The sequence below is a fragment of the Triticum urartu genome, chromosome 5 (assembly GCF_003073215.2).
Source record: "Triticum urartu cultivar G1812 chromosome 5, Tu2.1, whole genome shotgun sequence".
NCBI classification, from domain to species: Eukaryota; Viridiplantae; Streptophyta; class Magnoliopsida; order Poales; family Poaceae; genus Triticum; species Triticum urartu.
In genome coordinates, this window is record NC_053026.1 from 255,893,711 (window position 1) to 256,037,889 (window position 144,179).

The window sequence follows — 144,179 nt, forward strand, 5'->3', positions numbered from 1 at the left end:
CATAAGTCGGTTGGGTGAGAAGGCTGTGCCGTTGTATCAAATGATGAAAAAGACGGATGACTTTGTCTGGAGTGACTCTGCCAACTCCGCCTTTGAAGATCTGAAAAGACAGCTTCCTGAGCCGCCGGTTCTTGCTGCCCCCGTTGAGAAGGAGCCGCTGTTGTTATATGTGGCTGCTAACTCACGGGTCGTTAGTGTGGCCATTGTTGTGGAGCACGAGGAGGCGGTCAAGGAACATATGGTTCAACGGCCGGTTTACTACGTCAGTGAGGTGCTCATTGAATCCAAGCAAAGATATCCACATTGGCAGAAGCTTGTTTATTGGGTGTTCATGGCAAGCCGGAAGCTTAAGCATTACTTCCAGGGTCATCCTATCACTATGGTTAGCTCTGCTCCTTTGGGAGATATTATTCAAAATAGAGAAGCCACAGGACGAGTCGCCAAGTGGGCCATTGAGCTTGGGTCTCATAATTTAAAGTATGTGCCACGTACGGCCATTAAGTATCAAGCACTGGTGGACTTCATTAACAATTGGATGGAGTTGCAGATACCTGAAAAGAATCCAGACAACACATATTGGACAATTCATTCCGCTGGTCCAGACAGTTGGAAGGCTCGAGGGCTGGAGTTGTTTTAACTTCTCCTCGAGGTGACAAGTTTTGTTATGTGTTGCGTTTGATGTTTCCTTGTACTAACAACGCAGCAGAGTATGAGACCTTACTCCATGGTCTTCGAATGGCTAAAGAGATGAGTTTAAGACGGGTACGGTGCCTTGGCAACTCATATTTGGTGGCTCAGCAGGTATCAAGCAAGTGGGACTCCAAGGACCCTCTCATGGCGTCTTATCGCCGTGAGGTTGATGTTGTTGCTGGACACTTCAAGGGTTAACAAGTGGAGCACATTGACCGCAGAAAAAATGAAGCGGCCGATGCTTTAAGCCAGTTGGGATCTCAACGTAAGCCGGTGCCACCTAACACTTTTCTAGATGTTCTACATAACCCTTCTGTCAAGTTGCCTACAGAGGAAGATTTGGCCGTTCTAGACCCGGAGGCACAGTTGTTGGCGGCTCTTCATGTCATTCCAGATTGGACAGTATCGTATTTGGCTTATATGACACGGGGTGAGTTGCCGGAGGATGAGACCTTGGCTCGACAGATAACCCATCGGTCTAAGTCAATGACAATTTCCAATGGTGAGTTGTATCATCACAGCGTCACTGGAGCATTTCAATGTTATGTCTCTCCTGAAGAAGGTCAAGAAATTCTTCGTGAGATCCATGAAGGGGATTGTGGCCATCATGCCGGTTCAAAGTCTCTTGTGGCCAAAGCTTTTCGTCACGGTTTTTACTGGCTAATGGCTCACGCTGATGCAGAGGATCTGGTCAGTAGGTGTGATGGGTGTCAAAAAATTTCACGACAAGCGCACATGCCGGCTCAAGAATTGCGGATGATTCCAATCACTTGGCCGTTTGCAGTCTGGGGCTTCACATGGTTGGACCTTTCAAAAGATCCAAGGATAAAAAGACACATCTTTTGGTGGCAGTTGACAAATTCACAAAATGGGTTGAGGCAGAGCCGGTTAGTAAGTGTGATGCAGCCACGGCGGTTCAGTTCATGAAAAAGGTGATCTTTTGTTTTGGCTTTCCACACAGCATTATAACTGGCAATGGTACTAATCTATCCAAAGGCGCTATGGAGGAGTTTTGTCAACGTGAGCATATCTGGCTTGATGTTTCGTCAGTAGCTCACCCCCAATCCAATGGTCAAGCTAAGAGAGCAAATCAGGAAATCTTAAAAGGTCTCAAGCCCCGGCTTATGGTTCCTTTACAACGGACGTCGGGTTGTTGGGTAGAGGATTTACCCTCAGTGCTATGGAGCATCAATACCACTCCTAACAGGTCTACAGTGCAGAAGCAGTCCTACCTAGTGATATTCGTCATGACTCGCCCCGCGTGCCGGCTTACGTTGAAGCTAATAATGAACAAGCCCGACAAGATGCACTTGACTTGTTAGATGAGGAGCGAGATTTGGCAGCAGCCTGATCAGCAATTTATCAATAGGACTTGCGCCGTTATCACAGCCGTCGGGTTAGGTCCAGAACCTTTCAAGAAGGTGACCTGGTGCTTCGGCTCATCCAGGATCAGTCTGATGCACACAAGCTATCCCCACCTTGGGAAGGACCCTTTGTTGTCAGTAAGAACTTGAACAATGGGTCACATTACGTTATCGACGTTCGAGAGCACAAAGACTCACGTAAGTCGGAGGAGGAGACCCGCCGGCCGTGGAATATTGCTCACCTTCGGTCGTACTATACTTGAGCCACCGGCTCTCATAATGTACATATTGTGATGTTGTATATATTATGATAAGTAATAAAGCAGGACCTCTGTCCTTTTCATTTTCAATGATCATATATCTTTATTGTTCTAATTATTCAAATGACCATTAGGGGGTTGATCGTATTCAAATATAGCTTAACCCTTTTGGTCCGGCTCATGATCGTATTCGAATCTAGCAGTTAAACCTCATGGTCACTAGGGGGCTTCCTGTTCAAAACTAGGTCGTATTCGAACCAAAGAGAACATAGCTGTCGTAACCCTCTTGATCGGCGCAAAGCCAAACTCACTAGGGGGCTTCTTGATCGTATCCGAATCATAGCTTAACCCCTTTTGGGTCTGACTTGGATCATATTCGAATCAGGGTCGTTAAAAACCTCTCAAGGTCATTTGGGGGCTTCCTGTTCAAACATAGGTCATATTCGAACCAAAGAGAACATAGATGTCGGTACCCTCTTGATCGGAACAACGCCAAAGCCACAGGGGGCTACATGATCGTATTCGAATCCTAGCTTAACCCCTTTGGTCCGGTTTACTGATCGTATTTGAATCGGAAGCCTCCAAATTACTCTTAATGCTTGATTTACATCGTTTGAAACATACTATTTTGCTTTACTGGTTTTTTGTTGTTTCAAATCTAACTGCACGTATGGTTTCAATTTAAACCGGCTCGATTATTTGACAATCAGTTGCCAAGGTATAACAATCATCAGGCATATTGAGGTATTGACTTCTACAAAGATTAGGGTCGTCAACCTTATTGTCCGGTTCATATAAGCCGGCAGTTCAGAATCAAAGAACATAGTTATGACATTGTCGTTCATAAACATACTTATCTGTGTCTTTTCGTTAATCAAAGGTTTTTTCAGCCTTGTTTATCTTACATCTGGTCCTGTTTTTTCCACTATGATGATTTCATAGTTATGTATCAGGTGTTTTGACCCGTCCAGCGGTAAACCGCCAGGACAGTTTTTTCATCTTTTGCATACAGGAACAGATTTAAACACTGTCGATGTGATCACGGATATAATGCATATATTGACATCACGGGTAAAAAATTCATATGCAACATCCTATGCATGACGGCATAGGCAAAACATGCAATTTTGAAACTAACCTATTACAAGGCATTGAGAGCCCAAAAGGTTAGACTGTTTTCTCTCTTAAGCAGATCTTAAGCTAAAGGCTAGATTATTCAGACAGTTATAACTCCTCCCTCGCCGGTTCACCCCCCTCCACTAGTTGGAAGCTGGGCTTGGACCAGTCAAAACCGTAATGAGTGGATTCTGAAGTCCAATGTACGTATCCTGCTTCCGCTTCAAATAAAATGATCATCACTGTATATATCGCGAGAGAAATATGAAACATGCGTGAATGTGCTAGGAGCTTACTTTTAGAGGACCTGGAGATAGTTTGTGTGCGTACGTGAAAGGGGCGTAGAGGTGGGGTATGCGATGGAGAGAGATGCTCTTCATTTCTCTTTATTATGACTAACTTTATATATAGTATAAAAATATACAAATTCACACTGCAGAATAAATATCATTGTGGGAACCATGCAATGCAACCGTTCATACTCCTCCATATAACTTTGTAATGTTGTATATATGTAGAAATTCTAAAACATTTTTTTGGCCACACTTTATTCAAAAGGAATGTTGTATGCGAAATAAACATGAAGAGATGGCTTTTTAGATCAATGGGGTACGTGATGTAGCATGTGTGAATGTGTAGTTGATGCTTATGGCAGGGCCTAGAGAGGTATGTGTGTGTATTACGTATTTGAGAGAGGCATGGATAGAGGGGCCGACAGGGCGGCGTGGGAGAGATAGAACGAGAAATGAGAGTGGTCTCGAGAGAGAGAGAGACGAATATGATGTCACGGCAAGAGATTCCCTTGAGTGTGTATATGCAAGGGGGGAGTGGATAGAGGCACCAGGAGAATATATTTTTTGTGTGTGGTGTCTGTGTTGGTATGTGTGGGTGTGAGAAGATAACGAGACGTGGGGGCAGAGGGTGTGTCACCGTGTGAGGTCCGATGGGTCGAGGTGAGGCCCTTTGTTTGGTTCCGTCCTGCACCACATTGGTCGGCCCGTGACGCATTTAGGGAGACCCATGGATGACTAGTCGTACAATACAAAGATAGCATAATTGTGAAGGACTCTATGTCCACTGACAAAGCCGGCTAGGATTTGTAACCCTAGGTTCTCGGACTAAGGTAACCCCTTTATCTCTGATATTACTATTCATCCAACCTAACTTTAAGGGGCATCCTATGGAATGCTCTGCTAGAATCATACTTGTCGATTAGGAAGAGAGGTGTGAGACAATGCGTGAGAGACAGGCCTAAAGATAATGTGCGTACAGGAGACACGTAGGCAGGTCTATGTATATAGAAAGGGTCGATGGGAATTGTGCGTGTGTATGCTTGCGAGAGGAAGAGTGCTTGTGATAAAGGTTAGTGAAAACAGTCATAAATGGTTATGAGAGGGAGGGAGGGTTATATCGAGAGCATGTGTGCGAGAAAGACACCTCAGGAGAGAGAGTGTGAGCATGTGTGATAGACCACCGATGGAGAGTGAAACTACACGTACAAGACTGCTATACACATTGATTAAAGATATAAATTGTATCCAAATATTAGGATGGATCATGATATTTGCAATTCACGTAAGGAACGGTCATTGATCCATTAGACATCTAGATTCTATCGAATTTGAGCATGTCTATGTTATTATTCGACACAATTGATCCACATAGTTAGTTTTTTGAACTCCAGACAATGCATCGCTTTACCAATCGAATATAAACGTGAGTATAGTTCATGTTGTGTGTGTAAAGCACATTATACATACGAAACTTACAGAATGAACATTGTACATAGCTACCTATGAACTAGCATACATTTGAATTCAACTTAAGGTGGTTTTAAAAAATCGAATTCAACATGAAGTCCATTCAATTATTTGAATTTGCATGGCATTTGTAAATCATACCTAAATTATTGGGGCACCAATATTTGCTCTGATTTTTTACATAATAGCATATGTAGTCTTGTAGAAAATAGATTCTAATTTAGCTCCACCATTCCAAAATAATTGTAGTTATAGGATTTTCAAGTGTCAAAATTTCAAAAAGAAGCGGATAATTTAATGAGGTTTTCAAACATACAAGGTCAAATTTAACATTGTCTATTTAGGTCAATCCTCAAAGTTCAAGAGTACTCTAAACATGAATGCTTGTGTTTCAAAATTTCGAACGAAGCACCAAAAGAGCCTCTACTCGCCCGAAACCACGTGAGACCAATTTTTGGTAGTACAAGGAAATTACTTTTCTAATAACTCCGACCCGTGAAACCTGCCGGCCCGACGTCCAAATGTCTAAACTGGGGTAGGTTTGTAGCTTCATCTAGACGCCATGCAACCGCCTCCGAAAAACATTCATACACAATGGCCGCCTAAGCACACGTGCGCGCGGCCAAAATCGTTTCCGCCCACTATTTGGGACACCTGGGATTACCATCCTACCCTCGACCCGCAGTAGGTCCAAAATTTAAGAGGGGGGCAAAGTTTGTACTTTCCCCCAAATTTCAAACAAGCGCGTCCCATCTTCTATTCAAAAAAGCCAAAAACAAGCGCGTCTCAGACCGAAACATGGTTCTCCCCCCTCCCCCCTGCCCACCCATCTGATTTCCCATTCATACTCCACGGGCGCAAAAAATACCTCTCCACCAGCCGCGAAACCCCGGCGTCCTCCGTCCGCCACCCCATTCCACCCATCAACCGCCGCCCTCCTCCATCACGCCGGAGCCGATACCTCGACGTTGTCGTCCACCGCAACCTCAACCGCAACGCCCTCCACGGGTAGTAGTTGAAGCCGAGGCCGAGCCGTCCGTACCCGAGCTAGTTCAACCACGCCGTCCTGCGCCTCACCGCTGCCACTTCAACTTCGCCACCCTCCACCGCACCGGAGCTGTTCCTGCTACGCTGTCCTTCGCCGCCTCGCATCTGCTTCCCCTCCACCGACATACGGCCATGGCAACACAGTCAACAATTTGGCCATAGGTTCGTCCAAGCCTGCACCCTCAGAACATCGGTTTCCCCGGCAAAAAGAAGAAGATCGGCGCGACATGTGGAGGCGACCACACCAGCAACCGAAAATGGTACTCCTCCTCCCTTATTCGTGCAAATCTTACGTGTCTGCTTGCACGGTATTCATCCCACAGAAGACACTAGTTGACCGCTTCTTCTTGATACTAGATGTTCCTAGTAACTCGCGAAGCACAAGGTTTCTCCTCATATACTATTTCACCTTAGCTAGAGGTCCTTCGCCCCCTTGAATTTCAATTCCTGGTCAGTTGATTCCCAATTAACGGAAGCATTCCCCGGCGTAACTGGCGCTAGTCTGCCTATTACACCGGGGAAGCAGTGCCTAAGTGTTTATATTAGGGGCGTGTGGGGCCTAGAGCTACTGGCGCCCAATCTGGAGGTTGGCCAGGATTAAAGGGATGGCCTAGGGGCACTGCCAAGCACGGCGGTGGTGTGAGGTCGAGGGGAGGGCGGGGCGGCGGAGGCAGGGGTCTGGGCCGGTGGTCGCTGGTCGAGAAAGATCGTCAACAGTGACTGGCGGGAGGTAGATGAAGGCCATCTGCCCATTCCTTATAGATCGGATGGTTCATTAGAAAAATTGACTGACCTATTTATTTTCAGTCGACTGTTATCTTGATATGACCACATGCGGTGCTGTGCTGGAGGAGTACCCCTGTGCTCATATATTACAAAATCATATGGAGTAGAATCTAATTTTGTTTGCCATGCAATGTTGCAGAGCTATCATATGTCTCCTGTCATTTATTTTTCCGCCACCTGGTATATTCTACTTTTACAGTGCACTAGTTCTGCACACACTTCACCCATACTCTCACTATTGTGTTTTTATGCAAGGGTATTTCAGAGTCTGCCTTGAGAGAAGCAGAAAAGAAAAGACAGAAGTTGCTCCAGCTTTCTATGCGGGTAAGCACGGCACGTTACAACGCTATAAAGGGTGCAGTGTCAGCATATGGAGACGGTAAACTTAGCTCTAGAGTTGATGACCTCGCTCGCAATGAACCACTGTCGTGGATATAGGAAACAGGTATCCTCATGGAGGTAGGCCGCGGCCCATCATGGGAGGTGGCCCAGCAGGCCGACTTAAACAGTTTGAATAAGACTTGGATTGCTATTCGTCTTGAAATAGAAAAGAGACTAGTCCTAATCCTACTAGGACTCTACATGTAAGCCAGCCCCTTAAACTTATATAAGGAGGGGCAAAGCTCCCCAAAGGGGAGAAGTTGAGATAGACAAATCAATAGCTTTCGAGATAGAGGTAGCGAAACCTCGCCCTTGTAACCGTGAGCATCATCACCATCATCAATATCAATGAAGCAGGATGTAGGCTTTTACCTCCACCTCGAGGGGCCAAACCTGGGTAAAACCTAATGTCTCTCGTCCCGCTCAACCCCTATCAAGCTACCACATAGATGCATTGGCCTCACGATTAAGTCCTGACACTAAGAACATCTGCCATGACAATTCCATGACAGTTGGCGCCCACCATGGGGCAAGCGCACGGTGGTGTTGAGTTCTTGGAGGGATCTCCTCTAGGGATTGAGAGGCTCGCAGCTTTCCGGATGAAGAAGAAACAGTTTGGAAGGATCTGCATCGGTTTTTGGAGTTCATCAGTCCAGATTGACAATTCATGAGGTTCAAAAGAAATTAGGGTTACAGTCACCGATGATCCGGGGATCCGTTGAATCCAAAGATATCAATATACGCTGACATGCAAGCCAAGACAAACATCTATTTTTAGCAAATCATCAATATCTGGTCGGATTCTTTTGCTAGATTGATCACTATTGCTGCTTTGATCACGGAAACACCAGAAGTGACAGGGGAATCAAACCAACTACGACCCGACCTCTAAATCGCCGCCAAGCGTGCCTCCACCGTTTGAACCGCCATGGCCAATTCCGAGCCACCATGGCTGATTCCCAGCCGCCCCGCCCTCAACGTACTGACCCGCCATTGAACCTCACCTCTGAGTGGTCTCCGTCTCGAAGTCACCGTGAGCCACGTCAAAACCGTCTCATCGGGGTGCCTCTGATCCATCTCTAAGTCGGCTTACAATGCCTCTGTTGCCCACGAGTGGCCGCCGGGTCTCCACAGGCTGCCTCTACCTCGCCACACCTCAAGCCGCCAGCTGAGCCGTGCCTCGCCACCAAGCTGTCGGCGAGGCCGCTGATCTGTTTCATTGCCTGCCATGAAGCTGCTTCTGAGCCGCCTTCTACGCGGCCTCGTTGAGTCGCCTCTGCAAGCCTCGAGCCGCCCTGCCCGCGCTCCGCTTCTGCGGTTATTGAGCCACCATAGCGGCCTCGCGCCTCCAAGCCACCCCCTCACAGCCGCTGGCCGCCTCACTACATCTCCACCAGGACCCGTCTCCACTTCGGCCTCCACAAGGAGTCACCGCCTGAGTTACCTCGCTCGAACTCCGCCTGCTTCATTTCGGCCAGAGTTTCAAGTCGCGGCGAGTCCAAGTCACCTCCGCCAGGGTTTCAAGTTGCGGGACTCCGTTGCCTCGAGTTGCCCGCCGTTGTGGCCTCGAGTCCTCTTCGCTCGCCTCGGCAATAAGCCGCCTTCGCCGCGGCTGTGCTCCGCCGGCGCGCCTTCTACCGTAGCTCGCCTGCACCGTCACCTCTGTCATGAGTCGCCATTCCATCTAGGCCACTGTGGCTTCGTCTCCACCGAGTCCTGCTGCCTCACGTCGGGCCTGCCTCCCTTGAGCCACCTGATTCCGCGGCTTTGACCTCAAGTCACCACAGAGGTCTAACCCATGTCTCTACGTAATCCACCGTGGTGGGTCACCCTCGTCTCTGCGTGAGCCACCGCGGCGGTTCAGCCTTCACGGTGCTTACCTCGCTAACATCCGCCATTCCCGGCGAAGTCACCTCCGCCGCGGCTGCTGTACTTTCCTGTTGTTGCAACAAAGTTTAGAGTCAGACAAAGAGGATTTTCACATCCTATCTCTGAAATTGAACTGGATGGATATTTCTAACATACATAATGGAGATACTTAGGGATTGACATTTGATGCCTTCTCATCATCGTGGTGCTGTTCCTCAAGGATGCAATCAAACATATTAAAGCAAGCAACAAAATCTGAAGGGGATAATAGTGAGGAACGTCTGCTCCATACATGGCTCCTGCATGTCCTATCCACTAGCGCTGGTTCATGGAAGATACAAAACCAGGGAGAAGGCTGCTCCTATGATGGACAAGTGCTTGGATTATCATCAACCAAGCTGACTTGCAATGTGCCATCTATTCTCCTGTTCGGCGGTTTTTTCGGCTACACGTCTTCAAAAATTCCAGCTTCCGCTGCCGGCTCGAACCGTCAGCTGGGCTACCAATTAGTGACTCCTACGCGAGATCGTCTATTGCCTCGCTGCGGTTGACCCCAACGGTCCGCTGGCTTATGCCACATCATAAAAACAAGCTAAGTCACTTTTATATTTAAACTTCATTTTTTCAGTCAATTGAATATATCCGGCACCTTTGAGTTAATCTCAGGGGCTATCGTTTCTTCTCATAAAGTTGAATCGTAAGGTTACCAAAGAGGACTATTTGCCACGATGCACAGTTCAAACATGGGTGCCCTACATATCAGCGAAATAATTTTATGTTCGTTCTTTACTAAGATGCAACTCGTAACCGACCAAGTAGTGGGTATGGTATTGTCAATCGACTCTGATGCCTATCGTGGACTTTGTCGACCCTGAACATATCATATTCCATGAAAAAAGTCAACGCAAAAGCCTACTTAGTCGAGTCGAACAATTAACAACTTGAACACAAGTTGACAAAGTCATCGAAATTATTATTTATTTTTATTTTATACATCACGAATGGTGTAATGCATTCATGTGTTTTATTTCAGGAACAAAGAGCTTGAAGACGACTCCTTGAGTTGCCTCGAGCCTTGGGGGCTAGCAAGACAAAATTTCTGAAAAAACAGACTTTATTCGTTACCAAAACACAAGTTCACAGACCCCCGGGTTGTTAAAGGCCTAAACAAACCCGACGCTCGGGGGCTACAGATGATATACATGCTATTGGGGTTGGAAAAATTCGAAAAGAACTAGCTTGGAGACATAATCCAGTCTGGGAGGAAAACCCAGCAACATCAACGTCGACGCTTCATGACCCGACAATCTCTTCATCCATATTTTGGCATCCATTAAGTCAATGACCCAGAAAAAAGCTCTGCGTTCAAGGAAGACAAAATCAAGACCTTCCGCCCAACTCTTCGAGTCACCCGAAAGCTCGGGGCTACTGTCGTGGATATAAGAAACGGGTATGCTCATGGAGGTAGGCCGCGGCCCATCATGGGAGGTGGCCCAGCAGGCCGACTTAAACAGTTTGAATAAGATTTGGATTGCTATCCGTATTGCAATAGAAAAGAGACTAGTCCTAATCCTACTAGGACTCTACATGTAAGCCAGCCCCTTCAACTTATACAAGGAGGGGCAAAGCTCCCCAAAGGGGAGAAGTTGAGACAGACAAATCAATAGCTTTCGAGATAGAGGTAGCGAAACCTCGCCCTTGTAACCGTGAGCATCAATATCAATGAAGCAGGATGTAGGCTTTTACCTCCACCGCGAGGGGCCGAACCTGGGTAAAACCTTGCGTCTCTCGTCCTGCTCAACCCCTCTCAAGCTACCACATAGATGCGTTGGCCTCGCGATTAAGTCTTGACACTAAGGACATCTGTCGTGACAATTCCATGACAACCACCATCCCAAGTGCTTGCTTTAACTTCACGGTGTCAGATGTGGTTGCATGTTCCATATGGTGTCTAGCTTGTATTCGAAAGGCCGAAGTCTGACAAGCCTAGCAAAGAGAGGCATCACCTGGAAGCCAACTAAAAAGCCACGATGGCAGTGAAGCAGCCCGCCTCCCACTAGGCTCTCAGGTCCTAGATGATCATGCTCACCACTCCAGCCGGATGTCTAGCTTTTATTGCTTCCAATTTGGTTAAATTGCATCTGCTTAGCTTACACATTATACCTTTGAATATGACATGCCTTTCTGTTTTTGGTACATACTAGTACATCTGTGTATTAACCATGTTCTGACATCAAACTAATGTTCTTGTGTATCCCTCATCAACCACTTATGATGAGCCAGTCAGGCAAGTGGATTACTCCTTATTTAAAGAATGAAGTGTCAGCCTCCAGACATGATTCTCAAGAAACAGCAAGGCTAGATGAAGATAGTGAATGTAGCTCTATAGTTCATTACCGCATTTCCCCTACACTAGCATCGCAGGTGCTTGCTCTAACTTGGCAGCATGATATGTGGTTGCATGTTGCATATGGTGTCTAGATTGCAATTCTTCCAATCCGGTTAAACTGCATGTGCTATTCTTCTTAGCTTATACATTATACCTGTTAATGTGACATGCCTTGCTGTATTTAGTACATAGTACATATGTCTATTAAGCATGTCCTCACATAAAACTATTATTTTTTGTATCCCGCATAAATCAATATGACGAGACACCTTCAGTATATGCAGTGTGATATTAGTTGCATCTTTGATATGATTTATAGCATGCGCTGCTTCTAATTTGTTGAAATGCCATTTATGATGGGACACTTTTAACTTGGCAAAGTCATATTGGTTGCATCTTTCACGTGGTGTCTAGCTTGCATTGCTTCTTATTTGGTGAAATGGTTTCTGCTTAGTTTACACAAACAGTTGTGAATATGCCATGCCATCTTGTTTTTCGTATTATTCCATCCTGGAATCATGTGTTTGCCTTACATCAAAGTAGTGATTGTCAGTATCATGCATGAATGAGTTCTGAAGAGTGAATTTTATTGCTTTTTCTTGTCAGTTTTACTTGACAATTCAAAATCTATAAAGCGGAAGGAAGTTAGCAAGGCGGCGGATGAAGGTGCTCCTTCCAAATGGAGGGCCTCTACAGATTCTACTCCTCCATCCCCCCAAGATGATTTCCAAGACAACACATGCATAGACACTCAACGTAGTTGTGCTGGTGATGAGCACGTCTCCCCTAGTGCACCATCACAGGTGTTCCCTCTAACTTGGCACTGTTATATGTGGTTGCATGTTATGTATGATGTCTAGCTTGTATTGCTTCTAATTTTGTAGAATTTCATCTGCTTACTTTACACATTATACTTGTGACTAAGACACGTGTTCCTGTTTCTAGAACATACAATATATGTCTATCACACCATGTTCTTACATCAAAGTACATTTGTTCTGAAGAACTAAACTGTTATTCGTTTTTCTTGTCGGCTTGACTTGACATGGCACAGAGAATGAGGAAGCAAGACAGAACGACAGGGAAAGGGAAGCGGAACAATCTTGCAGATTCTGCTGGTACTGATGGTGCAATAGAAGGTCAAAGTCCAGCGGAAAATTGTACCGACAGGGTATCCCATGCTACACAAGCTGCAGAACAAGCCAAGCAGAAACAAATAGCTGCTACCAAACAAGCAGAGACAACCCTAGTTGTTGCAACACCTTCCACAGTACCACCAGCTGCACGATTTACTCGTTCGTCAACTCAGCTAGCAGCACGTTCCCAAGCTCCCTTGCCACCTGACACTACTTCCGAAGCACTCTTGACACAAGATGAGTTGGCAAGATCATATGAACTTTGTGAGCTTCAACAGCAAGAAGGTAGTTGCTGGAGTCAAGTTACAGTTGCATGCTTCTTTATATGTAGTCCCACAGTTTGATGTACACTAACAATTCCTATGTTTGTTGTTGGACTAGCACCTAGGTGCAAGAGGAAACAAACATCAGGGATAATGCTCGATAGGTTAACTAAATCTAGAGGAGGAAGAATGGAGATCCATTTTTAGGCAGGTTTAAAAAGGCCACGTGATGCTACAGAGTCAGGCAAGTTAGTATCAGAGGCAGCAGTTGATGTTAGGTGTCATGTATGTATCCTCCCAACATGGATTCAGTACAGGAATAACAAAGACGAAACCCAGTTCAACACCTTCCTCGACCATTTATCTGTAAGTATGGTTATCTATGGAAACTAGTAATATCGTCTTGCTCTGTCCAATACTTTCTAGGTTGCTGATAATGAGACTCCCATAATTTTCAACAGATGAGGGTCAAGTTGGATAGCCAAGATGATGCAACCAGACAAGCTTGCACCCATGTTTTCAAGTATGCTCTGCGAAAGTATCGGTATAACTTGAGGAAAACTCACTTTGAAGGCAAGGCTAACAGTGAACTTGCCCCAACATCTCCAGTGGAAAATATATCTGATGAAGACTGGAGAGGCCTCGTTAAACACAGGTCCGATCCGAAGTATCAAGTACATTATATATATGTGATTAGATCACATGTTGAAGTCCTATTTATGCATGTGCCACACAAATCTATCTTCTTGTAGGTGAACTGTTTAAAGAACAAGGCCAGCCGTACGAATGTGAAATTCCAACAGACGACAGGATCTCGTAGCTATACTGTACACTACGAGGCTCTTGTAAGTAGCTGTTGTTTCACTCTTTTCATTGTACCATATTATCAGATATATATAGACTTGTTCCAAATGCAGAGGAAAGCCCGCAAGGACCAAAAAGTACCTGAACCAAATGTTGTCGAAATCTTCAAGGACTGTCACACCAGCAAGAAGAAGGGCATGACTACACCAGTCAAAGCCGCTGTTGTAAGTCCTCAATCCTCATGCCTTTTAACTACTACTTACTCTGACTTGTGCCTTTAACTACATGGTTTGCAGCCAATGTCTATTACTCTTTTCAATTTTATACACAATTGTCTTAGTGTATCATTGCACCTTACAAGGTTTAAAAGAGAGCAGTGATGTTCCTTTGATCTTGACCTGCAATCTAGTTCCATGCTGGACTTGCCCACACAACGTTACAATTGCCTATTTGTCTGTTCTCAGTTGTTTTGTGATATGAATGATGTCATACTATGCTTACCATATTATAAACTTCGTCTCTTTATCCTTAGCCCATAATACAATGTGAAGAAATAGACAATACATTAGCGATGGTACATGGTAATATGTTTGGAACCTAGTTTTATTATGTACTTTGCAATAAAATACAACTATTATTTTACATGGATTAACCAGAATAAATTCTATATATAGACCAAGGCTATTTTGTTTGGTTTTGCTGCCTCCTTAATATCTTCTGTTCTCGTACTACTAATGTAAAACCACAACTTTTCAGCGAGCTATGGAAAAAATGGTTGAACTGCCACCTTCTGAAGGTGGCGAGGAAACTATAACCGCAATGTCGGCTCTTGCTGCAGTGGGTCAGTACCTGTCCACTAACAGTGCCAAAAGCATGTTCCTGCGTAATACTGGCTTGGTTGTTAAGGCAATCTCGTCCAAACTGCCTCATGATCAAGATATGCAAGCTCAAAACATTGTTGAATCTACGCTCCAGACACAAGTCCATTCCCTAACAGAGACCCTTTTTGAAACAAGGAGAGACATTGTTCGATGTAGTTAGGATATGCATGGTTTTGAAACCAGACTATCAGACATTTGCTATGTTGTTGAGGAGCCTAGGAGAACTGAAGGCGAAGGTTATGGTGCTCCATCGTACAATACAGCATGAAAACGTAACAGTCAGGTCAAATGAACTGAGCTTCTGAACTTCTGGTGGTGCATTTATCTGCTAGACTATTAACTTTTATGCCAACCTTCCTTTTTTATAGTTGTAATTTGTTTTGCTGCGATACAAAATTTGTTCTTAACATGCAGCCACCGGCTGAAGAAAATAGCAAGCCATTTTTGTATAGTGTAGGGTGTTCCCTATATTTTCACTAGTGGCGAACTTTGATGCCCACTGGCTGTAGTTAACATGGGCCTCCTACGGGCCGTAGAAACAATGGGCCTTCTAAGGGCCGTAGAAACAATGGGCCTTCTACGTGGCGTAGAAACAATGGGACTTATACGGGCCATAGTCACAATGGGCCTTCTATGGGTCGTATCATCAATGGGCCTTCTACGGGCTTATGATCGGTTGGCCAAACATGGTCGTAAATGGGCTAGAGTTGAAATCGCCCGTTCATGGTCCGACCATAACGGGCCGTCGTTAATCGGTCGTATTTGATAACGCTATGAAAACGGCCGAACGTATTAACGGGCCACAAACAGGCCGACTGTAACCACGGGATGAATTTTGCCCACAAGCAGAAAATGACAGTAGCGGGCCGTAAGTTAACGAATGTGGAAATGAGCCCAAGAATAAATGGGCCCCGAGAAGTCCGAAAGATAACATGGACTAGAAACGGCCCAACGGAATAATGGGCCGTTAATGGGTATAAAGTGATACACTGTTCATTACGGGCCAGTTTTACCATGGGTCGTTAATGGGTCGAGAGTAATAAGGGCCTCATAAGGGCCGAAAGACGTCATGGGCCATACATGGGCCGGAAGTTAAAATGGGCTGGAATTATATTGGATGGCCCAGATGATGCTACTGGGCCTAATTCGGATAGGTCGTACACGGGCCCTGGGTTAGCGGGCTGTAAATGGGCTATATGCGAACAGGCCGTTAATAGGCTTGCCGTGGGCCGGCCCGCCACCTTTTGACCAAGTCAAATGGGCCGGCCTTTTCACAGGAATGGGCCTCTCACTACTAGGAAAAGGGCTATAGATAGGATTGATACTAATGGCGCACCAGGGAAGTAGTGCGCCACTACTATATACTAATGGCGCACCTGTTTGTGATGCGCCATTAGTGTGGAGGACACTAATGGCGCACCAGAAACAGGGTGCGCCACTAGTATTAATTTTTTTCCATTTTTCCATACATACTAATGGCGCATCAGGTCGACAATGCGTCATTACTAGTTCTAACTAGTAATGGCGTACCAGGCAGAGAGTGCGCCATCACTGTAATTGTTTTCTTATTCTTTTTTTTGCAAAACTACTAATGGCGCACCGTTTCACAGTGCGCCATTACTAGTTTAAACTAGTACTGGCGCACTATTACACGGTGCGCCATTAGTATATATATTTATATTTTTTACTTTTTTGCAAAACTTCTAATGGCGCACCACCTGTAGGTGCGCCATTAGTAACAAGGGTTACTAAAGGCGCATTTCCTTGTGGTGCGCCATTAGTAACCTGGGACCCCAGCAAGATATTTTGGACAGCCCCACACCTACCCACTCACTTTCCCCACTTCATTCCCTCCACCTCCTTCTCCAAGCTTTCGGCTGCCTCCTCCTCCTCACCTCATTTCCACCATAGATTCATCAAAATTAAGTGGTGAAATTACCTTTTTCTGATAGGTAAGTAAGGGGAAAGCTATCTTCATGATGTAGATCTACTTTTTTTCTCCCTAGCTCGCTCCAACAACATGCACATGCACTTTTTGTGGCCTAGCTAGATCTATGTATGTTTGTGGTGTTCCATGTGTTTGTGGTGTTGCATATATGTTTGTGTTTGAAGGTACCGGTATTTGAAATGCGATAGTTGCCAATATTTTTCCTGAATGTTTTGATTCATTTCCGTTTTGGCGAGAATTTTGGCACTATGCATTCTTTTTGGTCCTATTTTTAGGGAAGGTCATGCCAAATTTTTTCTTGGTTCTAAAATGTCGTTTTGCTCTACCCCGCAGGCGACCATGGTCCGCACGATGACTGAAGGCCGAGATGCTTCAAAAGAACGAGACAGAGATAAGATGTCCGTGTCGAAGATGCAAGCTGAAGAGCCTTATTGCGGACTCGGATTCCGGGCAGGTGTGGGACCACCTGCTCTTGCGTGGTTTCATGGATGGGTATCGGTGGCAAGGTGATGAAGATGACTATGAAGTCGTCCATGGCTGGGGCCGGGCAAGAAATGAGGAAGGGCAACAAGACAAGTACCACTGCGGCAAGGGCGGGCGAGAAGACGAAGAATCTCCAGGACATGATCACGACGGTGATGCTGTACACAGTCATCATGTAGAAGATGTCGTACATGATGATGAGGAAGATCAAGACGAAGGGCATGATCATGAAGATGAAGATGCCGGAGCAGACGACGATGGAGGCTGGTTGCAGGACCCTCATATTCAAGAGCTGCTTCTCAAGCAGACGGATAACACAAGAGCTACCGCCTGAGAGAAAGCCAAGCTGGATCAACTGGAGATAGACGCGGTTACTCCATTGTATGAAGGATGCAGGCCCGAGGATACCCACCTGAAAGTAACGCTCATGGCTCTGGAGATGAAGGTAAAACACAAAATGACCGACGCATGCTTCGACGAGAACATGTCATTCTGGCACGAACGTCTTCCCAAGGGGAACAAGTGCCCGACCAGTTTCGAGGAGGCGAAGAAAATCGTTTGTCCTCTGGATTTACCGCACGTGAAATACCATGTGTGCATGAACAATTGTATCATTTATCGGGACGAGCACGCGGAGTCTACCATATGTCCGGTGTGCGGCGTCACTCGATACAAGAAGAGGAAGAAAGCTCCTCGAAAATCGGTGTGGTACTTTCCGATCACTCCTCATCTGCAGCGGTATTTCGCGGACCCTAAGGTAGCAAAGCTCCTGCGTTGGCACGCGGATAGGGAGGAGAAGAAGCGGGAAGATGACGGAAATGATCCGGAGATAAATAAAAAAGACAAGATGCTGAGTCACCCTAAGGATGCGAGCCAGTGGCAAGCGTTGAACTTCGAATACCCAGAATTTGGGAAGGATCCAAGGAACATCGTGCTAGGCGCGAGCACCGATGGAGTCAATCCGTTTGGCAGCCAGAGAAGCACACATAGCACCTGGCCTGTGTTTGTGTGGATGTACAACCTTCCCCCCTGGTTGTGCACGAAGAGGAAGTACATTCACATGAGTATGCTAATTGAAGGGCCAAAACAACCAGGGAACGACATCAATCTATATCTGGGGCTGCTGAAGGAGGAGCTAGACACGCTGTGGAAAACGCCAGCAAATACGTGGGACGCCGCAGAGAAAGAATATTTCCCTATGAGAGCCGCACTGCTCACGACGGTGCACGACTATCTCGGTTACGGATATCCCGCGGGGCAGGTAGTCCACGGATTTTCTGGATGCGTAAGGTGCAGGGATGACACAACGTATCGCCAGCTAGATAGAGATCCCGGGTCTTCGAAAACCGTGTTCATGGGACATCGAAGCTGGCTTCGCAACGATGACCCATGGAGGAAACGCAAGGATCTATTCGATGGTGAAACCGAACCCCGAAAACGCCCGTGTACGAGGAGCAGCGAGGAAATAGACGAGCTGTTGAAAAATTGGAAAGACTGCCCACTGCCGGGAAAGAAGCAAAAGGCGCCAGAGCTGGGAAAGAAGCGAAAGGTGCCAGAGCCGCTGCTGAAGGTATGGAAAACGAGGTCTGTTTTCTGGGACTTGCTGTACTGGAAGATCCACCATGTGCCTCACAGCCTTGATGTCATGCATATCACGAAGAACTTGTGCAAGAGTCTTCTTGGTGCCCTACTCAACATGCCAGAGAGGACCAAAGATGGGCCGAAAGCAAGGGCAGACTTGAAATCAATGGGCATCAGGCAGGAGCTTCACGCTAATTATGATGATGATGATGAGGCGAAGCAGGACACAGAAAGTCGTCGCAAAGGCAAAAAGGCCAAGAAGACCGGAAATGACTACCCTCCCGCGTGCTTCACTCTAAGTCAGGAGGAGATCGAGCATTTTTTCACCTACCTCCTAGGAGTAAAACTTCCTTACGGTTACGCGGGGAAGATAAGCAGATACCTAGGCCCAGCGAAGCAGAAGTTCAGCGGGATGAAGTCTCACGACTGTCACGTGCTGATGACGCAGATACTTCCAGTTGCAATCCGTGGGATCATGGACGCGCACGTCCGTGAAACGCTATTTGGCCTATGCAACTTTTTTGACGTCATCTCTCGGAAGTCGATTGGCGTGAGGCAACTCAGAAGGCTACAGGAAGAGATCATGGTGATACTATGCGAGCTTGAGATGTACTTCCCGCCCGCATTCTTCGACGTTATGTGCATCTGCTGGTCCATATCATGGAGGATATCATCCAACTCGGGCCGACGTTCCTGCAAAGCAAGATGCCGTTCGAAAGGATGAATGGTGTCATCAAAGGATACGTTCGCAACATGTCACGTCCAGAGGGAAGTATAGCCAGGGCCTTTCTAACCGAAGAGTGCGTCTCCTACTGCACGAATTATCTAGGCATCGAGAACCCCGTTGGTCTGCCCGTCAACAGGCACCTCGGCAGGCTCGCTGGATGGGGTCACCGTGAGGGTCGCCGCGAAATGCATGTCGACTTCAAGGGTCGACTCGCCGACTTTGAAAGAGCAAACCTAGTCGCGCTACAACACATAGACGTGGTCGATCCTTGGGTGGTAGAGCACAAAACCTTTATTGAGAAGACGTACAATGACCGAGGCCAACAGAGGACGGACGGAGATATACTCAAAGAGCACAACTCATGTTTCACGCGTTGGTTCAAGCAGAAGCTTCTGTCGTACCCTTTACATGAGGATTCTTCCGGGGAAGAACAACTCATATTCGCCTTGTCACATGGCGCCGAGCACAACCTGATGACCTATGAGGCGTACGATATCAACGGCTACACATTCTACACCGAGGACAAGGACATGAAGAGCGATGGTTATCAGAACTCCGGGGTAACGATGGAATCCTACACCGGCAACGACAAGGACAGATACTACGGAAGGATCGAGGAGATCTGGGAGCTGAGCTACACTGGAAAGAAGGTCCTGATGTTCCGTGTCAGATGGGCCAAGAGCGTCCTAAAAGAAGACCGGTATTTCACCACCATGGTTATACCCGAAGCCAAATCCAAGACCGCGGGCGCAAACGTCACCGCGAAAAATGAGCCATGGGTACTGGCTTCCCAAGTGGACCAATGCTTCTTAATTACCGACCCGTCAAAGCCCAATCGTGTTGTCGTGAGGAGAGGCAAAAGGAAGATCATCGGAATGGATGGAGTAGCCAATGAGCAAGACTTCGACAAGTACGGCGACCCAAAGATCGAACGTGACGACGACAATGAAGTAGCAGCACACACCACAAGAAGAAGCAGGACCACCCTACCTAAAGGACGTCCGTTCCACAGAAGAACTCCATTTGCGAAAAAGAAGGGCAAGAAGATTGTGAACAGATAGCTAGCTAAGATCGATTGTATTTAAATCGTAGTCTTCATTTCTCGATTGTATTTCATGGGCACTTTTTGATATCATGAATATTTTTAAATTTCATGGGCACTTTTTGTATTCATGAGGACACTTGATCTCGATCCCCCTCCATCTCGATCTTGATTCCCCCTCCATCTCGATCTCGATCCCACCCGCACCCTCCCCCGCTAGCTAGCTCCACCGCCGCCGACGACCCACCGCAACCCTCCCCCGCTCCACCGCCGCCGATGAGCACCCGGCCCTGCGCACCCCTGGGGGGGTTATTACTGTTTTTATAAAAAAATATTACTGTTATGATTTAAACAAGTTTGAACATATTTAAACACAAATAAATATCAAACATGATTTAAAATGCATAAAAAAATATTGGGGAGCCTGGGAATCGAACCCAGGACCTACTGGTGTGTGTGCTCCATATTGACCAGTCGGGATAGTGGGCGGGGTCTGTTGTAGATAGGGTTAGGTTGTATATAACCTGACAAGTCGGGCTAGATTAAATTACTTATGGCGCACCCCTCGGTGGTGCGCCATTGCTATGGATGTACTTATGGCGCACCCTTGGGTGGTGCGCCATTGCTATGGATGTACTTATGGCGCACCCTTGGGTGGTGCGCCATTGCTAAGCCTCCCCCCACACTAAAATCCCCAATCTCCATTTCTCTCTAATCCCTCCCCTGCCTCGTCTCACCCGCGCCTGACCACCACCGCCCAGCACTTCCCCCGTGCTCTCCGTCCCCGGCCGTGCTCGCTTCCCCCGCCGCACCCGACCACCTCCCTCACCGTCCCCCCCCCCCCGCGCCCGCGCCCTTGCCGTCCCCCTCCCCCCGCGGCCCCGCCTGCGTCAACCTCCCTCCCGAGCGCGACAGCTAGGGTTCCTAGCCGCCGCCACCGCTGCCGGCCCGCCGCCGCGGCGCGCCCAGCCGGCCGAACCCTCCGCTGCCCCGCCTCTGGTACAGGACCCCAGCAGCGCCTCCCCCCATCAAGCAGCCGCTCCCACCAGCGGCGCCCCCTCCCTGGAGCAGGTGCTCCTGCCCAACAACGCTGCCGCCCGGAGCTACGCCGGCGACCAGTCCATAGGCAGGTAGCCACCACTCCTTCATCCTTCCTCCCTCTTCCCTCATCCCCCCTCCCTCCTTCCTCTTGCATCCTCTGTTCAATTTTTTGCTTGTTGCGTGATTTTTCCAAAGCATGCTCAAGTTTACATGTGAAACGATTGTGCTTGATAGGTGTTTGTGATAATGCCTCTAAGGGAGGGGGGCATCGCGTCATTAGTCTCTGTATCAGAGTCTTTTTTTCCTAGTCGTGTTGTCACCGAAAAATGCAATAAATTCTCATGGTTCGAAACCTTTGATACTTGGCTTCTCCAAATGAGAAATTTATGCATGTAATAATTGGTTTACCTTAGTTTGCAGAAATATGAAATTAAGCCTTACTTAGTAACAATGTTTCAAGAAGATCAATTTGGAAGCTCTGCTTCACAGGATGCCTTCAGACACTTGCACATATCTTTCTAACTCATGCATTATTTCATCTATTAGACACTTCAAAGTGATGGCTATTTCCTTTACCTTAGAGGAAAAACAAAATAATATCTTCTACTTTGCCTAGAGGAAATATAATTTCATGGACTACTTGTTATATCAAATTTTTAGCTAAGTTTTGTCTCCCTGCGAAAATTGGGCAAATTCCTTCTCAAAATCACATGTTTTAACTAGGAAGAACCAGAGACACTATGGCATCAACACTTGTAAGAAAAGAAATAGCAGGAGAATGAAGATTATATTAAAAAATGGTATTAGTAGTGGTAAACAAGCATATAATCCCTCCCAGGTAGTAACAATAACTTTATGCAGGAGAGTGAAAGAAGAAGCATAGGCGATCAGGTTCGATCACGGTTGGAGAAAAATTGAGGCGTTTGTTGGCTCCAAGACAGTGATACAGGTATATACATGTGCTCTGCTTACTTGATCATACAGAAGATTTTCATATAAGAGTTACGTTTCAAGTTGCTGAACCTTTTCATATAAGTTTGCTTCCAAGGAGTTTTTCTCTGTCTGGTCCAATTCTGAAGAAATAAAAAGTGAATAGTTTGTTTGTTCCCTGTGTGGTCACTGTATTTTTTGAGTACTGACATTAGTTATGTTTGTTAGCAGCAAGATATTTAAATGAAGCTTGTTCTTTTTCAACTGTTCAACTGATGCCATGAAACTGAATATAGTAGTTGAAAACCCTGTTTTTCTTCCTGGTCGTGAAAATTTGAAGTCCTGTTTGTGTTCTGGTTTTGTTGGTTGACAATTATGTTTAGTTTTTCATTTCATTGGTGCTGTAAAATGTGCAGGTGGTGAGTTGAGGCTCAGCATATAGCTTGTTTGGACTAACCAAGAGGACGAGGTATGTTGCTTGCCCAAGCTAAGTGACACGTATGCGCCAAGTTTTCTGTTATATAATTACCTGTTAGTGCTTAGTTAAACTGCATGATACGGCCATAGCAGATGGATGGTACTAGGTGTTGTTTTGCTTCTTGCCAATGTATTTAGAGAGCAGATGTGCCACTGCAGATTTCTTTTCTTGAAGGCAGCTCACATAAGTTGAGCTACAAGTGAACAACTTGCTGCTATTAGATCTGGAATGGAAGCTCACATAAGTTGAGCTGATTTTTGTCCATATGAAAGTAGAGGACCATATGGTCTGTGGCCTTTTCATCCATATGAAAGTAGAGGCACATTGTGGTGCTAGTTTGCTGGGTTTTGTCTCCGACCATCGTGTCGTGATGAATTTGCAGGTACCCCGAGAGGCCCTTGAGTTTGCCGGAATGTCGATTAACTTCCGTTCCGGCAAATTCGGGTACTCCATATGTCCTATTTTCAGCAAAGGTCATGCTGAAATTTTCCGTGAATTTTAGCATGACTTTGCTAAAAATAGGACATATGGGGTACTTGCGATAATGCATGGGCCGGGGTATCTTAGTACTTAATTAAGTAGGATCAACTGCCCCTTTATTCTTCCTGCATTAAACTATAGGTGGCAATAGAGCCAAGTGATTAGGCCCAACTTAGAATTCTCCTTAGCATCGATAAACCCTAGATGATAAACCCAACATAGGTGGCAATAGAGCCAAGTGATTAGTGCCTAGTGATTAGGCCCAACCTAGGGTGCCTCGGCATCGATAAACCCTAAATGATGAAAACTTAACTTGGCTGCCCCGGATGCCTCGGTGTCGATGAGAACCTAAATGATGTACGCTTAGGCTTTTAGGGTGCCTCGGCGTCGACAAACCCTAAATGATGAAAGCTTAGGCTTTTAGGGTGCCTCGGTGTCGACAAACCCTAAATGATGAGACCATGATCTTGTTCCTTGACAATAACCAACTTTTTGACCAAACTTTTTTCCTATTTAGAGTGAAACATGGCCCACAACGATGAGGCCGGTGGTTCGGGCGGCAAGCAATTCTGGGAGCTGTCCCAGGAGATGGAGGAACAACCTCACCGCTATGAGGACGCCGCGGAAGACACCGATCCTGATTACACAACCCCTAGTGGCGTCGGGGATGACACCACTGATGGTGCCGCCGAGGATGCTACCACTGATGATGGCGGCGCACACACAGATGGCAGCCAACCGAAGAAGCAAAGGAACGACCCGCGCCCGAATGCGCTCCGCACCCTCAAGGAGGAATTCACTCAAGTGGACTCCGACAGGAATCCAACGGAGCCCAAACATATAGTCAAGGGGTACTCGCTTCAGCTCGAGTGCATTCTCCGGAGCACCATCTCGATCAACACCAAGAACCTTAGGCATAAGGACCGAGCGAATTTGCGCAACCTCCTCTTCACGAAGCTGCATGAACGATACAAGTTCCCCGCCGAATTTGAAAACACATGCCTCTCAGGGAATAAAGTGAACAGTGCCGCCCTCACGAAGATGAGCACGACCCTGTCTACTTGGAAAAGCGCGGTGAAGAGAATGATTGATAAAGGTGATAGTTATGAGAAGATCAAGGCGAAATATCCTTTGATGAGCGAAGATGAGTACAAGGAGTTCAAGATCAAGTGCGAGAGCAGTGCAACCTCCGAATCAAGTCAGTGGGGGAAAGAAATGCGGGAGTTGAACTTAGGGGAACACAAACTCGGTCCCGGCGGTTACAGAGTGGCGGAGCCTATATGGGACATGGAGGACGCGGAGCGTGCCGAGCAAGGCCTACCGCCCCGCTTCGAGAAATACAGCGGTGACAAGCAGACCAGGAACTATGTCAGGGCCCGGTACAAGGAGGACCCGATAACAAAGGAGCTTACCACGGATCCGAAGACCAGGGCGCTTGAGCTTCTTCTGGTAAGGAATACACCCCCGCGTAATTAGCTCCATATGGTTGCACTCTAATTAATCCCCAATATTTCTAAATGGTTCACGTTCCTTTCGCAAGACACTGAAAGCAGTAGCGCGGGGTCATCTAAGAGCTCCCCTTTCGACACCCCTTTAAATAGGGCGTTGAACGTAATGAAAAACAAGGATAAGCTCACTAAGCCGACATCGGCTGGTCATGTGGCCGGCAAAGGCTTGTCCACAAAATGGGGGTCATACTATACCGCTGGTGTGCGGAAGGAGAAAAAGACCAGCTCGGAAAGACAAACGCGCGAGGTTGAAGAACTCAAGGCACAAGTGGCGCGGATTCCGGAGCTTGTCCAAGAGCAAGTGCAACAACAACTTGGAACGACGCTCAACGCCATGGTGCCTACGTTGATTCATGGGCTAAAGACGTGGATTGCGGGCGGCCAACAGGGGCCTCCCCCGGTTCCCAGCTTCACGGCCAGCAACTCGCACAGCGCGCAGGCAGCGCCATTGGTGTCTCCGGCGGCGGCGCCATTGGTGTCTCCGGCGGAGGCGGTATTCGTGTCTCCGGCGCCGGCACAGGCATTGGAGCTTAATGCACCCGGGTGTACGCCGGCCGGCACCTCGCCAGCAAGCACCCCCTCCGTCAGTTGCACGCCCGCCGTTGGCGGTGCCTCGACATTAGCCGAGCTCGACGGCATCACGGTAACCAAGCCTCTCGGCTGATGACTTCATCTCCTTGCCTTTGACTGGGCATCCCTGATGCCCTGTACATGTTTTCGCAGGGCACCGCCGACGTTCCTTGCACTCTTCTGCACTTCGTGGGCGCCGAGTTGGTCGATGTCGCCAAGGGCAGAATCATTCAACCGAGCAACCCCATGTTCCACGGTAATCCGATGCCACCCACAATGTATAGGGTTGAAGTGGTTCGGGTGCTGCCAGGTTGCGACGAGCTGTTACCTCCGATTTGACCCGCTGGGGCCGACGAAGAAGATGAGATGACCCTCAACACCTGCGTAAACTGGCCCCTGCTTTGGCCGAAGAGCCAGATTCGTTTGGGGGCGGGGGACACCACCCCACAGACAAGACCGCCAGTCGTGCCGGCGCCAAGCCATGGCAAGAATGCCGCAACGCTACCGGACCTGCCGGACATCCCTATGGCACAGGATCCGGACAGCCCTATGGCACAGGATCCGGACGGCGACGACAACGACGACGGTACATTTACCAAAGTTGATAAGTACTTTGCCGAACATGGGTACGCTGACGAGTTCTGTGGGCCTCTTTCTCAAGAACCCAACCAAGACGACCGTGATCTAGCTGGTACGGCGGAGAAATCCAATTGCAACAGGCGTCGTCTGGCGTTCAGTTCTCAGGACACGCCTCCAGCTCCCGCCTTCACCGAGCCTCAGATAGCTGAGGTGCGAAATATTATCAGCCCCAACACACTCAAGAAGGCGGTCTGTGAGCAGAACTTGGTCCCATTACAGGAGATCAAGAAGAAGGGACGGAAATGAAAGACTAACAAGGGCGCCGGTGCGAGCTAGCTGGCACCGAGTTTGATCCGTGCTCAGGACGGGCCACCTTCACCTAAGGATATCTCGAGGAGGGTGCATGTGGCGGGTAGGGCGATGCTACCACCAAATATGCTGAATGCTGCAACCGGTGCTATGCGGAGTCTGCACGACAGTGTTCTTTCTTTGGAGAAGCGGCGTCTCAGAGAGAAGGATGTGGCATACACGGTTTTCATGGCCAAGGTGCCAGAGGGCAAGGGCTTTGTGGATGGTGACATCGGGGGTACGATCGTCCTGCGGTTTGATGACATCTTTGCTATGTTTAACCTTCATCTGCTGCACTACACCTTCGTTCGGCTGTTTTCGCTGAGTATGGAGATGCGGATCATTAGAGACAAGACCCCGGACATCGTGATAGTCGACCCCTTCTACATGCGTGCCAAGCACTTGAGCAGCGCTGCGGACCGCCAAGTTGCGAGTTCACACCTCGAAGGCGTCATTCTGGCAAACCCAGATAAGGATAACTTCCTTGTGGCTTACTTTCCCGAGTAAGTCATCCCTTAACCGCCCCGTAACATATGATTTCTTAGATTTCGACCGTTCTTTTTTTTCTAACATTCCGTGTTCTGTGCAATGACACACATTGCACACTCATCCTCTTAAGCCCGAAATATTCCATGGCCACGTATTTAGACCCGAACCGTAACTCCAAGATAGACTACACAAATGTCAAGAAAGTTCTTGATGATGTTCTCCCTGCCTACGCCAAATCTGGAGGCACCTTCACCAGGGCAGTTCGTAAGTACGGCAAGCACATGTTCTCACACAATACGAAGTTCTGCTGCGTCAAGCAGCCGCCTAGTGGTCAGAAGGATGCCTACTACGCCCTCCATCAAATGTGGGCGATCGTAAGGGACCATCATCAACTTCTGCTACCAGATAATCTCAAAGATTGGGCCGCGAGCTTGTCGGCAGTCCAGGATGCGGACCTCAGACAAGAATTCTTTCGCATCCAGTCGGAGTTTGCGGACATCATCCATCAAGATGTCCTTCATACCTCGGGGCAGTTCTTCCTCAGATATCAACCGTCCAACAGTGAGATAGATGAAATCCTACAAATGCAGGGTGACAACGACCGTGATTTCATGACCATCACGACAGACGGCGGCTTCATCCACGTTCCTGTCTGATGAGTCGAGTCGAAAGTAGTGATGTGTAGTTCTGAAACATTGATTGGCTCATGTTGTAATTATACTTTAATGAATTTGTATGTCTCTTTGGTTTGGACAGTCGTTCAACTTAGATGTAATCGATGCTATTTATTAGTAGGACCATGAATCGTGCTATTAATGTCTTGCTTTTCTCTTCCGATCCTTTTGTTGCATACTTACATATTGCTTATGTATTGTCTGTTGTTTGGCTTGTGCATAGAGATGCCGTCGTATGTCGTGTACAAGGGTAAGGTTCCCGGAGTCTACGACGACTGGGAGGAGTGTCGGAGACAGGTTCACTGTTTCAGCGGTAATAGTAACAAAGGGTACACCACTAGGGCGGAGGCCGAATCTAGATACGCCCGCTATCTAGCGGGAGAGAGGAGGGAGCGTTTGAGGAACCGGATGAAGACCAGTTTGATCGCGATGATGCTCATCGTGATGACCACAGCACTCTTCTATGTGATGGTAGTTTAGATGATCGATATCGACTTGTAATGTGAAGACAAACTCGGTACTCGCGGTCTTGAGACTCGTAATGTTTTATCTTTGTTCGGTCTTTTGAATTCGGAGACTAATATGATGAATTGTATTTGGAGACTAATCTTCTATTGTATTCGATGAATCTGATGTTGCTGTGTGCTGCTGTCTATATTCTGTCTAATAATATATTTTATATTCTGTCTAATAATATATTTTGTAACCTGCGCAAAAATCAGAAAAGGTAAAAAACCAAATATTCATACTAATGGCGCATCACCACCAGGTGCGCCATTAGTATGCCAAAGGATACTAATGGCGCATCAACAGAGAATGCGCCATTAGTATGACAAAGCCATGCTTACGTATGGCCCCCCGGGAGGCACACTAATGGCGCATGCTGTTACATACTAATGGCGCACTAGTTGGTGCGCCATTAGTATACCAGATACTAATGGCGCACCTGTGGTGCGCCATTAGTAAGATATACTAGTGGCGTGCTACTAATGGCGCACTGGTAATGCGCCATTAGTAGGCAAAACCAGTGCGCCATTAGTAGGCCTTTTCCTAGTAGTGTCTGTTGGGCCGTGCCACGTGTCGACGTATCATAGGCGCTTTGGGTCCAATGAGTGGATGACATCTGTCCCAACGGTGAGCCGACACGTGTTTCCTCCAGCCAATGATGATTTTACACGTGGAAAATCCCCATTGGTCGGGGCTGTTAATGGGTTATTGGATCCAAAACCGGACCCGATAGCTTAACGGTGTTCAATTACGGTGGATGCCACGTGTCGGTCACCCTTGACGAAAGCACTTCTGTGACGCGCGATTTATCGTCATGGAAGTGGACACTTCCGTGATGATAATTTTGGTAATGTCATGGAACACTTCTATGAGAGCACAGGTATGACTATCTTGATTCTGTCATAAATTTGTCATGGATGTACATGCATGACAGAAAACGTGACCTACTGTGACAAACACGTATCATCACGGAAGTGTATTTTTTATAGTGGAGTGTCTTGTAGGACAACCATCGACTGCATGTGGCCAAAACATTTATGTATGAAAGGGTTGTGCAATGTTTTAAATAACGATTTCATGACTCTGATGTGGCACCAGCCTGCCTAACAAAACGGCCAACCCACACGGTGGCTCACAACTCGTGGTGTACTACGAGCCACCCGCCACCCCCAGACGCACACACCCACACACACACCGCGAATCCACCGCAACTACGATGCATGTTAAATTAATTATCTCGCGGTGAACATACATGTTACCAAAGGAGGGACGTTTTAATTTCAAAAAAATCACAGGGATCATTAAGACATTTTAGTACATTGATTGATTTATTTTCTATGGTATAATGTGCAAAAATCAAATTTGAGCTACATGCACACGTGACAGTGCACCTAAATGGATTGCAAAAACACATGTGTCTCGCTGGGTGCATGTTTACTCCATGTGCAACAAATTTCAAACATTGAGAATCTTGATTTTTAAATTCTAGTACATCCAAAACTTATTTGAAGTTCATGAAACTTATCGTGTTGTCATATGGACACCAATACAAAGTGGCATTGTACTTTTTTATTTTTGTCAAATTTGACACCAGTTTTGATGTAATCTTTATCTAATTACAGACGGGAGATTATTAATAATTGGGAACCAATATCCCAAACGGATTATTTATTCGAACCGTGAGCGTTAGACCAACAATGGATACTTTCCATGCAGTGGTTAAGCAATAAAGTGGCAGCATTAATCATCCAAATAGAAAAACAATACATGTGCTGCCGCGCGACCCGTGTGGCGTGCGAGCAGGCATGAGTTGATGGGACGCATGCAAGCAGTCCGTCGCGCAGGCAGACGGGGAGGCGTGCATGCAGGTGTCTGAATTGGCGGAGGCGTGCTCGCTGTGCAGTGTCATCAGGAGGCGTGTGAGTAGCTGTGTGAAACTTTGGTAGGCATGCCAGCAGTCCGGTGCGAAGGCTCACCGGGAGGCGAGCCATCGGTTTGACCGCCGCCCGCCTCTCTCCCACAACTCCCACTACTCCATATTAATGGTGCGCCCGAGCGGCCGCACCCCCCATCCTCGCTATGCACACACAATTCTCTCTCTTCGCTTGCATCCTTGATGCTGCTCTCAGTCCTCAAAGCCGTCGGTGTATGAGGATGTCGCCGAAGCGCCCCATCAGAGGGAGTGGCGACGTCGGGGCTGCTAAAGCACCGGAGCATGGCGTGGAGATGGAGACAGAGATTGCCGTCACCGCGAGCAAGTTATGGCTGCACCCTGACGTCGTCGACGGGGTCGAGCTTCCACAGCTGGAGGCGGCGTTCCACACCGACTCCGACGACCACTTCGGCGACGACTGCGACGACCACTCCGGCGAGGAGTCCCACAATGACGGACAGCTGGTTAGTCATCTATACCCATTCATGTGTCAAATAGATCATAGGATTTCTATGGTTACTCCTGCCTCCCCCTTTTTGGAATATAAATCTTGTGGTTATGTTCTCCCAATCCATGAAATCTGAGTAAGTTTCGTTAGATCCGTGTAGTGTATTGATTGTTTGAATGGTACAGGTGATAAGTGATTAGTAGTTTCATCTGTGAAAATGATTTCTGCTAGTAATCCAACTAGCGTTAGTGTTCGTGCTAATAATTCCTAGCCAGGACTTGACAATTGATTTTGAATGACCTACCTATGTTTGTGCCATTAATTTCTTCAAGATTGGTATGTACATAGACGACTGTGCTTAAAAATCGAACAATAATCTCTAGATATGTATAAATAAATAGCCATAAATTCCTAATCCTACCTCACGACATGTAATCAGTGATTTGATGCCAAATTTGTTTACTATTTGTATAGGTGTTGTCTGACGATGTGGACAGCCAGGATGAAGATGTCCAGAGGAGGTACAAGAGGCGAATCCTGAGGGAGCTTTATGCGGGAATGCATAACATGCATATTAGGACCTGGAACAACGGCTATGGATTCTCATTTTGCAACCACAAGATTCATGAAGCGTATCTAAGTGTTCTGACGCATGCAAGAGGATCGGCCATTGGCTCCTTCAAGCGAAAGTATTCTCGCAGGGTGGCGCACGGCGCGTACGCCGAGTACCTGGAGAAGCTTGAGGATCATGTCGGACGCATGTGAGATGAGATGTGGGATGGATCGAACTATGTACGCTTGAGTATGCTTTATCACGGTTGAACTATGTACTTATGGTTGAGCTATGCTTATGTACGTGTACGCTTGTTATCTATGTCTGAGTATGTTAAATATTTCGCTATATTTTGGTAAAAATTACAATGGGGGACCAATAAACCCGGACGGAGGTAGTACGTCAATCACGCACGGTTCCCAAAATTGGAACCGTGTGCAATGACTTTCATTTTGCCTGCTACGTCAAACACACATGGTTCACTCTAGCAAACCGTCGCAACCAAAATTATTTGTGGGACAGAAAACCCTCACCACCCAATTCAAAAAAGAAAAAAGAAAACCCTCACCATCCCCACGTCACAAAAACCCACACCCCGCCTGCCACCCCCTCGACCCCTCCGGTACATTCCCCATTCACACCTGCACAAGCTCCTCCATGTCTATGCCATGGCACCGCCAATCATGGCGATAAACACTTAGCGCACCGCCTGCCGCCGCCGCCAGGCTGCTGGCACCGCATTTCGCCACATCCGCTTTCCGCCGCCTATCACCATCGAATTTCTTGACGCTACTCATGGTCGACCCATCTCCGCTCAATTGGGGAATTTGCCGTACTGAGGGTTCTTTCTCATGGATGACAAGGTAACTAATTTAACAAGATATTATCTCATCTCTTATCCCAGTTCATCTTCCTCCTTTAATCACCCAGCGGAAATCGCCATGGATTCATTTTTATTCGAGCTGATTTGAGGGTTTTCTTTCATTCATATAATGTACAGTGTGCCGACACTTTAGGACTTGGCCACCGCCGCCAGAGATTCCATCTCATCGTACCAGATAACTTGAGGACGCGCGCGGTATGTTCAATCTCACCCTAAATTGGTTGGCATGGCCTACTTTCCTGAACATATTATAAATATTGCTACATTTGGATAAAAGGTGCCACATGCACCATATACATCAAAGGGGATTTTCCCCCCTCTTCTTTCTATATTAGGAAAATTAGTGATGTATTGTTCTTTCGATTACTCTCATATTTCCATGACATCATGTTTACCCTATCTGTTTAATTATAGACTTTTGTCCTTCGATTTTAACTGTTGTACAGTTCTTTCAATTTGAGCCCATAGTTGCATGTTACCATATTTTGTTTAACAATCCTACCATTTTCTGTAGGACATCCCTCGCTGTGCAACAGATTATGTAGTGCACAATTTTTCCCTTTACATACATCAAGGCTCCACGAATTTCATACTGCACACAAACCATGGATTTACAATCGTTGCTACTGTAAGACTTGATGAACGTGGTGACTCCTATTTTGGCACTGGCTTTTGGAATGAAATTGCAAAGTTTTATGTACTGAAAGCTGGCACTAAAATTGCACTACACATAGAAGGGCCTGGTCATGAGATATATGCTAACTTCCTCGATAAAATCATTCGTCCAGACTTTGTTCAAATTAAGTTTTCTTTTCAACTATCTACATATGTTGACTTACCAAACAATGTCAAATGAATTGTGTAGTATTTAAGCAACCAATTGTTATTCCCTTTTCTTACTATATCCCTACCTAATAACTTCTAGTTACCAATGCACTTTTCTATTGCCCTATTTTAAGTAAATATTCCCTGTACTCCCATTTCTATCAGAAAGATCCGCTGACAAGGCGACTCCGGAGGTGGAGAACGGGGCTACCAACAAGCGGAAGCGGGGCGAGCTAGAACCGCACGCGACTCCCCGATGATATGCCTAGACTTAATCAGCAGCCTCCCCAATGATATGCTAAGAGTCATCATCTCCCTCCTCCCAATCAAATATGGGGCGCGGGCAACACTCCTTTCCCGGTGGTGGTGCCCCCTATGGAACTCTAGCTCTCTCGACCTCATCAACACCCATGAGCTCTGCCATGGCTATCACAAAATCTTGGATGCATTCTCCAAGATCCTTGGTAGTCACCTTGGCCCAACCAAAGGCCTTAGAATGGGCAAGTTCCGTTCCAACGTCAAGGACCGAGCCAAGCTTGACAACTGGTTCCGATCCCCCGCCCTAGATCAGTTCGAGGAGCTCACTTTTGATGATGGGCATATGTGGTCGCTGCCAATGTCCGCACTCCGCCTGGCGCCCACGCTGCGCGTCACCAAGTTTAGGAACTGCCATTTCTTGCCCCTTAATGATGCGCCCGCTCTTATTCTACCACGATTGAAGCACCTCGAGCTCGTCGCCGTCTGCCTCTCAAAGGGTGACATGGAACACCTGCTCCGTGGCTGTACTACACTCGAGTACATTCGTGTTCAGGCAATCAATGGGTTGAGTACCTTTCACATCAACTCCATGACTCTCCGGACTATTTATGTGTGTTATTGGTGCTGCAGGAAGACATCACAAAAGGTGGACCATGGTATGGTCATCCAGAACACACCTGCACTTGAGAGATTACTTGTAGTTGATCAAGAAGGTCCAACAAGAATCAATGTCATTTCTGCGTCAAAATTGACAGTGGTGGGCTACTCGTCTGACAAATACTCCGAACTTGTTATTGGATCCACACCCGTTCAGGTACAACAGCCGCCTTCTACCTCTCCTTCTACAAATTAACATTGTTTCTAATTTTGAAGATGTTTGTTCGTTTGTCATTCAGAAAATGATTCCGATAAGCTTGACCCCCAAACTGCGCACAGTGAAGGTCTTGGCACTAGAATCTATCGGGCCCGACCTGGAGCAAGTTGTCAGTTTCCTGAGATGCTTTCCGTGCCTAGAGAACCTATATATCGAGGTGATGTTCCTTTCCTGTTAAATGTTAACCATAAGGGAGTTCAATTTGTGACACCTTTTTCCAAGTTTACAATGACAATGTACTATGATTTCTGAAGGTTCTTTTGGAGGATTTCAGTACATACATGCCCCCCCCATATTGGTTGCTTGATACATATGGTTACATTCAATAAGCATTTCTTCTTTGGATTCATCTGTACTAGTTTTCTTAGGGAACTTTTCATCCACTCCAACCTCTTGTGAAGAAGCCTACATTTTTCTAGAATGTAATCAAATGCCCATGTTAATCATGTCAGGTCGAAGATGGCATGTTAGTGCATTTTATAAATCCTGCAAACCAAATAACTAGGCCTGTAGTAATGTTCAAAACTGCATGTAGGCACTAACACGTATCTTCTTTTGCGGATAAGATTAGGCCCAGTGGTGGATAATGTGATACAATATAACAATCACGTCGAATGCCTAGATCTGCATCTCTTATAAAATACTTTGAACTCCTATCGAGGGACCTTACCGGAGATTATATTCGCTAGGTACTTTGTTCTCCGAGCAATGGTGCTGAAGGAAATGAGGTTTCCCCTACATTTATTTTAAAAAAATGAATGGTTCGTTGATCAGCGCCAGCGCCTGCGGCAGAATGGAGTAGGCTCCAAAAATGCTGAATTTCATTTTGGAACTTCAGATGACAGAGTAATCGGAAGTCATCGGATCAACCCCATACATGACTTCTCAGTGGCTGACCCCTTTGCAAAAATTCCGAGGTTTCGAAGCCAGACTTAGAAGTAGTGATATAGTTTGAACCTCTTTCATATCCATGTTCAGCGCATCAGCGCGAGCATTTGCAACTGATGAGCTGAATTTCATTTCTAATATCAGTTTGAACCTTGTAATCTTCGAATTTGAGCCATATAACTCTGGAATTTGAACCTTCTAACATTTCGAGCTTTTGTGGTACAATCATTGAAATGGCATCGTATGAGACATGTATATTGCTAGCACTATTTTCACCTTAAAATGCAATGGTCATAGATTTTATTAACCATTCTCGAATTAGTTTACCTTGTCGATCTGACAGCACACGATCTGTATAGCTGACTCGGCTGCAACCTTCGACAATATTGCACACAGTTGGTTTCTTCCACCGCGTGCACTGTAGAGCGCAGAATTAATTATCGCACTCGAGTGTCCATCATCACTCTTCTATGTAAGTTTGACCTCATCACCCAAGGGTAAACTTATGATCGAAGTCATTCCACACACTTCGTTTTTACAAAGATTTTTGCCAATAAACTCCCATGATTTGTCCCTCTTCTAGCCGACGCGTGGCCAAACTAGCCGGGCAGGAAGCTTGCGCGGTAAACAGCGCGGTAGCACGGGAACAGGCTCTTCGATCCCATGCCTGGGGTGCAGTGTTGTCAAGCGTGCACTGGATTCTGGACTCCTCCACTATGAACGTCGTGACAAGACGTGATGATTACAGGTCGGCCGGCCCCAATTTATTACAGCGGCCATTTAACCTACCCTTGTGTATCTTCAACCTTTCGATCGCGCCCCACCATTGCAAGAAGCACACCCACCACGAGAAATTCTTAGAGGGTATCCTGCATGGCTCCAATGGCGCTCCGAGCGGCTGCCGACGACGAGCAGCAGTTCACCATGCGTGCCGTAGTGGACACCCACAGAAGGTTCATGGACCTCTCGGTGGTGTACACCAATGACCTGGTCTAGGCGGAGCACTCCATCCACATAATGGAGTCGTTGCTTGCCGAGGAGAAGTACAAGGTGGTCGGGTTCGACCTTGAGTACACCCGCGCTCATGCCGGGTCTCGTCCCAAGGTTACCGTCGCCCAGATGTGCGTGCACCACCACGTCCTCGTCTACCACTACTGCCTGGCCACAAGGCCTTGCGAGAGTTTCGCCAGGTTTGTCAAGGTGGTCCTATGATTTGTACATCCACTGTCAATCACCCATTTTACTCCACCAGAGAAAGCAACCTACACACAATTATGACTTGGTTAGAGGCACCCATTTTGCAATGGGACCTCTCAAGTTAGTCACAAGGGTCTTAGGGACCCAAATAGCATAGAACCGGAATGCATTTCGAGGACCAACAAATTTTGCATAAACTTCTCCATCCTTAGTCTTACGAAGTACATAGGATGGAGGCATGAACTCTTTTGGTTTGTTGAGAGTGGGCATGCCCCTTGTGGCCTTCCCAATAACCTTACCTTTCTCCTTGTGCCTTTCTCATACAAATGTTTCTTTTAGAGGGGTGGTGCACTTTTGAGAAGACGTCTTCTTCTTGCTTGTGCTTGGGTCAAACCCGAGACTCTCTTTGGCAAACACTGAATTGTGTTGGCTCAATACCTCATTAAGGTTCTTTTATCCTTGAGCACATGTCATGAGACCTTTCTCGATTTGAGCCTTGAGAAAGCGATTCTCCTCAAGAATAGATGCTAGGTCACTACTAGAGTTAGTAGTACAAGCATCAACATTGATAATAGGAGAAGAGTAAGCCTTTGCTAGAGTTTCAAGATAAGTAAGCTTGAGCGTCTCAAAACTCTTTGTAAGAAGGGTGAGCTCTTCTTCCTTCGTCTTAAGAGACACGGATAGAAGCTCACAATCCTTAGAGAGATGCATGAGACTTCATGATGTCGCTTGAAGCTACGTCAGTATTTCCCCAAAGAGGAAGGGATGATGCAGCACAACGGCGGTAGGTATTTCCCTCATATACGAAACCAAGGTTATCGAACCAGTAGGAGAACCAAGCAACACAACGTAAACAGCCCCTGCACACAGATAACAAATCCTCGCAACCCGACGTGTTAAAAGGGGTTGCCAATCCCTTTTGGGTAACGGTGCCAGAAATTAGCAAACGGAAGTTAGAGAGTTGTAAATATTGATAGATCGAACGCCAAATAAAATAAATTGCAACAAGTTATTTTTGGATTTTTGGTTTAATAGATCTGAAATAAAAGGCAAATAAAATAGATCGTGAAGGCAAATAATATGAGAAAGAGACCCGGGGCCCGTAGGTTTCACTAGTGGCTTCTCTCGAGAAAAATAGCAAAGCGGTGGGTGAACAAATTACTATTGGGCAATTGATAGAACTTCAAATAATTATGACGACATCTAGGCAATGATCATTATATAGGCGTCACGTCCAAGATTAGTAAACCGACTCCTGCCTGCATCTACTAGCATTACTCCACACATCGACCGCTATCCAGCATGCATCTAGTGAATTAAGTTCATGGATAAATGGAGTAATGCAATAAGAAGGATGACATGATGTAGACAAGATCTATCTATGTAGAGATAGACCCCATCGTTTTATCCTTAGTAGCAACGATACATACGTGTCGGTTCCCCTTCTGTCACTGGGATCAAGCACCGTAAGATCGAACCCACTACAAAGCACCTCTTCCCATTGCAAGATAAATAGATCAAGTTGGCCAAACAAAACCCAAATATCAGAGAAGAAATACGAGGCTATAAGAAATCATGCATAAAAGAGATCAAAGAAACTCAAATACTTTCATGGATATGAAAATATAGATTTCATCATAAACTCAAAGTTCATCGGATCCCAACAAACACACTGCAAAGGAGTTACATCATATGGATCTCCAAGAGAACATTGTATTGAGAATCAAGAGAGAGAGATGAAGCCATCTAGCTACTAACTACGGACCCGAAGGTCTACAAAGAACTACTCACGCATCATTGGAGAGGCACCAATGGAGGTGGTGAACCCCATCCGAGATGGTGTCTAGATTGGATCTGGTGGTTCTGGACTCTGCGGCGGCTGGATGAATATTTCGTTGACTCCCCTAGGGTTTTGGAAATATTGGGGTATTTATAGAGCAAAGAGGTAGTCCGGGGGGCACCCGAGGTGGGCACAACCCACCAGGGCACGCCTGGGCCTCCTGGCACGCCCTGGTGGGTTGTCCCCTCCTCGGGACTCCCCCAGGTGCAACCAGGGCCCAACATGTTCCTTCTGGTCCATAAAAAATCTCCGTAAAGTTTTGTCGCATTTGGACTCTGTCTGATATTGATTTTCTGTGATGTAAAAAACACGGAAAAAACAGGAACTGGCACTTGGCACTATGTCAATAGGTTAGTATCAAAAATGATATAAAATGACTATAAAATGATTATAAAACATCCAAGATTGATAATATAACAGCATGGAACAACCAAAAATTATAGATATGTTGGAGACGTATCAGCATCCCCAAGCTTAACTCCTACTCGTCCTCGAGTAGGTAAGTGATAAAAACAGAATTTTTGATGTGGTATGCTGCCTATCATGTCATATCATATTTCTTTCTTTATAGCATGGACAATTGGACTTTTAGTTGTTCAAAGCAATAGTCTAGTTTTGACATGATAATTTAGATACTAAAGCATATCAACAAGCAACCATGTCTTTCAAAATATCGATGCTAAAATAAGCTATCCCTAGCCCATCATGCTCAAACATTGATCCATTCATGAAACACACTTGAATATTAGCTACACCCAATACTTAAGTATGATCATATTGCCTCCTAGTTGGTGCTTTTATAAGAGAAGATGGAGACTCAAATTCGAAAATAAAAATTGCATAAAGTAAAAGAAAGGCCCTTCGCGGAGGGAAGTAGGGATTTGTAGAGGTGCTAGAGCTCAAAGCGAAAAACTTAGAGATAAAAACATTTCGAGAGGTGTATTCATCCCACCAACGAAAACGACTTAGAGTTCCCAATACTTTCCATGCATAGATATATCATAGGCGGTTCCCAAACAGAAAATAAAGTTTATTCCTTTTTCCACCATAACTTTCACTTTCCATGGCTAGCCGTATCCACGGTTGCCCTCCATACCAACACTTTCCAAGAAATTTATTATTTGATAATATAAAGTAAATTCATTTTTTTGCATTTAGGGACTGGGTATCCCTAATACCTTTGCCTTACTCTCGTGCAATGACAAGTGAATAAACACTCATCTCGAGAGTAACACATCTAGCATGGAAAATATTAGCCACCCCTCACCGCTCTGCGAGTGAAACAAACACACAAAAGAGAAGTTTATTTTGAAAATTAGAGATGGCACATGCAAATTTTCTTAGAACGGCAAAAGAATACCGCATATAGGTAGATATAGTGGACTCATGTGGCAAAACTGGGATAAAGGTTTTTGGATGCACAAGTAGTGATCATACTTAGTGCAAAATGACGGCTAGCAAAAGATTGGGAAGCGACCAACAAAGAAACAAATAATCTCATAAGCAAGCGCTAAGCATAAATAACATCGAATAATGCACCACAAGTAGGATATAATTTCATTGCACGACTATACTTTCGTACTTGCATAGGGAATCACAAACCTTAACACCAATATTCTTACTAAAGCATAATTACTCATCAACATAACTCACATATCACATCATCATATCTAAAAACTATTACTAAGAATCAAGTTTATTTTTTCCAATAATCTTCATGAAATTTTTTGTTATATCCTTCTTGGATATCTATCACTTGGGACTAATTTTCATGTATTGCTTTTGACAAGCTCCAACAAATATAAGTGAAGATCATGAGCATAATATATTTTTTGTTTCTCTCAAATTAATTTAAGTTAAGCAAGAGAGAATTTCTTGAAAATTTTACTAACTCTCAAATAAATCTAAGTGAATCAAGAGAGCATTTCTTCAAAAATACTAAAGCACACTATGCTCAAAAAAATATAAGTGAAGCACTAGAGCAAGTCCATTGCTCAAAAAAATTAAGTGAAGCATAGAGAGCAATTCTAACAAGTCATGACATAATTTTGGATCTCTCAAATAGGTGTGTATAGCAACGATTGATGACTTAAAACATAAAATAAAACAAGCAAAGACTCATATCAAACAAGATGCTCCAAGCAAAAAACATATCATGTGACGAATAAAAATATAGTTTCAAGTAAAATACCAATGATCGTTGGAAGAAAGCGGGGATGCCACTCGGGGGCATCCCCAAGCTTAGTTGGTTGCTCATTTTTGGATAATAGCTTGGGATGCCGGGGCATCCCAAAGCTTAGGCTCTTCCATGCTTCCTTCATCCATCGTAAGATAACACAAAACTTGAAAATTTCAATCACACAAAACTCAACAAAACCTTCGTGAGATCCGTTAGTATAAGAATAATAAACCACTACTATAAGTGTTGTATCAAACCAACTCATATTTTGTTCTTGTATTATATCTACTGTATTCCAACTTTTCTATCGCAAAAACTCATCAAAGAAAACCATAGAGCCATCAAAATAAGCACACAACACAAAGAAAACAGAATCTGTCAAAACAGAATAGTCTGTAGCAATCTGACTATTTTGAATACTTCTGTAACTCCAAAAATTCTGAACAATTAGGAAGACCTTAGAAATTTGTATATTGATCTACTGCAAGTGGAATGGCTATTTTATTGCTCCCTGGTAAAAAACTAAAATTAATTTCTTGAGCATAAAAGTTTCTGTTTTTTTCAGCAAGATCAAACAACTATCACCCAAGAAGATCCTAAAGGCTTTACTTGGCACAAACACTAATTAATACATAAAAAAACACAATCATAACAGTAGAATAATTGTGTTAACACACAAAAACAGGAAGGAAAAAGCAAAAACAAAATTTATTCATTGGGTTGCCTCCCAACAAGCGCTATAGTTTTACGCCCTTAGCTAGGCATAAAACAAAGATCTAAGTTTTTTCATCTTTGGTTCGAGATCCATAAGATGCCCTCATGATTTATTCATAAGGTGGCTTAACTCTAGTGCTAGGAAAGTGTTCCATACCATTCCTCAAAGGAAATTGGAACTTAATGTTGCCTTGTTTCATATCAATCACGGCACCAATAGTGCGTAAAAACGGTCTACCAAGAATAATTGGACAAGACAGATTGCAATCAATATCAAGAACAATAAAATCTATGGGCACATAATTCCTATTTGCAAGAATAAGAACATCATTAATTTTTCCCATGGGATTTTTAATAGTAGAATCCGCCAATTGCAAATTCAAAGAACATTCTTCAAGATTAGTAAGACCAAGCACATCACATAAAGTTTTCGGAATAGTAGAAACACTAGCACCCAAGTCACACAAAGCAAAACACTCATAATTTTTAATATTGACTTTGATAGTAGGTTCCCGTTCATCATGCAATTTTCTAGGAATCAAAATTCTAATTCCAATTTTTCTTCAAAAGCTTTCATCAAAGCATCAACAATATGTTTAGTAAAAGCTTTATTTTGTTCATAAGCATGGGGTGAATTTATTATGGATGCAAAAAAGAAATACAATCAATCAAAGAGCAACTATCATAATTAAAGTCTTTGTAATCCAAAAGAGTGGGCACATCACTAGCTAAAGATTTGACCTCTCCAAACCCACTTTCATCAATTTTTTCAACAAGATTTTCACCCTCTGAAATATTGGGACGCCTTCTACCTAAAGTTGACTCTTCTCCAGTCCCTTTTTCATCAATCTTAACTTTACTAAACAACGAATCAATAGAAGAAACACCAATCATTTTAAGATCTTCATCACTTTTATCTTCTAACGAGATTGGTTTAGCAGCCATTAGATTTACTAAGGTAGCTTGTGCATCGGATACTTTCCCTCGCAAACTTTCAGCAAAAGCGTACTTAGATTGGAGATTGCAAACGTCTCTACTGATATCATCAAGTTGTTTTATAATAGCATCAAGCACAATGGAGTGCTCCTTAAGTTCTTCAGTGAAATACTTATTATGCTCAAATTGTGTAGTCATATATTCCTTAGTACTTTTCTCAATTTGAAGCAAAATATTTGGGTAAGGAACATCATAATATTTTCTTTGAGGCATCATGACTATGCAAACAAGAGTGCACACAAAAACAGATCCGGCAAGAGAACAATGAACGAAAAAGAGAGGCGAATAAAACGGCAAATTTTTGTGATGTGGGGGAGAGGAAAACGAGAGGCAAATGGAAAATAATGTAAATTGAGAGGAGATGATATTTGTGATTAGGAACCTAGTATATGTTGAAGATCCTCCCCGGCAATAGCGCAGGGAATTCCTTTTGATGTCGCTCGAAGCTACGTCGGTATTTCCCCAAAGAGGAAGGGATGATGCAGCACCGCGGCGGTAGGTATTTCCCTCATATATGGAACCAAGGTTATCGAACCAGTAGGCGAACCAAGCAATACAACGTAAACAGCCCCTGCACATAGATAACAAATCCTCACAACTCGACGTGTTAAAAGGGGTTGTCAATCCCTTTCGGGTAACGGTGCCAGAAATTGGCAAACGGGCGTGAGAGAGTTGTAAATATTGATAGATAGAACGCCAAATAACATAAGTTGCATAAATGTATTTTTGGATTTTTGGTTTAATAGATCTGAAAATAAATGGCAAATAAAATAGATCGCGAAGGCAAATAATATGAGAAAGAGACCCGAGAGCCGTAGGTTTCACTAGTGGATTATCTCTAGAAAAATAGCAAAGCGGTGGGTGAACAAATTACTGTCGGGCAATTGATAGAACTTCAAATAATTATGAAGATATCCAGGCAATGTTCATTATATAGGCATCACGTCCAAGATTAGTAGACTGACACCTGCCTGCATCTACTACTATTACTCCACACATCGACCGCTATCCAGCATGCATCTAGTGTATTAAGTTCATGGAGAAATGGAGTAATGCAATAAGAACGATGACATGATGTAGACAAGATATATCTATGTAGAGATAGACACCACCGTTTTATCCTTAGTAGCAACGATATATAAGTGTCGGTTCCCCTTCTGTCACTGGGATCAAGCACCGTAAGATCGAACCCACTACAAAGCACCTCTTCCCATTGCAAGATAAATAGATCAAGTTGGCCAAACAAAACCCAAATATCGGAGAAGAAATACGAGGCTATAAGCAATCATGCATATAAGATATCAAAGAATCTCAAATACTTTCATGGATATAAAAAGATATATCTGATCATAAACTCGAAGTTCATCGCATCCCAACAAACACACTGCAAAAGAGTTACATCATATGGATCTCCAAGAGACCATTGTATTGACAATAAAGAGAGAGATGAAGCCATCTAGCAACTAACTACAGACCCGAAGGTCTACAAAGAACTACTCATACATCATTGGAGAGGCACCAGTGGAGGTGGTGAACCCCATCCGAGATGGTGTCTACATTGGATCTGGTGGTTCTGGACTCTGTGGCGGCTGGATGAATATTTCGTCGACTCCCCTAGGGTTCCGGAAATACTGGGGTATTTATAGAGCACAGAGGCGGTCCGGGGGGGCACCCGAGGTGGGCACAACCCACCAGGGCGCATCTGGGCCTCCTGGCGCGCCCTGGTGGGTTGTCCCCTCCTCGGGACTCCCCCCCCAAGGTGCAACCAGGGCCCAACATGTTCCTTCTGGTCCATAAAAAATCTCCGTAAAGTTTTGTGGCATTTGGACTCCGTCTGATATTGATTTTCTATGATGTAAAAAACACGGAAAAAACAGGAACTGGCACTTGGCACTATGTCAATAGGTTAGTACCAAAAAATGATATAAAATGATTATAAAACATCCAAGATTGATAATATAACAGCATGGAATAATAAAAAATTATAGATACGTTGGAGACGTATCACTTCACAAGCTTACTTTTATCATTCATCGACTCTTCGCAAGAGTCCTTAGCCTTTTTCAAGGAGGCAAGCTCTTTAGCATGAACATCAATGATTGCACCAATTATCAAGAATAGTTCATCATTTCGTGCTTCCTCGTGTTGGACTTTCCACTCAAGGATTTCATATTTTTGCTTTTCCTCAGTTATGAGGGTTTCGAGTTCCTTAATGGTGATGGTGTGCTTACCCACCATCTCCATAAGCATACGAAACATAGTGAGCTTCTTTCCTTTGAGGGAGCACATGACCTTATTTAATTTAGCAAACATGGGGTCATCTATATCATTATCATCATAATTATCCTCCACATCAAGATACTCTTCAATAGGAGTAGAAGGAGTGAAAATAGGAGGGTTTGATCATGGGGTTACCTTGACCTTATCAGGAGAGTTTTGATCCTCTCCATCTTCTACCACAGCCTTTGCCATTAGGCACTTGTGAGTGTTGCCCTTGTAGTCTTTCATGTAGTTTTAGGTGACAACATCACCACTCTTGTTGACTAGCCTCAAAGTGTTTTGAGAATCTTGGGCTACTCCGGCAACACCACTAACATCATCCGGATCCGATTCTTCATGAGCAACCATTGCTTTCCCATCTCTCTTCTTGAGCTTGGAGTTCAAAGGATTTGGCAACTTCTTGGGAAAGGTCTTGGGAAACCTTGGTTTATCATCTCTCTTCTCATAAGGGCAATCATTGGAGAAGTGGTTGGTTTTTTCACAGTTGTAGCATTTTCTCACGTTCTTGTTCTGGAATATTCCCTTGAATTTTCCCGCGCTAAACTTCTTGACAAAGAGAGCAGTGTCTTCATGTGAGGGAACGGAATCAATCTCATCACCATCTTCATTCTAATCATCTTCCTCTTCTTCACTTTGCTCTTCTTCATATACATGCTTGGACATCAATGCAAGATTGATTTTTGATGTTGAGGTACCATGCATGGCAAGATGTTTTGTAGCATTTGCCACTGACTCTTCAAATAGTTGGAAGGTGGATATGATGTCATCCGGAGTCATTTCCTTGAATCCATGGTGTTGTCTTATGTCCCACACCATTTGATGATGATATGGAGCAAGAGCATTAAGCAACTTGTCCACGAGAAGTTGCTTAGTCAAGTTGAATCCATCTTGTGTCTTGTCACACTCACAAGACTCGATGTCAGCGATGAGAGTCATGAGATGCTCAAGGAGTTGCTTGGGAGATTCACCTTTCTCCATACAAAAGTTTTGCAATTGACCCTTGGCAATTTCATATTGTGCAAGCCGGAGAGTGGAGGAACCGGTCTTGGTCCTCACAATGCTATCCCATAATTCCTTGGCACTTGTGATATGTATGTATGGTCTCCTTTGCTTGTTAGTCATACCTCTCCTTATGCACATGGTTGCTGTGTTGTTGAGATTCTTGTCATATACCTCTCTTGGAGTAAGATTCTTCGAGTCAATAGCTTGGTAGCCATACTCCAAGATTTCCAACATCTCATCATTTCCATATCGAAAATGATCCTGCATAGCAACTCACCACAAAACAAAATCAGTAGTGTCATCAAGTAAAGGAGGTTTGCCTTGAGGGTTATACTTTGGTTTCTCTATTTGAGGTCTTGCATAAAGCCAAGGAACAGTGGGGTGTTCATTACTAGGAGGTTGTTGACCAAGTGACGGAGTAGGCACAACTAGCCTCGAGGCCACACCACCAGAAAGAGGTGCAAGCATCATGGTTAGTGTGGCTAGTCTCATTTGGACCAAGGCCTCAAGAGAAGAATCATGCTCCTCCTTTTGCTTAGCAAGCGCCGGTTCCAGATCCTCAAAAGTGAAGGACTTGACTTCCATGGAAGCCGCGCCCGTACTCTTTGGATCCGCAACAAGGGGAGTCCCATCGGGGTTCATCTCGCTCTGGGGTCGTTAAGCCACAAGAATAGAGCACAAGGCTCTGGTACCAATTGAAATGATCGAGATGGACCTAGAGGGGGTGAATAGGTACAATTACAGATTTTAATTATTACTTAGCAATTTTAGGCAATAATGTGGAATATGAAAGTGGGCCTAACAATTGCAAGTATGATGCTAAGAGCTAAGCAAGGTAAACAAGTAACACAACTATGTGAGTAAGAAAGCACAATATGATATAAGTAAGGACTAAGAGACAAGTAACCACAAGTAGAGAGTTAGGGTTAGGAATAATCGCAAATCCGAGAGACGAGGATGTATGCCGATGTTCACTTCCTTGGGGGAAAGCTACGTCACTGTTAGAGAGGTGGATGTTACCACGAAGGCACACCAATGCCACGAAGGCTCACCCTATTCTCCCTTTGAGACAACACCACAAATGTGTTTCTCAACCACTAGTGGTAGACCTTGGGGTGATCTCTAAACTCCCACAAACTTTCCAGGGGTAATCACAATGATCGATTCCTCTCCGAATGACTCCTACCGCCTAGGAGTCTACAACCTCCAAGAGTAACAAGAATGACGGGAAAAGCTCAAGAACTTGCTCAAATCATAAATTCCTTTGGTGAGAAGAAGGGGAAGGAGTGGATCTATCACTTGATTGGAGAACTTCTCTCAAATGTTCCCAAATCCCATGGGGATCTAGGATTTGGTGTAAGCGATAAAGAGAAAGAGATTGAAATGTGTTCTTAGAAAGCTCAAACTGAATGGTCAACCTTATCCCGTAGAGGGATAAGGCTATATATAGTAGTAGTGTAAAAACTGACTGTTGATCCACTTAACGTGCTGCAGTTGTCGGACGTCTGGATAATACCGGATGTCCGGTGGCACAGATTGGATCAAACGTCCGAACAGCCCGCCGGTCGTCCGCTCACTCGGAATCCACCAGGCCCCGAATCAGCATGAGACACACAGCCACCAGACGTCCAGAAAGTGTGGACGACCAGTGACCGGTCGTCTAGTGAGGAGAAGAAATCCGCTAAAAGTGTTCTGTTGAGGATGTACCTAATTTCCGGAGAAAGACAGACGTCCGGTGTCCGGTCGTACGAAGAGGACCAGATTTCCGCTATTTTCTTTCTGTGAAGATGCACTGAATATCCGAAGAGTGCGAGACGCCCGATAGGCTATAAGGGGTCGGACGTCCGTAGAATTCCGGACGTCCCGTGACAATCAAAGCACACTAGCTCAGGTTCACAACAAATTTTCTGCACGAAGTAGTGGAAGTACTAGAGATGAAATAGAGATGTTGTGAGAGGATACTTTGTGGGTTTTGAGCAAGTCTTGCACGAAATCCGACGATCCCCTCTTAATAGTGTGGGGTCCCTATACTCAAGATCAAACCGAAAAAGAGCCAAAGCTATTGTCTTGTATGTCCACTCTTGAGTGATATATATTGTCTGTAGTCATGATCCACACTCGGCCCTTGAGACTTAATCCTGAGATATACTTGATAAACATGATTAGTCCCCTATGTGCATGTTGTCATCAACATCAAAAAAAGATCAAGGGCATGATTGCACTTTCATAGATGCAACTAGCTCAAACTAGCCCTCATGTTTGGATATACTTTAGGGCTATTTGATCCTGAACTAGCTCAAACTAACTCTAACCCATGGATACAACAGCAGTTAATCAGTCGATAATTTGTAAGAATGCAATAAACTCCTTTCGGCCCATAATATAAGATATTAATTCATCTAATATGTGAGTATATTGGATGTTATAAGATACTATAAAAGAGTGGGGTACTACATCATTGTGCAATTGCTGTTTAGCTCTAATATTAACTTGGTGCTTTTAGGTACATATGTCATTGGTAAAGATCCATTCTTTGACCCTCTCTCCGTATGGGGAAATGAGATATCGATGAACCAACATCAAGTGAGTAAGCTGATAAAGATTGTTAGTAAAACGGGTCAAAAGATGGCAATTAAACTATTTGTTTACACTTTATCCAAGACAACAGTGAACTGTGGGACGGTAAGTAAGAACTCTGCAACCTTCTTTTTACTGCCCATAATGAGTTGTGTTAGATGACAATGTTTGAATCTTTTTCCTTTGTAGTGGTTCCCAAAGTAGTTTACTCAAGATTACCTCTCAAACTACATGATTGGTGGGCATGCAAAGGTTAAAGTATTCCTACCAGAGCACGATGATTATCTAGTTGTTTTCATGAAGACCATGAAGGATGGGCGGTTGGTCATCACAAGGGGTTGGACTAGAGTCGTGTGTGCCTTCTACATGGAGGAGGGCACAATATGGGCATTCCGCTTCACCTTGTTCAGCAACCAGAATGTATTTCGTCTCTTTCTTTACCGTCTTTAATAGTAAAAGTATACAATTGTGATTCATCATTCTTTATTTGGTTCTTATGTAATTCTTGAACATATGTACCTATGAATTGAATAATGCATTGGTTGTTTGAACCTGATGGATATGAATAAAGCTATATCATACATTCAAATTCAAATTCAAATCCGGTACAATTTGAAATACCCGCAATTAAAATATGGTGAAATTACGCTCTCTAGGTCATTACGGCAAACACAGTTGGTAAAACACAAATGTTTGCGATATACACCATAATCCGACACGGTTCACAAAGAGGAAACGTCTGCAACCATGCCCATAGCTTCCGTTTGGAAAGCATGTGCGATGTCCGAAAATATCACAAACGGTGCGAGCAAACTAAACAGTTGTGATAGTTGCCTTATCGTACATGATTCGCAACCATGAACTATTTCTGATGAAGTATGCATTGTAAACGTTGCCCCACAGAATAGCATGTGCGATAGTTGTCATGTACGACGATGTTACGATGGTCTGACGTTTCGTAATCCTATCTGGCACTCGTATGACGATTAGCTAATCTTCTTAATTTGTTATCGCATACGGTTTGGGAAAAGCAAATGTGTGTGATTGACTGCTTATCATACACGTTCTGTAATAGTGAACCGTTTGTGATGGGTCATGCATTGTAAAGGTAGCACCACAGTATACCGACTGCGATGGCAATGCGAACACAAACGAGTAGGAGTACTATATATGCATCTTGGCTCCCTATCCCCGACAGTTTCTGGGTCGTCTGGGAAGGACCCCCACTATCGCCCACACTCACTTGGCGATGGTTCCAAATGCCGTCGCGGAAAAGGGTTAAAAACCATTTGTATAGCACCTCGTTGTACTAGTGACCCATCTTAGAACCGTGTTGCAAACTCTTAGGAAAGAGCGCCTTTATGCTAATATGGACAAATGCCTATTTGGTGTGATAAGCTTGTTTTCTTGGGTTTTGTTGTGTCCTCTAAGGGTGTTCATGTGGATGAATCTAAGATCAATGCTATTAAAACATGGCCCCAACCAACAAATTTGCAACAAGTGCATAGTTTTCTTGGCTTAGCCAGATTATATCGTAGATTTATGAAGGATTTTAGCACCATTGCTTTAGCTTTGCATGCTTTGAGTAAGAAAAATGTGCAATTTGTTTGGGGACCATCTCAAGATACCGCATTCAATGAGCTTAAGAATTTTCTTACACATGCTCATTTGCTTGCTTTACCCAACTTTGATAAACCATTTGAGATACATTGCGATGCTAGCGGTTATGGCATAGGAGGTGTGTTAATGCAAGAGAAGCGCCCTGATACGTCTCCAATGTATCTATAATTTTTGATTGCTCCATGCTATATTATCTACTATTTTGGACTATATTGGGCTTTATTTTCCACTTTTATATTATTTTTGGGACTAACCTATTAACCGGAGGCCCAGCCCAGAATTGCTGTTTTTTGCCTATTTTAGTGTTTCGGAGAAACAAAATATCAAACGAAGTCCAAACGGAATAAAATCTTCGGGAACGTGATTTTCTCACCAAACGTGATCCAGGAGACTTGGACCCTGCTCCAAGGAACAAAAGAGGCGGTCACGAGGGTGGGGGTGCCCCCCAGGGCACGCCCCCCTGCCTCGTGGGCCCCTCATTGCTCCTCCGGCGTACTTCTTCCTCCTATATATACACACGTACCCCCAAACGATCAGAACAGGAGCCAAGAACCTAATTCCACCGCCGCAACTTTCTGTATCCATGAGATCCCATCTTGGGGCCTGTTCCGGAGCTCCGCCGGAAGAGGGCCGTCATCACGGAGGGCTTCTACATCATCATAGCCTCTCTGATGAAGTGTGAGTAGTTTACCTCAGACCTTCGGGTCCATAGTTAGTAGCTAGATGGCTTCTTCTCTCTCTTTGAATCTCAATACAAAGTTCCCCCCTCTCTTGTGGAGATCTATTCGATGTGATCTTCTTTTTGCGGTGTGTTTGTTGAGATCGATGAATTGTGGGTTTATGATCAAGTCTATCTATGAATAATATTTGAATCTTCTCTGAATTCTTTTATGTATGATTGGTTATATTTGCAAGTCTCTTCGAATTATCCGTTTGGTTTGGCCAACTAGATTGGTAGTTCTTGCCATGGGAGAAGTGCTTAGCTTTGGGTTCGATCTTGCGGTGTCCTTTCCCAGTGACAGAAGGGGCAGCAAGGCACATATTGCATCGTTGCCATCGAGGATAACAAGATGGGGTTTATTTCATATTGCATGAATTTATCTCTCTACATCATGTCATCTTGCTTAAGGCGTTACTCTGTTTTTAACTGAATACTCTAGATGCATGTTGGATAGCGGTCGATGAGTGGAGTAATAGTAGTAGGTGCAGAATCGTTTCGGTGTACTTGTCACAGACGTGATGCCTATATACATGATCATGCCTAGATATTCTCGTAATTATGCTCAATTCTGTCAATTGCTCAACAGTAATTTGTTCACCCACCTTAGAATACTTATGCTCTTGAGAGAAGCCACTAGTGAAACCTATGACCCCGGGTCTATTCTCATCATATCAATCTCCATCACTTTAATATTGTTTTGCTATTTACTTGGCCTTTACTTTTTACTTTGCATCTTTATACCAAAAATACCAAAAATATTCTATCTATCAGATCTCACTCTCGTAAGTGACCGTGAAGGGCTTGACAACCCCTAATCGCGTTGGTTGCGAGTAGCTATCATTTTATGCAGGCACGAGGGACTTGAGCGTGGCCTCCTACTGGATTGATACATTGGTTCTCAAAAACTGAGGGAAATACTTACGCTACTCTGCTGCATCATCCCTTCCTTTTCGGGGAAAACCAACGCAAGCTCAAGACGTGGCAAGAAGGATTTCTGGCGCCGTTGCCGGGGAGTCTGCGCAAAAGTCAATATACCAAGTACCTATCACAATCCCTATCTCTCGCATTACATTATTTGCCATTTGCCTCTCGTTTTCCTCTCCCCCCAATTCACCCTTGTCGTTTTATTCGCCTTCTCTCTCTCTATCCTCCCTCTCTGTTTGCCTCTTTGTTTGCTCGTGTGGTAGTTTGCTTGCTTATCGTTATGTCTGAAATTGGGGAAGTTATCGCCAATATGGGCGATAACAATATCATGGAAAATTTTGATGCTCCTACTAAAGAACCTACCATCTTTCATACCAAAAAAATCGTGTTGGTAGTGGTAATATTATTGGAAAAGGAGTTATTCAAGATTTCTTTACTTGTGCCGGTGCTTTACCTTCTATGGGTAGTTCTATCCTTCACAGGACTAGTAGTCTTGCGAATGCTATTGTCATGCTTGTAGTTGAACTTGAAAGACAATTCATGCACATGCATCCTTCCATACAAAGGATTTTTCTAGAATTTTCTAATATTGAGCATTCTTCTGTTAAGTGTGCCGCTACTATCTTTTTGTCTCATGAGTTTAGATTCATAATAAGAGAAGCCAAAGAAATCTTTGCGCATTATAGGGTGGACGCTTGCCGTCCTCCCATAGAGGCTATCCTCTTTGATCAAGAAGAAATAATGCGCTTTCAATCTCTAGATTATGTTCCTTTTAATGAAAATCTTAGAAGAAGGGTTCCCACCAATGTTTTAGTTGATAGAATTTCTGAACTTAATGATGATTTGGCTATTCGAAATAATGAACTAGGATATTCTCTTGAATATAGGATCACAAAGTTCTGTCAAAAGAATGCTTATAATGATGAATTGGTTGTGCATTATGAAGGACCAAAGGAGGAACCTATACCTCCCAAGGTTGATCTTGGGGACTTTTGTCCCGTTAAATTTAGTCCTTTTGATTACTTTTGCTTGCCTCAAAGAAAACTTGCTGCCGAACTTAGAGAATATGAATTGAGTTTCACCAATATATCTTATTACTATGGCAATTCCTAGATCTATCCTCGCTTGTTATGCCTAGCTAGGGGCGTTAAACGATAGCGCTTGTTGGGAGGCAACCCAATTTTATTTTTATTCCTTGCCTTTTTCTCCTGTTTAGTAATAAATAAATTATCTAGCCTCTGTTTTGTTTGTGTTTTTTGTGTTTAATTAGTGTTTGTGCCAAGTAGAACCGTTGGGAAGACTTGGGGAAAGTCTTGTTGAACTTGCTGTAAAAACAGAAACTTTAGCGTTCACGAGAACTGCTGCCATTTTTATTTGAAGAGTGATATTTAGTTAATTCTTTTTGAAGATGAGTAATAGATAAATTACTCACGTCCAGGAATTTATTTTAGAATTTTTGGGGTTCCAGATCTTGCCCTAGCTACAGATTACTACAGACTGTTCTGTTTTTGACAGATTCTGTTTTCCGTGTGTTGTTTGCTTATTTTGATGAATCTATGGCTAGTAAAGTAGTTTATAATCCATAGAGAAGTTGGAATACAGTAGGTTTAACACCAATATAAATAAATAATGAGTTCATTACAGTACCTTGAAGTGGTCTTTTATTTTCTTTCACTAACGGAGCTCACGAGTTTTCTATTTTGAGTTTTGTGTTGTGAAGTTTTCAAGTTTTGGGTAAGAATTTGATGGATTATGGAACAAGGAATGGCAAGAGCCTAAGATTGGGGATGCCCATGGCACCCCCAATATAATCCAAGGACACCAAAAAGTCAAATCTTGGGGATGCCCCGGAAGGCATCCCCTCTTTCGTCCACTTCCATCGGTAACTTTACTTGGAGCTATATTTTTATTCACCAACATGATATGTGTTTTGCTTGCAGCGTCTTTTATTATTTGTGTATTTGTTTTTTAGTATGCCACAATCATCCTTGCTGTACACACCTTTTGAGAGAGCCATAAATGAATTAAAATTTGATAGAATACTCTATGTCTTTCACTTATATCTTTTGAGCGTTATAATTTTGCTCTATATGCTTCACTTATATCTTTTGAGCTAAGTAATTTTGCTCTACATGCTTCACTTAGATCTTTTAGAGCACGGTGGTGGATTTGTTTTAAATAAACTATTGATCTCTCATGCTTCACTTAAATTATTTTGAGAGTCTCTTAATAGCATGGTAATTTGCTTAATAATAATATGCTTGGTTTTCAAGATTTGTGAAACTTTCTTTTGAGTGTGTTGAATACTAAGAAAACATTGAAGCATGATAATTGTTTTGAGATATGGAGGTGATAATATTAATGTCATGCTAGTGGAGTAGTTGTGAATTTAAAGAATACTTGTGTTGAAGTTTGTGATTCCCGTAGCATGCACGTATGGTGAACCGTTATGTGATGAAGTCGGAGCATGATTTATTTATTGATTGTCTTGCTTATGAGTGGCGGTCGGGGACGAGCGATGGTCTTTTCCTACCAATCTATCCCCCTAGGAGCATGCGCGTAGTACTTTTCTTTGATAACTTCTAGATTTTTGCAATAAGTATATGAGTTCTTTATGACTAATGTTGAGTCCATGGATCGTACGCACTCTCACCCTTCCACGCTTGCTAGCCTCTCTAATACCGCGCACCTTTCGCCGGTATCATACACCTACCGTATACCTTCCTCAAAAAAGCCACCATACCTACCTATTATGGCATTTCCATAGCCATTCCGAGATATATTGCCATGCAACTTTCCACCATCTAGTTCATCATGACACATCCATCATTGTCATATTGCTTAGCATGATCATGTAGTTGACATAGTATTTGTGGCAAAGCCACCTTTCATAATTTTCATACTTGTCACTCTTGATTCATTGCATATCCCGGTACACCGCCGGAGGCATTCATATAGAGTCATATTTTGTTCTAAGTATCGAGTTGTAATTGTTGAGTTGTAAGAAAAATAAAAGTGTGATGATCATCATTATTAGAGCATTGTCCCAGTGTGGAAAGAATGATGGAGACTATGATTCCCCCACAAGTCGATATGAGACTCCGGACGAAAAAAAGAGAGGCTAAAGAAGCCCAAATAAAAAAAGAGAAAGGCCATAAAAAAAGAGAAAAGGCCCAAATAAAAAAATGAGAGAAAAAGAGAGAAGGGACAATGTTACTATCCTTTTACCACACTTGTGCTTCAAAGTAGCACCATGATCTTCATAGTAGAGAGTCTCTCATGTTATCACTTTCATATACTAGTGGGAATTTTACATCATAGAACTTGGCTTGTATATTCCAATGATGGGCTTCCTCAAATTGCCCTAGGTCTTCATGAGCAAGCAAGTTGGATGCACACCCACTTAGTTTCTTTTTGAGCTTTCATATACTTATAGCTCTAGTGCATTCGTTGCATGGCAATCCCTACTCACTCACATTGATATCTATTGATGGGCATCTCCATATCCCGTTGATACGTTTAGTTGATGTGAGACTATCTTCTCCTTTTTGTCTTCTCCACAACCACCATTCTATTCCACCTATAGTGCTATGTCCATGGCTCACGCTCATGTATTGCGTGAAGATTGAAAACGTTTTGAAAAAAGTTAGAGTATGAAACAATTGCTTGGCTTGTCATCGGGGTTGTGCATGATTTAAATACTTTGTGTGGGGAAGATGGAGCATAGCCAGACTATATGATTTTGTAGGGATAACTTTTTTGGCCATGTTATTTTGAGAAGACATAATTGCTTTGTTAGTATGCTTGAAGTATTATTATTTTTTATGTCAATATAAACTTTTGTCTTGAATCTTTCTAATCTGAATATTCATACCACAATTAAGAAGATTCGCATTGAAATTATGCCAAGTAACACTCCGCATCAAAAATTCTCTCTTTATCATTTACCTACTCAAGGACGAGCAGGAATTAAGCTTGCGGATGCCTGATACGTCTCCAATGTATCTATATTTTTTGATTGCTCCATGCTATATTATCTACTGTTTCGGACTATATTGGGCTTTATTTTCCACATTTATATTATTTTGGGACTAACCTATTAACCGGAGGCCCAGCCCAGAATTGCTGTTTTTTGCCTATTTCAGTGTTTCGGAGAAACAGAATATCAAACGGAGTCCAAACGGAATAAAATCTTCGGGAACGTGATTTTCTCACCGAACGTGATCTAGGAGACTTGGACCCTGCTCCAAGGAACAAAAGAGGTGGTCACGACGGTGGGGGGCGCCCCCCCTAGGGCGTGCCCCCCTGCCTCGTGGGCCCCTCGTTGCTCCTCCGGCATACTTCTTCCTCCTATATATACCCACATACCCCCAAACGATCAGAACAGGAGCCAAAAACCTAATTCCACCGCCGCAACTTTCTGTATCCACGAGATCCCATCTTGGGGCCTGTTCCGGAGCTCCGCCGGAAGAGGGCCATCATCACGGAGGGCTTCTACATCATCATAGCCTCTCTGATGAAGTGTGAGTAGTTTACCTCAGACCTTCGGGTCCATAGTTAGTAGCTAGATGGCTTCTTCTCTCTCTTTGAATCTCAATACAAAGTTCTCCCCCTCTCTCGTGGAGATCTATTCGATGTAATCTTCTTTTTGGGTGTGTTTGTTGAGACCCATGAATTGTGGGTTTATGATCAAGTCTATCTATGAATAATATTTGAATCTTCTCTGAATTCTTTTATGTATGATTGGTTATCTTTGCATGTCTCTTCGAATTATCCGTTTGGTTTGGCCAACTAGATTGGTAGTTCTTGCCATGGGAGAAGTGCTTAGCTTTGGGTTCGATCTTGCGGTGTCCTTTCCCAGTGACAGAAGGGGCAGCAAGGCACGTATTGCATCGTTGCCATCGAGGATAACAAGATGGGGTTTATTTCATATTGCATGAATTTCTCTCTACATCATGTCATGTTGCTTAAGGTGTTACTCTGTTTTTAACTTAATACTCTAGATGCATGCTGGATAGCGGTCGATGAGTGGAGTAATAGTAGTAGATGCAGAATCTTTTCGGTCTACTTTTCACGGACGTGATGCCTATATACATGATCATGCCTAGATATTCTCATAATTATGCTCAATTCTGTCAATTGATCAACAGTAATTTGTTCACCCACCATAGAATACTTATGCTCTTGAGAGAAGCCACTAGTGAAACCTATGGCCCCCGGGTCTATTCTCATCATATCAATCTCCATCACTTTAATATTGTTTTGCTATTTACTTTGCCTTTACTTTTTACTTTGCATCTTTATACCAAAAATACCAAAAATATTCTATCTATCAGATCTCACTCTCGTAAGTGACAGTGAAGGGCTTGACAACCCCTAATCGCGTTGGTTGTGAGTAGCTATCGTTTTGTGCATGTACGAGGGACTTGAGCGTGGCCTCCTACTGGATTGATACCTTGGTTCTCAAAAAATGAGGGAAATACTTACGCTACTCTGCTGCATCATCCCTTCCTCTTCGGGGAAAACCAACGCAAGCTCAAGACGTAGCATGCCCCATAGCTGACTTTAGTCAAAAACTTTCCGGAGCACAACTTAACTAACCCATCTATGACAAAGAGCTATATGATTTAGTGAGAGTCTTGCATGTTTGGGAGCATTATCTCCGCCCTCATGAGTTCATTCTTCACACAGATCATCAAACACTTAAGTATCTTAAGGGTCAAACCAAGTTGAATAAGCGTCATGCTAAGTGGAGTGAATTCATTGAGTCATTTCCTTATGTCATCAAGTACATTAAGGGCAAAGAGAATGTTGTGGTGGATGCGCTTTCCTGTAGATGCATGCTTGTTACCCAACTTGAATTGAATGTCATTGGTTTCGAGCACATCAAAGACTTATATGCACATGATCCTACTTTTGGTATTCCTTATGCCAAATGTTTGACGCATACATCTTGGGAATGCTATTACATCAAAGATGATTATATTACGAGAGCTAACAAACTATGTATTCCCAAGTCTTCTCTTCATTTGTTACTTTTGCAAGAATCTCATGGAGGGGGACTAATGGGACATTTTGGATGCGACAAGACATTCGCTACACTCTCCAAGAACTTTTTTTGGCCCAAGATGCTCCGCGACGTCTCATGTTTCACCAACCGATGCTCTACGTGTTGCAAAGCTAAGTCTAAGGCTCAAGCCCATGGTCTCTATATGACACTTCCTATTCCATATCACCCATGGGAAGATATTAGTATGGACTTTGTACTTGGTTTACCTAGAACTAGGAATGGCAAAGATTTCGTGTTTGTTGTTGTGGACCGATTCTCTAAGATGGCACATTTCATACCATGCAACAAGATAGATGATGCTTCACATGTTGCGAATCTTTTTTGTAGGGAAATCTTGCGCCTACATGGAGTGCCAAAAATGATTGTCTCGGAGCGCGACGTCAAGTTCTTGAGCTACTTTTGGAAGACCTTATGCGCCAAGCTCGGAATCAAGCTCTTATTCTCTTCAGCATACCACCCACAAACCAACGGCCAAACGGAGGTCACGAACCGGACACTCTCCACTATACTATGCATGTTGATCAAGAAGAACATCAAGGAGTGGGAGAGTGCCTACCCATAGCCGAGTACGCCTACAACCGCGCAAGACACTCTACTACCGGCAAGTCGCCCTTTGAGGTCGTTTAAAGCTTCAACCAATTGTCCCCGTTGGACATTCTCCCTCTACCACTACAAGAGCGCATCAATATGGACACAAATGCACGAGTGAACTATCTCAAGAAGATGCATGAAGATATAAGGCACACCACCGAGCACCCAGTACAACGACTCGCGACCAAGCTCAACATCAACAAGAAACCCATGGTATTCAACATTGGAGATCTTGTATGGCTACACCTTCATAAGGAATGCTTCCCCAATAAACCCAAGTCAAAGCTACAAGCACGAACTGACAGACCTTTCAAGGTGCTCAAGCGCTACAACAACAATGCGTACAAGATCGACTTACCACGTGAAAAGTACTCCATGAGCGACATGTTCAATGTCAAAGATCTCTCTCCCTACCATGGTGATGAGGATTTCGATCCGAGGTTGGATATTCCCCAAGGAGGGGGAGATGATGCGGATCATCCCAAGATCATCCCCAAGGACCTACCTACGTCTCCCACGACACCACTTGGACCAATGACAAGAGCTCGAGCAAAGGCTATCGAAGATAAGGTGAACTCGCTCCTCTCCGAACTACCACTTCTTACATGTGAGACATGGATACTACCTCAAGCGAAAACCCTATGTGTGATCAGGTGCTTGGAGGAAGGCCCTGGATTAGCGACACCCAATGGAGGAGACGGCGAGGACACCAAGTACAAGGAACAAGAAGAAGAGCTGCCAGAAGTCTACAGCCACCGGACGACCGGTCTGGACCGGACGTCCGATGCTTCGAAGCGCTAGCCAGCCAGCCAAGTCCCAGCCTGCACATGCTACAGCGGCCAGACGACCGACACAGACCAGACGTCTGACACACCACAGCGACCGAATGAACAAGCCCCTCTAGACATCTGGTGTCACCCAACAGAAGGGAAATTATCGGAAGTCCGAAGCCTCCGGACGACCAACGACCGGACGATCGACCGTCTCTGGAAATCTGACGCCACCTAACCCGAGCCAAAATGTTGGACGTCCGACCGCTTTTCTGGACATCCGACCGCTTTTCCAGAAGTCTAGACCCTCGCGAGCCACCGGACGTCTGACATCGTCCGGACGACCGACGCCTGTCTGTGCACAGTGTGTTGGGCTGAGGCCCATGTAGCCCTTCGCCCCCTTAGACTATATATACTCCTCGTCCTACCTCTTTCTAGGGTTAGCAAAGGATTAGCTCATTTGAGAGATAGAGCTTTGCTCATCCACTTGGTTACTTCTCCATCGGAGTTCACGTCCTCTACAAAGAAGACCCCCCAAGAGGATTCAAGACCCCTAGTGGGAAGACCCTCAAGACCTCCGCATGAAGAAGAACTTGCTACTTGTATCGTCCCTTGTTGATCGTGGATCATGTATCTCTTTGTGTTTCGAGGATCTAGAACATATGTAATCATATCTTGTTGGTTTGAGTGAGTTCTCTCGTTTTCTCCTCGTGTTTCCCCTCATGTTCTTCATAGGATCCGCTCCAATCGTGAAAGATCGGCCCCTAGGGTTCCACCCTACATCACCCCTACGTGCCCTTCTTCTGCTGAAAGGACCGTGATGACGACTCCGATAGCGGCGGCGACAATGATGGTGACATTGCCGGCCAGGGAGGCCATGCGTGCAATGTCACCATCTAGTACCTCATGTAGTTTAGTTCACTTTTCTTTAAATTTAGTTTGAATTTGTCCAATTTCGTCTGATTTGCATGTAATATATCAAACTTCCTAAAATTTGTCTGTTTTCTTCAATTTACTTTTGAAATGTGGCAGCCCTTTGCTACATACGGATGGATGTCCTGCTTCCATACCCGGGTCTGCGGACATGTCCAGACACGTTCACGGATGTTAGTATGTATGATTTATGATATAGTGTTGAAGACGCCCTAAGAGTCAAGCTCTTTGTATATCCAATGCAGAAATCCTGCCTCCACAAATGGGGAGAGGACGCGGAGTCGTAACTCTACAGAGGCAAGCGAGACAGGTCATATTCTATGGGCAAGAGTACGTACAAACCACACGGAAGCAGCCATTTGGCTCTTGAGTGTATATGCACCTGATATGAACAAATAATTTAGTAATTGCAAAAAAGTCAAAGAATCTGAATTTATGTTGGAAAAAACTTGACCTTCCGATGTACCTCACGTAGTTTAGTTTATTTTTTTAACATGAACATTTCCATTTTCGTCCGGTTTGCATGTAATATATCAAACTTTTCTAAATTTTGTTTGTTTTGTTCAATTTTCTTTTGAAATATGGTTGATGTTTGCTACATATGATTGAATGACCGGTTTTTATCTCTGTCTCCTAAATGTTTAGTGTGTCTCGATTTGTGGTATAGCGTTGAGGATGACCTAAGTATCAAGCCCTTTGCACACCCAATCCAGGAATCATGCCTCCACAAATCGGGGTGACGACGTGGAGTAGTAATCTTAGAGAGGCAAACGAGATGTGTCATATCATGTGGGGGGTACTTAGAGCATCTACAGTCGGACTTGTCAAATCCGCCCCCCCCCTATACGTCCGCGGACATGGCCGGTTACGTTCGCGAGCGCATCTGGATGGGCCCTCATATTTTCCTTCCGGCATCTACATATCTTAAATTCAGACTCTTAAATCCATGCAAATACATGCACGTTGATCGTAAAAGACAACATCACATGTAAATAAACAAATATTGGTACGGATCATAGATAGTGTTTACATAAAATTTATTTGAAGTACACACAACTAAAGCATTACCTCCCTGGTTGCCATTGTGGGTCCACATGTGCTCCACAAGATTATTGAGTAGCTGCGTGTGCACCTGATGATCTCGAAGATTCTAATGCATCTACGGAAAGTTCATAAGCTGAGCCGCGTCTTGATCTTTTGAAATTTCAACTTGTTCTTTAGGAGCTTCAAATCATGGGTTTGGGCTACACCATCACCCTCATCCTCGACAATCATATTGTGCAGAATAACACAACATGTCATCAGCTACCCAAAGTTTCTGACTCCCACATCATTGCAGCACTCTGCACAATTCCCCAACGAGCTTGAAGCACACCAAATGCCCTCTCCAGCTCCTTCCTAGCTGCTTCCTGCAATGTTGCAAAGTGGCTCTATTTATTGTCATGCGGTTCTGATATGGTCTTCACGAACGTCGCCCACTGAGTATAGATACAATAGGCAAGATAGTATCCCATGTTGTACTCTCGGCCGTTAATGGTGTAGTTGCATGGCGGTGATTCCCCATTGCAAAGCCTCATGAACATCAAAGATCGTTGAAGCACGTTGATGTCGTTGTGAGAACCCGACATTACAAAGAAAGCATGTCAAATCCATAAGTCATGTAATTCCACCGCTTCTAGTATGATGGTGGTCTCTCTGGTGTGACCTTGATACATTCCCCGCAAACCTTTGGGACAGTTATTCCATTGCCAATGCATGCAATCAATTTATCCGAGCATTCTTGGAAACCCCCTTGCCTCTCCAATAGCCAAGATACTTAGGACCAAACACCTCCACCATGACATGGGCAAACTTGACAGTAGTCCTCCAGCACGTGCTCTCCCCCCACCCTCACCATCTCACCAATGGCATCTGCAGTAGTACCAAGTGCAAGAATCCTCAGCGCAGCCCTGCACTTCTGCTTGGAAGAGAAAGAGATTTGTCAGCAATCCATTGTGACCTTGAAGTAGCCATTGTGTGCCTCCATTCCCTCCACAATGCGCAAAAACAATGGTTTCTGCATGCGAAAACAACGGCGAAACCATGGATCATTCGGGAAATTAGGGTTGGGAGCAAAGTAGGCCCTGTGCAGTAGCTTTCCTTCGGACACCCTATCTCGGTTGATCACTCTTCTCGCATTTATTGAGCCCTTGAAGTTGAGAATGTGTCGAACACATCAAGCGCAAGGCGGAGCCAGAGAGTTGTCGGACGTACCGCGGTGGTGTCCGGGCTGGCAACGATGTCCCCCACGGCAAGGACGGGAGAGAGGACTGCTCTGCCGACTCAGAGGCTAGGAATGGTTGCGGAGCGCACGCGGCGGCGGAGCTGCGAGAGGAACGACACGGAGGAGGAAGAAGAGAGGAGATAGCAAATGGATCCGACGGGTCTTGGGGTCGATTTGGTGCAATTCGCGATGGGGTCGGGTTGTCGGGTCCGACATGGCGGGCGTGCCCGGGTGCGCCCGGCGCCCCCATATCCGCCCCATATTTGGGCTGGATATGAGGGGTGCCGGTCAGCCCGGGCGTTTGAGGCCCGTTTGAGGCGTCTGTCTAGGTCAAAATTTTACGACCAGGCAGTGATCGTGCGGTCCGCCCGGCATATGAGGCAGGTTGAGACGCCCGGCTGTAGATGCTCTTGCAAACCACACAAAAGCAGGCATTTGCCTCTTTGGTGTATACTAGGAAACATACCCGTGCATTGCTATGGGTCGATTTAATTTATTTATTTCAATCATGAAGAATTTAGTCAAAGTCCAATCTTCATTTTGGTTAAGTTAGCCCATTTAGAATTGTTGTTGTCCAAACAATGGGGCAAATATGTGAAGAACGATACTCATTTCCTGTAACGGAACCTGAAGGAAATATGCCCTAGAGGCAATAATAAAGTTGTTATTTTATATTTCCTTATTCATGATAAATTTTTATTATTCATGCTAGAATTGTATTGACTGGAAACCTTAATACATGTGTGAATACATAGACAAAACACTGAGTCCCTAGTGAACCTCTACTTAACTAGCTCGTTGATCAAAGATGGTTAAGGTTTCCTAACCATGGACATGAGTTGTCATTTGATAACGGGATCACATCATTAGGAGAATGATGTGATGGACAAGACCCATCCGTTAGCTTAGCATATTGATCGTTCAATTTATTGCTATTGCTTTCTTCATGTCATATACATATTCCTTTGACTATGAGATTATGCAACTCCCGGACATCGGAGGAATACTTTGTGTGCTATCAAATGTCACAACGTAACTGGGTGATTATAAAGATGCTCTACAGGTATCTCCGAAGGTGTTTGTTTGGTTGGCATAGATCGAGATTAGGATTTGTCACTCTGAGTATCGGAGAGGTATCTCTGGGCTCTCTCGGTAATGCACATCATAAGAAGCCTTGCAAGCAAAGTGACTAATGAGTTAGTTATAGGATGATGTATTACAGAACGAGTAAAGAGACTTGCCGGTAACGAGATTGAACTAGGTATGAAGATACCGACGATCGAATCTCGAGCAAGTAACATACCGATGGACAAAGGGAATAACGTATGTTGTCATAACAGTTCGACCGATAAATGTATTCATAGAATATGTAGGAGCCAATATGAGCATCCAGGTTCCGCTATTGGTTCTTGACCAGAGAGGTGTCTCAGTCATGTCTACATAGTTCTCGAACCTGTAGGGTCAGCACGCTTAACGTTCGATGGCGATTTTGTATTATATGAGTTATGTGATTTGGTGACCGAATGTTGTTCGAGTCTCGGATGAGATCATGGACATGACAAGGAGTCTCAAAATGGTCGAGAGGTAAAGATTGATATATAGGACGATAGTATTCGGACACCGGAAGTGTTCCGGAGGGTACCAGGTACATATCGGGTCACCGAAAGGGGTTCCAGGCATCCCTGGCAAAAGATATGGGCCTAATGGGCCAAGAGGGGAAACACAGCAGCCAACACGGGCTGCTGCGCCCCCCATATGGGCCGAACCAGAGGAGAAGGAAAGAGGGGAAGAGAGAAGGAATGGGAGGGATTCATCCTCCCCTTCCTTCCCTCCTCCCTCCTCCTTCCTTCCCCCTTCGGAACTTATGGAAGGGGGAGGCTGAATTGGGGAGGCGCCCAAGTAGGATTCCTCCTACTTGGGGTGCCCCCTTGCTGCTCCCCTCCCTCTCCCACCTATATATACATGGGGAGGGGGCGCCTAGAACACACAACAACATCTATTAGCCGTGTGCAGCGCCCCCCTCCACAGATTACACCCTCGGTCATATTCTCGTGGTGCTTAGGCAAAGCCCTGCGCAGATCACTTCACCATCACCCACCACGCCATCATGCTGACGGAACTCATCTACTTCCTCGACACTTTTCTGGATCAAGAATTCGAGGGACGTCATCAAGCTGAATGTGTGCGGAACTCGGAGGTGCCGTACGTTCGGTACTTGATCGGTCGGAACGAGAAGAAGTTCGACTACATCAACCACATTATCAAATGCTTCGGCTTTTGGTCTACGAGGGTACGTAGACACACTCTCCCCCTCTCATTGCTATGCATCACCTAGATAGATCTTGCGTGAGTGTAGGATTTTTTTTGAAATTGCATGCTACGTTCCCCAACAGTGGCATCTGAGCCAGGTCTATGCGTAGATGATATGCATGAGTAGAACACAAAGAGTTGTGGGCGGTGATTGTCATAGTGATTACCACCAATGTCTTATTTTGACTCGGCGGTATTGTTGGATGAAGCGGCCCGGACCAACCTTACATGACCACGTTCATGAGACCGGTTCCACCGACAGACATGCAACTAGTTCTGCATAAAGGTGGCTGGCGGGTGTCTATTTCTCCTACTTTAGTTGAATCAAATTTGATTGTGCTGGTCCTTGTTGAAGGTTAAAATAACAAAATTGATAAATCACCGTTGTGGTTTTGATACGTAGGTAAGAACCGTTCTTGCTAGAAGCCCGTAGCAGCCACGTAAAACTTGCAACAACAAAGTAGAGGACCTCTAACTTGTTTTTGCAGGGCATGTTGTGATGTGATATGGTCAAGACATGATGTGGTAAACGTTATTGTATGAGATGATTGTGTTTTGTAAGATATCTGACAACCGGCATGAGCCTTATGGTTGTCTCTTTATTGTATGAAATTCAAACACCATGTAATTGCTTTAATTTATCACTATGCTTTAGCGATAGTTGTAGAAGCAATAGTTGGCAAGACGACCACAACGCTACGATGGAGATCAAGGTGTGCAGCCGGTGACGATGGATATCATGATGATGCTTTGGAGATGGAGATCAAAAGCACAAGATGATGATGACCATATCATGTCACATATTTTGATTGCATGTGATATTTATCTTTTATGCATCTTATTTTGCTTAGTACGGCGCTAGCATTATAAGATGATCCCTCACAAAAATTTCAAGGTATAAGGGTTCTCCCTGAGTATGCACCGTTGCGAAAGGTCGTCGTGTTGAGACACCACATGATTATTGGGTGTGATAGACTCTACATTCACATACAATGGGTGCAAGACAGTTTTGCACATGCGGAATACTCGAGTTAAAGTTGACGAGCCTAGCATGTACAAATATGGCCTCGTAACACTGGAGACCAAAAGGTCGAACATGAATCATATAGTAGATATGATCAACATAGAGATGTTCACCATTGATGACTACTCCATCTCACGTGATGATCGGGCATGGACTAGTTGATTTGGATCACGTATCATTTAGATGACTTGAGGGATGTCTATCTAAGTGGGAGTTCTTAAGTTATTTGATTAATTGAACTTAATTTATCATCAACTTAGTCTTGATAGTTTTTGCATATCTATGTTGTAGATCAATAGCTCGTGAATTAGCTCCCTTATTATTTTGATATGTTCCTAGAGAAAACTAAGTTGACAGTTGATAGTAGCAATAAAGCGGACTAGGTTTGTGGTCTGAGGATTATCCTCATTGCTGCATAGAAGAATTATGTCCTTGATGCACCGCTAGGTGACAGACCTATTGCAGGAGCAGATACAGACATTATGAACGTTTGACAAGCTCAATATGATGACTACTTGATAGTTTAGTGTGCCATGCTTCACGGCTTATAATTGGGGCTTCAATGATGTTTTGAACGCCATGGAACATATGAGATGTTCCAAGAGCTAAAATTGGTATTTCAGACCCATGCCCGTGTCGAGAGGTATGAGACCTCTGACAAGTACTTTGCCTACAAGATGGAGGAGAATAGCTCAGGCAGTGAGCATGTGCTCAGAATGTCTGGGTACTACAATCGCTTAAATCAAGTGGGAATTAATCTTCCAAATAAGATAGTGATTGACAGAGTTCTCTAGTCACTATCACCAAGCTACTAGAACTTCGTGATGAACTAAAATATGCAAGGGGTGACGAAAATGATTCCCAAGCTCTTCGCGATGCTGAAATCAGCGAAGGTAGAAATCAAGAAAGAGCATCAAGTGTTGATGGTTAACAAGACCACTAGTTTCATTAAAAAGGGCGAGGGAAAGAAAGGGAACTTCAAGAAGAATGGCAAGCAAGCTGTCACTCCCATGAAGAACCTCAAAGTTGGACCCAAGCCTGAAACTGAGTGCTTCTACTGCAAAGGAAATGGTCACTAGAAGTGGAACTAGCCCAAAACTTGGCGGATAAGAAGGATGGCAAAGTGAACAAAGGTATATTTGATATACATGTTATTGATGTGTATTTTACTAGTGTTCGTAGTAACCCCTAGGTATTTGATATCAGTTCAGTTGCTAAGATTAGTAACTCAAAACAGGAGTTGCACAGACTAGTTAAAAACGAGGTGACGATGTGTGTTGGAAATGATTCCAAGGTTGATATGATCACCATCGCACACTCCCAGTGTAACGCCCCGAGACCGATGTGCCAGGTGTCCTCCAGTTATTCGCTGTTGTTGCCTTGCCATTGCTTGCGTGTCATGCATCTCATATCATGTCATCATGTGCATTTCTTTTGCATACATGTTCGTCTCATGCATCCGAGCATTTTCCCCGTTGTCCGTTTTGCAATCCAGCGCTCCTATGTCACCCGGTGCCCCTTTCTACCTCTTTTCGTGTGCGGTTGATAAATGTTTTCGGATTGGACCGAGACTTGTCATGCGGCCTTGGTTTACTACCGGTAGACCGCCTGTCAAGTTTCGTGCCATTTGGACTTCGTTTGATACTCCAACAGTTAACCAAGGAACCGAAAAGGCCTCGTGTGTGTTGCAGCCCAACACCCCTCCAAAGTGGGCCAAAACCCACCTAAGACCTCTCCATCATCTCGGTCGTTCGATCACGATCGCGTGGCCGAAAACTGCACCTCATTTGGACTCTCCTAGCTCCCTCTACCTATATATATGTGATCCCCTCCGAAATTCGCGCAGATGAAACCCTAAAAACTCCTCCACGCGCCGTCGGACACTCCTCCACGCGCTGGCCGGACATGTCCACCCCGCCGCCACATCACCCCGGCCAATCAGGGCCCGCCACATCATCCCTGCCACCTCTCCCCTCCAATCCCACCTCGCCACATGGCATGCGCGCGTCCAACCACCGCCACGGCCCGCACGAAGCCCGCGGGAGCCCGCGCCAACCGCCGCCGCCTGCGCGAGGCCCACGCCCGAGCGCCGCCGCCCTCTCCGCCGGAAACCTAGCGCTGCCGCCTGACGTTCTTGCCGCCGACCGCCGCCGTGCCTCGCGCCTCGTCGCCGGTGAGCTCTGAGTTGCGCCGCCGTCTCCTCTTTCTCCCCGCCTCGCCTTCCGCATCTCACCCGCCGCCTGGCCCTAGCTGCCCGCGCCCCGCCTCCAGCGCCGGGTGCCTCTCCTCCGCCTTGGACGTCGCCGCCGGGAAGCCTCGTACGCCGTCGCCGTCGAATCTCCACCGCAGGAGCCGCCCGACGCCACCGGATCCGCGGGTCTCCGGCGCACCACCTGCCTCTGCCGCCTTCCAGGTCCTCGCCCCGCCCAACTCGGCGCCCGATCCGGCTCCCGCCGCCCGCCGGAATCGCTGCTCGCCATCGCTGGCTTCGCACTGCCACCGCCGCCGCATCATCGCCGGCGTCGTCGACCTCTGCACCGTTCCGGTTCGCCTCCAACCTCACCGGACAGCAAGACCGGTGAACCGACCGGTTCACTTGCGAACCCGCCCGGTTCACTCGGCCCCGCAGACCTCCGCGGACCGCCCCGAACCGTCCGGTTCTCCACCAAGCCGGCCCATGGGCCCGAAGTGAGCACCCCCATACAATCCTCCGCCTGGGCGTGTTTTATCTGTCCATTGCCCGTGTGTTTTTTTCACTAAGTCCCGGATCCTGTTAATTATTTTGCTATCTTCATCATGTCATAACTCATCACCCGTTGCCCCAATTCGTGTGTGTAGCATATCAAAATGTTCGTCTCGACGGGTACATCATTTCATCTCATTGCATCATTTTCATTTGAGCTCATCTTGATGCCCAAAATGCTGTTGGAAGATGGCTATGTGATGAATTTGTCAGATCTGTTTCAGCAAATGGCATTTTTGTCATTTTTGCCATGATTAATGTGTGCATGCTATGATCCTGAGCTCTACATGTGTTTTGTTATATGCCATGACATCTTTACAGAGGTGCTTGCCATGTATTTTTGTGATATTTGTGGTGACTAGCACAAGCATGCGAAGTAGCGTAATCGGTAGTGCTGATTTCAGGGACTTGGAATTTCACTAAGTCCTTGTCCTGTTTTTGTCGTTATGCCATATGTTCATGTTGTTTCCTAGTGATCCGTGCCTCTTTTGAGGATGATCAGTAAGGATGTTTTGTTAAAATTGTGGTGCTCTATCCATCCATGTCTTTGTTTGCATTTATGGAGCACCTTAGCTTGAGTCAATCGAGCTCTACTTTTGCTATAAAGTGAATCCTGGCAGATCGTTGACATGTTTAGCGATTTTGCCGAGGATGTTGCTATTGATCCGTGCATGCTATGTTGTTGTTCTTGCCATGTCTAGCTTCTATTCCATGTCTTCTTGATGGGTGTATGCTTAGTTTTTCATGCCATGCTCTGTAGTGAGTGCATCGAGCTCGTAAACATGCCTACTCGTTAACTCCTTTGCATGCTCCAGTTTTTCACTAAGTCTGAATCTGTTTATGTTTTTGTCATGTTCACATGCTTGCAATTGTATTTTCTGATCCCTTTTGGCTCAAGGTCATTAAGGTACTTTTGTTAAGTGCTTTGAGTAGCTTCATTCCATGCCTTGCTTTGTCATGATAAGTTCCTGTAGCATATAGTTGTCATGCTCTAAAGTGTGCTTCCTGATGATAAATTCCAGACTTGTGTTAACTTCACTAAGACAGAAACCTGTTATCATTTGCACTTTTGTAATGCTTGTTTGAACCTGTTAATGGATGAATTAGCCGTAGCACAGTGTTCATCTTTTGTTAAGCATCTTGAGTGGATCCCTGCCATGTATTTTGTTGCCATGTTTGAGTGCTGTAGCATATTTATCTTGATGCATTTACTTGGTCACTTGCTGATTATCGCAGACCGGTGCCATATTTGTTTTGCTTCCCATTTCCAAACCGTGCATCCGATTCCAGTGATCTTTATATCGATTTCAACCGAAATCACCTCACCTTTCTAGTGGCACTCTTGGATTTCCAAGTTGAGGCCAGGTTCAATCATTCCTTGTCAAATCTTGCATATGCATCGCATACCGCATCCCACATATCATACCATGTTTGCATCATGCTGTTTGAGCATTGCACGTGGTTGATTGTGTTCCATTTTGCTTGTTGTTCTTTTTTGGGTAGAGCCTGGAGATGAGTTCGTGAATGAGGAGCCCGTTGAGTTTTCTTACGAGGATCAAGTCAACTCTGACAACTTTGCAGGCAAGATGACCATACCCTCGAAATCACTTCTATCTTTGCTTGCTAGATGCTCGCTCTTTTGCTATGCCTATGCTACGATACCTACCACTTGCTTACCATGCCTCCCAAATTGCCATGTCAAACCTCTAACCCACCATGTCCTAGCAAACCGTTGATTGGCTATGTTACCGCTTTGCTCAGCCCCTCTTATAGCATTGCTAGTTGCAGGTGAAGATTGGAGATCGTTCCTTGTTGGAACATTGTTTATTGTTGGGATATCACCATATTATCTTGTTTATCTTAATGCATCTATATACTTGGTAAAGGGTGGAAGGCTCGGCCTTATGCCTAGTGTTTTGTTCCACTCTTGCCGCCCTAGTTTCCGTCATATCGGTATTATGTTCCCGGATTTTGCGTTCCTTACGCGGTTGGGTTATAATGGGAACCCCTTAACAGTTCGCCTTGAATAAAACTCCTCCAGCAAGGCCTGACCTTGGTTTTTCCATTCGCCACCTAGCCTTTTTCCCTTGGGTTTCGTGGACTCAAGGGTCATCTTTATTTTAAACCCCCGGGCCAGTGCTTCTCTAAGTGTTGGTCCAACCCAGAGCACCGTGCGGGGCCGTCCCTTGGCAACTTGGGTTACGTTGGCTCCCGTACGCTTAGCTTATCCGGTGTGCCCTGAGAACGAGATATGTGCAGCTCCTATCGGGATTTGTCGGCACAGCGGGTGGTCTTGCTGGACTTGTTTTACCATTGTCGACGATGTCCCTTAACCGGGATGCCGAGTCTGATCGGAATGTCTCGGGAGAAGGAATATCCTTCGTTGACCGTGAGAGCTTGTGATGGGCTAACTTGGGACTCCCTTGCAGGGATTTGAACTTTCGAAAGCCGTGCCCGCGGTTATGGGCAGATGGGAATTTGTTAATGTCCGGTTGTAGATAACTTGAAACTTAACTTATTTAAAATGAATCAACCACGTGTGTAACTGTGATGGTCTCTTCTCAGCGGAGTCCGGGAAGTGAACACGGTGTTGGAGTAATGCTTGACGTAGGTTGTTCTAGGATCACTTCTTGATCATAGTTGTTCGACCGTGCTTTGGCCTTCTCTTCTCGCTCTCTTTTGCGAACAGGTTAGCCACCATATATGCTAGTCGCTTGCTGCAGCTCCACATATTACCTTGCCTTTACCTATAAGCTTAAATAGTCTTGATCGCGAGGGTGCGAGATTGCTGAGTCCCCATGACTCACAGATACTTCCAAAACCAGTTTGCAGGTGCCGATGATAACGTGCAGGTGACTCAACCAAGCTCAAGGAGGATCTCGATGAAGATCTTGTCCTTTGTGTTGTTTCGTTCTAGTTGATCAGTAGTGGAGCCCAGTTGGGGTCGATCGGGGACCTGTGTAGCTTTTGGGGTAGTCTTCTTTTATTTTGGTTCCGTAGTCGGACCTTGATTGTATCTGGTTGATGTAATGCTTTATTCATGTAATTGTGTGAAGTGGTGATTGTAAGCCAACTATGTATCTCTTTCCCTTTATGTATTACATGGGTTGTGTGAAGATTACCTCACTTGCGACATTGCTTTCAATGCGGTTATGCCTCTAAGTCGTGCTTCGACACGTGGGAGATATAGCCGCATCAAGGGTGTTACACCCTCTACCTTCGGGATTAGTGTTGAACCTAAATAAATGTTATTTGGTGTTTGTGTTGAGCATGAATATGATTAGATCATGTTCATTGCAATATGTTTATTCATTTAAGTCAGAGAATAATTGTTGTTCTGTTTATATGAATAAAACCTTCTATGGTCATACACCCAATTTGAATGGTTTATTGAATCTCGATCGTAGTGATACACATATTCAGAATATTGATGCCAAAAGATGCAAAGTTGATAATGATAGTGCAACATACCTGTGGCACTGCCGTTTAGGTTATATTGGTGTAAAGCACATGAAAAACTCCATGCCGATGGGCTTTTGGAATCACTTGATTATGAATCATTTGATACTTGCGAACCATGTCTCATGGGCAAGATGACTAAAACTCCATTCTCCGGAAAAATGGAGCGAGCTAATGACTTATTGGAAATAATACATATCGATGTATGCGGTCTGGTGAGTGTTGTGGCTCGCGGTGGGTATCTTTATTTTCTGACCTTCATAGATGATTTGAGCAGATATGGGTATATCTACTTAATGAAACAAAAGTCTGAAACATTTGAAAATTTCAAAGAATTTTAGAGTGAAGTGGAGAATCATCGTAACAAGAAAATAAAGTTTCTACGATGTGATCGCGGAGGCGAATATTTGAGTTACGAGTTTGGCCTTCATTTAAAACAATGTGGAATATTTTCACAACTCACGCCACCTAGAACACCACAACTAATGGTGTGTCCAAACATCATAACCGTACTTTATTAGATAATGGTGCAATCTATGATGCCTCTTACCGATTTACCACTATCGTTTTGGTGTTATGCATTAGAGACAGCAACATTCACGTTAAATAGGGCACCGTCTAAATCCGTTAAGACGACACTGTATGAACTATGGTTTTGTAAGAAACCTAAGTTGTCGTTTCTTAAAGTTTGGGGTTGCGACACTTATGTCAAAAGGCTTCAGCCTGATAAGCTCAAACCCAAATCGGAGAAGTGCGTCTTCATAGGATACCCTAAGGAAACCATTGGGTACACCTTCTACCACAGATCCAAAGGCAAGATCTTTGTTGCTAAGAATGGATGCTTTCTAGAGAAGGAGTTTCTCTCAAAATAAGTGAGTGGGAGGAAAGTATAACTTGATGAGGTAATTGTACCTTCTCTCGAATTGAAAAGTAGCTCATCACAGAAAACCGTTCCTGTGATGCCTACACCAACTAGAGAGGAAGCTAATGATAATAAACATGAAACTTCAGATCAAGTTACTACTAAACCTCGTAGGTTAACCAGAGCACGATCCGCACCAGAGTGGTACGGTAATCCTGTTCTGGAAGTCATGTTACTAGACCATGATGAACCTACAAACTATGAAGAAGCTATGATGTGCCCAGATTCCGATAAATGGCTTGAGGCCATGAAATCTGAGATAGGATCCATGTATGAGAACAAAGTATGAACTTTGGTGGACTTGCTCAATGATCGGCAAGCCATAGAGAATAAATGGATCTTCAAGAATAAGACTGACACTGGTGGTAATGTTATTGTCTACAAAGCTCAACTTATCGCAAAAGGTTTTCTACAAGTTAAAGGAGTTGACTATGATGACACTTTCTCACCCGTAGCGATGCTTAAGTCTGTCCGAATCATGTTACCAGTTGCCGCATTTTATGATTATGAAATCTGGCAAATGGACGTCAAAACTGTAAACCTTAATAGATTTCTTAAAGAATAGTTGAATATGATGCAACCAGAAGGTTTTGTCGATCCTAAAGGTGCTAACAAAGTATGCAAGCTCCAGCGATCCATCTATGGACTGGTGCAAGCATCTCGGAGTTGGAATATACGCTTTGATGAGGTGGTCAAAGCATATGTTTTTATACAGACTTACGGTGAAGCTTGTATTAATAAGAAAGTGAGTGGGAGATCTGTAGCATTTCTAATATTATATGTGGATGGCATATTGTTGATTGGAAATGATATAGAATTTCTGGATAGCATAAAAGGATAATTGAATAAAAGTTTTTCAATGGAAGACCTTGGTGAAGCTGCTTATATATTGAGCATCAAGATCTATAGGGATAGATCGAGACGCTTAATAGGAATTTCACAAATTATATACCTTGGAATTTTTTGAAGAAGTTAAAAATAGATCAGTCAAAGAAAGGGTTCTTATTTGTGTTGCAAGGTGTGAAGTTGAGTAAGACTCAAAACTAGACCACGGCAGAAGATAGAGAGAGAATGGAAGTCATTCCCTATGCCCCAGCCATAGGTTCTATAAAGTATGCCATGCCGTGTACCAGACCTATTGTATACCTTGCCGTGAGTTTGGCAAAGGGGGTACAATAGTGATCCACGAATAGATCACTGGACAGTGGTCAAAATTATCCTCGGAGGATTAAGGAAATATTTCTTCGTTATGGAGGTGACAAAGAGTTCGTCGTAAAGGGTTACATGGATGCAAGCTTTGACACTGATCCGGATAACTTTGAGTCTCAATCTGGATACATATTGAAAGTGGGAGCAAATAGCTAAAGTAGCTCCGTGCATTGCATTATAGACATAGAAATTTGCAAAATACATACGGATCTGAATGTGCCAGACATGTTGACTAAACCTCTCTCACAAGCAAAACATGATCGCACCTTAGTACTCTTTGGGTGTTAATCACATGGCAATATGAACTAGATTATTGACTCTAGTAAACCCTTTGGGTGTTGGTCACATGGCGATGTGAACTATGGGTATTAATCACATGGCGATGTGAACTAGATTATTGACTCTAGTGCAAGTGGGAGACTGAAGTAAATACGCCCTAGAGGCAATAATAAAGTTGTTATTTTATATTTCCTTATTCATGATAAATTTTTATTATTCATGCTAGACTTGTATTGACCGGAAACCTTAATACATGTGTGAATACATAGACAAAACACGGAGTCCCTAGTGAACCTCTACTTGACTAGCACATTGATCAAAGATGGTTAAGGTTTCCTAACCATGGGCATGAGTTGTCATTTTATAAAGGGATCACATCATTAGGAGAATGATGTGATGGACAAGACCCATCTATTAGCTTAGCATATTGATCGTTCAGTTTTATTGCTATTGCTTTCTTCATGTCATATACATATTCCTTTGACTATGAGATTATGCAACTCCTGGACATCAGAGGAATATTTTTTGTGCTATCAAACGTCACAACGTAACTGGGTGATTATAAAGATGCTCTACAGGTACACCGATAGAAGAAGACGAAAGAGGGGATGCCTTCCGGGGCATCCCCAAGCTTAGGCTTTTGGTTGTCCTTGAATTTTACCTTGGGTGCCTTGGGCATCCCCAAACTTAGGCTCTTGCCACTCCTTATTCCATAATCCATCAAATCTTTACCCAAAACATGAAAACTTCGCAACACAAAACATAAACAGAAATCTCATGAGCTCCGTTAGTATAAGAAAACAAACCACCACATAAGGTACTGTAATGAACTCATTCTTTATTGAACCTATTTTATTCCAACTTCTATATGGTTCATAACCTCCGATACTAGCCATAGATGCATCAAAATAAGCAAACAACACACGAAAAACAGAATCTGTCAAAAACAGAACAGTCTGTAGTAATCTGTAGGTTTCGAATACTTCTGTAACCCCAAAAATTCTAAAATAAATTTCTGGACGTCAGGAATTTATCTATTAATCATCTACAAAAATAATCAACCTAATCGCACTCTCCAGTAAAAAATGGCAGCAAATCTCGTGAGCGCTAAAGTTTCTATTTTTTACAGCAAGATCGCAAAGACTTTCCCCAAGTCTTCCCAAAGGTTATACTTGGCACAAACACTAATTAAAAGCATAAAACCACATCTAAACAGAATCTAGATGAATTATTTATTACTAAACAGAAACAAGAAACAAGAAACAAAAATAAAATTGGGTTGCCTCCCAACAAGCGCTATCGTTTAACGCCCCTAGCTAGGCATTGATAATTTCGATGATGCTCACATAAAAGACAAGAATTAAAGCACAAAGAGAGCATCATGAAACAAGTGAAAAACACATCTAAGTCTAACATACTTCCTATGCATAGGAATCGTATAGGCAAACAAATTATCATAGCAAGCAAAAACTAGCATATGCAAGGAAGCGGAAAGAAACAATAGCAATCTCAGCATAACGAGAGGTAATTTAGTAACATGAAAATTTATACAATCATATTTTCCTATCTCATAATAATTACATGTGGGATCATAAGCAAATTAAAAAAATAGCCATCACATAAAATATATTCAACACGATCCAAATGAATGCAAAGTTGACACTCTTCCAAAATAGTGGGATTAACATTAACTAAAGTCATGACCTCTCCAAACCCACTTTTATCGAAAATTGCATAAGATTGAACATTCTCCAAATACGTGGGATTTAATGTTGACACTCTTCCAAACCCACTTTCAATATTGCAAAAATTATTATCCATCTTATATTCATCATGGGGCTTAAATAAAATTTTAAGATCATAAGAAGAATCACCCCAATCATGATCATTGCAACAAGTAGTGGACATAGCAAAACTAGCATCCCCAAGCTTAGGGTTCTGCATATTATTAGCACAATTGACATTAATAGAATTTATAATAGCATCATTGCAATCATGCTTTTCATCGAAGGAACTATCAAGTATGGGTGCCATAGCAACGATCTCATGTTTAACATAAGGAACCATAGCAAATTCATTTTCATAAATATTGGCATCATAGCCACAAGAATAGAAAGCATCATGTTCAACAAGGGATATTTCAATCAAATCATAGAAATCATCATTATATATAGATTCATGCATGTCATTATTTTCTTCCAAAGCAACGGTCATTCTCTCAATAAATTATTTGACATAGACATTATGAGCATAGCTTTCATAGCAATGTTTAAGTATGTCAAAATTTTCAGATTCGTAGAGAGTAATATCATACTTTTCAATCAAAGAAGCAACTTCATAAGCACCCTTAAAAGCAACAAATTCTTCAATTTGTTCAATATCATAGTAACTATAAACGCCCTTTGCATAGGAAGATAAGATTTCATTTTCATTAAACTCACATAGGTAGGGAAGGTGTTTTTTAGGGTTCTTAGAGAAACAAGTAAAATCACAAATTTCACAAAGATTCCAAGCATAACACAACAATCTGTTTATTTGATCCCATAAGAGTTTCCCTTTTTCAGACAAACGGTGACGCATAAAATGAGCATGCTCATCTAAAGATTTCCCATCAACTAGGATAGTTGGGGTTTCAGCACGAGCGCATAAGGGCCGAAGATGATCCAAGTAGAACACTTTAAGTGGATCCATATCAATAGATTTTTAGCAAGCAAAGATGCAAGCGAATGGAAGGCACATGGAAACAAAAACAAAGGTACATACGGGAAGAAGGCAGAGAAAAGGCAAAGGTGAAGTGGGGGAGAGGAAAACGAGAGGCAAATGGCAAATAATGTAATGCGAAGGATAAGAGTTTGTGATGGGTACTTGGTGTGTCTTGACTTGGCGTAGATCTCCCCGGCAACGGCACCAGAAATCCTTCTTGCTACCTCTTGAGCATTGCATTGGTTTTCCCTTGAAGAGGAAAGGGTGATGCAGCAAAGTAGCATAAGTATTTCCCTCAGTTTTTGAGAACCAATCTCAATCTAGTAGGAGACTACACGCAAGTCCCTCGTACCTGCACAAACAAATAGGAACCTCGCAACCAACGTGATAAAGGGGTTGTCAATCCCTTCATGGTCACTTACGAGAGCGAGATCTGATAGAGATAATAATAATAAGATAAATATTTTTGGTATTTTTATGATATAGATTGAAATTAAAAGATTGCCAAATAAATGGCCGCTTGTTGACGGGAGATTAATATAATAGAGAATAGACCCGGGGGCCATAGGTTTCACTAGTGGATTCTCTCAAGATAGCATAAGTATTACAGTGGGTGAACGAATTACTGTCGAGCAATTGATAGAAAAGTGCATAATTATGAGAATATCTAGGCATGATCATGTATATAGGCATCACGTCCACGACAAGTAGACCGAAATGATTCTGCATCTACTACTATTACTCCACACATCAACCGCTATCCAGCATGCATCTAGAGTATTAAGTTCATAAGAACGGGTTAACCATTAGGCAAGATGACATGATGTAGAGGGATAAACTCAAGCAATGTGATATAAACCCCATCTTTTTATCCTCGATGGCAACAATACAATACGTGTCTTGCTGCCCTGCTGTCACTGGTAAAGGACACCGCAAGATTGAACCCAAAGCTAGCACTTCTCCCATTGCAATAAAGATCAATCTAGTAGGCCAAACCAAACTGATAATTCGAAGAGACTTGCAAAGATAACCAATCATACATAAAAGATTTCAGAGAAGAATCAAATATTGTTCATAGATAAACTTGATCATAAACCCACAATTCATCGGATCTCGACAAACACACCGCAAAAAGAGTTACATCAAATAGATCTCCAAGAAGATCGAGGAGAACATTGTATTGAGATCCAAAGAGGGAGAAGAAGCCATCTAGCTAATAACTATGGACCCGAAGGTCTGAGGTAAACTACTCACACTTCATCAGAGGGGCTATGGTGTTGATGTAGAAGCCCGTATATGGATATATATAGGAGGAAGAAGTAGGTCGGTGGAGCCATGAGGGGCCCACGAGGGTGGAGGGCGCACCCAGGGGGTAGGCATGCCCCCTGCCTCGTGGCCTCCTCGTTGATTTCTTGATGTCCACTCCAAGTCCTCTGGATCACGCTTTGTTCCAAAAATAACTCTCCCGAAAGGTTTCATTCCGTTGGATATTCCTTTTCTGCGAAACACTGAAATAGGCAAAAAAACAGCAATTTGCATTGGGCCTTAGGTTAGTAGGTTAGTCCCAAAAATAATATAGAAGTTTGTAAATAAGCCCATTAACATCCAAAACAGATAATATAATAGCATGGAACAATAAAAAATTATAGATACTTTGGAGATGTATCACAGTGTCAGAGCTCTAGAATAATGCTTGTAATTAGTGGCGTTGCATCCTTGCATCATGTCTAAATTCTGAAAGTTGAACTGAGGAAATTTGAAAGCCTCAAAAATTTAATTAAAAGAAGGGAAAATAACCCTGGAAAATGCATCCAATGTTTCCAAAATGTTCTTCAATGATGTTTGATAATTTTGGAAAGGGTTTTGATCCAAACCAAAAATATGGAATTATTTAGGAACATTTTTGAGGAACTATTTAGGACATTTAGATTTAACTCAATAAATATTTGAGTTGGATTTAATTTTTCTATCAAAAGAATTAAAAGTCCAATAATTCTGGAAACCTGTGAGTGGCTCTAAATATATCCTTATAGACCACATATGAATTTTCAGAAGTATATAAAATAGTTTGGTTTTGAAAACCAAATTAAAACAAACTGCAAAATTAGAAAACAGATATAAAAACTGAGAGTCTTACCTGGCGCTTACCTGTGCAGTTGGCCGGCCTGCTACTGTATGGCCCAGCCCACAGCGCAGTGCCAGTCACCCTCAACCTCCCGCCAGGAGAATGAGAGGCGCGTGGCCACCGCACGCAAGCACGCGCCCGGTCACCTCCTGCTTGCCGCCTTCCTCTTGACGTCCCTGGAGATGCCACGGACCCCTTGGACCTCTCTCACTCTCTCCCGTGCTCCTCCCCTCCTCTGCTCTCTCTCCCTCTCTGCCCGAGCGGAGCTCGTCGCCGCTGCTCGCCATAGACACAGCCACCACCTCCCCCTCGCCTCTCCGACGTGCCCACGAGCTTTGCCTCGACGAGCTCGCCCTCTCCACCATGTCACGCGCCCTCGGAACGCCTGACGCGATGACACCGTCTTCATTTTCATCGTCGGCCGCTGGAGATCCCCCTCGCTGCTCCGCTCGCTCCAGTGCCTCCCCGAGCTCGCGAACGGCTCCATTCGATGCACTGTGAGCTCCTTTGCTGATCCCCCCTCTCCCCTGGCTCGTTTTCTTCCTCTAACGCTGATACCGTCAGAGTTGAGAGCTCTTCACCGCCGGCCATGTCGCCACCGTGGCCACTGTTGCCTAGAGCTGCAACCGAGCACACAGCCGTGCTCAGTGCACCCCCAGGAGGCCGTAGCACCCCTCCTTGCCACCTGCCGAGCTCCCTAACGCCGAACCCGAGCTCACCCGACCTCCGGCCGCCGCCTTAGAGCTCGCCGCCATCAACTCCGGCCACCCCCGCACACACCGGTTGCTCCACTCGATGTGCAAGTTCACCAGCAGCACGTAGATGCCCTCCGCCGGCCATTTGGTCACCGGACGAGGAATCCCGACGCCCTCTGCCGTCCCTGGCGTCGCCGGCGATGAGCCGCGGGTCAACTCCGGCGAGTTGACCCCGTCTGACCAGGGTTTGACCACCCTGGGTCACTGACGCGTGGGGCCAGCCCTGCTAATTAACCTAGGTTAGTGTTAATTTATTTAGTTAGTTTAATTAACCACTGACATGCGGGACCCACTGGTCAGGTTTGACCTGGACCGCGCCGTTGACCACTGACGTCATAGTGACGCAATGCTGACGCAATAAAGTATTTTCTGGATTTATTTATATTCAGGAAATTCCAGAAAATGCTCTAAGCTTCTAAAAATCATAGAAATTAATCTTTAACTCCAAATGCAAAGTTTTTTATATGAAAATGATCAGAAAAATCCAACATTTCCATCTGTACTGGTTTCTTGCATGTTTAAGCAACTTAACCTTGTTGTTTAGTGCAAAACATGATAAGGCACTATTTAAATTCATAAGTTGAGTTTGGGATTGAACCTTTGATTCAAACTGACCCAAACCCATTTGGTTGTAGTTGCATTAGGCCAACACACTCATATTGCCATGTCATGATCATGCATCATATTGTGCATTGCATTGATTGTGTTCTTCCTTGTTTGCCAGTATTTGTCCCCTCTGAGTAGACGACGTTCCGACGATGAGTTCGATGACACCGATGAAGAGCTATATTATCTTCAGAAGTGCCAGGCAAACAAAAAACCCTTGTTCATTCTGATACAATTCCACTCTCTCACTCCTGCTCTCTTTTACTGCATTAGGACAACAATGATTCAACTGTTATATGATGCGGTAGTTGAACCCCTTTCCTCTGCATGACCTGTCATTGCCACAGTAACTAGATGAAACCCACTAACATGAGTAGGAGTTGTTTGAGCCCTGATGTGCCTACTCATTCATGCTTGTTTTTCATGCCTGCTACAGCTTAGAGTTGAGTCAGGTCTGATTCATCGGGGATGAATTGGAATGGTGATGAACATGTCCTACTGTGTGTGTGAGCAAAGTGTGTGAACATGATTTGGTAAAGGTAGCGGTGAGAGGCCATGTAGGAGTACATGGTGGGTTGTCTCATTGAAACCGTCCTCAGGAACTGAGTTCTGTGTTTGTGATCCATGAACAGCTACTACCACACATTGCGATCCTTAATTAACTCTCTTGACTTATTAATTGCCTTGATCTCTGTCCAGGAGTTGCAACTAGTTTCTAGTGTTTATAGGATATGTGTTGGAGGTTGTGCGTAGTGCTGACCCTAGGGGTGGGCTATGATGTGGTAGATACACCATGGCACGGTGTACCGGGCGCCCGTTTGGTGTCTCGGGGAATCCTGCACACATCGTTTGGGGCTGTGAGCAAAACCCCGGCCGGATCTCCTCACGGATGGAACCCAAATAGGCGATAAACCTGGACTAGAGACTTGTGTGGTTAGTCAGGCCGACTCTCTCGCCAGGCTTCCGCTTGAAGGTTGCTGAGATACACGACGTGTACAAGGTGGTAAGTGGTGAGAGCGTGTGTGAACAAGTACACCCCTGCAGGGTTATAAATGATCTATTCGAATAGCTGCGTCCGCGGTAAAGGACTTCTGGGTTGCATGTACAGTTCATAGACAAGTGAAGGTGGATACTCTAAAATGCGCAAGATAAGCGTGAGTGCTATGGATGGCGTTCTCGTAGGGAGACGGGAGCGAATCCATAGTGGTGTATTGATTTGGTGAATATTTGGACTTGTGTGCACCACCTCAAACAGTTACTTGCAGTAGTAGTTCAGGTTAGGCACTGAGTCAAAGCTGGCTTGCTGCAGTTAAACCCCACCATACCTTTGTTGAGAATGATGCATATGTAGTTAGTTCTGATAGAAGTCTTGCTGGGTACATTTGTACTCACGTTTGCTTAATTTATGTTTTGCAGAGAGACTTCAGTCTCGCTAGTAGTTCTGTGTGGTCTTAGACGTTTAGCTTGTTACCTCAGCTACGATCTTGTGCCCTCGGCAGGGTCTTGTAGACAGTCAGGCTTCTTAGCCTTTTTCTTTTGTAGTTGTCTGTACTTAGACAAGATAAGCTTCCGCATGTGCTTGTTGCTTGTATGCTCTATATGTGGGGTCATGAGACCCATGCTTGTAATACTTGGCTCCTCGGAGCCTAATGAATAAATACTTTGAGTTGTAGAGTTTTGTTGTGATGCCATGTTGTATTTGCACATATCGAGCATATTGTGTGTATGATTTGAAATGCTTGGTATGTGTGGGATCCGACGACCTAGTTGTCTATCCTTGGTAGCCTCTTGATACGTCTCCAACGTATCTATAATTTATGAAGTATTCATGCTATTATATTATCTGTTTCGGATGTTTATGGGCTTTACTAAACACTTTTATATTATTTTTGGGACTAACCTATTAACCCAGAGCCCAGTGCCAGTTTCTGTTTTTTCCCTTGCTTTAGTGTTTCGCAAAAAAGGAATATCAAACGGAGTCCAAACGGAATGAAACCTTCGGGAGAGTTATTTTTGGAACGGAAGCAATCTAGAAGACGTGGGGTGTAGGTAAGGGAAGCAACGAGGAAGGCACAAGGCAGGGGGCCGCGCCCACCCCCCTGGGCGCGCCCTCCACCCTCGTGGGCCCCTCATGGCTCCCCTGACATATTTCTTCCTCCTATATATACCAATATACCCTAAAACCATCGAGGAGCAGAATAGATCGGGAGTTCCGCCGCCAGAAGCCTCCGTAGCCACCGAAAACGAATCTAGACCCGTTCTGGCATCCTGCCGGAGGGGGGAATCCCTCACCGGTGGCCATCTTCACCATCCCGGCGCTCTCCATGACGAGGAGGGAGTAGTTCACCTTCGGGGATGAGGGTATGTACCAGTAGCTATGTGTTTGATCTCTCTCTCTCTCTCGTGTTCTTGAGGTGGCACGATCTTGATATATCGCGAGCTTTGCTATTATAGTTGGATCTTATGATGTTTCTCCCCCTCTACTCTCTTATAATGGATTGAGTTTTCCCTTTGAAGTTATCTTATTGGATTGAGACTTTAAGGATTTGAGAACACTTGATGTATGTCTTGCGTGGGATACCCGTGGTGACAATGGGGTATTCTATTGATCCACTTGATGTATGTTTTGGTGATCAACTTGCGGGTTCCGCCCATGAACCTATGCATAGGGGTTGGCACACGTTTTCGTCTTGACTCTCCGGTAGAAACTTTGGGGCACTCTTTGAAGTACTTTGTGTTGTTTGAATAGATGAATCTGAGATTGTGTGATGCATATCGTATAATCATACCCACGGATACTTGAGGTGACATTGGAGTATCTAGGTGACATTAGGGTTTTGGTTGATTTGTGTCTTAAGGTGTTATTCTAGTACGAACTCTATGATAGATTGAACGGAAAGAATAGCTTCATGTTATTTACTACAGACTCTTGAATAGATCGATCAGAAAGGATAACTTTTGAGGTGGTTTCGTACCCTACCATAATCTCTTCGTGTTCTCCGCTATTAGTGACTTTGGAGTGACTCTTTGTTGCATGTTGAGGGATAGTTATATGATCCAATTATGTTATTATTGTTGAGGGAACTTGCACTAGTGAAAGTATGAACCCTAGGCCTTGTTTCAACGCATTGCAATACCGTTTGTGCTCACTTTTATCATTAGTTACCTTGCTGTTTTTATATTTTCAGATTACAAAAACCATTATCTACTATCCATATTGCACTTGTATCACCATCTCTTCGCCGAACTAGTGCACCTATACAATTTACCATTATATTGGGTGTGTTGGGGACACAAGAGACTCTTTGTTATTTGGTTGCAGGGTTGCTTGAGAGAGACCATCTTCATCCTACGCCTCCTACGGATTGATAAAACCTTAGGTCATCCACTTGATGGAAATGTGCTATTGTCCTACAAACCTCTGCACTTGGAGGCCCAACAACGTCTACAAGAAGAAGGTTGTGTAGTAGACATCAAGCTCTTTTCTGGCGCCGTTGCCAGGGAGGTTAGCTTGAAGGTATATCTTTAGATCTTGCAATCGAATCTTTTTGTTTCTTGTTTTATCACTAGTTTAGTTTATAAAAGAAAACTACAAAAAAATGGAATTGAGTTTGCCTCATACGCTTCATCTTTTTAATATCTTTCATGAGTATGATGGAAAGGAAAATTGTGCCAAAGTTAGAAGAAGAATGCTTAAAATGTTTGGCACTAAATCTTTGAATGATGAGCATGATTGCAATGTTATTAGTATGAACTCTTTGAATATCCATAGTACTAATGATGATTGCACTAGTCATGATGAGAATGTCTCTTATAAGCATGTCGATTTTTGTGGAGTGCATAGAGTTGCAAGTACACACCAATTAGGGAAGATAGATTTTGCAAGAGGCATAAGTACTTAGAAACTAAATGGTTGCAAGAAAGGCTAGATGTTTGTGCTGAAAATTCAAATTTTCTTAGCCGTACTTATGAACTTTGCAATGAACGTGGTCATTTAACCATCCGATGCAAATTGTTTCATCATCTAATCGTTTTCGAATATTGTGATGACTTGATTTCCCTTGCACATCATAATGAACTTAGTTTGCTTATGGGTTATGAAGAAATGAAATGTATAACTAACTATCTTCCAGTATTTGCCCGTGATAAACTTCTTGATTTTGATCTAGAGGAAATTTATATGTATTGTGCGGTGAATTGTATTGAAAATCCTTATATTGCCAATTACATAAAGAAAAGAAAACAAATAGAAGATGAAGAGAATACTAATGAAAGGGAAGAGACTTCCCAAATCCTCCTATTATTTCTTATGATGAATCAGGTAACGAGGAGGAGCCTTCTATTCAACCAAACTCATTAATAAGGAGCTCCAAAACGAGGGTTGAACCCACACATGATGTGAAGAAGAAAAAGAAAAGACGGAGAAGCAAAGTTAGAAAGGTATCTCTCCCAAATAATGTTGCTCCTATTACTCATTTTGACGATGATAATTGCTATACTATTGGTGCTATTCATACTATAATGATGAGAGTGATTATGCTTATGATATGAAAAGGCCCAAGCTTGGGGATGCTATGTTTGATGAGAATGACATTTTTTAGAATATATTTGCTGCAATTAATGTTTGTCCCAAGCTTGGGGATGCTACATTTAATGAAGATGATATTTTTAGTCTCCTAAGTTTTGATATGCAAATTTATAATGATGATAGCATGCCTCCTACTTATGATGATTATATTGATGAAAGTGGGTTTGGAAGAGTGTCAACTTTAGGAACTAATGATCCCACTATTTTGGAAGATGTTGAATCTTATTATGATAATTATGAAAGTGGATTTGGAGAGGTCATGATTTATTTAGTGATGATTCCACTATCTTGGAAGAGGTTTCAATCGATTATGATTAGAACAAAGTTGCTACTTATGATAATTATTGTGATGATACATATGCTATAAAAAGTAGTGATGAATATATTTATAAAACTTGTCATGATTATGATTACCCTTTTTCTGAACATTACTCTTTTAATGTGGAAACAATTTATAGTATTCGAGTCTCTTATGATACTCCCACTATTCCGAATGAGAAGAATTTTGCTTATGTGGAGAGTTAGTAAAATTTCTATGCTTGTAGATCATGAAAAGAATGCTTTAGGTGCTGGTTATATTGTTGAATTCATTCATGATGCTACTGAAAATTATTATGAGGGAGGAATATATGCTTGTAGGAATTGCAATAATATCAAGTTTCCTCTTTATGTGCTTAAAGTTTTAAAGTTATGCTTGTTTTGCCTCCCTATGCTAGTTGATTGTTGCTCCCATAAATTGTTTTCTCACAAAATCCCTATGCACAGGAAGAGGGTTACACTTAAATGTGCTACTCATATTCTTCATGATGCTCTCTTTATGTTTCAATTCTTATCTTTTATGTGAGCATCGTTGAAATCATCATGCCTAGCTAGGGGCGTTAAACGTTAGCGCTTGTTGGGAGGCAACCCAATTTTATTTTTGTTATTTGATTTTTGTTCCTGTTTAGTAATAAATAAATTATCTAGCCTCTGTTATTATTGAGTTTTTATGTCTTAATTAGTGTTTGTGCCAAGTAGAACCGTTGGGAAGATTTGGGGAAAGTCTTGTTGATCTTCCTGTAAACAACAGAAACTTTAGCGCTCACGAGAATTTCTGCCATTTTTTATTGGAGAGTGATATTTAGTTAATTCTTTTTTAATATGATTAATAGATAAATTCCTCACGTCCAGCATTTATTCTAGAATTTTTGGGGTTCCATAAGTTTGCGTTAGTTACAGATTACTACAGACTGTTCTGTTTTTGACAGATTCTGTTTTTCGTGTGTTGTTTGCTTATTTTAATGAATCTAAGGCTAGTAAAAGAGTTTAAAAACCATAGAGAAGTTGGAATAAAGTAGGTTTAACACCAATATAAATAAATAATGAGTTCATTACAGTACCTTGAAGTGTTGTTTTCTTTTCTTTCGCTGACGGAGCTTACGAGTTTTCTGTTAAGTTATGTGTTGTGAAGTTTTCAAGTTTTGGGTGAAGATCCAATGGATTATGGAATAAGGAGTGGCAAGATCTTAAGCTTGGGTATGCCCAAGGCACCCCAAGGAAATATTCAAGGATAAAAAAGAGCCTAAGCTTGGGGATGCCCCGGAAGGCATCCCCTCTTTCGTCTTCGTTCATCGGTAAGTTTACTTGGAGCTATATTTTTATTCACCACATAATATTTGTTTTGCTAGGAGTGTCAATTTATTTTGTTAGGATTTGCTTTATGTTATTTAGAACAATGTTTTTTCATCTTTTATTTCAATAAAAGTGGTATTGATAGCCTTTACTATGCCTATTTTACAAGTCCACATGTTGCTGTTTGAAAACATAAAGTTTACCACTGTTGCAAAAATTCCCTAGAAAAGTCAGAATGTGATAAAATGTTAAAACCTTTTTCATAATAAGCTCTGGTAAATTTACTACAGTGGGAATTTTCTTTCATAATTTTTGGAGGTAGGGAAGTATGGATCTTGCTGCACTCTTTACAGGTTGTCCTGTTTAGGCAGATTGCTGTTATGTTTGCATATGTTTGCTTCTTTAATGATTCTATCTGAGGATAGGACTATTAAATATGCAGAGGCATTTAGTATGAAATGTTGAATAATAATTTTAATGATTTTCTACAGTAGAGTATGATAAGGTTTTTGCATTGGTTTATACTAACTTATCTCACGAGTCCTTGTTGAGTTTTGTGTGGATGAAACTTTTGAGATTTAGGGAGATCGTGATATGAGAGGAATTAAGGAGACACAAAAGCTCAAGCTTGGGAATTCCCAAGGCATCCCAAGATAATATTTCAAGAAGTCTCAAGAGTCTAATCTTGGGGATGCCCCGGTTGGCACCCCACCTTTCTTCTTCAACAACTATCGGTTAGTTTCGGTTGATCCTAAGTTTTTGCTTCCTCACATGATGTTTGCTATTCTTAGCATGTCAGTTTACTTTGTTTTGATTGCTGTTTGAATAAAATATCAAGATCTGAAATTCTTAAATGAGGGAGAGTCTTCACATAGCTACATAATTATTTAACTACTCATTGATCTTCACTTATATCTTTTTGGAGTAGTTTGTCATTTACTCGTGTGCCTCACTTGTATCCTATGAGTAAATGGTTGAATGATTTGAATGTCATAAATCTGAAATTATATTTGTTTCATATGCTTATCCCATGGGGAGTAATGACTTTACATATAAGAAGTAGAGGTGGTAAATTTATTGAAGGTTAGCAAACGTTGTATTGGTCACTTGAATAATTCATGAAAGAATATTAAAGAAAGAGAGATTCCACATATAAATATACTAGCTTGGACATCTTTTGTAATTGGGAGCACTCATTAAAATATGACATGCTAAAAGGTTGATGTTGGACAAGGAAGACAACGTAATGGGTTATGTTTTCTTATATTCGAAATAAAGTATATTGTCATGGATCGCCCAACACGTTGAGCTTGCCTTTCCCCCTCATGCTAGCCAAATTCTTTGCACCAAGTAGAAATACTACTTGTGCTTCCAAACATCCCTTAAACCAGTATTACCATGAGAGTCCACCATACCTACCTATGGATTGATTAAGATCCTTCAAGTAAGTTGTCATCGGTGCATGCAATAAAAATTGCTCTCTAAATATGTATGATCTTTTAGTGTGGAGAAAATAAGCTTTATACGATCTTGTCATATGGAAGAAATAAAAGCGACGGACTGCATAATAAAGGTCCCTATCACAAGTGGCAATATAAAGTGACGTTCCCTCACATTAAGATTTTGTGCATCCAACTATAAAAGCGCATGGAAACCTCTGCTTCCCTCTGCGAACGGCCTATCTTTTATTATTTTCTTTTACCTTATGCAAGAGTTATGGTGATCTTCACCTTTCCTTTTTTTCATTTTATCCTTTGGCAAGCACCTCGTGTTGGAAAGATTCTGATATATATATCCAATTGGATGTAAGCCATCATGAACTATTATTGTTGACATTACCCTTGAGGTAAAAGTTTGGGAGGCGAATCTATAAGCCCCTATCTTTCTTTGTGTCTGATTAAAACTTTGAACCCATAAATATCGTGTGAGTGTTAGCAATTGTGAAAGACTAAATGATAGTTGAGTATGTGGAGTTTGCTAAATCAAAGCTCTGACATGGACTCTTCCTGAAAATAAGATGAATTGTAATTGTTTGATGACTGATAACACGGTTTGTTAGTTTTCAAGAAAGTTTATGATCTATACTTTAACATGTGAATAGCTTGTTACTTGATCATGAGAAGCTTTATGAGATGAGCTACTGTTATGATATATAATAATGCTAGCAAAGGTGATTGAAATTATCATTGATCAAACTTGTGCACTTGCTAGCATTCACACTTCATAAATTATTTCTTTTATCATTTACCTACTCGAGGTCGAGCAGGAATTAAGCTTGGGGGTGCTGATACGTCTCCAACGTATCTATAATTTATGAAGTATTCATGCTATTATATTATCTATTTCGGATGTTTATGGGCTTTAATAAACACTTTTATATTATTTTTGGGACTAACCTATTAACCCAGAGCCTAGTGCCAGTTTCTGTTTTTTCCCTTGTTTCAGTGTTACGCAAAAAAGGAATATCAAACTGTCGTCAAATTGTCACGACAGATGTCCTAGTGTGAGGACTTAGTCGTGAGGCCAACGCATCTATGTGGTAGCTTGAGAGGGGTTGAGCGGGAAGAGAGACGCGATGTTTTACCCAGGTTCGGCCCCTCACGGTGGAGGTAAAAGCCTACATCCTGCTTCATTGATATTGATGATGATGATGCTCACGGTTACAAGGGCGAGGTTTCGCTACCTCTATCTCGAAAGCTATTGATTTGTCTGTCTAACCCTAACTTATCAAACTTGTGGAACTTGTCCCTCTTGGGGTGCCTTGCCCCTCCTTATATATGTTGAAGGGGCGACTTACATGACTAGTCCTATTAGGATTAGGATTACTCTATTACAAGTGGAGTCCTAGTCTTGCTTCCTTTATAAGAGAATATTCCTTATGCTTTCCTCTTAAGCCGGCCTTCCTTGAACCGCCTACTGGACCTCCGGGTCTTGTCGCTCCTCTAACCCACTGGTCCGGTCATCAATGAGACACCTGGCTCAGCTGGGTTATCAGTGAGTGGAGAGATCCAGGCGTGTCACTTAGTGACTCGCCAAGTCATGGTGGGTCACCTGTGAGTCGCCAAGTCCGGCCGAGTCATACATCCGGCCGGGTCATACCACGGGGTATATCCCCCAGATTAGCCCCCAGTTTAATTTGGATTTATCCATGTTAAACTGATCCTGCAAAATAAACACAAGAACAAATTTGGCAGGTTGTGCTCCGGGTTAGAAAATTCTTGTAAGCCGACACTTGATCATCATTAAGTCTTTGTCATTTCCTTGTTGATATCTACATGTCCATGATCTCATAGAAAATATTATTTACTAGATATGTTTCAACTTTGTCAATGCAAAAAATCCAGATACTTCTTTTGAAAAGTCCGGGTCAATAGGCCAGCTTCAGAGTCAATTTGATGGCATTGGTCTCTTGTAGAGAAATATTGTGAAGAATAATCCACTTGAGTCGGCTTCCAAAGCTCCGGCTTAAGAAATATTGGTCTTGAAATACTCATCTGATATGCAGTCGGTTTAAAGATGTAGAACTTGTCGGTTTAATATCACCAAAATTGCCGGTTTGTAAATCTTGATGGCACCGAGTCATAATTGTTGCTGACACTGGGTCATAATTATTGATAACGCCGGGCTATGATTGTTGCAGACACTGGGTCATAATGATTGGTGACATCAGGTCAATTCGATTTGCTCAAAACTGAGAATTCGAAACTATTTCTCCTTATATCCATGTTACCTGTAGCCCCCAAGTGACGGGTTGTCATGCTTGCATCAACCTGGGACTTGTAATTATCTTATGCTCACAAAAACTTCAACCGGTGTAGCCCCCAAGGGCCGGGTCATTATGCAATAATGAGCAGGGACTTTGTAAATGTAGATTTGAGCAGCAACATGTAGCCTCCAAGGGCCAGCCCAGTAAAATAATCTTGAGCTGGGACTTTATATATATTTCCTTGAAAATAATATCATATGCCGTAATCCCCTCCATGGGGCTTGAACCCACGTCCATAAGGTTAAGAGCTTTGTACTCTTCCAACTGAGTAGTGGACCTTTCAATATAATGGATTTAAGATTTGTGTACCTTAAATTGTTGATAGGAGCAATTGGTAGCCTCAAAGGGCCGGCTCATTACAATGTGATGAGTCGGGTCTTCAATAAGGCCAGTAAAAATGACTTTGCATTAGCCCCCAAGTGCCATGGTGCATGCTGGCAGTGACATGGGACTTGCATATTTGATGTAATCTCAACTTGAATAATGTAGCCCCCAAGTGTCGGGTCGTAAGCCTGCAGCGACTCGGGACTATTCCTTCCATTGTAGAATAAATTATATCCATTGATAAAATAATATCCATTGCACTGAAGAAACTTTGAAAACCTCAATCGTAATATTGGTTATTGATAACCATAATAAAAATCCAGCCATGTTGGCTATTTTAATAATATAACCCAGTTTGAAAAACCGGTTCCTGTGATATTGAATCGTACTACCGGTTTAGGATACCTGTGCAGTAAGGGTGATAACCCAATCTTTAGAAGCAAAAAACTTCCAAATGTTTATGATTGTCATATATGGCGACTTATCATCCAAAGTCAAGCCGGGTTAATCGAAACCACATATATGCCTCAGATATGAACAAAAAGTCTCAAGACAAACCCAAAAAGACTATTTTCAAAAAACTTAAGCAAAATAGAAAGAAGAATTTGAGGCTTCTGATTCAAATACGATCAGTAAACCAGACCAAAGGGGTTAAGCTAGGATTCGAATACGATCATGTAGCCCCCAGTGGCTTTGGCGTTGCGCCGATCAAGAGGGTACCGACAGCTATGTTCTCTTTGGTTCGAATACGACCTATGTTTGAACAGGAAGCCCCCAAATGACCTTGAGAGGTTCTTAACGACCCTGATTCGAATACGATCCAAGTCGGACCCAAAAGGGGTTAAGCTATGATTCGAATACGATCAAGAAGCCCCCTAGTGAGTTTGGCATTGCGCCGATCAAGAGGGTACCGACAGCTATGTTCTCTTTGGTTCGAATATGACCTATGTTTGAACAGGAAGCCCCCAAATGACCTGTAAATGTCGCTATGAGCCAGATCAAAGGGTAATCATAGCTTAGCTCAATAAGCTGGAAGCCCCCAAGTGATATATTTCTGAGCTGTGCTCGCCGGGTGCCTAAGTTTGAGTTTTGCTGTGCAACAAACTCTCTTTGGTCCCTGTAATTTTTCCTGAAAACTCAAACTTGCGAGAGATGAATTCTTTTTAAACCGGATATTTAGAGCTTCAAAGCTTTGTGGGAGATAGGTTTACCTTGAGCCGGATTGTAAACCGAAGCATCATTGTGAGCCAGAAATTTTCTGACGGCCTTTAAATTTTTACCAATATGGCGGTAGCCTCCGGAACCGGGTTATCTTCCCTCCAATGACCCGGAGTTCTTGAATTCACTGACACCAACCAATTTCGCTGAGTCATGTCATTGTAGCCCCCGAGTCTTAAGACGACTCGAGGAGTTGTCTTGAGATTCTCCATATTTGACCGTGATATAAACCGGTATGAGTCATTCAACATCTCAGTGATATAACTTGCCCTGCACTGGAGAACTTGCAAGCCATAGTAATTGCTCTTTTAAAGAAAGCAATAAAAAATATACTGGATGGATCTCACCTGACATATCATGGCAGAATTTATCCGCCGCAGAGTTGATGATTAGTTGACCACCACGATGAAGCGACACGGTGAACCGTGCGAACGGGCAAGTTAGCCGCATTATGTTGACATACACCAAACCACGGAGGCAGACAAAAAAAAACAACCGCAACATTAGAGGTAGTATGGACGCGGGTGAGTCATTACCGCTCTTGCAGTGACCAAATATCCTGATGTATTTATGATCCTCGGCGGTGTTCGTTAGTCAACCCGGCACGTTGAATAGGCCGGACCGCAGGGCATGCAGTAAAACGACCGCAGCATCAGAGGCGGCACGGACAAATGAATCGGCCGCGGTGTTGTAAGCCGGTGCGGATGGATGAGTTAATTGCGTTGTGTTGATGTAGCGGGAGCGGCGACTTGCGCATGTATCCCTCAAGCAGCACAACACCAACAAGTGCTAGCGCAAAAATAATGATGGCCCTCTTTGCAACACCTTTTGTAATGGTCCTGCGAAAGAATATCACAAACCAAGTAATTGTTCTTTGATAAAAACAATATGTGTTAAAAAAATAATCTTTAGATGAATATCACCTGATTTGTTCGGATGACGGATGATCCCTTCAATCACAACAATGGCAACTCAGGCAGACCAGCGATTCAATGCGGCAGAAGCGGCTCAACATGACCCCGACGGCTCTCCCCTTCCGAGTTAATAGCAATGCAAAACGTTGTGCTACTGACACCATAGCGCTAGGGGATGTTGGATGCAGCGATTCAGTGGCCTTTTGAATGGCCAAAATATGCTCTCTTGCTCGAAGACCTGTTCGTCGCAATCTCCATCACTGTTGACCTTTGACTTGGTCTTGGCGCTAGTGGCTCTCAAGATGAGGCGAGGGCACAAGGCCTATACCGACGAAGTCCACCGGGCGGCCGCAGCGGCTCGACAACAGTGGAGGTGGCGGGCCTCAGCGCCCGTGAGATGAAGCGGCTGCTCATAGCAGCGGCCTACGCTCGACGAAGATCCTCAACCAGTCAATCAAGTACAGTCCCTGCAGGCTTTGGCAACTTTTTCGCTTGATGTAGACGCACCCAGACGCGGCAAGTGCTGACAGTGACTCGGACGGGAGACGGGGCGCGGCGGCGACTCGGACGGGTGGCGGGGTCCAGACTCCAGACTAGCCACAGGTCGTGGCCAGTTTGGCTGCGGCGGGGTCTTCTCAGCAGAGGCAGAACGGGGCGTTTGGCAACTTAGAATCAGGGCCGGCTTGCGACAAGGCTGCGGCGGCTCAGGGCAGCGGTAGCAGGCGTTTGAAACAATTAAGCTTCGCGTCGCTGTAACTTTTTTTTCGCTGGTCCACTGAAGCTTGACTTGCATCATAAATTCCTTTTTGGTCTTGGTACGTTTGCGACTTCGAAACTTAGGTTTCATGGACGAAATCCTTTGCACTCCTCCGGCTAGGCTGAAGTAGATTTTGATGTTTGATAATAACTACATCGCCGGTTCGAGCTGCGATGATAATGAAACCTGACCGGACCTTGCGACTTACGGCACCGCTGTAGGTGCGAGCTCCATTGTTACGACCACCTTGACCATTTACTGACCCAAGTAGTAGTACATGCTATTCCAAGCTACCAAGAAGTACTACTAATCCCATCCAAGATGTGCGTACATGAACCACCCCTCTTTTTTTAATCGACGCTCCACGTAAGGTTATGACACCAAGTACCAGTATCCCTCTGTTGAATTGTTTATTAGTACTACTCGTAGTGGTACACTGCTCCCGAACTACAGCTCTTTCCTTTGCTCTCCACGAGGCGAGTCTAAAGCTGTTCTGAAAGAGGTCTCAGGAGGAGTCTTGACCGCAGGCACCAGGAGATTTTGGCAGATCGAGTCATCGTCGGCTTAGCCTGACTTGATGCGCTGTCCGAGGACGCGTGTGTAGATGTAGATTGGATCCGCTTCATGGTGGTGTGCGAGACACCGTCCACAAAAATTCTTCCAAGTTCGATCTTTAAGCAAGACCAACACTGATTTTGATAGAAAAAATAATTCCACCGACGACAGATAACAACTGGGTAGATTAGACCAGGAAGAACGCCCATGGCAGCGCCTGTAATCCCTTCAATTTTCCACCTGAGACAGGTATTAGATGATCTCGGAATTTGATTTCGACCAACAAACTCGGAGATGATGTAGATCTTTTCGAGCCAGTTTCTTTAATCCGGAAATTTGCGAACTTCTCGATCCCTGAAAGAGATCCCTCCAAGAACTCAACACCACGGTGGGCGCCAATTGTCGTGGAATTGTCACGGCAGATGTCCTAATGTGAGGACTTAGTCGTGAGGCCAACGCATCTATGTGGTATCTTGAGAGGGGTTGAGCGGGAAGAGAGACGCGATGTTTTACCCAGGTTCGGCCACTCACGGTGGAGGTAAAAGCCTACATCCTGCTTCATTAATATTGATGATGATGATGCTCACGGTTACAAGGGCGAGGTTTCGCTACCTCTATCTCGAAAGCTATTGATTTGTCTGTCTAACCCTAACTTATCAAACTTGTGGAACTTGCCCTCTTGGGGTGCCTTGCCCCTCCTATATATGTTGAAGGGGTGGCTTACATGACTAGTCCTATTAGGATTAGGATTACTCTATTACAAGTGGAGTCCTAGTCTTGCTTCCTTTATAAGAGAATATTCCTTATGCTTTCCTCTTAAGCCGGCCTTCCTTGAACCGCCTACTGGACCTCCGAGTCTTGTCGCTCCTCTAACCCACTGGCCGGGTCATCAATGAAACACCTGGCTCGGCCGGGTCATCAGTGAGTGGAGAGATCCGGGCGTGTCACTTAGTGAGTCGCCAAGTCATGGTGGGTCACCTGTGAATCGCCAAGTCCGGTCGGGTCATACATCCGGCCGGGTCATACCGCGTGGTATATCCCCGACACAAACAGAGACCAAACGAATGAAACCTTCAGGAGAGTTATTTTTGGGACGGAAGCAATCCAGAAGACTTGGGGTGTACGTAAGGGAAGCAACGAGGCAGGGGGCACGCCCACCCCCCCTGGGCGTGCCCTCCACCCTCATGGGCCCCTCGTGGCTCCCCTGGCGTATTACTTCCTCCTATATATACCAATATACCCTAAAACCATCGAGGAGCAGAATAGATCGGGAGTTCCGCCGCCAGAAGCCTCCGTAGCCACCGAAAACCAATCTAGACCCGTTCCAGCACCCTGCTGGAGGGGGGAATCCCTCACCGGTGGCCATCTTCATCATCACGGCGCTCTCCATGACGAGGAGGGGTAGTTCACCCTCAGGGCTGAGGGTATGTACCAGTAGCTATGTGTTTGATCTCTCTCTGTCATGTTCTTGAGGTGGTACGATCTTAATATATCGCAAGCTTTGCTATTATAATTGGATCTTATGATGTTTCACCCCCTCTACTCTCTTGTAATGGATTGAGTTTTCCCTTTGAAGTTATCTTATCGGATTGAGTCTTTAAGGATTTGAGAACACTTGATGTATGTCTTGTGTGGGATACCCGTGGTGACAATGGGGTATTCTATTGATCCACTTGATATATGTTTTGGTGATCAACTTGCGAGTTCCGCCCATGAATCTATGCATAGGGTTTGGCACAGGTTTTTGTCTTGACTCTCTGGTAGAAACTTTGGGGCACTCTTTGAAGTACATTGTGTTGGTTTGAATAGATGAATTTGAGATTGTGTGATGCATATCGTATAATCATACCCACGGATACTTGAGGTGACATTGGAGTATCTAGGTGACATTAAGGTTTTGGTTGATTTGTGTCTTAAGGTGTTATTCTAGTACGAACTCTATGATAGATTGAACGGAAAGAATAGCTTCATGTTATTTTACTACGGACTCTTGAATAGATCGATCAGAAAGGATAACTTTGAGGTGGTTTCGTACCCTACCATAATCTCTTCGTTTGTTCTCCGCTATTAGTGAATTTGGAGTGACTCTTTGTTGCATGTTGAGGGAAAGTTATATGATCCAATTATGTTATTATTGTTGAGAGAACTTGCACTAGTGAAAGTATGAACCCTAGGCCTTGTTTCAACGCATTGCAATACCATTTGTGCTCACTTTTATCATTAGTTACCTTGCTGTTTTTATATTTTCAGATTACAAAAACCTTTATATACTATCCATATTGCACTTGTATCACCATCTCTTCGCCGAACTAGTGCACCTATACAATTTACTATTGTATTGGGTGTGTTGGGGACACAAGTGACTCTTTGTTATTTGGTTGCAGGGTTGCTTGAGAGAGACCATCTTCATCCTACGCCTCCTACGGATTGATAAACCTTAGGTAATCCACTTGAGGGAAATTTACTACGGTCATACAAACCTCTGCACTTGGAGGCCCAACAATGTCTACAAGAAGAAGGTTGTGTAGTAGACATCACCTCTCTTATGGGGAAATGTAGTCTAGTGCTTCCACTGAGTCATGGTAGTCTGCTATAGCCCGGTTCACCGTAGTCCTGCTAGCCCAGTTACTACTGCTCCGGAACACTTAGACTGGCCGGCATGTGATCCACTTTGTTCATCTGTCTGTCCCTTCGGGGAAATGTCACGGGGTGACTTTCGGAGTCCTGCTAGCCTGCTACAGCCCGGGTTCCCGGAGTCCTGTTAGCCCAGTTGCTACAGCCCGGATTCACACGCTAATGACCGACACGTTCGATGATGGTTCATGTATGCCTGTCCCTGTAAGTTAGCGCCACTTTGGGTTCACGACTAGTCATGTTGGCCCGGGTTCTCTGTCATATGGATGCTAGCGACACTATCATATACGTGAGCCAAAAGGCGCAAACGGTCCCGGGCCAGGTAAGGTGGCACCCGCGGGAATACCGTGCGTGAGGCCGCAAAATGATATGATGTGTTACATGCTAGATCGGTGTGACTTAGGATCGAGGTCCTGATAGCTTTGGTATCTGAGCATGACTGCCTGTAGGATTACCAAGCCAAACTGGTCGAAGTCGAGTCTAGAAATGCTTTAGTTATATAAGGGAATTGATTGTGGAAGGGAACGTAAGGCTCTTTTTACTCCTTTACCTTATGCCTTCTGATCTGAGTCATCCTCTTATTTCCTACGTGGGTTAAGGACTAGGATCTCATATCTCTATCAGGTTCACGTGTCACTACTAGAAAAAGGGCTATAGATGGGATTGACACTAATGGCGCACCAGACAAGCGGTGCGCCATTAGTATATACTAATGGCGCACCACCTTCTGATACGCCATTAGAGTTGAAACTACTAATGGCGCACCTGGCCCCGGGTGCGCCATTAGTATCAAATTTTTTTTTAACTAGTGCGCCTGTCCAAACATACTAATGGCGCATCCGGACACAGTGCGCCATTACTAGTTGTAACTAGTAATGGCGCACCTGCCGGAAAGTGCGCCACTAATGTTTTTTTTTATTATATTTTTTATTCCCTTTTTTGCAAAACTACTAATGGCGCACTGTTCCACCGTGCGCCATTACTAGTTTAAACTAGTAATGGCGCACTGTGGGACAGTGCGCCATTAGTATTTTTTTTTTGCAAAACTACTAATGGCGCACCACCAGGAGGTGCGCCATTAGTAACCTGGATTACTAATGGCGCATTTAGAGTTGGTGCGCCATTAGTAAGTGGGCAGCAACAAGATATTTTGGACAGCCTCTCCTACCCACACTCACTTTCTCCCCACTTCATTCTCTCCACCTCCTCCTTGTCTCGGGTGCCTCCTCTTTTTCACCTCATTTCCACCATAGATTCATTCAATTTAAGTGGTTAAATTACCTTGTTTTGATAGGTAAGTAAGGGGGAAAGCTATATTTATGTTGTTCTCCCTACAACAATGTGCACATGCACTTTTTATGGCCTAGCTAGATCTATGTATGTTCGTGGTGTTGCATATGTTTGTGGTGTTGCATATGTGTTTGTGTTTGGAGGTGTACCGGTATTTAAAATACGATAGTTGCCAATATTTTGCCGGAATGTTGATTCATTTCCGTTTCGGCGAGAATTTTGGCATTAAGCATTCTTTTTGGTCCTATTTTTAGGGAAAGTCATGCCAAATTTTTTCTTGGTTCTAAAATATGGTTTTGCTCTACCCCGCAGGCGACCATGGTCCGCATGATGACCGAAGGCATCGTGAATAGGTTTTTGAGGTCTGCGAAGGCCGAGATGCTTCAAAAGAACGAGACGGAGATAAGATGTCCGTGTCGAAGATGCAAGCTGAAGAGCCTTATTGCGGACCCGGAATCCGGGCAGGTGCGGGACCACCTGCTCTTGCGTGGTTTCATGGATGGCTATCGGTGGCAAGGTGATGAAGATGACTACGAAGTCGTCCATGGGGGCCGGGCAAGAAATGAGGAAGGGCAGCAAGACAACCACTGCGGCTCGGGCGGGCGAGAAGACGAAGAATCCCCAGGAGATGATCACGACGGTGATGCTGTACACAGTCATCATGTAGAAGATGCAGGACATGATGATGAGGAAGATGCCGGAGCAGACGACGGGCATGATCATGAAGATGATGATGCCGGCGGAGCAGACGACGCTGGACCATCGATGGGCTGGGTGCAGGACCCTCATATTCAAGAGCTGCTTCTCAAGCAGACGGATAACGCAAGAGCTGCCGCCCGAGAGAAAGCCAAGATGGATCAACTTGAGTTAGACGCGGTTACTCCATTGTATGAAGGATGCAGGCCCGAGGATACCCGCCTGAAAGTAACGCTCATGGCTCTGGAGATGAAGGTAAAACACAAAATGACCGACGCATGCTTCGACGAGAACATGTCATTCTGACACGAACGTCTTCCCAAGGGGAACAAGTGCCCGACCAGTTTGGAGGAGGCGAAGAAAATCGTGTGTCCTCTAGATTTACCGCACGTGAAATACCATGTGTGCATGAACAATTGCATCATTTATCGGGACGAGCACGCGGAGTCTACCATATGTCCGGTGTGCGGCGTCACTCGATACAAGAAGAGGAAGAAAGCTCCTCGAAAAGTGGTGTGGTACTTTCCGATCACTCCTCGTCTGCAGTGGTATTTCGCAGACCCTAAGGTAGCAAAGCTCCTACGTTGGCACGCAGATAGGGAGGAGAAGAAGCGAGAAGATGACGCAAATGATCCGGAGATAGATAAAAAAGACAAGATGCTGAGTCACCCTAAGGATGCGAGCCAGTGGCAAGCGTTGAACTTCGGAGACCCAGAATTTGGGAACGATCCAAGGAACATCGTGCTGGGCGCGAGCACCGATGGAGTCAATCCGTTTGGCAGCCAGAGAAGCACACATAGCACCTGGCCTGTGTTTGTGTGGATGTACAACCTTCCCCCCTGGTTGTGCATGAAGAGGAAGTACATTCACATGAGTATGCTAATTGAAGGACCGAAACAACCAGGGAATGACATCAATCTGTATCTGGGGCTGCTGAAAGAGGAGCTTGACACGCTGTGGAAAACGCCAGCCAATACGTGGGACGCCGCAGAGAAAGAATATTTCCCTATGAGAGCCGCGCTGCTCACGACGGTGCACGACTATCTCTGTTACGGATATGTCGCGGGGCAGGTGGTCCACGGATTTTCTGGATGCCTCAGGTGCATGGATGACACAACGTATCGCCAGCTAGATAGAGATCCCGGGTCTTCGAAAACCATGTTCATGGGACATCGAAGATGGCTTCGCGTGGCTTCGCGACGATGACCCGTGGAGAAAACGCAAGGATCTGTTCGATGGTGAAACCGAACCCCGAGGACGCCCGCGTACGAGGAGCAGCGAGGAAATAGACGAGCTGTTGAAAAATTGGAAAGACTGCCCACTGCCGGGAAAGAAGCAAAAGGCGCCAGAGCCGGGAAAGAAGCGAAAGGCGCTAGAGCCGCTGCTGAAGGTATGGAAAACGAGGTCTGTTTTCTGGGACTTGCCGTACTGGAAGATCCACCGTGTGCCTCACAGCCTTGATGTCATGCATATCACGAAGAACGTGTGCGAGAGTCTGCTTGGTACCCTGCTCAACATGCCAGAGAGGACCAAAGATGGGCCGAAAGCAAGGGCAGACTTGAAATCAATGGGCATCAGGCAGGAGCTTCACACTATATATGATGATCATGATGATGATGAGGCGAAGCAGGACACGGAAAGTCGTCGCAAAGGCAAGAAGGCCAAGAAGACCGGAAATGACTACCCTCCCGCGTGCTTCACTCTAAGTCAGGAGGAGATCGAGCAGTTTTTCACCTGCCTCGTAGGAGTAAAACTTCCTTACGGTTACGCGGGGAAGATAAGCAGATACCTAGACCCAGCGAAGCAGAAGTTCAGCGGGATGAAGTATCACGACTGTCACGTGCTAATGACGCAGATACTTCCAGTTGCAATCCATGGGATCATGGACGTGCACGTCCGTGAAACCCTATTTGGCCTATGCAACTTTTTCGACGTCATCTCTCGGAAGTCTGTTGGCGTGAGGCAACTCAGAAGGCTACAGGAAGAGATCGTGGTGATACTATGCGAGCTTGAGATGTACTTCCCGCCCGCATTCTTCGACGTTATGGTGCATCTGCTGGTCCATATCGTGGACGATATCATCCAACTTGGGCCGACGTTCCTGCACAGCATGATGCCGTTCGAAAGGATGAATGGTGTCATCAAAGGATACGTTCGCAACATGTCACGTCCAGAGGGAAGCATAGCCAGGGGCTTTCTGACCGAAGAGTGCATCTCCTACTGCACGAATTATCTAGGCATCGAGAACCCCATTGGTCTGCCCGTCAACAGGCACCTCGGCAGGCTCGCTGGATGGGGTCACCGTGAGGGTCGTCGCGAAATGCATGTCGACTTCGAGGGTCGACTCGCCGACTTTGAAAGAGCAAACCTAGTCGCGCTACAACACATAGACGTGGTCGATCCTTGGGTGGTACAGCACAAAACCTTTATTAAGAAGACGTACAATGACCGAGGCCAACAGAGGACGGACAGAGATATACTCAAAGAGCACAACTCATGTTTCACGCGTTGGTTCAAGCAGAAGCTTCTGTCGTACCCTTTACATGAGGATTCTTCCGCGGAAGAACAACTCATATTCGCCTTGTCACAGGGCGCCGAGCACAACCTGATGACCTATGAGGCGTACGATATCAACGGCTACACATTCCACACCGAGGCCAAGGACATGAAGAGTGATGGTTATCAGAACTCCGGGGTAACGATGGAATCCTACACCGGTAATGACAAGGACAGATACTACGGAAGGATCGAGAAGATCTGGGAGCTGAGCTACGCTGGAGAGAAGGTCCCGATGTTCTGTGTCAGATGGGCCAAGAGCATCCTAAAAGAAGACCGGTATTTCACCACCATGGTTATACCCGAAGCCAAATCCAAGACCGCGGGCGCAAACGTCACCGCGAAAAATGAGCCATGGGTACTGGCTTCCCAAGTGGACCAATGCTTCTTCATTACCGACCTGTCAAAGCCCAATCATGTTGTCGTCAGGAGAGGCAAAAGGAAGATCATCGGAATGGATGGAGTAGCCAATGAGCAAGACTTCGACAAGTATGGTGACCCGAGGATCGAACATGACGATGATGATGAATTAGCAGCATACACCACAAGAAGAAGCAGGACCACCCTACCTAAAGGCGTCCGTTCCACAGAAGAACTCCATTTGCGAAAAAGAAGGGCAAAAAGATTGTGAACAGATAGCTGGCTATGATCGATTATATTTAAATCGTACCTTCATTTCTCGATTGTATTTCATGGGCACTTTTTGAACTATCATGAATATTTTTAAATTTCATGGACACTCGATCTCGATCCCCCTCATCTCGATCGTATCCCACCTCGCCAGCATTCCCCCTCCATCTCGATCTCGATCCCACCCGCACCCTCCCCCGCTAGCTAGCTCCACCGCCGCCGACGACCCACCGCAACCCTCCCCCGCTCCACCGCCGCCGATGAGCACCCGGCCCTGCGCACCCCTGGGGGGGTTATTACTGTTTTTATAAAAAAATATTACTGTTATGATTTAAACAAGTTTGAACATATTTAAACACAAATAAGTATCAAACAACATTTTAAATGCATAAAAAAATTTGTGGAGCCTGGGAATCAAACCCAGGACCTCCTGGTGTGAGAACTGGCTGCTGACCATTCGAGCTAGTAGAGGGGACTTGGTGTGGATCAGGTCAGGTGGAAGATAACCTGTTGGCTCGAGCAGAAATAAAAAAAACTACTAATGGCGCACCACGGTGAGGTGCGCCATTAGTATGGATGTACTTATGGCGCACCGAGGGGTGGTGCGCCATTAGTATTGTGCCCGATCCCCCCTTCCCTCTCCCCCTTCGCCCGATCCCCCCTTCCCTCTCCCCCTCGCCAGTTCCCTCTCCCTCCCTCCACCGCGCCACCGCCGCCGCTGCCCCGACCCACTGCGCCGCAGCCGCCCTCGCGCCCCCGCCGCCTCCCTCTCCCCTTCCTCCCCCTCGTCGCCGGCGGCCCGGACGCCGCCCCGTCCACACCGCCCCGTCCACCTCGTCGGGCTCCTCCTCCCGCTCCGCGTCCTCCTCTCGTCGCGCACCACCTCGTCGGGCTCCTCATCGCCGCTCCACCTCGTCGGGCTCCACCTCGTCGCGCTCGCGCTCCCTCTCCTCTCGTCGTCCTCCTCATCGCCGCTCCCCTCCCGCCGCCAAGCGCAGGTGAGCTCCCTCTTGTCAGTTTGCGGCTAATCACAGCCTCCCCTCCTGTGAGATAATCCCCTGATAATGTTCTATCTTCATCTTGGCCATTGCTTCCATTGCTTGCATCTGCACATACAATTCCTATATGTAGAACAGCTGTGATCTTCGAGAGATTTTGAGCATTGGTAAATACTGGCATTAATCTGAAAATGTACACTAGCTTGTTTACTGAAGAAAAGTTCGTTCGTTTTCCATAACCTGAATAGTGGTTACCACAATTTCAGAATTAAAACTAACTATGGTTGCCATCACTCAGCAATGATCTCGCTTGCATCATCTTCTACATATCTCTTGCTCGTTGGATACCAAGATGCACACAGAGAAAGCATGATTCTTGTGTCCTTTTTTATCACCAAATTCAAATTGAAAGATGATGTTAACATTTACATATTGGTTTAGAGTAACTCAGTATTTCTTGTTCTTGTTGTTAGTAAGTAGCAGTTGTTCTCTCTCTACCGCTCTAATGAGTAAACTATAGTAATTTCTCAGAGTAAATCAGTAGATATCATGTCTGATGCTGATTTCTCAAGCACCAGTGCGTATGTACTATCAACTGGGTGTTGTTTGCATATCTTCCTAGTAGAATTTAACTAGAGCTCGGTCCATACATGGTTATGTTGCATGAACTCCTAGTTTTCTTTTATCCATGAGTTCAGCCTGGACTATTATCTACTATTCTTGGTTTTGTAGCCTCCCTACTTTTGGTAAAAACGATTAGCTAGTTGCTCCTTTTATTAGCAAGCTCCAGTCTTAGATATGATTGTAAAACTTGATCATGATTATCTGTATAGTCCATGGTTTGTAGTATTACTTGGGATGTTCTAATCTATCTAGTCCAAGTGCTTTTGATGTGCTAATGTGAGTTATGCAACCAATTTTTTGTGATTTGTTTGGATAGGCATGTGTACATTTTCAGATTAATGCCAGTATTTGTTGTTATTACTACAGCACCATGTATTTTTCTGATGACGGCAGTTTGGTGCTTGTCTGTGGTCAATTAGGAGTAAAGGATCACAGCTTTTTCTGTTGTAGAGCAATTGCCTGTAAACTTTAACAGTTGCTAAAAATTGTAGTAACCTGGCCACATGACCCAGGGGAGCTCCTGTGGTGTGGTGCTAATGTGCAGTCTGTATTGTCTATGGTATTTTTTGCTCCTTGGATTGCTAATGTGCAGTCTGTAGACAAAATGATTTGATTTCCCCTTATATTTGCTAGTATCTAGTACTGTCTATGGTATTTTTTTCCTCTGTTCTGTATGTGGCAAAGTGATTAAATACATGCTCTATTTCTGACACCCTCTGCTGGCATAGAAGGTTGCTTGACAAAGCCCTTGATTGTTTCAGCTCAGTCTTGCCTGCAATGAACCAATTCTCCTTTTATCCATTTGATTGGCTCCTATTATAATTGCAGAGGATAAGAAGAACTTGCTATGTTCTTGATTGTACACCAATCTCTGCTTCAACTACTGCATTTACTTTCATGTAACAGTCTTGTACCCAATGCTTCAGTGGCAGTGCATCCTAAGCAATAGAGGCCTTTTCTCACATGCCAATGTATTTTCCATGTTGTGATGGAGGCCTTTTTTGCCTTGTCCACCCGAGAGGCCCTTGAGTTTGCTGGAATGTCGATTAACTTCCGTTCCGGCAAATTCGGGTACTCCATATGTCCTATTTTCAGCAAAGGTCATGCTGAAATTTTCCGTGAATTTTAGCATGACTTTGCTAAAAATAGGACATATGGGGTACTTGTGACTAATGCATGGGCCGGGGTATCTTAGTAGTTAATTAAGTAGGATCAAGTGCCCCGGCGTACTTGTGACTAATGCATGGCTTTTAGGGTGCCTCGGTGTCGATAAAAACCGAAATGATGAAAGCTTAGGCTTTTAGGGTGCCTCGGCGTCGAAAAACCCTCAATGATAAAAGCTTAGCTTTTAGGATGCCTCGGTGTCGACAAACCCTAAATGATGAGACCATGATCTTGTTCCTTGACAATAACCAACTTTTTGACCAAACTTTGTTCCTATTTATAGAGAAACATGGCCAACAATGATGAGGCCGGGGGTTCGGGCGGCAAGAAATTCTGGGAGCTGTCCCAGGAGATGGAGGAACAACCTCACTTGTATGAGGACGCCGCCTTCCCCACCGATCCTGAGACCACTGATGGTACTGCCGAGGATGACCCCACTGATGCCACCACTGATGGTGCCGCCGAGGATGCCACCACTGATGATGGCGGCGCACGCACAGATGGCAGCCAACCGAAGAGGCAACGGAAGGACCGGCGCCCGACCGTGCTCCGCACCCTCAAGGAGGAAGTTACTGAAGTGGACTCCGACGGGAATCCAACGGCGCCCGAACGAATAGTCAAGGGGTACTTGCTTTAGCTCGGGTGCATTCTACGGAGCACCGTCTCGATCAACACCGAGAACCTGAGGCATCCTGACCGAGGGAATTTGCGCAACCTCCTCTTCAGGAAGCTGCACGAACGATACAAGTTCCCCGCTGAATTTGAAAACACAAGCCTCAAAGGGAATAAAGTGAACAATGCTGCCCTCACGAAGATGAGCAAGGCCCTGTCTACTTGGAAAAGCAATGTGAAGAGAATGATCGAGAAAGGTGAGAGTTATGAGAAGATCAAGGAGAAAAATCCTTCGATCACCGAAGATGACTACAACGAATTCAAGATCAATTGCTCGAGCACCGCAAACTCCGAATCAAGTAAGTGGGGGAAAGAAATGCGGGAGCTGAACTTAGGGGAACACACACTCGGTCCCGGCGGTTACAGAGTGGCGGAGCCTATATGGGACAAGGAGGAGGCGGACCGTGCCGAGCAAGGCCTACCGCCCCTCTTCGATAAATACGGTGACAAGCAGACCAGGAACTTTGTCAGGGCCCGGTACAAGAAGGACCTGAAAACAAAGGAGCTTACCACGGATCCGAAGACCAGGGCGCTTGAGCTTGTTCTGGTAAGGAATACACCCCCGCGTAATTAGCTCCATATGGTTGCATTCTAATTAATGAAGCCAAATTTCTAAATGGTTCACATTCCTTCCACAGGCGACTGAAAGCATTAGCGCGGGGTCGACTAAGAGCAACCCTTGGGACACCACTCTAAATAGGGCATTGAATGTAATGAAGAACAAGGATAAGCTCAGTAAGCCGACGTCAGCTGGTCGTGTGGCCGGCAAAGGCTTGTCGACAAAATGGTCGTCATACTATAACACTGGTGGGCAAAAGGAGAAAAAGACCAGCTCGGAAAGCCAGGCGCACGAGGTTCAAGAACTCAGGGCACAGGTGGCGCGGATTCCGGAGATTGTCCAAGAGCAAGTGCAACAACAACTCGGAGCGACGATCACCGCCATTGTGCGTACCTTGATCCAGGGGATTAGTGCGTGGATTGCGGGCGACCAACAAGGGCCGCCCCCGATTCCTAGCTTCATGGCCAGCAACTCGCAGAATGTGATGGCGGGGCCATTGGTGTCTCCGGCAGAGGCGGCATTGGTGTCTCCGACGCCGGCACGGGAGCTTAATGCACCCGGGTGTACGTCGGTCGGCACCTCTGCAGCAAGCGGCCCCTCCGTCAACTGCACGCCCGCCGCTGGCGGTGCCTCGACATTAGCCGAGCTCGACGCCATCATCACGGTAACTAATTAAGCCTCTCTCGGCCGAGGACTTCATCTCCTTGCCTTTGACTGGGCATCCCTGACGCCCTACATGTTTTCGCAGGGCGCCGCCGACGTTCCGTGCACTCTCCTGCACTTCATGAACAACGAGTTGGTCGATGTCGCCAAGGGCAAAATCGTTCAACCGGGCAACCCCTTGTTCCACGGTACCCAGATGCCACCCAACTTGTTTAGGGTTCAACTGGTTCGGGTGCTGCCAGGCTGCGACGAGTTGTTACCTCCGATTTGACCCGTCGGGGCCGGCGATGATGACGTGATGACCCTCAGCGCCTGCCTGAGCTGGCCCCTGCTTTGGCCGAAGAGCCAGATTCGTTTGGGGGCAGGGGACACCACCCCAAAGACAACACCGCCAGTCGTGCCGGCGCCAAGTCGGCCCCATGGCAAGACCGCCGCAACGGTGCCGGACATCCCTATGCCACTGGATCCAAACATGCATATGGCACAGGATCAGAACGACGACGACGATACATTTGCCAACGTCGATCAGTACTTTGCCGATCATGGGTACGGTGGCGACTTCATGGGGCCTCCTTCTCAAGAACCCAACCCAACAAAAGACGTGCGCGATCTAGTTGGTACCGCGGAGAAGCCAAGTTGCAACAGGCGTCGTCTGCAGTTCAGCTCTCAGGAGACGCCTCCAGCTGCCGACTTCACCGAGCCTCGGATAGGCGAGGTGCGAAATATGATCAGCCCCAACACACTCAAGAAGGCGGTCTGTGAGCAGAACTCGGTCCCATTACAGGAGAAGAAGAAGGCACGCAAAAGAAAGACTAACAAGGGTGCGGGCCAGCCGGCACCGAGTACGATCCGTGCTCAGGACGGGCCACCTTCACCTGAGGATATCTCAAGGAGGGTGCATGTGGCGGGTAGGCCGATGCTACCGAGAAATATGCTCGATGCTGCAACCGGTGCTATGCGGAGTCTGCATGACAGTGTTCTTTCTTTGGAGAAGCGGCGTCTCCGAGAGAAGGATGTGGCATACCCGGTTTTCGCGGCCAAGGTGCCAGAGGGCAAGGGCTTTGTGGATAACTCCATCGGGGGTACGATCGTCCTGTGGTTTGATGACATCCACGCTATGTTGAACCTTCATCCGCTGCACTACACCTTCGTTCGGCTATTTTCGCTGAGTATGGAGATGCGGATCATTCGCGACAAGACCCCGGACATCGTGATAGTCGACCCCTTCTACATGCGTGCCAAGATCTTGGGCAGCGCTGGGGACCGGCAAGTCGCGAGTTCTTACCTCGAAGGCGTCATTCTGGCAAACCAAGATAAGGATAACTTCCTCGTGCCTTACTTTCACGAGTAAGTCCTCCCCTCAACCTCCCCGTAACATATGAATTCTTAGATTTCGATCGTTTTTCTTTTAACATTCCGTGTTTTCTGCAGTGACACACATTGCACGCTCATCCTCCTAAGCCCCAAATATTCCATGCCCACGTATTTCGACCCGGACCGTCAGTCGAACGTAGAGTACACAAATGTCAAGAAGGTTCTTGATGATGTTCTCCCCGGCTACGTCAAATCTGGAGGCACCTTCACCAGGCCTATTCGTAAGTACGGCAAGCACGTGTTCTCCCACAATACGACGTTCTGCTGCGTCAAGCAGCCACCTGGCGGTAAGAAGGGTGCCTACTACGCCATCCATCACATGCGGGCGATCGTACGGGACCATCATCAACTTCTGCTACCGAGTAGACTCAAAGATTGGGCCGCGAGCGTGTCGGCAATCCAGGACGCGGACATCAGACAAGAATTCTTTCGCATCCAGTCGGAGTTTGCGGAAATCATCCATCAAGATGTCCTTCGTACCGCGGGGCAGTTCTACCTCAGAAATCAACCATCCAACAGTGACATCGACACAATCCTACAAATGCAGGCCGACAACGCCCGTTCTTTCATGACTCCCACGCTAGACGGCGGCTTCATCCACGCTCCGGTCCCTTGAGTCAAGTCGAAAGCAGTGATGCTGTGTCTAGTTCTGAAACATCGATTGGCTCATGTTGTAATTAAACTTTAATGAACTTGTAGTATGTCTCTTTGGTTTCGAGAGTCGTTCAACTTAAGATGTAATCGATGCTATTAATGTCTTGCTTTTCTCTTCCGATCGTTCTGTTGCATACTTATATATTGCTTATGTATTGTCTGTGAATTGGTACTAACGTTTCGTTTGGCTACTGCATAGCGATGCCGTGGTATGTCGTGTACAAGGGTAAGGTTCCCGGAGTCTACGACGACTGGGAGGAGTGTCGGAGACAGGTTCACCGATTCAGCGGTAAGAGTTACAAAGGGTATGCCACTAGGGCCGAGGCCGAATCTAGATACGCCCGCTATCTAGCGGGAGAGGGGAGGGCGCGTTGGAGGAACCGGATGAAGACGAGTTTCATCGTGATGATGCTCATCGTGATGACCGCAACTCTCTTCTATGTGATGGTAGTTTAGATGATCGATATCGACTTGTAATGTGAAGACAAACTCGCGGTCTCGAGACTTGTAATATAATGTTCTATCTTTGTTCGGTCTTTTCAATTCGGAGACTAATATGATGACTTGTATTCGGAGACTAAAATGATGAATTGTATTCAAAGACTAATCTTCTATTGTATTCGATGAATCTGTTGTTGATGTGTGCTGTCTATATTTTGTCCAATTATACATTTTGTAACCTGTGCAAAAAAACAGAAAAAAAAATAAAAAAACCTAATATTCATACTAATGGCGCATCACATCATAGTGTGCCATTAGTATGCCAAAGGATACTAATGGCGCATCATTAAACAGTGCGCCATTAGTATGCCGAAGTTACTAATGGCGCATCTTGCTGTCGTGCGCCATTAGTATGCCAAAGCACCTGGGTATACATGGCCCCCTGGGAGGCATACTAATGGCCCACTGTTGTATATACTAATGGCGCATCTGTGGTGCGCCATTAGTATACCAGATACTAATGGCGCACCAGTGGTGCGTCATTAGTAAAATATACTAATGGCGTGCTACTAATGGCGCACCACTAATGCGCCATTAATGGCCAAATTAGGTGCGCCATTAGTAGGCCTTTTCCTAGTAGTGTGTTGCTAATCCGTAGAATCTTAGGATTGTTTGTTCCAGGCCTCAGTTCAGTTTCTACTACTTTTACTATGTTGTCAGTTGAACCAGATCCTTGATATGATGTTGTTAAGTGACTATGAAATCCTTGTAAATGTCTCAAATCTTTTTCTAAGCAATTACAGTTGTTATGCTGTCCGAGTCATCTCGGGTTTCTAAATAGTCTGATGCATTTGCAAATCCCTTCTTTTCATTGCCGATGTCTTTGGGCTAGATTAAGCACACTAAACGGCCTGTTGAGGTATGTTACTGCCTCGACATATAAGATGGAACTATTATTATGACCCTAGGTGTTTTAGGGAGTCACCTAGTAATCTAGCCATGTTTTGTGTTCCCAGTGTGATGATTCTAGCCGCCATTCTCGAAAGCATCTCGTGATGCCATTTAGTTAGTAGGTATTCTATTCCTGGGTTTTGAACCCAAGATTCACTCCACTCGCCTCCTATTAATAGTGTTTGCTAGTTCCTTTAGGATATTAGTAACCTTACTGATAGTCCTCGAGGTCTGTGGTATTTCCTTATTCCAAATACCATGAACCGCTTATGGAAGAAGTTCTTTGAACCAAAAGATCACAACCAGAGTGCTCTTAATGAGTTCTCCATTCTACATTGTGAATCTGCCAGTTCTACCGTTCTGCATGGGTTATCCAAAAGAAATGTTGAGCTTTGCTCGACATACTAATCTATGCATCCACAACTCAGAAAGATATATGTTCCTTGAGTTGTTACTCTTCACTTGTATTCCGACCATTGTCTATCAATCGATAGTCTAGAGTATGTGTGCGATCGTGTTCATCGATGCCTATTATTCTTGTGGTCCGTCAAGCCATTCTATTCCGAAATGACTAGGAGAAACAAACTCCAGCACCTCATCCATATCTAGGATTGGGTCAAAGTAGTTGTAATCTGCATATCAAAATGCTAAAACAGCTTTTGTTCTGTTCTACCTTGGAGTGTTACCCCCTTCCATATCAAGTATGTCATGGGAATTGCACAACCTCTTATGAACTCTTGATGCAGTGATACTTCTCGCCATCATTCTTCATTCCTCGGTCTCTGTGTTGTTGCAACCGAATACCAACAAGTGAATCGTGATGTATGAAATCAATACTCCTAGCAACTCCGTTGCTCGGTAGTTAATGGACAATACTTTCATTCTTAGCATGTTAGCTATTGAATCATCATTCTAAGATTGATCGTTCTATCTAGTCTGTTTTCCTTGTGCACTCTTCGATCAATGAGTCAGGATTGTGTCAATCCCTTGCTCATGTGATCATATCATCTTGCCCTGAAAAGCAAGATCATTCTCGAGCTTTGTAACATATCGGTGGTTCGTGATTTTCCGGATATCTTCCCGGAAGTATCCCCAGGTCGTCCCCTGACCGCTAGGTTGAGTTCGTGATCGTGTTGGTCTTCCTATGAACCATCCCTTCTCCACGAATCTGGGTTGGATACCCTAAACTGGTTGGTTAAGCTGAACAACAACTTGGAGAGTCAAAAGATGAAAGCTTGTCCGACTTAGTTCATCTCTAAGGGATATCCTTGTGTGTGTATTGAAGAAAGATGATATCTTCATTGATTGATCCTCGTGATCAGTTGTCGGTGCTATTATCTTATCCAACCTTTGATTTGATTGTGGGCTATCGTCAAATCAAATCAGAACCAACGATGTTCGTAATGTTTTCCTACTCGTGGTTCTTTCCTCGAGCATACACCATTATATCCTTTGGTCTGACCAATACTGTCGTCTTGTTCACATAATTGTGGGATTCCATCTTCATCGAAAATTGATGAATTGTTGTTGAGCCCATCAACAACATCCTTATCATCTCCATGATTTTGTTGAACATTAAGCTAGTGTTGGAAACTTTTAAAGGCATTTCTTCATGCTAGCTCATGAAGTATATGTTTGGGTGAATAAGTGACTTCTTATAATTCATGTGCATTTGATGCAAGTTGCCGCCGTGAATTCGAGAAAGTTAGTTTTGCTTCCTACGGAATCATCCCAAGTCAGTCATGCATATGTGCGAAGCATTCTGTGGTCTGGAGACTTGCAACCTTCATTCTATATGTATCCCTAGCACACCAAGCCACTGATTGATTTGTTCAAGGAGAAGAAGTTCCTTCTTAAGAGCATGCCTTATGCAAGGACTTCGATATCAATAATTATGATTCCAAACCAGAACTCTGTAGTGTTTTATTATAAGACTACTACATGGCCATGCTTGTCTGGGACAGTGTGTTCACATGTGTGTAGCAGAACCAGCTCATGTTTTGGAGCTTACTATCGTAGTTCGTTCCCCGAGAATCTTGCAACGTCATCTCGTCGGTTTGTGTTGCAAACCTTCTTTCTAGAAATGCTGTCTGAAATATCCTGTTACCAATCAGATCTGAATCTCGGGTAGATATGATGGTTGAAACTTCTTCCAAGAACTATGATATAGGTTCCGGTGAAGTGGACGCACCTTGATGGAAGCACTATTATTGTAGTATCCTGGTTAAGCCAATTTAGCCACCTCCCCTTGAGGATGTCATATGACTTATTCTAGAAGTTGTTCCTTATGGATCCTTTGTCTTCCTTAAATTCGACCTATACTTGATGGCCATGTTAATACTTTTAAGTATGATCGTGATATCTAGTACATCAAGGATAACATTAGAAGCGGAGTGCTAAATGTCTCTCGGTCGATCATCCAGATTTCATTCCCTTAGCCTCGCTAAGGTGAAATCTGAGAAAGTGTTGTCTTCCTTTGCATCTGCATTGTCCACCACTATTCATCATGGTAGTACGAGGTGTCACCAAAATCTCGGCTTAGATGTTGGTAAAACCTTGATGAGTATGGAAATGCTCAAGTTCTTGAGAGAACACTCAGTCACTAAGTTAGATCCTCAGTATCAATTGGGATATGCCTCCCGTTTGCCGAGTTGTTCTATAACCATAGTTTCCTTTCCGATCTGAGTATGCCATTCCTTCGAACTCCTTCAAAGGATCGTTTGTGATTTTCCTTGGGCTGGTTTAGAGAGATTCAATGATTTCTATATCAAAAGTAATTCTTTTTGCCACTCAAGGGAATATTTCTACGAGTCACCCCCCAAGGTATCCCATTATGTAATCATGGTAATTACTTCCTCGCTAATTTGAAACCTATGCACCGTCTTACTTAGGCATGGGATTCTTGCCTACCAAATTGAACCTTCTTCATCCATTTCTTTCCATCCAACTGATGTGTGTCTTGTCTCTCTGCTCAAGAGGCGTTCTTTCGTCTCACTCCATGAGTTGATCTTGAGTGCTCGAACTTCAAGGGGATCGATTCCTGTAGATTTTTCCTCCATCGTCACAGTTGGATTAAGATCTCGAAAGCAAGGATGTCAAGATCAATATGATGCAATCAATCAAAATATCCGAGAAGGGCAATCGGATCATGAAGATCGTGTTAGCTTTGTGTCCCCTCTGTCTTCTTACCTCACATCTTGAATCTCGGGACGACATTCTTGTTTAGTGGGGGTGAGTTGTCAGATCCCTAGAATAATGCTTGTAATTAGTGGCATTGCATCCTTGCATCATGTCTAAATTCTGAAAGTTTGAACTGAGGAAATTTGAAAGCCTCAAAAATTTAATTAAAAGAAGGGTAAATAACCCTGGAAAATGCATCCAATGTTTCCAAAATGTTCTTCAATGATGTTTGATAATTTTGGAAAGGGTTTTGAACCAAACCAAAAATATGGAACATTTTTGAGGAATTATTTTGGACATTTGGATTTAACTCAACAAATATTTGAGTTGGATTTAATTTTTCTATAAAAGAATTAAAAGTCCAATAATTCTGGAAACATGTGAGTGGCTCTAAATATATCCTAACAGGCCAATTATGAATTTCCAGAAGTATATAAAATAGTCTGGTTTTGAAAACCAAATTAAAACAAACTGCAAAATTGGAAAACAGATATAAAAACTGAGAGTCTTACCTGGTGCTAACATGTCCAGCTGGCCGGCCTGCTACTGTACGGCCCAGCCCACAGCGCAGTGCCAGTCACCCTCAACCTCCCGCCAGGAGGATGAGATGTGCGTGGCCACCGCACGCAAGCACGCGACCGGCCACCTCCTGCTTGCCGCCTCCCTCTGGACGTCCCTGGAGACGCCACGCACCCCCTGGACCTCTCTCACTCTCTCCCGTGCTCCTCCCCTCCTCTGCTTTCTCTCCCTCTCTGCCCGAGCGAAGCTCGTCGCCGCCGCTCGTCGTAGACACAGCCACCACCTCCCCCTCGCATCCCCGACGTGCCCACGAGCTTCGCCTCGATGCCCTCGCCCTCTCCACCAAGTCACGCGCCCGCGGAACGCCTGAAGCGATGCCACCGTCTTCGTTTTCATCGCCGGCCGCTGGAGATCCCCCTTGCTGCTCCGCTCGCTCCGGTACCTCCCCGAGCTCGCGAACGGCTCCATTCGACGCGCTGTGAGCTCCTATGTCGATCCCCCTCTCCCGTGGCTCATTTTCTTCCTCTAACGCTGATGCCGTCGGAGCCGAGAGCTCTTCACCGCCGACCATGTCGCCACCATGGCCACCGTTGCCTAGAGCTACAACCGAGCACACAACTGTGCTCAGTACACCCCCAGGAGGCCGTAGCAACCCTCCTTGCCACCTGCCGAGCTCCCTAACGCTGAACTCGAGCTCACGCGAACTTCGGCCGCCACCTTAGAGCTTCACCGTCGTCAACTCCGGCCACCCCCGCACACACCGGTTGCTCCACTCGATGCGCGAGTTCACCAGCAACATGTAGATGCCCTCCGCCGGCCATTTGGCCGCCGAACAAGGAATCCCGACACCCTCCGCCATCCCTGGCATCGCCGGCGACGAGCCGCGGGTCAACTCCGGCGAGTTGACCCTGTCTGACTAGGGTTTGACCACCCTGGGTCACTGACGCGTGGGGCCAGCCCTGCTAATTAACCTAGGTTAGTGTTAATTTATTTAGTTAGTTTAATTAACCACTGACACACAGGACCCACTGGTCAGGTTTGACCTAGACTACGCCGTTTACCACTGACGTCACAGTGAAGCAATGCTGATGCAATAAAGTATTTTCTGGATTTATTTATATTCAGGAAATTCCAGAAAATGCTCTAAACTTCTAAAATCATAGAAATTAATCTGTAGCTCCAAATGCAAAGTTTTTTATATGAAAAATGATCACAAAAATCCAACCTTTCCATCTGTACTGGTTTCTTGCATGTTTAAGCAACTTAACCTTGCTATTTAGTGCAAAACATGATAAGGCACTATTTAAATTCATAAGTTGAGTTTGAGATTGAACGTTTGGTTCAAACTGACCCAAAGCCATTTGGTTGTAGTTGCATTAGGCCAACACACTCATATTGCCATGTCATGATCATGCATCATATTGTGCATTGCATTGATTGTGTTCTTCCTTGTTTGCCGGTATTTGTCCCCTCTGACTAGACGACGTTCCGACGATGAGTTCGATGACACCGATGAAGAGCTATATTATCTTCAGAAGTGCCAGGCAAGCAAAACTCCCTTGTTCATTCTGATACAATCCCACTCTCTAGCTCCTGCTCTCTTTTACTGCATTAGGACAACAATGATTCAACTGTTATATGCTGCGGTAGTTGAACCCCTTTCCTATGCATGACCTGTCATTGCCACGGTAACTAGATGAAACCCACTAGCATGAGTACGAGTTGTTTGAGCCCTGATGTGCCTACTCATTCATGCTTGTTTGTCATGCCTGCTACTGCTTAGAGTTGAGTCAGGTCTAATTCATTGGGGATGAATTGGAATGGTGATGAACATGTCCTAATGTGTGTGAACACGATTTGGTAAAGGTAGCGGTGAGAGGCCATGTAGAAGTACATGGTGGGTTGTCTCATTGAAATCATCCTCAGGAACTGAGTTCTGTGTTTGTGATCCATGAACAACTACTACCACACATTGGGACACTTAATTAACTCTCTCGACTTACTAATCGCCTTGATCTCTGTCCAGGAGTTGCAACTAGTTTCTGGTGGTTGTAGGATATGTGTTGGAGGCTGTGCGTAGCACTGACCCTAGGGGTGGTCTATGATGCGGTAGATACACCGTGGCACGGTGTACCGGGCGCCCGTTTGGTGTCTCGGGAACCCTACACACATCGTTTGGGGATATGAGCGAAACCCCGACCGGATCTCCTCGCGGATGGAGCCCAAATAGGAGATAAACCTGGACTAGAGACTTGTGTGGTTAGTCAGGTCGTGGCCGACTCCCTCGCCAGGCTTCCGCTTGAAGGTTGCCGAGATACACGACGTGTACATGGTGGTAAGTGGCAAGAGCGTGTGTGAAGAAGTACACCCCTGCAGGGTTATAAATGATCTATTCGAATAGCTACGTCCGCGGTAAAGGACTTCTGGGTTGCCTGTATAGTCCATAGACAAGTGAAAGTGGATACTCTAAAATGCACAAGATAAGTGTGAGTGCTATGGATGGCGTTCTCGTAGGGAGACGGGAGTGACTCCATAGTGGTGTATCGATTTGGTGAATATGTGGACTCGTGTGCGCCACCTCAAAAGAGTTACTTGCAGTAGTAGTTCAGGTTAGCCACTGAGTCAAAGCTGGCTTGCTGCAGTTAAACCCCACCATCCCTTTGTTGAGAATGATGCATATGTAGTTAGTTCTGATTTAAGTCTTGCTGGGTAAATTTGTACTCATGTTTGCTTAATTTATGTTTTGCAGAGAGTCTTCAGTCTCGCTAGTAGTTCTGTGTGGACTTCGACGTTTAGCTTGTTACCTCAGCTACGATATTGTGCCCTCGACAGGGTCTTATAGACAGTCAGGCTTCTTGGCCTTTTTATTTTATAGTTGTCTGTACTCAGATAAGATAAGCTTCCACATGTGCTTGTTGCTTGTATGCTCTGTATGTGGGGTCATGAGACCCATGCTTGTAATACTTGGCTCCTCGGAGCCTAATGAATAAATACTTTGAGTTGTAGAGTTTTGTTGTGATGCCATGTTGTATTTGCACATATCGAGCATATTGTGTGTATGATTTGAAATGATTGTTATGTGTGGGATCCGACAACCTAGTTGTCTATCCTTGGTAGCCTCTCTTATGGGGAAATGTAGTCTAGTGCTTCCACTGAGCCATGGTAGTCTGCTATAGCCCGGTTCACCGGAGTCCTGCTAGCCCAGTTACTACTGCTCCGGAACACTTAGACTGGCCGGCATGTGATCCGCTTAGTTCCTGTGTCTGTCCCATCGTGGAAATTTCACGCGGTGACTTCTGGAGTCCTGCTAGCCTGCTACAGCCCGGGTTCCCGGAGTCCTGTTAGCCCAGTTGCTACAGCTTGGATTCACATGCTGATGACCGACACGTTTGATGCTGGTTCATGTATGCCTATCCCCGTAAGTTAGCGCCACTTTGGGTTCACGACTAGTCATGTCGGCCCAGGTTCTCTGTCATATGGATGCTAGCAACACTATCATATACGTGAGCCAAAAGGCACAAACGGTCCCGGGCCAGGTAAGGTGGCACCCGTGGGAATACCATGCGTGAGGCCGCAAAGTGATATGATGTGTTACATGCTAGATCGGTGTGACTTAGGATCGGGGTCCTGACACACATGTAGGTAAAAACTGACTTGATGAGAGTAAGTTTATCACCAGAGGAAAGCAAGGTGGAGCAACCTAGAAGCCTGTTTTCAATCCTCTTTAACATAGGTACAAAATCTTGAATTCTTGGTTTGGTAGTGCAGAGGGGGAGACCAAGGTAGTTGTGGGGAAGAGTACTAATCTGTAACACCCCGGATACAACTTTCCATATTTGTAACTCCGACTCTTGCCTTTTCTGGAGATGCGGTATGAGATTCCCTTCGTGGTTGGGTTTTGTCTTTGTTTTGGATTTTGTTCGTGTCATGCATTTCATATCATGTCATCATGTGTTTTGTCTTCGTTTTGCATTTTTCTCGTGTCATGCATTTCATATCATGTCATCATGTGCATTGCATTTGCATACGTGTTCGTCTCATGCATCCGAGCAATTTTCCCCATTGTCCGTTTTGCAATCCGACACTCCTACGCCCTCCGGCGCCCCCTTTTGTCTCTTTTCGTGTGCGGGTGTTAAACGTTCTCGGATAAGATTCACCAAGTGGCCTTGGTACACCACCGGTAGACCGCCTGTCAAATTTCGTTCCATTTGGAGTCCATTTGATGATCCAACGGTTAACTGGGTTACCGCGAAAGCCTCTTGTGTGTTGCAGCCCAACACCCCTCCAAAATGGCTCAATAACCCTTCCATAATCCTTCCATGTCCTCCATCGTCGGATCACGATTGCGTGGTCGAAAACTACACCTCATTTGGACACTCCTACCTCCTCCTAGGTATATACATGTGCACCCCTCCTCAAATTCGTGGACGAAACCCTAGCTCTCCCTCTCCCCGCGCCGCCGGACGTTTCTCCCCACCAGCCGGACGTGTCCGCCGCCCTCGCCACCGCCACGTGTCGCCTCCTGTTTCACCGAGCCGCCATGCCCACATCGCCGCGCCACCCGCGCGTCGGCCCGCCGGGGCCCAGGCGGCGCCCGCCCGGCCCGATCCGCCGCCTGCGGCTGCCCACACCCGTGTCGCGCTCGGCTCCGTCGCCCCCAGCGCGCTCCGCCGCTGCACCATCGCCGCCCAGCTCCTCCCGCCGGCGCCGGCTTCTGCCGCTCGTCATGTACCGCGTTGCCGCCTCCTCGCCACGGCGCAGCGCCGCCCTTGCCGCGCCGCCGCGCTGCGCCTCGGCCTCCACTACTCCGTTCGGCCGGATCCGCCATGGGGTGGATGAGATCCACCCGCACGACGAACCAAACGTCGCGCCCGTCCCCGGATCTCTTCGTCCCGGGACCTCCTCGTCCAGTTTTCGCGGGGTGAAAATCCACGTAAGTCCCAGATCTGTTATATTTTGGTGCCCCTTTAACATGCCATAACTCCTTGCATATAGCTCCGATTCATGCATATGATATATCAAAATGTTCATTTGGAGATGCTCTTCATTTCGTTCCATTGTGTCATGCTTGTTTGAGTCCATATTGATGCCCAAATCACTGATGCAAGAGTGCTATAAATTGTTAGTTGCTGTTACTTATCAGAGTATGAGGTTTTGTCATTTTTGTCACATTTGTTGTGTGCATCCTATGGGCATGAGCTCTACATGTGTTTTGATCTATGTCATGCCATATTTATAGGGGTGTTTGACATGTATTTTTGTGATCAATGTGGTGACAAGCACAAGTATGCAAAGTAGCCTTCGTGATATTGCTGATTTCAGGGACTTAGGTTTTTACAAAGTCTTTTTCCTGCTGTTATTTTTATGCCATGTAAACTAGATGCTACTGAGAGATCCTTGATTGTTTTGATCATCTTCAGTAAGGGTGGTTTGAACATGTGGTTATGCGCTATCTATGCATGGACCTGTTTGCAATTATGGAGTGCCCTAGCATGTCTTAATTTGCTCTACTTTTGCTATAAAATGTTCCTGGTAGATTGTTTACATGTTAATCAATTTTGCCATGGTTGTTGTAGTTGATCCATGCATGCTATGAACTTGATCTTGCCATGGTTAGCTTCATGAACATGTCTTATTGCTGATTCTATGCTTGTTTTGTCATGCAGTGTCTTGTGGTGAGTGAATCGAGCTCGCAAAGATGCCTTCATAACTCTGTTTATGCCATGCTCAGTTTTCTGCTAAGTCTGAATCTGTTAATTAAACTAGCTATGTTTACATGGGTGCCATCATATCTTCTGTGCCTTTTTGGCTCATGATCAGTAAGGGACTTTTGTTCTATGCATTTAGTAGATTCATCCCATGCCTTGTTTTTCTATGATATGTTCCTGTAGCATGTTGTTTGCTTGCTTATAACATTGCTTCCTGATGTTATTTTCTGGCATGTTAGTATGTTCACTAAGTCTGTGAAGCTGATATCTTTTGCACTTTTGCCATGCTTGTTTGAACCTGCTCTTGTGTGATTTAGCCGTAGCTCAGTGTTCATGTTTTGTCCAGCATCTTGAGTAGATCACAGCCATGTGCTTTGTTGCAATGTTGGAGTGCAGTAGCTTAGTTTCTTGTTGCATTCTAGATGGCATCGTGTTGTTAATCGCAGAATTGTGCCATTCTTTTTTTGCTTGCCATTCGCAAACCGTGCATCCGATTCTGGTGATCTTTATATCGATTTCAACCGAAATCATCTCATCTTTCCAGTGGCACACTTAGTTTGCCAAGTTGATGCCTTGTTCATCCTTTTTCCTTCCGGAGCATGCATATGCATTGGATTTCACATCCCACATGTCATGCCATGTTTTGCATCATGTTGCTTGTGCATTGCACCGTGGTTGATTGTTGTTCCTTTGCTTGTGTTCTTGCCTTGGGTAGAGCCGGGAGATGAGTACGTGATCGAGGAACCTGTTGAGTACGCTAACAAGGATCAAGTTTTCGTCAACTCTGAGAACTTTGCAGGCAAGATGACCATACCCTCGAAATCACTTCTATCTTTGCTTGCTAGTTGTTCGCTCTATTGCTATGCCGTGATACCTACCACTTGCTATATCATGCCTCCCATATTGCCATGTCAAGCCTCTAACCCACCTTTTCCTAGCAAACCGTTGTTTGGCTATGTTGTCGCTTTGCTCATCCCCTCTTATAGTGTTGTTAGTTGCAGGTGAAGATGAAGTTTGTTCCTTGTTGGAACATGGATATTGTTGGGATACCATTATTATCTCTTATTTACTTTAGTGCATCTATATACTTGGTAAAGGGTGGAAGGCTCGGCCTTATGACTGGTGTTTTCTTCCACTCTTGCCGCCCTAGTTTCTGTCATACCGGTGCTATGTTCCTTGATTTTGCGTTCCTTACACGGTTGGGTGTTATGGGAACCCCTTGACAGTTTGCTTTGAATAAAACTCCTCTAGCAAGGCCCAATCTTGGTTTTACCATTTGCCACCTAAGCCTTTTTCCCTTGGGTTCTGCAGACTCAAGGGTCATATTTATTTTAAACCCCCAGGCCAGTGCTCCTCTAAGTGTTGGTCCAACCTGTCAGCCGCCGGTGGCCACCAGGGGCAACTCTGGGTTGGCCTACCAGAATCTTGGACAATCCAATGTACCCTGAGAACGAGATATGTGCAGCTCCTATCGGGATTTGTCAGCACATTCGGGCGGCTTTGCTGGTCTTGTTTTACCATTGTCGAGGATCAAGTTTTTGTCAACTCTGAGAACTTTGCAGGCAAGATGGCCATACCCTCGAAATCACTTCTATCTTTGCTTGCTAGTTGTTCGCTCTATTGCTATGCCGCGATACCTACCACTTGCTATATCATGCCTCCCATATTGCCATGTCAAGCCTCTAACCCACCTTTTCCTAGCAAACCGTTGTTTGGCTAAGTTACCGCTTTGCTCAGCCCCTCTTATAGTGTTGTTAGTTGCAGGTGAAGATGAAGTTTGTTCCTTGTTGGAACATGGATATTGTTGGGATGTCATTATTATCTCTTATTTACTTTAATGCATCTATATACCTGGTAAAGGGTGGAATGATCGGCCTTATGCCTGGTGTTTTGTTCCATTCTTGCCACCCTAGTTTCCGTCATACCGGTGTTATGTTCCTTGATTTTGCGTTCCTTACACGGTTGGGTGTTATGGGAACCCCTTGACAGTTCTCTTTGAATAAAACTCCTCCAGCAAAGCCCAACCTTGGTTTTACCATTTGCCACCTAAGCTTTTTTCCCTTGGGTTCTGCAAACTCAAGGGTCATCTTTATATTAAACCCCCGGGCCAGTGCTCCTCTGAGTGTTGGTCCAACCTATCAGTCGCCGGTGGCCACCAGGGGCAACTCTGGCTTGGCCTACCAGAATCTTGGACAATCCAATGTGCCCTGAGAACGAGATATGTGCAGCTCCTATCGGGATTCGTCAGCACATTCGGGCGGCTTTGCTGGTCTTGTTTTACCATTGTCGAAATGTCTTGTAACCGGGATTCCGAGTCTGATCGGGTTTTCCTGGGAGTAGGAATATCCTTCGTTGACCATGAGAGCTTGTGATGGGCTAAGTTGGGACACCCCTGCAGGGTTTGAACTTTCGAAAGCTATGCCCGCGCTTATGGGCAGATGGGAATTTTTTAATTTCTGGTTGTAGAAAACTTGACACTTAACTTAATTAAAATGAATCAACCGCGTGTGTAGCCGTGATGGTCTCTTTTCGGTGGAGTCCGGGAAGAGAACGTGGTCTCGTGTTATGCTCGAACGTAAGTAGCTTCAGGATCACTTCTTGATCATTATTAGCTCCTCGACCATGCTTTGATTCTCTTCTCGCTCTCTTTTGGGTAAGTTAGCCACCATATATGCTAGTGCTTGCTGCAGCTCCACCTCACTACCCTTTCCTACCTTTAAGCTTAAATAGTTTTGATCGCGAGGGTGTGATATTGCTGAGTCCCCGTGACTCACAGATACTTCCAAACAGATGCAGGTGCTGATGATGCCAGTGCAGGGGACGCTACCGTACTCAAGTGGGAGTTCGACGAGGATTCGGGTCGTTACTTTGTTTCTTTTCCGGATGATCAGTAGTGGAACCCAGTTGGGGCGATCGGGGATCTAGCACTTGGGGTTGTCTTTCTTTATTTTGGTTCCCTAGTCGGACCTTGATTGTATTCTGGATGATGTGTGATATATTTATGTATTGTGTGAAGTGGCGATTGTAAGCCGACTCTTTATCCCTTTCTTATTCAGTACATGGGATGTGTAAAGATTACCCCTCTTGCGACATGCCTACCATGCGGTTATGCCTCTAAGTCGTGCCCCGACACGTGGGAGATATAGTCGCATCGTGGGTGTTACATAATCTTACAGCCCAGCAGATTTGATAACTCTTGCATCTTCTCCGGAGGAGTGTTGATAGATACCATAGTGGATTTAGAGTGTTGATCTTGAGCCCAGTGTATTCAGCATAGTAGTTAAGCAAATGTTTGATCTGTTGGGCATGCCTGATGTCTGCATGTGCCAGCATAATGGTACCATCTGCATACTGAATAATAGGATAATCTGGGCTTGAGGTGTGCCTCAAAGGGGTGCTGACAATAGAGTTATGCATTGCTTCATTAAGCATGGACTGAAGAATATCAGTAGCAATGACAAATATCAAAGGAGAGAGAGGATCTCCTTGCCTCACACCTTTCTTGTAGAGAAATTGTTTGCCAGGGATCCCATTAAGAAAAACATAGGAAAACCCAGAACCATAAATCATCTTAATCCACTGAATCCATTTGTCTCCAAAGCCTTCAGCCTGAAGGACTTGTATAATAGTATCATGACTGAGCATATCAAAAGCCTTCTCAAATTCCAACTTCAATAGAAAAAGTTCCTCTCTGCTGTGGAAACACTGATGAACATACTCATAAGCCCAAGCCAAGAAATCTTGAATGCATCTGTTGTTCAGAAAGCCATATTGATTCTTGTGCTGTAATTTGTTAACCAAGAGCTTAGTGATGATCTTAAGTGTACAATTCAGCAAAGAGATGGGCATGAAGTCTGAGGGACTAGTTGCATTGTCATTCTTGGGAATAAGAGTAATAAATGAGTAGTTGATACTTTGTAAATTTACTTTCCCAGCATGAAAGTCATTGATGAGATTGTAGAAATCCTGTGCAATAATATCCCAGCAGTGTTTGAGGAAAGCAGCATTAAAACCATCAGGTCCTGGAGATTTATCAGATGGCATATGTTTAATCACCTTGTCAATCTCCTCCTTAGTGAAAGGAACTTCCAGTTCTGCAGGGTTATCTAGGGGGTTCAGCAGTTGGTGAAGTAGCAGTGGGTTTTGTGTTTTTGCCTCTGTGCGCATCTTGTCTTTAAAAGCTCTGTAGAGAATAGCAGCCTTGGCCTGGTGATCATGATGTTCAAAACCTGTGTCATCCTTTAACATGGCAATGCAGTTGTTTCTAAACTTAATGGTGGCTTTTGCTTGGAAATATTTGGTGTTGGCCTCCCCCATCTTGATCTTTATAATAGTGGCTCTCTGTTTCCAATATTTTCTCTGATTTTCCAGTGTGTCTTGAGGATGTCTCTGCCATTTGCTTCTTCCTCAGAAAGTGCTCTAAATTCCTCAATATGGTCATAGCATAAGATCAGGAAGTTAGAGTTATCAATAATCTTTTTTAAGTCAGAAATCTCCCTTGACCAGTTCTTAAGTCCTTTCCTCAACCTCTTAAATTTAGTAGCAATGATCTTGGCACTGTCTTGTTCATTAAATGGCTGGGTCCAAATATTTTGAACAATATCTCTGAATTGGTGATGTTCAAGCCAGAAATTTTCAAATATGAAGATATTGGATTTAGGGATATGAGATCCAATGCAGATTTTGATAGGGATATGATCTAATGTGGTTTTATCAAGAGGGTAAGCAAAAGTGGCTGGGTATTTAAGGGTCCATGCTTCAGAAGTGAAACACCAATCCAACTTTTCAAGAAGTGGAGCATCCTGCATGTTACTCCAAGTGAAATTTCTGCCTTCGAGAGGGATTTCAATCAGTGCTTGTCTGCTTATGGCCTCATTAAAAGAAAGCATATAATTAATGTTCCCCCCATCTCTGTTCCTGTTATGTGGATATGTAATGTAGTTGAAATCTCCCAAAATAATCCACTCAGTATTGTCTGGAAATTGAAAGTTTTGAAACCATTCAAGGAAAACTGTTCTCTCATGTTGCTAGCAAGGTCCATAAACATTAGACAGGATCCAAGAATCTCCATTATGCTTGGAGGTGAATTGGGTGGAGATGGAGAAGTCATTGATGTGGAATAAATGCCTAGAGAAAACATGATCATTCCAAGCAACAAGTAGACCTCCAGAGGACCCTACAGAAGGAAGGAAATCAAACTTTGAAGAACTTCTAGGGCAGATATTCTTAAGGAAGGAGGGATCAATGAGCTCTTTCTTAGTCTCTTGCAGACAAAGGATGGAGCATTTGGACTCATCAATCTTGTTAGAAATGGCAGTCCATTTCTTAGGGTCATTAAGCCCTCTAATGTTCCAGTTTAGGATGGTCCAATCTCTAGTCGACTGAGGCATGATGAGTACCACTGAACTGAACTCTGACAACCATACCACAAACTAGACTTGCCAGGAGGTAACAAAGAAATTAATCCAAGCATGGGAACAAATGAAAGGTACTGAGCATACAAGAGGGGTTCAAAATATATCAAGTACATAGAGATCATAAAGATCAACTTACACATTTAAAATAGAAGTATTCTACTCCCCAAGCTGAGTTTGGTGTTCCAAGCTTCAGACCCACTTCTTCTTCTTGTCTTTGGCCTTCTTATCTCCCTCCAGAGATAAGCCATCAGTCTTTCCCTTCTTTGCTCTTGTTCAGTAGCTCTTCAGTGGTGTCCTTCTCAGATACCTTGCAAAAGGAGGTATTCAGACTCTTAATGATCTTAGCTGAAAGAACTGGTGGAGCAGCATGACATGCAAGACATTCTTTGTCTCTACTCACAGATTTTTGAAACCCTTAGAAAGTTTTTTCAATCTGCAACTCCCCCTTACCTATGTCTCCACCAGGGGAACATTGTCCTTTCTCTTCCTATTGTTGAGGAGTGTAGAGGTGGAGGAGGCTGAGATAGGTTTCGTGCTGCACTACTCAGCGGGAGTTGAATTTTCATCCGCTTGTGCATCCTGGGAAGGAGTGGATAGAATGTAAGCAAATGAGTTATCCATAGGGCATTGATCTGGGACTGCAAATGGCAGAGTAGTTGGGCATGTGGATGATTGCAGGATGATTTCCCACACATTGGAAGAAATAAATTTAGTTACCCATTCAAATTTATCAGGTGATAAAAGAATAACTGACAGGAAATTGATCCAATCTGTGGGTACCTGAATGACTTTAGTACTTTCTGGAGTGGGGGCAAAATGTTTCTTCGAGATAAGTGAGCCTTCTCGACCTAGCAAAATCTCTCCATTGTGAGGAAGATCGGAGTGGCTTGCACTGTCATCCTATCTCTGCTCCAGTTCTATGTTCTTAGATCCTAGGAAAATAGAGTGGTCCTGATTAGCATAAATGGGAACAGGAAAACCTGGAGGAGCAAACATGTCTGAGAGAGACATTTCACCTTTATCAGGTTGGTGTGCAACTGGCTCCTTGCCATAATTGTCTATCTGAACATTCAAATCCTGTTGGTGCAGAATTACTTTCTCAGGAGCTTCCCCATTTGCATCCTGAGGAATAGATTCAGATGGTAGGTTGTTGATCTTCCCATCCTGAGCAATGGATGCAACTTTGTGAATAGCAGAGAGGAATTCATTGAGCATAGGATCTTCCATAGCATCTCTGTGGTAATTGGCAGATTGAGGATGATAGGTCTCAAGTAGTGGATTAGGTGCCAGGTTCTGAAGGTGAACTGCTATCACAACCGGCACATGGGCCTCCAGGACAGGCATATGGGCTGCTTCTGGGACAAGTAATTGGGCTACTTCCTCTAAGAGAACATGCTAGGCCATAGGAGCTGGTTCTGGCCCATTAGATAGAGCATCCAAGTTTAAATCTAGGATGATGGGGTCGAATGGCGCCAAGGGGCCATTGGTAGAAGCACCTGTACTCATGATGTTATCAGTGGGAACCAAAGAAGCAGTGATGTTGCTGTGTGCCACCAGAGCCAAATTTTCTTCCTCCAAGGGTTCCATCAGATCATGCAGTTTCATAAACTCACCAGCATGAAGCTCAATGTCAAATTCTTGGGGCATAGCCCAATGACCCCAACCAGGCAAATCCTCCTGCTCATCATCTTCACCAATATGATTGTTCTCATCCTCTGGTTGGTCATCAGCCATTACAGCATCAGCAAGAATGTCACATCCCTAGCTTTACCTTGGCCTTGGACTAGCTTGGTTATTGCATCATGTTTATATTCAAATGAAATTTGAATTGAGGAATTTTCAAAGCCTTAGAATCCTTTTAAAAAATGATCAAGATAAAACTGCTTCAAATAAGTCCAAGAAAATGTTCCTGTTATCCTCTGGAAATATTGGCAAGAGGTAAAATCCAAACCAATATTTTTGGTGTCTCAGAAACATTTATTTTGAGCCTTTGAGTTAAATCAATAGCTATTTGAATGGGATTTATATCCACTATTAAATAAATATAGGTCCAATAATTCTGAAATATTTTGTGGAGCTTTGGTTTAATTCTTTTAGCTTCCAAAAATATTTTTAGAAGCAACAAAATTGAATTGGTTTCAAAACCAAACTCAAAACAAAGCTGCAAAATAGAAAACAGAACATAATTAGAAAAGAACAGGAAATGACAGAAACCTTACCTGTCCAGCCCAGTCGGCCCAGCACTATAGCTGGCCCAGCCCAACCGTCGCGCTGTCTTCAACCTCCTGCCAGTAGGCAGGAGGGCGTGTGTTTCGCGTGCACGCGCCCGCGTTGCGGCCACCTCCTCTCTCCCTGCCTGCATGGACCTCCCTCGCGTGGCCATGCACCTCCTTGGTCTCTCTCTCACCTTCTCCTGTGCTCATCCCCAACTCTGCCGCCCTCTCTCTCCCGTGACCGAACGCCACCATCTCCGCTGCTCGCCGTTGCTGCGGCCACAGCCACTGCCTCGCCTCCCCCAGCTGTCCACGAGCTCCTCTATGACGTCGTCGTCCTCTCCATAGATCCAAGTGCCGCCAGGAGCTCTGCTTCATCCCCAATGCCTCTGTCTTCCTCCTCGGTCGTCCGAGATCACCGGCAATGCTACGTCGCCGTCCGTGCCTCCCCGAGCCATCTGAGACTGCCTACGAGACCGCCGTGAGCTCTCCTACGTTTCCCCTCTCTCCCCGTGGTCTTTTACGTGATGTAGCCATGCTAGCCACCGTACTGAGTTCCATCGTCCTCCATGGATGCCGGGCATCATGCTGATGTGCCGTTGCACTCGGACCGATGAGCCTAGCGAGCTCCTAGCTGTCCCAGGAGTCCGCAGATCCCCTCCTCTGGCCTCGTCGTACCCCGGAGCCCTGCACCACTCGAAGTCGAGCTCCGGCCGCCGCCGTGAGCTCCGTTCCGGCGCCCCCGCGGCCACCCACCTGCTCCTCTAGATGCAGGAGAGCACGGGCTATGCCCCGGTGGTCTCCGCGCATCCATCTACTGCCTGTAGCTCAAGTCCGGCGAGCCTCCACCGTTGTTTTGGTCGCCGCCGGCTGAACTCTGGTGACACCGACGTGTCGCACTTACTTAGCCACTAATGACCCTGCTAATTACCCCCTGACTCACTTACATATGGGCCCCACACCCTTAATTAACCACAGTTTATTTCATGTTTAGCTCTAACTAATCACAATGGCCCCACGCGTCAGAGTTGACCCTGCTGACGTGGCCCTTGACCGAGCCCACCCGCAAGTGACCCAAACCAGCAGTGTGACACTGACCAGTGGGTCCCATTGGTTGGGTTTGACCCTGATCAGCGTTGTTGACTTGGTGACGCAGGAATGACGCAGTGCTGGCGCAATAAGTCATTTCTAGATTAAAAATAATTCAGGAAATTCCAGAAATTGTTTAAAACTTCTAAAAATCATAGAAAATAATCTATAGCTCAGAATGAAATAATTTATATATGAAAAATGATCAGAAAAATCCAATCTATCCATCTGTACCATTTTCATGCATGTTATAACAACTTATGACTATTGTTTAGGGCAAATCAAATAAATAGCATATGAACTTTATCATATGGAGTTTGAATTTGAACCTAGGGTTCAAACCAACTTCATTTAAATCATTCCTAGCTGCATTAGCTCAACTCACAGCATATTGACATGTTACATTCATGCATCATATTGTTGCATTGCATTGATTGTGTTCCCTCTTGTTTGCCGGTGGTTGTTCCACCTCGGTAGACGTATGTTCCGACGATGAGTTCGATGACACCGATGAAGAGCTATATCATCTTCAAAAGTGTCAGGCAAGCAAAAACCCCTTGTTCATTCTGATACAATCCCACTCTTTAGCTCCTGCTCTCTTTTACTGCATTAGGACAACAACAATTCAGCTGTTACATGATGCGGTAGTTGAAGCCCTTTCCTCTGCATGACCTTTCATTGCCATAGTAAATAGATGAAACCCACTAGCCTGAGTAGGAGTTGTTTGAGCCCTGATGTGCCTACTCATTCATGCTTGTTTGTCATGCCTGCTACTGCTTAGAGTTGAGTCAGGTCTGATTTATCGGGGATGACTTGGAACGGTGATGAACATGAACTACTGTGTGTGAGCTAAGTGTGTGAACACGATTTGGTAAAGGTAGCGGTGAGAGGCCATGTAGGAGTACATGGTGGGTTGTCTCTTTGAAGTTGTTCCCAGGAACTAAGTTATGTGTTTGTGAAAGTGCGTTATATCGACTAGAGGGGGGGTGAATAGGCGATTTTTATGAAAGTCTTCAAAACTTGGGAGTTATGAAGACAAACAGTGAAGATTATGCCTATTACTATGCAGCGGAAGTTAGATTACACTAGGCCAGCCATGGTCATGTATTCAATAGAGTGAAAGCACAGTGACAAACAGCTTCAGTGTAATAAGGATCAAGTAGGAAGAAGTTATGAAGCCAAACAGATCATGCATTCACGTTGTGAAGACAAATGATAAAGCAAGCACGCAATGACTTCACACTGAGTAACAGCAAGAGAAGGAAGTGAAGATGAAACCAGTGACTCGTTGAAGACAATGATATGTTGGACCAGTTCCAGTTGCTGTGACAACTGTACGTCTGGTTGGAGCGGCTAGGTATTTAAACCTTAGGACACACAGTCCCGGACACCCAGTCCTAACCACAAATTCCAGGACACCAAGTCCTCACCGTAATCTCCTTGAGCTAAGGTCACTTAGTCCTCGCCCAATCACTCTGGTAAGTCTTCAAGGTAGACTCCCAAACCTTCACAGACTTCGTTCACTGGCAATCCACAATGTCTCTTGGATGCTCTGAACGCGACGCCTAACCGTCTGGAGGATTCACAGTCCTCAAGTGTAATAAGTCTTCAGATCACACAGACAAGAAGACTCAAGTGATGCCCAATTTACTCTGGCTCTGGGTGGTTAGGGCTTTTCTCCTCACTAGGAATTTTCTCTCAAAGGCTTCGAGGTGGGTTGCTCTCAAACGACAAAAGCCGTGCACTGAAATCTGAGCAGCCAACCGTTTATGGTTGTGGGGGTGGGCTATTTATAGCCACTTGGCAACCCGACCTGATTTGTCCGAAATGACCCTGGGTCACTAAGGAACTGACACGTGTCTCAACGGTCAGATTTCGAACTCTCATGGCAACTTTACTTGGGCTACAAGCAAAGCTGACTTGTCCGGCTCTGGACAAGATTTGCTCTCATTGTCTTCACTCGAAGACATAGGTTTTTGATTTAGGCATCACTTAAGTCATTCTGACTTGTTCTCCTGGACCCCACTTAACAGTACGGTGGTTCCTATGACTCAACAAAAATAAAAAGAACTACGAAAGATCTAAGTCTTCGAGTTCCATAGGCTTCATAACGTGTCTTCTGTTGTCATAGTCTTCAATGTGAATATCTTCATATACCACCTTTGACTTCAATGTCTTCATTCATTTTTAGGGGTCATCTCTGGTAGTAAACCGAATCAATGAGGGACTTCTACCTGTGTTTTCCTGCAATTCTCACAAACACATTAGTCCCTCAACTAAGGTTTGTCGTCAATACTCCAAAACCAACTAGGGGTGGCACTAGATGCACTTACAATCTCCCCCTTTTTGGTGATTGATGACAAACTAGTTGAAGTTTTCAACGGGGAATATAAAGTGTGAAGTCTGTAAAGGAATTGTCATCATAAGTTGCAAGTGCTCCCCCTGAAGATGTGCATATAAGTTAATTTGCTTTTGGAATGCAAATGCACATGGCAGGTTGTACTTGTGGAGAGCTTCAGCTTATGATGACAATCTACTATGCATGTGAAAGTATATGAAGATAATAACATGCATAATGGAAAATGGACGTCTGCAGAATGAGATGAGTGCGGAATTTATCGTCGCAAAAGGAGTGGTAAAACAAGTAGCAGACGACCATCGAGTTTTAGTGTTTACAACTCAAAAGAACCAAATGAAGCAAAACAAGAGTTGCAAACACGAAGCAAGTATAACAAAACAAGGCACCCGCCCATATTGACCCGCTTGAAGACTATAAATATCATATGCTTCTCCCCCTTTTGTCAGGAATGACCAAAAAGGTTTGAAGACACAGAGTTTTCTATGCGTTCCCAGGCGCAGCAGGGTCGGTGGAGTTGTTTGGCGGTGCTGAGCTTTGAGGTGCTGAAGCGGGTGGTGGTGAAGTAGCATCATCATCGTCATCAATGATCCTCGCAGTGACGGTGGCAGCAGATGAGGAATACTCAGAGTCTTCAGGTGACGGTGTATTGCGCATCACAGCCCTCCTAGGAGGTGTGGTGTCAAATTTGAAGCGCTATGTGAAGCCATCCTCTTCAAGTTCAGCTTCAGTGCAGATCATTGAGAGCCCTTTCCACGTACGACGGCAAGTCTCATGTGTAACGAAGGCATTCTTGATGGCCAGGTTTCGAAGACAATTGACATCCACCAAGAGGCTCTTCATCTGACGTTTCAGCCAGTCGTGATGCCTATCTTGCTTTTGGTGAAGGGCCACAAGAAGCTCTCGGTCAGTGAGGACACGAGCATGCTTCTTGGGTCTTGGAGCATTTGTGCTATCTGTGGCTTCAGTTGATGCTGGTGCATGTGTAGTGCCAGCCATCGAATAGACCCTGGACATGGCTTCAACACCTTCAACATTCTGCGTGAAGCTTTGGTGTTCGGCATTCTGAAGACTTATTGGTTGCTTGGCAGGCTCAGGGTATATTGCTTCAGCAGAGGTGACCACATCTGGCAAGAAGATCCGATGGTTGCGGGCTGAGGGCTGATATGAAGTTGCAGAGTGAATCTTGATCAGCCTCATAACCCAAGGATCATAAAACTTCAAACCAAAGAGATCTGAGCCGGATGCTGCAAATTGGCGTATAAAAAGATCCTGTGCGTTGAAGCATTTGCCATGCAGAATACAGAAGATGAGAGTCTTCATTGCACCTTCAACCTTGGCATATGGAGAGTGCCCCTTAATGGGCCATAGAGTCCGCCTGACGATGTGATATATGGTTCTGGGCAGGTACTCTAAGTCTTCAACAAAGAACTCAGTTGGATAGGGTGCATCCTGAGGCAATGGCTTCATCATTGAGAGCATCTGACTCATATTTGGCTCAGGACGCTGAAATATGCTCTCAATTGCTTCAGCATGGGGTTGGCAGCCTTCTTCGAAGAATTCGCCAGGAGTGGGAAGGCCGGTAAGCTCAATGATATCGAAAGCATTGGCTTCATGATGGACATTGCCGGTCATCCACTCCAGGACCCAAGTCTTCGGATCTCTGTTGTAGCCTTTGATATGCAGGGTGGCATAGAACTAGAGCAGAAGCTCTTCATTCCAGTGCTCTTCATCGGTGATAAACGGCAGCAGACCCACTTGCTTGAAGCAATCCAGTGCGTCTTCCAGGCTAGGCAGGCCAGCAACAGCTTCAACCTCAAGGCGCTTGTGAGGAAAGATGCGGCCTTGGTTGTATAGGATGCATGAATAATAGTTGCGCTGTTGATAGCTCCAGAACCTATCTGATACAATCCGTTCCCTTGAATAAGGGTTCTTGGAGCTGTTGAAAAACGTGTTGTCTGCCCTGAAGCTGTTGATGTTGAAGGAGCCAGGAGCTGATGCAGGACCTGGGAACCTTGGCAGTCGTGGGATCGGCTTCTGAACCTGGGGCCTGTGCGCAACATGATAATTGAATTGGGGACCGGCAGCAGACTCAGGCACAGAAGATTCAGGAGCAGTAGCTTCAGTGTCTTCTGAAGCTATTGTTGGGGAGGGCTCCACATTTGCGTTGTTTGTGGCAGCCTCAACATTTGCAGCCTCCACACGTGTAGTGGGAGGGACGAACTCAGGCACGTTCTCTTGGAGAACCGCTTCTTGTTGGTGCGGGGAAGTTGGAGCTTGTGGTATTTCTGCATGCTCTTCGGCTGATGCAGCCGGAATTTCGTCAGCCTGAGCCCTTGGCCCTTTGCGAAGCCTACGGAATGTAGGCGACACCGGTGGAGTTGCAGTGGGCTGGGGCTCATTATCTTCCTCCTGTGGGCGATCTGCCCACGATGCATCTTGTGTGATTGGCGTCAATGGACGACCAATGCTGATCAGTTCGCTTGTCTCAAGCTGAGGAAGGGCTGCATCACCTTGGACATTGTCTTGGAGACCAATGTCTTCAGCAGCGTTGGGGTCGGCTGCTGGAATGTCTTCAGCGTGCGGAGCCTCTATGAAAGCAGGCTCATGCACTGTTAACTGACGATCTGCGTCAGGATAGCGGACGGAGAGGGTTTCAACTATCAAGGGCTCTGTGGAAGCAGCCCGAGATTTCTTGGTCTTGCGCTTTTTGATGGTGGGGTCAGAAGGAGAGGCTTCAGAGTGTTTCCTCTTCCTAGCTTCAGCCTCTGCAGTTCGTGTCTTCTTGAGCTCTGAGGCGGTTGATCGACTCTTTGGCTTCGAGCCAGTCGTTACAGTGGGGAAGACAATCGGAGCAGTTTCTGACCTTGGCGCCTCTGGTTCAGGCACAGCAGGCTTCTTTTTCTTCTTCGCGGCCACCCTGGGGTCAATGCCGGGACGCCCAAGTGCCTTGCGCTTCTTGGCCTCATTGTAGGCCTGCACGCAGCGATCAGCCAGAGTCTTCATGCGCTCTCGCGAGCCTTGAGCTTCGGCACGTGTCTTCAGAAAGTTCTCTTTCAGCTCGTGCATCATGATCTTGAAGTTTTTCACTTCTTGCACGCTGAGCTTGGCCACGTGCTTCTTGAACTGAGCCTTTTCAAAATCAATTTTCTCCTTCAGTTCAACAATGCGCTGGGCTATTGCAAGTTCTGAAGCAATTGCGCCTTGAAAGGCAACGCTGAGGCCTATGGGCAGCTGCAGATCATTGAAGCTGATGTCCGGTGAGGCAAACCATTCATCGATGAAGTTGTGGATGATGGCGACATCAAACAGAGGCAGATTGTTGAAGATTTCAGCCTCCTCCTTGCTCTTGATGAGCTGCTCAAGAGCGTCATCTCCAAGATCTTCATCGCTTGATAGATCAATGGTTTCGCAGCGCAGAATGGCAGCAGCTGTGAGCTCTTTGCCTGTGTGGCTGAGGCTTCTTGGCTTCTTGGGGCTTGGAGACTCGTGATAAGTCTTCAGACTGCACACTGGCTTCAGGAGGTGCAGTTGCCAATGGCTTCGCTCTTGAGATTTTGGGAGAAGCGGCTGGCTTTGAAGCTTTTGGCTTCTTCTGCTTTGGCTTCGGCGCAGCAGGAGCGTCATCAGACTCAGTATCTGCTGGAGGGTCATTCACGGCAGTCCCTTGAACTAGGATGCGGGTGATGAGGCCTGCAAGATTGGCATACGGCCCGATGATATTGGGATCGGCGTCGCGTGTGCCATCTGCCCTTGGTTCAGAGGGACCAGGGTTGAAGTCTAATCCCAGCTTCTTCTTGTTTTGCTTTGCAGAGTTCTGAGCAAATTGGAAGTTGCGCTTGAACAGATTGTCATCGCGACACCAGAGAAGTGATGACGGATGTGCTTCAGCTGGCTGTGGTCCTCTCACCATGCATGGATAGAAGCCTTGAGCGATGGCTTCGTCTCTGGACCTGGGTATGAGATTTTTGTATAATAAGTCTCCCCACGGTCTCTTGATGGCGCACTTTTCGGCATACTCCTGAGTGACGAAGCGGTATTGAAACCATTGCTCTACCCAATATCTTCGAATCCATTGGATTCGTGTCTTGCGCTGACCATAGCTTTCTTCAGGATCAGTTTTGTACATCTCTGCCAATTCATCAGGCAGATCTTTAGACGTCCCACCACGTCTCTGTCTGCCTCCCTTCCTTGCTGCTGTTTCTGAAGCCATGAATCTTAACTTGGAAGGCTTCAAGATGTTCAAAGTCTTCAAAGGCTTCCTTTTGCTTGACCAACAAGAACTGGCTTCAGGAGAGTTGATGTGATGCTGCAAGTACTCTGCAAATGAATGCAGACTATGAGAACCAAAGGATTCTCCCACGGACATGTACCTGTGACAGCATTAAGGTGCGAGGGAAGGGGAAGAGGTCATATGCATTCTCAGAAGATTTTGAAGATAAATTGGTTTAGAAGACATTGACCTCATTGTGCGAAGACATTCACTTATAGACAAGAAGTTGGTTCCAGATTTGTACGAACCCATAGATCAGTACAAGTGAGGAATCTAACTACTTTATGAAGCACAAGTGAATATACTAGGCATGTTATGAGATGCAGCGAGAGATCTAACTGGTGTGAAGAGAAACTTCTTATGGTTGAAAGAGACAGAACCAAGAGATCAAAAGAGGCTGTAAAAAGAAGTTTTATTTACCACACTTGGAACTGCTAGACGAAGTGGGAGTTGAGGCCGAGCAGTTCGATCCTCCATGCCCTAACTTGGCGACGGAAGACACCTACGGCGACGGAGGAGAGAGCGATGTCCGCTGTCGGCGTGAAAACGGCGTCGGAGAGGTTGCGGCAGTGAAGCGCTTCGTCGCCGGCGTCGTCGAGAGCTAGCGGTGGCGCTAGGGTTCGTGCGAGGGTGGAAGAAGAGATAATGACCGCAGTGAATCGTGTATTTATAGGGATAGAGGTGGCACTGCGCTATTACTCAGGTGCCCCTAGCGATTCGCATCTGAACAGCACGTGGCCATCATGTGGTATTTTGGGGGCAGTTCCACATCCCACGCACACCTTGATTGTCGGGTGTCGTTCCTACTTCTCCGGATTTCTTGTGGATGAATGAGCATTGAAAACGGTTTTAAAGTTTGTCTCTGTGTCTTCTGTTGACAAGGATGCAGAGAAGACATTCGACAGTTTCAATAGAATGCATACGACTTGGAGAGATAGAGTTTGAGGTAGAAAGCATGGAGAGGTTAGGGTCCGATCACATTCACTTAGTTCAAAAGATTCAAACAAGAAGACATAGCTATAAGTGAATGCTGTAGAGGACAGAACATCAGTACATATATATATATATATATAATCAATGCAGTGAAGATAATCATGAAGACATATTGAGATTGAAGCCAAACCAAATGTGAAGACATTGCGAGGTAACGCCATGAGTGAAACACTTCAAAATAGAACGTTTGGTGGTGGCGTTACCCACCGTATAGGAAGTATTAGACCCAGACACGGCGCACAATTATCGTGGCGCTCCGAAGTCAAATTCCACATTAATGTATTCACACTTAGAATGTATGTCTTCATTGATTGAAGATATACGTTACTTCGTGTGTTGCACATCTAAATCATCAATATGCATAAGTGTTAGGATGTGTGCCTGATCACAGGACATTTGAGGATTCCAAGATATTTAGCTCACACCGTAACTTGCAAAACCTCTTCTCATCCAAGGGCTTGGTGAAGATATCTGCCAATTTCTCTTCAGTGTTGACGTGTATGATATCAATGTCTTCCTTCACAACATGATCTTTGAGAAAGTGATGACGAATTTCAATGTGCTTTGTCTTCGAGTGCTGAACTGGGTTGTTGGCAATCTTGATGGCGCTTTCGTTGTCGCAGTAAAGTGGCACTTGCTTCAGATGAATGCCATAATCCTTGAGTGTTTGCTTCATCCACAAAAGCTGAGCGCAGCAAGATCCAGCAGCAATGTATTCAGATTCAGCAGTGGAGAGAGATACACAGTTCTGCTTCTTTGAAGACCAACATACAAGTGATCGTCCCAGAAAGTGACATGTGCCTGATGTAGACTTGCGATCAACTTTGTCACCAGCATAATCAGCATCCGAAAATCCAACCAAATCAAACTCTGAGCCCTTTGGATACCATAATCCTAGAGTTGGGTGTGAGCCAAATATCGAATAATTCGCTTCACAGCTAAGTGATGCGACTCCTTTGGTGCCGCTTGAAATCGAGCACACATGCAAACACTAAGCATGATATCTGGCCTAGATGCACATAAATAAAGCAAAGACCCAATCATGGAGCGGTATACCTTTTGATCGAACTCTTTACCATTGTCGTCAGGACCTAGATGATGTTTGGCCGGCATTGGTGTTGTGAAGCCTTTGCAGTCTTGCATACCGAACTTCTTCAGGCAATCTTTGAGATACTTCTCTTGAGATACGAAGATGCCATTGCGTTGTTGTCGGATTTGAAGACCAAGAAAGAACTTCAGCTCCCCCATCATGGAAATCTGATATTGCTCTTGCATCATATATCCAAACTCTTCACTATACTTCTGATTGGTGCAGCCGAAGATAATGTCATCCACATATATTTGGCACACAAACAGTTCACCATCGTATGTCTTCGTGAAAAGAGTGGGATCCAGGGAACCAGGTATGAAGCCTTTGCTCTTCAGAAAGTACTTGAGTGTATCATACCAGGCCCTAGGGTCTTGTTTGAGGCCATACAGTTCCTTGTTGAGCTTGTATACCATATCAGGATGTTTTGGATTTTCAAAGCCAGGTGGTTGTGCAACATACACTTCTTCTTCAATCTTGCCATTGAGAAAGGCACTTTTCACATCCATTTGATATAGAAGTATGTTATGATGATTTGCATAGGCCAGCAGTATGCGTATGGCTTCAAGCCTAGCCACAGGAGCAAATGTTTCATCGAAGTCAATGCCCTCCACTTGAGTATATCCTTGAGCAACGAGACGAGCTTTGTTTCTGACAACTTGACCATGCTCATCTTGCTTGTTGCGGTATATCCATTTGGTGCCTATTATGTTGTGGTTCCGTGGATCAGGACGCTTAACCAGTTCCCATACATTATTCAGCTCAAACTGTTGAAGCTCTTCTTGCATAGCTTGAATCCATTCAGGTTCCATGAAGGCTTCTTCAACTTTCTTGGGTTCTGATATTGAGACGAATGCGAAATGCCCACAGAAGTTTGCTAGCTGAGTTGCCCTTGAACGAGTGAGTGGACCAGGTGCATTGATGCTGTCAAGTATTCTGTCAATCTGTACTTCATTTGCAACACGAGGATGTATAGGGCGAAGACTTTGCTCTTGCTGATCTGCGTTGTTGTTTGGAGGAATGTCTTCATGCTGAGCATTGTCTTCATGTTGATCAAGTGCTGAGATGATAAGTTCTTCTTCAGGATGAGCTTCAGAAGGTACAATCTCTCCAGTTCCCATAAGCTTGATTGATTCACTAGCTGGAACTTCATCTAGCACATTTGGCAATTGCTCTCTTTGTGATCCATTGGTTTCATCGAACCGCACATCCACAGTTTCAACCACTTTGTAGTGGAAGAGATTGAAGACTCTGTAGAAGTGTGAATCCTTTCCATATCCAAGCATGAATCCCTCATGTGCTTTTGGTGCAAACTTTGAGGCGTGGTGTGGGTCCTTGATCCAGCATCTTGCACCAAATACTCTGAAGTAACTGACATTTGGCTTCTTGCCAGTTAGGAGTTCATAAGATGTCTTGTTCAGAAGCTTGTGAAGATAAACACGATTGATTTTATGGCATGCAGTATCAATGGCTTCAGTCCAGAATTTTCTTGGAGTCTTGTATTCATCTAGCATTGTTCTGGCCATCTCAATGAGTGTTCTGTTCTTGCGTTCGACGACGCCATTCTGCTGTGGCGTGTATGGAGCTGAGAATTCATGTGTGATGCCCAAGGTATCCAGATATGTATCAAGGCCAGTGTTCTTGAATTCAGTGCCATTGTCACTTCTAATGTGCTTTATCTTGGCGCCAAAATTGTTCATAGCTCGATTTGCGAAGCGTCTGAAGACATCCTGCACTTCAGTCTTGTAAAGGATTATGTGTACCCAAGTATATCTAGAGTAATCATCAACAATGACGAAGCCATAGAGGCAAGCAGTAGTAGTAAAAGTTGAGTAGTGAGTGGGATCGAAAAGATCCATGTGGAGCAGTTCGAAGGGTTGTGTAGTAGTCATGATTGTCTTCGAAGGATGTTTTGCCCTTGTCATCTTCCCTGCTTCACAGGCACCGCATAAATGATCTTTCTTGAACTTGATGCCCTCGATGCCTATGATGTGCTTTTTCTTCGCAAGGGTGTGGAGGTTCCTCATACCAGCATGCCCAAGCCTTCGATGCCAAAGCCAGCATTCTGAAGCTTTTGCAAGAAGACATACTGCAAGTTGTGGTCCTGCTGACAAATCTACCACGTACAAATCACCTTTCCGATACCCTTCAAACACTAGAGATTTGTCAGATTCCATTAGCACCAGGCAACGATATTTTCCAAACATTACAATCATATTCAAATCGCAAAGCATTGAGACAGACATTAAGTTGAAGCCAAGGGATTCAAGAAGCATGACTTTATCCATGTGTTGATCCTTTGAGATTGCAACTCTACCTAGACCCAATACCTTACTTTTACCAGTGTTAGCAAATGTGATGTGGCTCTTGTCGGATGGACGTAAAGTTGAGTCCATAAGAAGGCTTCTTCTGCCAGTCATGTGATTTGTACACCCACTGTCAATAATCCATTCTGAAGACTTTGAAGTCGCTGGTGTCATACCCTACAGTGCAGTTAGGGGGATAGGCTTCACGAAGAGAATTGTGAAGCATAAACATTTGACGAACCAGTGGGTTATGAAAACTTAGATCCAGATTAGGACTAATAGGGAGAGTAGCATGCGATTCAGGAGCAAAGTACATAATGATGCCATTCGGGCATGTTATCTTGCGCCCTACAAGATTTTTAAGGTCCCCAGCAATAGCATCAGAAGATTTTGTTTTCCTGCTGGAGACCTTTCCCTGCAAAAGAGAGTTAAGCTTTCTTAACCACCCACATCTTCAAGGGTGGCTTAGAAGCAATAAGTCTAAGTGCAGCATCTGAGAATTTTGGCTTTGAAGCCTTAGCAAACAGTCTAGCAGGTGGACAATAATACTCATAGGAATAAGCAGAATAATTTTTGGTCACATGAACACGATTCGATGAACCGCTCTCATATTCATATGCCTGAGTATAGTTTCCCTGCAAAATATTTGCGTTAGTGCGACTCAGGTGAGTCCTCTGTCTGTATGAAGCCTTTGGACCATATGAAGCCTTTGGTCTGAGGTTTGTCTTCTTCAAGTGAGGTGTCAAGAAGACATTCACAGGAAGATTTTCCAGACATGTTTTCGGAACCCAGATCTTCTTCAAAGGCGGTCCATTCCTGCAGTTAGTACCAATGTACCTGGCAAATACTTCACCATTCTGACTCTTAAACAGTTTGTAGTTTGCATCAAAGGATTCATCAATGATAATGGGGTTAGCACAAGTGAAGCCAGATAGATTGGATGGATCTGCTGAGGATTCCTTTGCAGCAACCCATGTGGTTTTGGGGTACTGCTTAGGTTTCCAGTAAGAGCCATCTGCATTAATTTTCCTCACGAACCCAACACCCTCTTTCCTAGGGTTTCGGTTCAGAATCTGCTTCTTAAGGACATCACATAGTGTCTGATGCCCTTTCAGACTTTTGTACATCCCTGTTTCAAGCAATGTCTTCAACCTAGCATTCTCATCAGCAATAGCAGTGGTATCCTCAGCAGAGGGGCTAGTTACCATTTCAACAGTTGAAGATATTGCACCAGCAGTAGCAGTGGAACATTCAGCAACAGAAGTAGCATTATCACGCTCAATGCATTTAAGGCATGGTGGTTCAAATCCTTCCTGAGCGGAACTGATCTGTTCGGCTCGAAGTGACTCATTTTCCTTTTGAAGATCTTCATGATCCGCTCTCAACTTCTCAAGATCTTGCTTCTTTTGAAGATAATCATAGGAAAGCTTTTCATGAGTAGTTGAGAGAGTCTCAAGACGATCTTCAAGTTCCTGATACTTAACGTGAAGATTTTTTATGTCTTCAATTAAGGATTCAGAACGAGTCATTTCAGCACCCAACAGATCGTCGCTTCTGTCTAACAGTTTTTGAATATGTTCCATAGCTTTCTGTTGTTCAGTTGCAATTTTAGCAAGTGTTTTGTAGCTAGGTTTTGAATCACATTCAGAGTCATCGTCACTAGATGTTTCATAGCGAGTAGTGCGTGTGTTTACCTTGGCACCGCGTGCCATGAAGCAGTAGGTAGGAGTGGAGTCGTTCTTGTCATTTGCGTCGGTGTCGGTGATGCAGTCATTGTCTTCAGTGTTGAAGATGGACATGGCGACGTATGCTGTAGCCAGACTCGCAATGCCAGAATCAGACTCCTCCTCAGACTCCACCTCTGCCTCCTCAGATGCGGACTCCTCCTCTGAATCCATCTCCTTTCTAACGAACGCACGTGCCTTGCCAGATGAGCTCTTCTTGTGTGATGAAGACTTTGATGAAGACTTGGAAGAAGACTTTGAGTATTTCTTCTTCTTCTTGTCGTCAGAATCATATTCCTTTCTCTTCTTCTTCCTTCTGTTCTCATTGTCAAACTGTGGACACTCAGAGATGAAGTGTCCAGTTTTCTTGCACTTGTGACATGTTTTCTTCTTGTAATCATGAGCAGAAGCTTCATCACTCCTTGAGCTTGATCGTGAAGATTTTCTGAAGCCTTTCTTCTTGGTGAATTTTTGGAACTTCTTCACTAGCATTGCAAGTTCTCTTCCGATGTCTTCAGGATCATCAGAACTGCAGTCAGATTCTTCTTCAGATGAGGAGACAGCTTTTGCCTTCAAGGCGCGAGTTCGCCCATAGTTTGGACCGTAGATATCTCTTTTCTCAGAAAGCTGAAACTCGTGTGTGTTGAGCCTCTCAAGTATGTCAGACGGATCGAGTGTCTTGAAATCAGGACGTTCTTGAATCATCAGGGCCAGGATGTCAAACGAACTATCAAGTGATCTCAGTAGCGTTTTGACGATTTCATGTTTGGTGATTTCAGTGGCGCCGAGGGCTTGAAGCTCATTTGTGATGTCAGTGAGTCTATCAAATGTGTGCTGGACATTCTCATTGTCATTTCGCTTGAAGCGGTTGAAGAGATTGCGAAGGACACTGATTCGTTGATCTCTCTGGGTTGAGATGCCTTCATTGACCTTGGAGAGCCAGTCCCAGACCAGTTTGGATGTCTTCAAGGCACTCACACGGCCATACTGTCCTTTGGTCAGATGACCACAGATGATGTTCTTGGCAGTAGAGTCTAGTTGAACGAATTTCTTGACATCAGCAGCAGTGACACCTTCTCCAGCCTTGGGAACGCCGTTCTCGACGACATACCATAGGTCAACGTCAATGGCTTCAAGATGCATGCGCATCTTATTCTTCCAGTAGGGATATTCAGTTCCATCGAAGACGGGGCACGCAGCGGAGACATTGATTATCCCTGCAGTCGACATAGCTAAAACTCCAGGTGGTTAAACCGAATCACACAGAACAAGGGAGCACCTTGCTCTGATACCAATTGAAAGTGCGTTATATCGACTAGAGGGGCGGTGAATAGGCGATTTTTATGAAAGTCTTCAAAACTTGGGAGTTATGAAGACAAATAGTGAAGATTATGCCTATTACTATGCAGCGGAAGTTAGATTACACTAGGCCAGCCATGGTCATGTATTCAATAGAGTGAAAGCACAGTGACAAACAGCTTCAGTGTAATAAGGATTAAGTAGGAAGAAGTTATGAAGCCAAATAGATCATGCATTCACGTTGTGAAGACAAATGATAAAGCAAGCACGCAATGACTTCACACTGAGTAACAGCAAGAGAAGGAAGTGAAGATGAAACCAGTGACTCGTTGAAGACAATGATATGTTGGACCAGTTCCAGTTGCTGTGACAACTGTACGTCTGGTTGGAGCGGCTAGGTATTTAAACCTTAGGACACACAGTCCCGGACACCCAGTCCTGAACACACAGTTCAGGACACCAAGTCCTCACCGTAATCTCCTTGAGCTAAGGTCACTTAGTCCTCGCCCAATCACTCTGGTAAGTCTTCAAGGTAGACTCCCAAACCTTCACAGACTTCGTTCACTGGCAATCCACAATGTCTCTTGGATGCTCTGAATGCGACGCCTAACCGTCTGGAGGATTCACAGTCCTCAAGTGTAATAAGTCTTCAGATCACACAGACAAGAAGACTTAAGTGATGCCCAATTTACTCTGGCTCTGGGTGGTTAGGGCTTTTCTCCTCACTAGGAATTTTCTCTCAAAGGCTTCGAGGTGGGTTGCTCTCAAACGACAAAAGCCGTGCACTGAAATCTGAGCAGCCAACCGTTTATGGTTGTGGGGGTGGGCTATTTATAGCCACTTGGCAACCCGACCTGATTTGTCCGAAATGACCCTGGGTCACTAAGGAACTGACACATGTCTCAACGGTCAGATTTCGAACTCTCATGGCAACTTTACTTGGGCTACAAGCAAAGCTGACTTGTCCGGCTCTGGACAAGATTTGCTCTCGTTGTCTTCACTCGAAGACATAGGTTTTTCATTTAGGCATCACTTAAGTCATTCTGACTTGTTCTCCTGGACCCCACTTAACAGTACGGTGGTTCCTATGACTCAACAAAAATAAAAAGAACTACGAAAGATCTAAGTCTTCGAGTTCCATAGGCTTCATAACGTGTCTTCTGTTGTCATAGTCTTCAATGTGAATATCTTCATATACCACCTTTGACTTCAATGTCTTCATTCATTTTTAGGGGTCATCTCTGGTAGTAAACCGAATCAATGAGGGACTTCTACCTGTGTTTTCCTGCAATTCTCACAAACACATTAGTCCCTCAACTAGGTTTGTCGTCAATACTCCAAAACCAACTAGGGGTGGCACTAGATGCACTTACAGTTTGTGATCCATGAACAACTACTACCACTCATTGGGATCCTTAATTGACCCTCTCGACTTATTAACCGCCTTGATCTCTGTCCAGGAGTTGCAACTAGTTTCTGGTGTTTGTAGGATATGTGTTGGAGGCCGTGTCTAGCGCTGACCCTAGGGGTGGGCTATGATGCGGTAGATACACCGTGGCATGGTGTACCGGGTGCCTGTTTGGTGTCTCGGGAACCCTGCACACATCATTTGGGGCTGTGAGCGAAACCCCGGCCGGATCTCCACGCGGATGGAACCCGAATAGGCGATAAACCTGGACTAGAGACTTGTGTGGTTAGTCAGATCGTGGCCGACTCCCTTGCCAGGCTTCCGCTTGAAGGTTGCCAAGATACATGACGTGTACATGGTAGTAAGTGGTGAGAGCGTGTGTGAAGAAGTACACCCCGACAGGGTTAACATCATCTATTCGATTAGGCATGTCCGCGGTGAAGGACTTCTGGGTTGCCTGTACATTTCATAGACAAGTGAAAGTGGATAATCTAAAATGCGCAAGATAAGCGTGAGTGCTATGGATGGCGTTCTCGTAGGGAGACGGGAGCGGATCCGTAGTGGTGTATTGGTTGGTGAATATGTGGACTCATGTGCGCCACCCCAAAAGAGTTACTTGCATACGTTATTTCAGGATAGCCACTGAGTCAAAGCTGGATTGCTGCAGTTAAACTCCACCACCCCTTTGTTGATACTAATGCATATGTAGCTAGTTCTGATGTAAGTCTTGCTGGGTACATTTGTACTCACGTTTGCTTAATTTATGTTTTTGTAGAGAGACTCCAGTCTCGCTAGTAGTTCCGCGTGGACTTTGACGTTTAGCTTGTTGCTACCTCTTGAGCACTACGTTGGATCCGAAGAGGAAGGGATGATGCAGCAAAGTAGCGTAAGTATTTCCCTCAGTTTTTTAGAACCAAGGTATCAATCCAGTAGGAGGCTATGATCGAGTCCCTTGTACCTACACAAAAATAATATCTCAACGCAACCAACGTGCTTAGGGGTTGTCAATCCCATCACGGTCACTTACGAAAGTGAGATCCGATAGAGATGATAAATAATATTTTTTTGGTATTTTTGGTATAGAGATGCAAAGTAAAAAGTAAAAGCAAACTAAAAGCAAAGCAATAATAAAGTGATGGAGATTGATATGATGAGAAAGAGACCCGGGGGACATAGGTTTCACTAGTGGCTTCTCTCAAGAGCATAAGTATTCTACGGTGGGTGAACAAATTACTGTTGAGCAATTGACAGAATTGAGCATAGTTATGAGAATATCTAGGTATGATCATGTATATAGGCATCACGTCTGAGACAAGTAGACCGAAACGATTCTGCATCTACTACTATTACTCCACTCATCGAC